At 42.7% G+C, this 131,022-nt stretch overlaps 2 protein-coding genes across 3 annotated transcripts; both read left to right on the forward strand.

Annotated features, from left to right (window-relative positions):
* Nucleotides 1-6,326: 6,326 nt before the first annotated feature.
* On the forward strand, nucleotides 6,327-83,640 carry LOC308303332 (HEAT repeat-containing protein 1-like; the record flags this gene model as incomplete). 2 transcript variants are annotated; one of them, XM_080747687.1, is made up of 44 exons in its annotated part: nucleotides 6,327-6,468; nucleotides 7,493-7,709; nucleotides 9,631-9,772; nucleotides 10,660-10,761; nucleotides 15,475-15,615; nucleotides 16,494-16,705; nucleotides 17,833-17,963; nucleotides 19,192-19,288; nucleotides 24,770-24,871; nucleotides 25,790-25,907; nucleotides 28,187-28,291; nucleotides 28,765-28,863; nucleotides 29,565-29,653; nucleotides 32,901-33,112; nucleotides 33,504-33,625; nucleotides 33,940-34,152; nucleotides 35,292-35,457; nucleotides 36,332-36,480; nucleotides 39,989-40,181; nucleotides 42,185-42,357; nucleotides 43,587-43,754; nucleotides 47,931-48,173; nucleotides 49,502-49,633; nucleotides 50,428-50,531; nucleotides 51,356-51,502; nucleotides 51,847-51,965; nucleotides 52,425-52,546; nucleotides 54,331-54,459; nucleotides 55,212-55,433; nucleotides 58,739-58,868; nucleotides 61,413-61,585; nucleotides 63,949-64,001; nucleotides 64,977-65,100; nucleotides 67,058-67,198; nucleotides 67,851-68,182; nucleotides 68,990-69,140; nucleotides 69,880-70,050; nucleotides 71,732-71,866; nucleotides 72,743-72,847; nucleotides 73,762-73,930; nucleotides 77,604-77,764; nucleotides 79,163-79,321; nucleotides 80,028-80,136; nucleotides 81,871-83,640. In XM_080747687.1, 44 exons carry the CDS (start codon nucleotides 6,327-6,329, stop codon nucleotides 81,957-81,959), a joined length of 6,513 nt encoding a protein of 2,170 aa, XP_080603813.1. In that variant the 3' UTR covers nucleotides 81,960-83,640. The 2 variants fall into 2 exon arrangements, with proteins under 2 accessions (XP_080603813.1, XP_080603814.1); XM_080747688.1 differs by having other exon boundaries at nucleotides 28,768-28,863.
* A 2,311-nt stretch (nucleotides 83,641-85,951) lies between these two features.
* Nucleotides 85,952-107,418, forward strand: arg1 (arginase 1). Its single transcript, XM_080748122.1, has 8 exons — nucleotides 85,952-86,212; nucleotides 86,869-86,941; nucleotides 95,343-95,517; nucleotides 96,891-97,053; nucleotides 99,122-99,216; nucleotides 101,550-101,654; nucleotides 102,556-102,692; nucleotides 103,685-107,418. The coding sequence occupies exons 1-8, from the start codon at nucleotides 86,078-86,080 to the stop codon at nucleotides 103,846-103,848; spliced, it is 1,047 nt and encodes a 348-aa protein (XP_080604248.1). The 5' UTR covers nucleotides 85,952-86,077; the 3' UTR covers nucleotides 103,849-107,418.
* The last annotated feature ends 23,604 nt before the right edge of the window (nucleotides 107,419-131,022 follow it).

Genomic DNA, 131,022 nt, shown 5'->3' on the forward strand with positions numbered 1-131,022 from the left:
CACACACACACACACACACACACACACACACACACACACACACACACACACACACACACACACACACACACACACACACACACACACACACACACACACACACACACACACACACACACACACACACACACACACACACACACACACACACACACACACACACGGGGGGGAGAACCACCGCTCAGTTCACACGGGTGTGATTTTTCAATAGTTAAAGCATAAAATAATGATACACAATAATGTGTACCCGTTGGTTAACAGTCGTATTGATTTGAGACATCTAAAAGAAGTTATATTTACATCACTTGTGCTCGGTCGGTGTTCTGGCATGAGCCATAGAATGTTGTATGTTATCTACTCCAGTGGTTCTCAACCTTTTCAGGCTGCGAGCCTGCGACAAATGCCGAATAAATAATGGACCTTGACATGAAAAGGGTTGAAACCCACTTGGCTGCGATCTATCAAAGCCCCTGCTATGGGACAAACATGTCCAGACATGAATGGATGAATCTCCAGCACCCTGCAGAATCAAGTGTAGTTCTAGTCTTATTTAATCTGATAGCAGTTAAGTGGTTAAACACTAACACAGATTAATAACTTACAATAAGAACTCCTAGTCAACAAATGTTAGATTCATTTTCCCCTAAGACATTAGGCATTAGTCCCACTGTCACTTGTTATTGCTTCATCAAAGCAATTTGGTCAATCAAATGTTAGTCCATCAAATACAGGGCAAGAGTAAATTCTCCCAGCCTTGTGAAGTTGTGACTGGCAGTGCATAGGCCTGTCACATCACAATAATTTTTTAGCTTGTAGATCGGCTATTTCCACTATCAAGGTTATTTTTTTTTTTAAGTTGAAAGTTGTCAAATGTCAGTAATTTCTTTGTATATTGAGGTTATGTGTCATATCTCCATGTGCAACTTCAAAGCCTAAAAGCCAAACAGAAATGTAAAAATCAACGACAAAAACACAATAACATTGTTAATCGCAATTATTTGAGTGACAATTAATCGCCATGTAAAATGTCATATCGTGAACAGCCCTAGTTGTGACAGGCACAGTGCATACACCAGGGGTTAAGCCAAGCCATGTCACTCACCTGCGGGAGTAGGTATAGCCAGTATTGACCACATGCTGAGATAGTTTGAGTGGGTGAAGTGCAGAGCGCTCCATGACGAGAATCATCAACTGAGCTGACTTAAAACTGTGACTAGAAGAGTCAAACAAGGAACTTTTATTATCTACAGTTGCCTCTCCCTCACACACACAAACCACACTCACGTGTGCAAATTGACACAAACACTATCCCACCCACACGACACCCACTGTTCAGTTTTACAAGCTGGACAGTTGCTTCCTGAAGCAGGCGGGACAACACAGTTATAGGGATGGGACGATATGAAAAATTCATATCACGATTATTTTGACAAAATAAATCGCGATTTACGATATTATTGCGATATTCAAAATCCATTATCCTGGGGCGGAACATAGCCAAACACTAGCCGATCTACAAGCTCACAACGTTTTGAGCTTGTTGTGAGCTTGTAGATCGGCTATGTTTTGGTAAAGGCATTTGATAGAGAGTGAAAAAAGACTGTATCAAGTATGTATATTATAAGTACCTTTTACCAATAGAGGGTTTTGGTACCGGATATGCAGCTCGGCAAATAAAAGGTGAATTGATCCCGGTGCATGACGGAGGACGATATCACGATAAATTAAATCTCCACGATACGATTATCGTGAGTGTTTTTTTTTATCACGATAAACGATAATATCATCCCATTCCTGAACACAGTCACACCAAGCTAATAATAGCATAACACCACCCTTTCTCCCGCACTCTAAATGAGCTCATCTTTGGCAAAGACAAAAGATCTAACTGTACTTTTTTTTTAATTCATAGGGAGAACCCAGCTAGTCCTATAACCAGTCCTTTTATGCCTGTAGGAGCCATCACCACAAGTCCTCAAATCACATCAGTGAACACATGGCTTGGACACGAGTCAAGTCACACCCTAAACAGACAGCCATACACACACCCAGAAGGCTGGGTCAGCAGAGTCAGTACTAGACTTCTATAATTACAACTAACTAGCCCTTACCCGTTCAAAGATATGAGCTCCAAAATGATGTGCAGTGTGTGGGTTATGGGATGTGCACTGTGCACACAGTATATGAGGGATGGAAAGTAACTTTAACTGGTGCTTGCATGATGTAGGAGCATCAATGTAAGAAACCCGTTTCGTTTAATGGCTACAGAGATACTGTCCCCCCCCCCCCCCCCAGCCCGCCCGCCCACCCGCCTGCACACACACCCGCCTGCCTGCACACACACACACACACACACACACACACACACACACACACACACACACACACACACACAGAGCTGGTTAAACATTTTGCCTCAAGCTAGATGCAGAATAGATGCGCCTCATGCTAGATGCAGAATAGATAGTAGATACACCATAAAAATGCTAATATACAGCATACGATTTGTGAAAGTGACAAACGGGCTTCACAGTTATGTCAGGTGTGTTCATATGCTTATGGTGATGCGATTTCAGATCAATTGCTCCAGCCACTGAGGAGAAACGCTGTTTCAGACAGACAGACAGACAGACACTCACTCAGACATTCGCAAAATTATAGTATAGATAAGAATTCAGAGCACTCTGTACTTCGGTAGTGCATTCTCAAACCTTTCAAGTCAAGGACGCCCAAACTGATATGGCAACTGACCCCAATTTGAAAATTGTTTGTGGCATACATTTTCAATAGCAGATATACAAGCTTTCAGCATTGTGGTGCTGCATTAACACATTTTGCTGGGGACCCCCTGAAACCCCCTCGAGACCCCTGGGGGTCCCCGGCAGACCCCCAGGCAGTGGCAGTGGTTCTCAACCTTTTCAGGCTGCGGCCCCCCAAATAATCATATTATAACTGGGAACCCCCCCACCCTGACGAGCACTTAAGAGTTGAGGCATTACATTTTGTATAGCACGGTTCTATTGTGGAAATAGCATGTAGATCATCTGGGGACCCCCCAAATAATTTGGGGACCCCACTGGGGGTCCCAACCCACAGGTTGAGAACCAATGATTTAAGGCACTCTGTGGTCATTGGTTAAACACACACACACACACACACACACACACACACACACACACACACACACACACACACACACACACACACACACACACACACACACACACACACACACACACACACACACACACACACACACACACACACACACACACTTATTATTTAAAATGTAACGTTAGTTACATTTTGATTAAAACTCACTCTGAAAGGGGTTTAATGTTGATAAGGGTTTGACAGAAAGCACGTGTGTTTGCCTGATTTGACTGACGCGGCTGTCGTCATGCAAACAGCCAATCAGGGTATACGCTGCGGCGCCTGAGAACCAATCAACGTCTCCGGTGGGCGGGGTACCGCGAAAAACGAACAGCTCGAAGCAAGACGTTAGCATTAGCTTTTAGCTTTCCTACTCTTGCCACTGCCAGACAAACAAAATAAACCACATTACAGCAACAACAGCAAATACGTACACTATCTGAAACACGTTCAACCTGGCGTCCCTAATCCTATTCCATTGTACCATGTTCATGTCATTTTGTCCTTTTAAGCGAACATGTTCCCAACTTCCCTGCTTTTCCCAAAATAGCTTTAAAAACAAAAATAGCAGACCTACAAGCTCACAACGCATCGCGGCAGGACGCGCCTGTGAGCTTTTAGATCTGCATTCCCCTTCGTAAGACGAAGCATAAACTAGGACTCAAATGGTCACAATATTGCGATTCATAAATGATGAACAAATACGACAACTGTGGTTTCTCACCTTGTGAACGTGCAATGGACGCCGAATATCGTGTTTGTTTGTTGTTGTTTGTTGTTCTCGTTGATGTTTCTTTCTGCTGCTTGTGTGTTTGGTTTGTTTGTGTCAGGTTTGTGTGTGTGTTCTGCCGGTGTGATGTTCTTCGCCTATGTGAAGTGAGCAGGAATAGCGTTAGCAGCAATAAGACTTCCGGTGCCGATCTCTTCAGAATAAGAGTATCTCTAAAGCCATTGAAAAACAAATAATTTTGCCATAATATGGACGTTAAAACTATATATTGAGTATCTAAACGAACATACACAATGCAAAACGAACATACACAATGCATAGGTTTCTGTGTAAAAAAGAAAGGTTTTAATAACATAAAAACATGATAAATGGATAAATGCTGTTCACTGGAGTGCATAGCCTTTACAAATTGGACTCTGGACCATAGAGTTAGCTCTGGACAGCATACGGCTTTGGACACATGCACGCGTGCGGGGAGACCTCCTCTGCCACACCGCACTCTCCGCTAAGCAGGAGGGGTGTAAAATCAATTTCTGTTGGCTTTCCAGTGCAGCCACTCACTTTACTAGGTCACGCGATTTAATTAACATATTGAACTCCAATTTAAAATGGGTGAAAATAGGGGGGGGGGGGGGGATTTGGCGAATTTTTGCTTGTGAATAAAAAATGTGGCTTGCACCGTGCTTTTATTGTTGAAAGCAAGCATAGCGTCCACATGACGTAGAATACGTGAGCCGGAAGTAGTGTCAACAACTGCATGTGTTTACGTCGCACGTGTGGCTGGAATCAAACCCACTGAAAACAGGTCAGAACTTTACATTATCCAAGCCAAAACAGCTCTTTATGAAACTTCTACTGCTTTGATATTGACACATTGTTAAATGATGTCGTAAATTTAACTGTTACTGAGATGTTTTATTTAGTTATGAAACACTTTAGTTAGTTTGACAATGAAGGACTCCTGCTATTCTAAACTGCTAGTAGTTCTTAGCTCTGGTCCATGGACTAACGCTATGGACCAGAGCTAAGTAGTTCTCAAACTGTTTAACTTCAAAGATCCCCATAACTCCCAGGGAGGGTAGAAATGGAACCAAGTGGACCCATTTGGTTCCAATTATTTAAAAACCGTCCGGGGTCCATTTAGAAGCACGATCGAGGAATGTTCAGGGTCCCTGGCTGGACCCCCCGTTTGCGAAAGTCCGTTCTGAAATAGATCCTGGCCCGACAAGACTGAAGAAGTGCTGCTGGTTTCTGAAGAGCTCTGTTATCATTCATTATATAAATGTTTATAATTATTTATTGAGCAACTTGATCCTAACATGGTCATCAAATTATTAGCAACTAAATACATGATAGTGGAAGGATGCGCAAATGTTAAGAATGAGCGGTTTATTACTAGTTTCTTGATGGCAAGGCACTACTGCATTCTGTTTAAGTGATTTTTACCTTGTTTATTATATGTCTCTGGTCAAAAACTAACAGCATCTGCTAAATGCCTAAATTGTAAATTGCTGTTATTCAGAGCCACATTCTCTGGATTTTACTTCAACTCTGAGAGGCTTCAAATGGAACCAAAATATACAAATTATTGACATATTTGACAACTCTATGCTTAAGGGGACTACCACTCATTTTCAGTCAAAGAGTACATCTTCATGATGTCACTGATGACTGATCACATGACCCCACAATCAACGCTCCAGTTCTAGGCAACACAGAAGGGGGGGATTTTATTTCTTATGGTATGACATAGTTCAATGTTGAAAATGAGAGGTATTCCCCTTTAATTAATGACAATGATAGTGGACATAGCTGATCTACAAGCTCACAACACATCACATTAATTTGCAACACATTGTGTAGATCTGCTATTTCCACTATTTCCACTATTTTTCAACATGACGATTATGACTAAATAACTGCAATTATGTAAAATAATTATGATTAGACAAATAGGTGTTAATTGTGACAGGCCTACGTATGTACATGACATGGAATCTCCATTCTCACTAGAGATGCTCCGATTGTGATTTTTGGGGCCGATACCGAGCAAATGGAATCAGTATCTGCAGATACCGATATTCCGGATCACAGCGCCAAATCCATAAATGCTTCTATTTATTGTGTTACTGCAGCATCATTTATATATTTAATGATTCTTCTTACAAAACATTGACATTGTATATTAAGTATAAACATTAGGAGATTGCAGGCTGAGGTCCTTTAGTATCCAATTCGACTTGTAGGAGTTGAAGCTGAGATTACATTCAGTCCCACAGATAAATATTGCGAAAATAGCTGATCTAGCTTGTAGATCGGTGATACCGTTCAAATTCAAAGCCGATCGAGGCATTATCGGCCGATCACTCACCAATCAATCGGCACATATCTAATTCTAATCCTTGTTGTATTTTCTCTGACAGATTGACATCCAGTCACAACAATGACGTCTTTAGCTCACCAGCTGAGGAAGCTCGCCTTGCCCCAGAATGACCCCAACCTGTTGACCCGCAAGGAGGTGGCCTCCTTGCTGTTCGACCCTAAAGATGCCTCCACCATGGACAGGAGCACCTTCTATGCCCTCGGTGCGTGTGTGTCCCTGTCCTTTATGGGCAGAGCAGTGGTTCTCAACCTTTCTAAGCTGCGACCCCCAAAATAATCATATTTTAAGTGGGGACCCCCCCACCCTGACGAGCACTAAGAGTTGAGGCATTACATTTTGTATAACACGGTTATTGTGAAAATAGCAGATCTACATGCTCACAACGCCTCGCAATGCGAGGCGTTGTGAGCATGTAGATCTGCTATTTTCACAATTTCTGCTTCTAATATTTGACAATTCAGCCAATGTTTAAAGGAGTAGTTCACCCCCAAAATGACTTTTTTTCTAAGGGCATCCATTCTGGAGCACCAGGAGTCGGTGGTCCCCAGGAATTCCCCGTGAACAGCCCCGTTTGGCGGCGGTGGAAGGGGGTCCCTGGGGGTCCCTGGAGCTCCGGGGGTCCCTGGTGGGGTGGAGGTTGTGGGTTGGCAGGCAAGGAGTGTGTGTGCAAAGTTTGGCATGGATTGGGGTAACGGTGGCGGAGATATGAGTTGGGGAAAAGTGTGACATGACGGACAGACTGACTGACAGACAGCCGGTGGAGCCGCTGACGGTCGCAATAAATATACCCCATTTGATTCTGGATGGGGACCCAAATGCATGGGCCTGGATGGGGACCCAAATAACACCCTGGATGGGGAGCCAAATGCATTTGGGTCAGAATCAATGGGGGTAAATGTAGTGTCATGGGCCAAGTAAATTTACCCCCATTGATTCTCACACAAATGCATTCGGGTACCCATCCAGAATCAATGGGGGTACATTTACTATAATACGTTTATTTGTCTTTGAATGTGACAAATACAAAACAATATTATTGAACTCAAGTCTCCATGGTGTGACTAATCAATAGGAAAAAAAGTCATTTTGCGGGTGAACTACTCCTTTAATTTGTCATTTCAGAGTATAAAATAATCCCTCAAGAACCTAGAATCTAATCTTTCAATCTCTCTCTGTCCCGGATCCTCCTTACCGCACATCGTACCTCCCCCATCCCCCTGGACCAGGTTGCAACGGGCTGGAGGCGCTCCTGGGGATCGAACCCAAGTTCCTGGAGTTCCAGGACACCCTGTTCAGCCCGTCGTCCGTGACCCTGGAGAGGAGCGTCCAGTCCAGAGAGGTCAACGCCAAGCTGGACGCCGGGATCTCGCTGTTCCTCTGCCGCCTGTCGCCCTACTTCCTGCTCAGACCCGCTCAGAAGTGCATCGAGTGGCTCATACACAGGTAGGAAAAGTACCCACGTTTTCTACTTAACCCTGCAAGACCCGAATTAATTTCTGCTGGCCAAAAAAAATTCAAAAAAATCAGATGCTGTTGTAGGAGTCCTAATCACAGGAAAATGTAATGTTAAAAAAACAATGTTTTTGTAAGGTTTTATAGCCATAAATCACAAATCATGCTCTAATTTGCATTTTGTGGATATTTTTCACAATAATAACATATGTACATGTTCTAGATAGACATTCTAATGATCACGAAAAAATATATTACAGGCATTTTACTTATGTTTTAGTGAGGAATAGCTTCAGTTAAAAAGTGAGATGTTTTTCGTCCAGACACTGAAATTTCAACTTCTCTGGGAGGTGTGAATGTCAGCCCCTGTGGGGGGTATTTATATGCAAATATCGTGGCCAATGGCATTGTAATACTAAACAATAGGATTTAATGGAGTTAATGGAGTTAATGTGAAAAAAGAACAGGAAAACTAACTATAACATTTTTTTTTTAAATGATTTAAAAAATGTTGCCAAAAAGCAACGCTGGGCCTTGCAGGGTTAACCCATTTAGGCCTAGAATTATTGAATGCTTTAACCAGTGAAAAATAGCAGATATACAAGCTCACAGCGTGGCACCGAGTGCCGCGCTGCGAGCTTGTAGATCTGCTATTTTTTTAAAAGTCGTGAAAATGTGTGCAAATCTTTGAATATAATGTATTTTTTAAGCAAACGTTTGTAACCTACATTTTGCTTCTGGGGGGTCCCTGGAAGTAAATATTTTGAGATGGGGGTCCGTGGACAAATACATATTATTTTGGGGGTCCTTCACATGAAAAGGTTTGAGAACCACTGTCTGACATAGTAGTCTCTCGAGAACAGACTAACCCTCAAAACATGTACAAATCAATAAAGTGCTCCCCGCATCGTCGAAACAGTTTTCTATCTACCGATGTGCCCACTCGTCAGCATGTGTTAGTCCATATGTTTACAATAACTAAATGTTTACTCAAACTTCTCCGAGACTCTTGTTTCCTCGTCGGAATGCTTCCGCCTTCAGAACTACAGAACGTAGGAATACTTCTGCATACAAAAACGTCATGTCCTAGTATGAGCGAATAGCGACAGCGATCAACGTTGCATGATTATGTTCGGCCATTTTTATCCAACAACAAGGAAAGCGATGAGACTCGGAGAAGTTTGAGTAGACATTAACTTATTGTAAACATATGGACTCACACATGCCGACGAGTGGGCCCACCGGTAGATAGAAAACTGTTTCGACGATGCGGTGAGCACCTTATTGATTTGTACATGTTTTTAGCCGAAAATGGACATTAGGACTCACTTCAGCAAGAGCGTTCTGACTCCCCTTTATAACTCTTGTAAAGAGTAAACGTCCCAATATAAGCGACCTATACAAGAGTTATGATTTATGGCTATGTCAGCTGTATGATAGGCTAAACAGGCACCCACAATTTAACAGCTAACTTGAAACAAAGGTGTTTATTGTTTGTGTAGCAAGGGCCAAAATGTCTGCAGTGGTGATATCTTTGGGAAATTCCGATCATTTCCAAACGTAGATCGTCTCTAACAAAATCCAATCACTGTACAATCCCACTATTTTCAAACAATCTCAAACAAGTATAAAGTTATAAAAAACCTTGAAACCTACGAAACCTTTGTGTTCCATTGTTTGTTGGCAAAAACACAATTAGGTCCTTGATTGCAATTATTTATTCATGACAATTAATCATCAAGTACAATGTCATGATTGTGACTGTCCTAGACTCAGATTGGCCATCTGCGAGGCTAAATGCTCAGCCCACTCATGCGACACCAGAATAAAAATGCAAAAAGGAGCTACAGTGGGCAAACCTGCTTTTAGTCATTTGCTTGACTTCCCTAATTTGTCCACATGTTGGTTTCAGGTTCCACATCCAGCTGTACAACGTGGACAGCCTGCTGGCCTGTGCTCTGCCCTACCACGAGACCAAGGTGTTTGTTAGGGTGGTGCAGCTCCTCGACCTTAAAGAGCCCACCAACCGCTGGAACTGGCTGCAGTGTCTACAGGTTTGTGTGGAAAAGGCTAATAACGTGAATAGAAAACCTCCCATCACATCTAAATAGAACAACCTTTGGATGCATAGATCGTACTGTAACTGCAGGCTCCATCACCGTTTTTGTCTGGCGTTCTTTTGATTACATAATAGTAAACATTGCTTACTGTATATAGACATCTTAAACAGTGTTTTACGAATTATTGAATGCTTTAGCAATTGAAAAATAGCAGATATACAAGCTCACAGCGCGGCACCGAGTGCCGCGCTGTGAGCTTGTAGATCTGCTATTTTTGAAAAAGTCGTAAAAATGTCTGAAAATCTTTGAATATTTGTATTTTTAATGCGAACGTTTGTAACTCAAATTTTGCTTCTGGGTGGTCCCTGGGGGTCCATGGCCAAATACATATCATTTTGGGGTCCTTCACATGAAAAGGTTTGAGAACCACTGACACAGTAGTCTCTCAAGAACAGACTAACTGAGCTCCATTTAAGTGAAAAGGACCTTTTCTTTGACGAGGTCTAGCCAGATTGTTCACACAGAAACATCGTTTTTTTTTTTTTATCTTAGAAGGATTCAAAAGACACTTATAGAATCGGGTCAAAATTCAAATTTTCACGATAAAAAAAAAATAGCAGATCTACGAGCTCGCAGCGCGGCACTCGGTGCCGCGCTGTGAGCTTGTATATCTGCTATTTTTCAATAGTCAAAGCATAAAATAATGATACACAATAACGTGTACCCATTCTAAATGGGTTAAAACAGAAAACATGTGAACAATAAGCTAACCAGAATGATGTAGTCTTGGGATGAACTTTGGAAATTAGCTTCCGATTTGCTCAACATTTGGATGGAAACCTGTGAGTTTTTAAACGTTCCGCTGTGTTGTGTCTGTTCAGAAACCAGGCGTGCCTCTGGCCAAAGGAACGCTGATAACACACTGTCACAAGGACCTGGGCTTCCTGGACTTCATCTGCAGCATGGTGACCAACTCTGTCAAGGTACACGGTTAGGTGCCTCCACACCGAAAATACTACAGGAGACTCTTTCTAACTGTTCAGACCTCAAAGAACTGTAAAGAACTGCAAAAAACTAATCACATTTTTTTCCAGCCGACTGCACACCGACTGTAGTTATACTGTACGCAGTTGTGCGCATGCGCACTGTGTTGCCAGGTCTGCTCGTTATAAGCGACTTTGATCCTGTTTTCTTATAATGTTGCTAGTTGTGGGTTACTTTTGTTTGGGCTTGTTTCTGAAGTGTAGTTGCTTATTTGGCCTTGCTTTCAGCATTCGTTTAGACAATAGCTCAATAGGTGAAACTGGTCGTTTTGTTTTGGGCTTGTTTTCATAGACCTGGTCGCTTGTTTCACTCACAGAATCTGGCAACCGGACGGGGGAAGCGGAGATTTTACTCTGTGCAGTGTTTTTTTCCTGCTTTGACCAAAACAACACTCAGCACTATTACTAGCGTTGCTTTGGAGTTGAGTAGTATAGGAAATTGAGAGTTGAGATTGAGAATATGCTATTTAGTAGAAATGTGCGACGGGAAAATGTCTGGCTTATTTTGGCTTGGTTTTGCAGCAGTAGCAAACTAATGGTCCATTCTACAACTCCCTCAATCCTACCGACGGCCAGGTAGCGACTCAACAAAACTGTCCAGTCTTCCAGTTTTCCGTCGATACTGGTCGATAGCGTTCCCGACCCGCTGCCGAAAACCTGCCAATGATCTCCATGTCGGCAGCGCTTTCCGCCTTCTTCCGCCACCGATTCGTGGCCGAATCGGTTTGGTTAAAAGTGCACTGTACAACCAACACCTGCTGGGCAACACACTGGGTCGGGACCAGGCACATGCTCACGTAGACATCAAAAGGGGCTTGAGCCCCTGCCCTTTGATTCGTCTGTAAAAACAATGCCACATCTCCACTTTCTCCAGTATTCACTTGATTATGCTTGGTTCAGAGTAGTACTAGTATATATCAACCTCTGTTGATATATAAAGCGTTTTGAGCTCTGCAATGGATGAGTACCGGGAGCTCCGCCCCCACCTCTCCGCCGAGACCTCCGACGAGAATCACAGCCGCACCATTCACTTGAATGGATATACAGCGGATTTTACACATTAAATATTAATTCCGTTTTGGACCCAGAGCTTCGAAATCTCGTCCAATCCGTCAACAAAGGCCTGGATATGCATTGGAAAAATATGTAGACCTTTAAACTTTTAAAACAATACGACAAAGGAATATATAAGGACGCAACAGCAGAATGAGGAAATCGCCTGTCTGCTGGACCTATACAGAGCCGTTTTCACTTTTCACTGATTTGTTTAGAGGCTATTACTCTCCATTACACAAACAACCAACCAGAATAAACTGCTTCAAATGTAGGCTACCTGTTTCTTATCATGCCGATTGCTTATAAATCTTATTTGATATCTCTGGCGTGAAATGTTCGCGATTCCTGACAAGTTTAGCTGCCGAGACGCAGGGGGAGAGGAAAGGGTGTCGCACCAAATTCTGGGCCCTGGGTTCAAGGATTCGCTGTGGGCCCACATGAATGTTCTTCATCGTGGGATTTCAAAAATAGCAAATCTACAAGCTCGCAGCGCGGCACTCAGTGCCACGCTATGAGCTTGTATATCTGATATTTTTCAATCGATAAAGTCTAAAATAATTAAGGCCCTTCCACCGTGGGCCCTGGTAAGTCAGTCCCACTTTTCCCCCCCTTGTGACGCCCCTACCCACTGCAGTCGAAAGCAGAGTTGAAATACAACACTTCGCGTCGCTACCCCTGTTCATTCAGACATGCACAGACGTACATTACATATCAGTTGCTATTTAACATAACAAATAAGGTGTTTGTAGTCATGTCGTTTAGGCCAATACAGTCCATTCATATTTAAATTGGTTTGAAACGGCTTTCTGTGGTCCAGCAACCATGGGCATGTTCCTTATTCCTCTGCTGCGACCTTATATATTCCTATGTCGTATTGTTTTAAAAGTTTAAAGGTCTAAATATTTTTTCCAATGCAGATCCAGGCCTTGTTGATGGATTGGAAGAGATTTCGAAGCTCTGGGTCCAAAACGGAATTAATATTTAATGTGTAAAATGTGTGTACAATCCGCCGTATTTCCCATTGAAGTGAATGAAGCCAGTAGCGGCGCGCTGTGATAATGTCGGGCGTAGCTTTTGGAGGGGGCGGAGCCGGTATAGGTCCATTGAGGTCTGCAATTTTCGATATTTTCACCAAAAGGCCCTTTTAGAAATGTCAGCCCCTGCCTCTCTAACGTTCTCTGCACGTCCCTGGTCGGGACCCATTTGTGGGTCACGGACCAATTTTTATGGGCGAGTAAACATCCCCTTTTTTTCCGTTTCCTACATTCCCAAAAAATCGGAAGTATTTGATGAAAAAAATTGAATACTTACCAAGAATACATGTAATACAAGTAGTGAAAATAGCAGATCTAACAAGCTCTTGTGACCTCGTCTGGGTCACGGGACAACACAGTTGTCCCGTGTCTTTTTGGTCACAGGCTTCTCCAACATACAGCAACAGCTTTTAGGTTCATCATATTTTTGTCATCTTTCATTTTAAAATCACTCCTGGATTAACCTTTTCAGACTCCACCTAAACCCTTAGCACTACTGAAACACTCAATGACCATACATGAAGCTAGTCAGCATTTGTTTTTAGGTTTTTAGAACCTTTTCTTGACTGATTATTTAGTTTTCTAGATAGATATCCATTTGCATTTGTTATATTGCTGCTGATGTATTGACATATTATCTTGTTTATTATTGTGATGTTTTATCTGCTTATTGTAAGTCGCTTAAGTCGATTAAAAGCGTCTGCTAAATGCCTAAACTGTAAACTGTAAACCTCAGAAACCCTGGCTTATCTTGGCGATTGGAAGAAAAATAAGCCTGGGCAAGCCCCCCTATAACTGTGCTGGCTCATGACATTTTAATTGTATAAAATAAATGTAGCCATTCAGATATTTTATTTTACATCAGTATGGTTCATGTGAACTGGTTTGTTTAGGCTTATCCATTATAATAAAAATAAAATCGCTATGATTTATCACTCGTTTTCCACCGTGGATCACTTCCTCATTTACTCAAAGCGGACAGCAGCTGGAGTCATGTCCCCCTCCATGTCATTTCGAGACGCCGGAGGACGCCACAGCGGCCAAATCAAGTTGGGCTCCCATCGACTTTCTATACAGGAGGAAAATACCCAGAAAAACCTTTTTTTAAATAGGATGTGAGGGGTCTAACTAGGGGATTGTCATGATGCTGAATCCATTGCAAGCATTTGTTTTGCACAAAAAAAACATTCCTTGGGCTACAAATGGCCCCAGAAAACGATGGTTTAGTGATGAAAGGTGATGAGTCATCACTTTTCACCATTTTGTGGGCGTTTTCTTGGGCCATTTATAGCCCAAGGAATGTTTTTTTGTGCAAAACAAATGCTTGCAATGGATTCAGCATCATGACAAACCCCTAGTTGGACCCCTCACATCCTAATTAAAGAAGATATTTTTCTGGGTATTTTCCTCCTGTATAGAAAGTCGATGGGAGCCCAACTTGATTTGCCCGCTGTGGCGACCCCGAAGGTCGCCAACTCGGACGCCCTAGCTAAATCATTAGAGCATGCCCTGGGCTACATCTGTGCAAAATTTGGCGCTTTTAGACTAAAATAGCACGAAATATCCCTAACGCCCCCGACTAGTTTACATAATGGATATTTCACTGATTTGTTTAACCACTTTCGATGCATTGGAAAAAGTAAACTGATATATCACTTTTTATCCCACGATTTTGTAACACAAACCCACAGACACGGGGAGAACATGCAAACTCCACACAGAAAGGCCCTTTATAGTGCTTTTCAAAGTCGCTTTAAAAATATACATGATTAGTGTACATCAGGGGTTCCCAAACTTTTTTGTCTCAGGGGGGGCACCCCATGAATATATTTTTAATCCGAGGCACCCCTACATTATAATTTTCTCTCCCAGCACCTTGTATGTCCAAAACCGTTTGTTTTGTATTTATCATCTATAAAATGTACTAAACTAGTGAAAACAGCCGATCTACAAGCACACAACGCCTCGCATCGCGAGGCGTTGTGTGCTTGTAGATCGGCTGTTTTCACTAGTTTTGTGCGATGGTCTTGTATGATGAAGCAGGGCTTTGCTTTACCAAAAGACGTACACATTTGAAACTTGGAGATATGAGGTTTCTGCCCAACAGTGACAATATTCTAGTGATTATGTTGCAAGGAAAACTTTGAGATAATAGACATTTTGGTTAGAACTGACTGAAAATAACTTTGTACTTCAAGTTTAAAATGATACTAAATATTTTTTTCAAGTGTCCAAATAAATTCCAAATATTATCAAATTATCTCGCGGCACCCCTGGACTGCCATCGCGGCACCCCAGGGTGCCCCGTCACCCACTTTGAAAACCCCTGGTGTACATGATTGTTTTATATTGGGAGTTCTACCAGAGTGATCTTACAAGGCCTCTCTTTTCCAACTAAAACAATCGTGTGTGTGTGTGTGTGTGTGTGTGTGTGTGTGTGTGTGTGTGTGTGTGTGTGTGTGTGTGTGTGTGTGTGTGTGTGTGTGTGTGTGTGTGTGTGTGTGTGTGTGTGTGTGTGTGTGTGTGTGTGTGTGTGTGTGTGTGTGTGTGTGTGTGTGTGCAGGCATATGCGGGTACCTCTGGTAACTGCTCTCAGCTCAGCGTCATGTTCTCCTTCTACGCCTCCACCGTGGTTCTGGCACTGGACACCGTGGAGAGAGTCACTGACAACATCATAGCCAAGCTGCTGCCTTACATACAGAAGGTAACCCAGTTTACATCAAGAGATTCTTCCTAATTAGATTTCACAAAGTTATGTTTTCCAGAATGCTATATATATATATTATACTTTTTTGTTTGGGGATAGGGATGGGACGATAAGCAATATTATTGTTTATCGTGATAAAAAAAACACTCACAATAATCTTATCGTGGAGATTTCATTTATCGTGATGTCGTCCTCCGTCATGCACTGGGATCAATTCACCTTTCATTTGCTGAGCTGCATATCCGGTACCACTTAAACTCTCCATAATTGGTAAAAGGTACTTATAATACACATACTTTTTTTTTTAATCAAATAGCTTTGCCAAAAATAGCAAATCTACAAGCTCACAACACGTCACAACGCAAATGTTCCACCCCAGGATAATGGATTATCACGATAATATCGCAAATCACGATTTATTTTGTGACAATAATCGTGATATGAATGTTTCATATCGTCCCATCCCTATTTGTCACTGTCACAAATGCAACAAGTGATTAGCTTGTAGATAAGTTCTTTTTTTGGGCAAGCAACACCATCATACTATGTCTTAAAAATAGTTTTACTTTCTTTTTAAAGAATAAAATGTTATTTGGACCATTCCTTATTGTAGCGTGTTAACATCATTTGACTTAACACAAATTGCATAGCTTGTAGTTGGTCTCCCTGCTATTCTGTTGAGAAATTAAGATCCTGTGGTCAGGTAGGACACCTACTGGTTGATAAGGGGTACTGCAGGTGTAGTACCCCTTACCCCTTATAGTACTCTTACTTCTACTCCACTACGGCTCGGATCCAATACTTTGGAATTGGATACACTCTTACTGAAAGACCTGCAAAGAACACTCTCCCGCTCTCGTCCACCTCATTCCCAGGGCCTGTCGTCCTCCCTGACCGACCACAAGGCCGCCACCTACATGCTGGTCTGCCAGCTGGCGGTGAAGGTGGTGCTGGAGCCGGGCCTGGTGGACACCCTGGCCCTGCAGCTGTGCAAGGCCCTGCTCAGAGAGCCCGTCCTGGGGAGGGAGGGCCTGGGCTGCCTCATCGTCCTGCTGCAGAACCAGAAGGAGGGCGCCGTCGGACCCAAGTGAGTACTGCGCAGTAGGGCATTCACGAATATTGATTTTTAGTGTTCAAATTATTCGACCTCAAAGTATTCGAACAGTCAAATATTCGACAGGACTGGCCAAACTGTCAAATATTAAGTAAGCAAGAGGCGAACATTGTGAAAATAGCCGATCTACATAGTTGCGAGGCGTTGTGAGCATGTAGATCTGCTGTTTTCACAATATTTATCTGTGGAACCGAGTCACATTAAATGTAATACCTACAATTCCAAGTGCTTGTCAGGGTGGGGGTCCCCAGTTCAAATATGTTTATTTTGGGGGTCACAGCCTAAAAAAGGTTTGACAACCCCTGGTATAGAGCATTAACAAATTCATCCACCAGGGGCATTGACGACTCATTCTTATGACTTCCTATCTAGCCAAGCTTTATAAACTATATCTTTTTTGAAAGAGAAAACAATAAAAAAATAAAAGTAAGCAAATATTCGACTTCGGTGAACAATGTCGAATAGTGACTTTGATATTCGAATATTCAAATATTTGGTGAATGCCCTTAGGGCAGGGGTCTTCAACGTTTTCATCAACGATCATCAGTGTATTTTGGATTCATGTCAATTTGTGTTTTCAGATATTTAACCACTTGAACCGTCACTACTTAATAAACTAGACCTTTCGCTTAGTCTGCTCTTTTTCCCCTCTACACGAAACCTCTTTGCCTGAAAATAGCCGATCTACAAGCTCACAATGCCTCGCGCTGCAAATTGTAGATCGGCTATTTTCGGGCAAAGTGGTTTTAATATAAAAAAGAATAAAACGTTTTCTATCACTCAAAGATTTGGAGGACCCCCTATGGTAACTCTAAAGACCCTCTAGGGGTCCCGGACCCCCTGTTGAAGGCCCCTGGCGTAAGGATAGCGCGGGAGGATAATGTTGTTATTGTTTTATTGCGTAGGTCGCAAGTTTAGTATGTGAACGGTCACAGCTTGTCCGTATGTATGTGTCTGTCAGCTGTAGATGCTGTAGATCTGCTATTTTTCTCTAGTTAAAGCATAAAAGAATGGTCAAAGTGTCAAAACTAACGCGACACAAATATGTTCGTGGTCTAAATGGGTTTACGTTCATGTTTGTGTGTTGCGGCACGTCTCAGGGCCTTCCACCGCCTGTCCTCCATGTCCTCCCTTGTGGACACCCTGCAGAGCATGGCAGCGGTCCATGACGTCAGTCCCCTGCTCCGCTACATGGTCCCCCACCTGGTCCACCACGTCCTCACCACCACCGGTAAGCGACAGTAATAGCTTATGAACAGATGTAGTGCTACACAACTCCACAAAGAGGGCGCTGTTTTTTTTGGAGCTGTGTGAAGCACAGGCTCCCTATACGTGGCCGTGTGGGTCTGTGTGTGTGTCTGTATGTAGCCTGAACTTCCTAAACTTCGGCACGCTACTAGTCCCACAGTTTTGCCACCACACACTCGCGCCATATGTCTATGGTTCTATAGTTTAATTGATATTAATTTATTAGTGAATTAATTTTCCCCATTGACTTATAATGGGAATCGCAAAAACTCACATTCAATTATTTGTCTCTCGCAAACCATAGGGGCTAGAGTTTCAAGACTTGGAGAGGAGGTTCATAATGATTTCAAGGATTAAATAAAAAATAATTGTGTCATTTGGCCGCATGGTGGCGCCATAACACCCCACTTTACGTTTTGGCCTGTAACTCTTGAACCGTAGGTCGGAAAATTAAAAATATTTTTTCCCTGGATTCCTTGGGTCATGACGCATCTCCCCATATAGGCCACGCCCATTTGCGCCATGATAGATTTCCGCCATCTTGAATTTTCTCCAAAACACACTTTTTGCTCCTTTTCCTACATATTTTCTTCAAATGTCACAAAAATCGGTACACATGATCCACACACACACACACACACACACACACACACACACACACACACACACACACACACACACACACACAGCTCCACTTCACACGGGTGTGATTTTTTTCTTTAGTTTTTTTCCCTTTTCTTTGGCGATGGCTAGCCAGATTGGTAGTGCAGTAGTAGGGCTGTCATAATTATTACATAATCGTCTAATCGCAATTATTAGACATAATCGCGATTATTTTTCATAATCGTCATAATCGTTTCCATGTTGAAAAATATTCATATATATTTTTTTAAATTTTTAAAGTAAAAAATTGTGGAAATATCCGATCTACAAGCTCACAACGTGTCGCATCGCTATTTCCACTATCAATGTTCTTTTTTAAGTATAAAGTTGTCAAATATGTCAGTAATTTCTTTGTATATTTAGATTATGTGTCATGTCTACCATGTGAACTTCAAAGCCTACAAGCCAAACAGAAATGTAATTGTCAACGACAAAAACACAATTAAATCGCTGGACTAATGGAACGTCGGATTATGGAAATGTCCTGGTTCAATAATGAACTGATGAATGAATGAATGATTCCTATTCCTGCTGATTTTGTTTCCCAGATGAGACGGAGTCTGAATCGTCCAGTCCCAGTCGCATGTTTGAATCCCTCCTGCAGGCCGTTCCACTGACCAAAGACCTGGACAACACCGTGGCCAGGTGAACACACATCAATAGATTAACTAACCATTTTAATCCTGGCATCCCACTTTTAGGTATGTCAGTATAGGCCAGTGGTTCTCAACCTGTGGGTCGGGACCCAAATTATTTTGAGGGGTTCCCAGATGATTAACCTAATGTGTGACATTGTTTTCTCACTCAACTGTAAACAAACCAACATAAAGTGCAAGTGTATAGAGCAGCGCTACTCAACCTGCGGCCTGCGGGCCGCATGCGGCCCTTTCCGCATGTCTGTGCGGCCAGTCATGATCTAATAAAAATATAAATTTTCTATCAAGTGAACGAATTGACGGCTGAAATCATGATGTATCGTTCGCTGAGTGTCTGGATCGGTAAACTCCGCGGCTGTATCGTTTTCTTTATGTAGTATTTCATTCTATCCTATGTTTCCGAGGCACATTGAATGCACCATCTCAGCCCCCTCCCCAAAAGCCAATCTTTAACGCGAGTCGCCACAGGCACAGCACTCGGACATTCATTCTGCAGGCAGGCAGACAGTGCAGAAGTGCACACAGACAAACTAGCAATGCACTGAATGCAGCAGCAGCCGCACAGGTTAAAAATGCAAGATTAGCACAGTACAGTAATTAGCGCTGATTGTTGTCACAGAGTAGCACAGGCTGAGTGTGACCCAAAATGTGTCTGTTTTCTGTGTGTTTCCTTAATTATTGGACAAATTATTAGACAAAATCATTGTAAACGTCCAAAATGGGACCGCAATTTTTAGCTTGCGGCCCTTTGACTTTGGCATTTTGCTGAGTGGCCCCTGAGCCATCTTAAGTTGAGTAGCCCTGGTATAGAGGGTAAATGCACATTTCTAAAGTGACAATGTAAGGACTTTGTAAAAAATGTCGAATTAAACATTGGACAAATTGTCAAATATTAGAACCACTGGTATAGGCAATACATTGAAGATAAAATACAAGCTCACAACGCATCACGACACGAACGCTGTAGATCAGCTATTCTTGAAAAAAATTGAATTTTTATTGTGGTTAAGTTAAGTGGCTAATAAATCTAGTTAAAGACTTAAGAGATTTAGTGTGAAGAATTCTTATGCAGTGTGAGAGAATAAGGAAACATCTCCAGCTCATTAAATGACAACAGCTTTTCAGATTTTGAAGCCAAGATGATTGATAGTAGGTTGGGCATTAGCTCTGGTCCATAGTGTTAAAAGGAGTTCTCCTTAACTCTATGGCACCGGTGAGCCCAAAAAGTGTATTTCATACGTGAGGTGGGGGCTCAGAGAGCGCTTTTCGACCGGCAAAGAACCGGTTCAGGTTCTTTCTCCCGCCTATAGGATGAACCAGAGGTGAGCTTCCGAGAACCGAGTTTGTTCCGAACCGTAAAAGTTGGTTCGGAACGAGGACCACAAATCCAAAATCCTCCTTCCTCTGGTTAAATCTGGTGGAAACGCAAGCCGATTTTCAAGAAAGTTGAACGTCACTGGTTCTTGAACCAAGGTTCTTTTGGTGGAAAAGGCCCCAGAGTGTTCCCACTAAGTAGAGTAGGCTTTCAACTCCCTAAAGCCGTCTTTGTTTTGGTGGGTAAAACATGTTTTTATTTTTTACTACAGACGAGAAGATGTGAAGCTTTTCCTGCGGCGCAAGGGCTCATCAGTGACATAGCGTTAGGGTGCAGGGCTGTTACAATTATTACATAATCGTCTAATCGCAATTATTTGAGGTAATCGCAATTATTTTGCATAATCGTCATGATCATTTCCATGTTGAGAAATGTTAATATAGTTTCAAACACTTTCAAAAGGTAGTGGAAATAGCAGATCTATAAGCTCACTGTTCGGATATTATTTTAAAGATGTTACTTGAGTTGTGCGCAGCCCTCCGACTGGGCTCTGTGAGAACGGATTTACACCGTGAAAACCACGCAGACACACCTTGTTTTGCAAATAAACCAATGCAAACGACAAATGATCTTTCTGGTATCATTTATTTTCTATTTCTCACTCATACACATACAATCATACGTCTATCTAAACTTGAATCTATGGAAACTGGTCAGAAATAGCGTCACATGATTAATGCAATGGTGCTTATCGTCTGGTTATTTATCTGTAAACACATGAATTTCAGTAAAACAAACATTAGTTTCATAGCCTATCATGAGATCAACGTTTCCTTCATAAATGAGTCTAATAACAGCAGCCTATAATTGTTACGACCGTAGGTCGCATATACTCTGAAGAACCGTGTCGCTTGAGTGTCCTTCCGTAACCTCTGTGATGTCAGTGTGATGTCAGCGAGTTGTGACATCACTTCCTGTACAGGGCGGCTACACGAAATGTGGATAACACTATATATGGAGATAGTCCAGTCCATCATGTCATATGGGACTACCGTCATAGAAAGTAGCCATTGTTAGGCCGGAGTCAATGGCCTAAACATGGAGATGTGGAGAACACTATATATGGAGAAAATCCATTCCATCATGTATAGGTCCAAATGCCCAACGTTGAGCTTGACTCAGTCCATTGAGTTGGCCTAACAATGGCTACTGTCTATGACGGTAGTCCCATATGACATGATGGAATGGACTTTCTCCATATATAGTGTTCTCCACATCTCCATGTTTAGGCCAAACAGATTCGCTCCAGATATGTATTTTTTTTTTTTTTCAATCGCTCACACCCTAGGTTGGGTTGGCGATAGGGCCTTTCTTTGTGGAGTTTGCATGTTCTCCCCGTGTCTCCTAGGGTTGATACCCTCACAAAAACATGAATAAACTCCCCCCAGAATGACAACAACTAGAATCGTCAGAGAAACGCTGTGGTTGGCCAGATGGTCAAGAATTGGCGCGACCTCGCCCTTTAGGGCGAGGTTGCATGTCACCCTGAGGTCGCATTCCACCCTCAGGTGTCTTACTAGTGTAATTAACCACATTAGAATACAATCAAAACGTAACATACCAGTGGCATATCCGTCCTCAACAAGGGAAATTCACAACTGACTACATTGGTTACGGCAAAACAGTATATACTGGAAGGTTGCGCGCGCATCTCTAAAGATGGCGGCTTCGTTTCGATTACATTTTTACTATTAACACTTTGTAAGCCACGGGGAGCCCCTTAATATTAAAACCGTACTATATCGGACTTCCTAGGGGGGGAGGGGCAGCCGCTCGTCTTTTCCCGTACTTTCCCGTATTTACCGAAATAAATGATTTTCATCCGAAAATCGGCAACCGTCTAACCTTCCCTAGTCACCACTCGTGCATCGATAGCTCATGGCTGCCCTGACATGAAGCAGAAGTGACGTCAGCTCCTTTCCTTCTCCAAGGCACCTTCCAGCCATCCGTTTGCTGTCTGTACACTAGTGCTTATACCGCAGCCATGCTGGGGGCTATGCTAGCGAAAATTTTCAGTTCTGCTCTTGAGTCACACATGGATTATTTGAGGGGACATTTACGTGAACGGATCGCGCACGCGAAACACACGGGGACATGATACGTTAGCCGAATCTCCCACTCTAAGCCAATGCAGATTGAGAATTTCACAGGGAACTGGGGTGAGTACAACAACAGCGATCGCGGAATGGTAATGGGGTATGAAGACCACGTGATATAGCGCTGGATGTCTGGTAAAATGAATGAGGTTCAGATCATAATATAATAATAGAAATTTCACGGCTAATCTACCAACAACCATTCTATTTCGGACGGCAAAGGGTTAACAGGTCGTTTTCTACTTATGTAGCTGTACTCATGATTATTATATCATTAGAAAATGACCTCATTATACTAATAGTAATATAAAAACTATCAGTTTGTTCCAATATTGCGCGCATAGACTGTAAACAATAATAAAAGCCCCACGATTGTTTTATTTATGTGCCGTTCCCAAACGACCCCTAGAGGGAACAACTCGCACATATAAAAATCACAGTTTAAACTTAGTAAAAGTACACTCACAACACGTCGCATTGCGACGCGCTGTGAGCTTGTAGATCAGCTATTTCCACTATCAATGTTCTTTTTAAGTATAAAGTAGTCAAATATGTTAGTAATTTCTTTGTATATTTAAGTTGTGTCATAATTGCCATTTGCAACTTCAAAGCCTAAAAGCCAAACAGAAATGTAATTGCCAACCACAAATGCAATATTAAATCGTTAATTGCATTTATTTAAGTGGCAATTAATCGCCATGTAACATGTCGTAATCGTGACAGCCCTATTAAGGACAGGCGCGTCACCACCATTCATTGTGAGTACGACGGGACACCCCCACTTTCATAAAACCGAGATCTCATCCCCCCCACCTTTTTGGCCGGGGTGCTTTTTTCTTTTTTTCTTTTTCTCCCCTGCGCTGCAAGCTGGCTCTCACCAACACAAACGCAACCTCTCCTTTCCGAAAGCGTTCAGTACTACTGGCTGATTTAATTTGATTGAACGACCATCCAGCCATCCCAGACCATGTTGAATGATCGATTGTATAGATGAAGACTCTTGTTTTGAAATGCGCTTCTCTGCAGAGAGGAAATGGGGTTTCAAAGAACACCCCTTTAACTCCTCTCTGTCGTCCGTGCGTAACTTGCGCCATGATGGACTCGTGGTGAAATTAACAACACGGGCATAAAGGAATATAAACAGAACACCAAGACAAGACCATGTAGGCTATAAAGGCATTAAACATCGTCCTGCTCGTCTCATCGTCACTCAGTCAGCTAATTGGTGAGTCTGTGGCTGTGGCTATATTAGAGTTTGAGTAATGATGGATGCTATGCTGCTGCTGCTGGCTAACACTGTTTGGGCTAGCGTTGTGGACACATTGTATGGGTCCTGAAAATAGCAGATCTAGTCTAGAAGTTCACAACGCAGCGCGAAGCGACTCGTTGTGAGCTTGTAGATTCACTTCTACTTGTTTGGGTTTAGTTTCTCTTGGTTCACGGGCTAAAACGTTTGGGAAGCAATACCATCATGCTTGCTGTAGTAGACAGAGTGGTGTAAAATTAAGTAGATTAACTGAAAAGCTTTTGGAACTGAATGATTATATGATACTGGTGTTGTCTGTCTGTTGGAGTGTTGGTACCAAGAATTCCATCTACTATAGACTATCTTGCTGGCTGGTGCATGTGGAGAGAGGCAAAGGGAAAGTGTTGTGTGCCGTTCCCGATTGTTTAGCAAAAAAATAAACCGCGGAAACCCGAATAAAACGCGATCAAATCCGCGAAAAACCGAGACGTGCATGCGCGCTTCGCGCGCGTGCATGAGCCCCCCCCCCCCCCTATGTCAACCCCCCCACTCTGTAAGAGGCTATGACGCCCCTGGTTAAGGAGAACTCCTAACACTACTATGGGTAGTAGGGCATAGAATTCAAAAAACGTAACGCACAGAATGTACTGTGAAGAGCTGTCAGGTTATCACATCACAATTTAGACATTTAGCAGTTAGCGAGGTGTCTGCTTGTCTTGTGTCGCTAAACAAGATTACGTTTTTTTTTAATAGATTACTGCTGGAGGAGTACATGGCTCAGGGCCAGCGCTCTCCCGAATCGATCCCAGCTCTCAACCAGCATCTCCTGCCTCTCATGCGTCTCTTTGAGTCCAAGTAAGTACTGATCTTTTACATTCTTATTATTATTATTACTTTTTTTCAGCCAGGTGGGCTGATGTTGCTGTTTATTCCCTTTGAATGAAATGAAATGTATGTACTGTATGTGTCGGTGTTCATTTTTATTTTCTAGCGGTGGTTTTCAACCTGTGGGTCGGGACCCCAGTCCCCAAATTATTTTGGGGTGTCCCCAGATGATTAACCTAATGTGCAACACTGTTTTCTCACTCAACAGTAAACAAACCAACACAAAGTTTAAGTGTATAGAGGGTATCTGCACATTTCTAAAGTGACAATTTAAGGACTTCATAATGCCTCTGAAATGAGAAATTAAACATTGGCCAAATTGTCAAATATTAGAGGCAGAAAATAGTACCCTGTATACACAATGTAATGTCTCAACTCTTAGTGCTCGTCAGGGTGGGTCAAGAAATGAACACTGGTATGCAGGGGCGTCATAAGGAAAAATAGCAGATTTACAAGCTTGTAGATCTGCTATTTTTGAAAAGTCGTGAATATACAGTATGTACCTTTTAAACGAACATTTGTAACTCAAACTTTGCTTCTGGGGGGTCCCCGGAACCAAATATTTTGAGATGGGGGTCAGTGGCCAAATACATATCATTTTGGGGGTCCTTCACATGAAAATATTTGAGCACCACTGACATAGAAGGATTTGAAATATTCAGACGCTGCACAAATGTTCACAATTTAAAAAAAAATTGCAGATCTACAAGCTCGCAGCGCGGCACTCGGTGCCACACTGTGAGCTTGTAGATCTGCTATTTATCAATAGTTAAAGCACAAAATGTGAGTGAATCCTTGTACCCAGGGCCCAGAATGTGGTGTGACACCCCTGCTGGTATGTATGTATGTAATTTAATCCCTAATGGGTTGCTGTGTGCTCTGGTCCAGGTACAGTGGAGCCATGGACGGCGTTCTGACGTCTTATGTCAGCGACGGCTTCAATGCTGAGCAGAAGCAACTGTTGCATCAGTTCATCTCTCTGACCATGAGCGGTGGGAAACACCAGGTACGTGCGTGCGTGCGTGCGTGTGTATCAAGGTTATAATAGTTTTGGATTTTTCCATTCGTTTTTATTTTTATTAGTTTTGAGGTTTAGTTTTAACCCTTGTTGTGCCTATCCCAGACAAGTTCGGCTTTATTTCAATCCAATACAATGTTTTTTTGCTATTTTACTTACCCTGAGCTGCTTGTATAGATGTGGGTGGTCTTGGCTCGTCCTACGCTTTCCAACGAGTGATGCTAGATGGTCTGACGATTTATTCCATTGAAAATGGTTTAAAATAAAGTTTAGAGCCCCCTCAAAAAAACTCAATCTATACTGTCGGCGGCGCGACGTATTCCGGGGTGCCTATCCCGTATTAGTCCGGGATATTTAATAAAATGAATTAATTAATCGGAGGCCTCAGCGAAGCCCCGGTCTAATTTTCCATCCATGGCCGGGGCCGCGCCTCTGTTTACATCGGCCCGTAATCGGGCAACGCTGCCGCACCGCGCCGCCCACTCCAATACAAACTCACATCTTTAGAGACCTTTTTCTCTGAACTGTGTTCCCAGTGCAGCGACAAAGTTTTTTTGCGACTAAAATAGCTTCAGATCGGGCTTCTAAAAAATAAAGAAGCTAATAGCTAACTGTTAGCTAACTTCCTCCTCTCGTCATCCATAACAGTGGTTGTAGTGAAATCACAAGCCACTACTGCCTCTGTAGACGGATGTTAGAGCGAAGGCCTATACAGAAATGTCTGGCACTCTAGCGGCACCTTGTGGCCCGGGCACAGTATGAGTTAACCCTTTCTGTGCCACCTTTTCACCACTAGAGGGCGCCCAATGGCCATAGAATCCACCATAGACAAGCGTTGTATATGCACAAGCCGTGCACAGCCATGACGCGCCTGAACACTTTCCTTTGTTGCATGAACAGGGACAGGATGAAGTTAGCTTGAAGTTAGCAATTGGCTACCAAGCATTTTAGAAGCCCTATTATCGGCGATTTAGCCATGATTAAACCTTGCACATCTCATGGATATGCATGGAACAGAGAAAATGAGCTCTAAAGATCCTGGATTGCATTGGAGTGGATGGTAAATATCGGCGGTGCGACGCTCTCGCGGGCCGTGTAAACAGATGACGGCCGGCGGCCGGCTCGAAAAACCGTATTGTTCAACAAACAAACAAACAAAAATACGTAGTTATAAAAAACATTTATAAATCGAGGACATTTCTATTTATTTTTTGTATTGAAAAAGTATTGAACCGTGACACCAAAATATCGAACCTGTACGGTGAATTTTGTAAACCCTTACTACCTATGTGTACGTGAACATTTTAGTCATAGTTTGACTAGTTTTTATAGTATAGTGTGTTGATTACTTTTGATGCAGAAATAGTCTTTTTCTTGTCTTTTATTTTCACTAGTTTTGTGCGACAGTCTTATATGATTTATGCACATTTGAACTTGGAGGTACAAGGTTTCTGCCCGACAGTGAAGATATGTTGCTATGTACACGGCAACAAGAACCTCAAAAGGGCTTCCCGTCCTGAAAGGCATAGTTGCAAATAGGGGTTCTCGTCCCAAATGGGGTAATTCTCTCGTCGTCTTAATGTCTTGCTGTACTCCATTCCTGGAATCAGTGCGTCTTTTGTCTTTACCATAATATTTCCAGTTGTTCATTTCTAAGTGTATCAAGCTATCAAAACCTCCACCGGCTGTCAGTCAGTCAGTCTGTCAGTCTGTCCGTCACGTCACACTTTTCCCTTACTCATATCTCCGTCACCGTTGCCCCTATCCATGCCAAACTTGGCACACATACTCCTTGGCTGCCAAACCACAACACTCATTTCTCACATGGCCCTCTTCTAGCGCCACCATGAAGCCAATTCTTGCAAAACACATTTTTGGTCACTGCTCCTACATATTTTGCCCTAAAATCATGCAAAGCGGTACACAGTATGTCTAGAGTCATGTCATCAACATGGATCTGTCCCATATAGTGCCACCATCAGGCCCTTTTTTTCAAACACATTTTTGGACACTGCTCCTACAGATTTTGCCCTAAAATCAATCACTCAAAGCGGTACACAGTATGTCTACACTCATGTCATCAACATGGATTTGTCCCATTTCCCATATTCCCATCTGATTGGCTAACATTGCCTTCTAAAGTTTGTGTATACGACCTGACGGTCGCTTATCTCCCGATTAGGGAGTCTTACTGGTATTTCCAGTTGTTAATTTCTAAGTGTATCAAGCTGAGCTAAATGTAAGTACTTATTTTCTGCTGGTGATAGATCCTTGGATCGGACACCTCCCTGCTCCTCAGCCTGTCTCACCCCCTGCCGTCGGTCAGGACCTTAGCTGTGGAACACCTGGTCAACGCTATCACCTCTGGACAGGTATAATTTACCACTTCTCAAAAAATGGGCTCTGGGCTGGGTGCAATAACCGCAATACTGCCATACCGCGGTTGTGTAATGTATCAAATGTAATGTATCAAAGTCACTATTCGACGGTGTTCACCGAAGTCGAATATTCACCTTTTTTTTCTCTCTCTTTGTATTACATTTAATGTGACTCGGTTCCACAGATAAATATTGTGAAAATAGCAGATCTACATGCTCACAACGCCTCATGTTCGCCTCTTGCTTACTTAATATTTGACAGTCCTGTCGAATATTCGACTATTCGAATACTTTGAGGTCGAATAATTAGAATACTAAAAATCACTATTCGTGAATGCCCTACTCATGGTGTCAAATGTTCAACGATAAAAGAAACGGTGATAAGAATAATGTTAAACATCCTTTGGTGCCTGTCAAAACATGAGTTTTCTTTTTCTTTTTAATTGTCCTATGTTCTTGTCCGACAGCAGGACAGTTTAGACGAAGCCTTCGTGACGGAGGTTTTACTGGACAGGATGAAGGATGACGTTCCAGAGGTCGTAGCTGCTGCTCTCAAAGCCCTGGAGGTGAGTACTGGTCCACACTAGGGGGGCGGTGCAACATTTTATACCATTAGTGCTATTAAGGGGGGCTACAGGTGGGCGATATGGTGATAAATATCGTTGAGACGATACAATGTCTCCACGATATGCCTTTTCAGAGATATTGTATAATATCGTGATACAATGAGGGAGAGCCTTATAAAAAAATCCTGTTGAATTGTTAATACAGAGATTCATTGCAGAATTCATTTAAACCTGCATTTTGGTCTAAATCATGCAGTAGTTCTCAAACTCTACAATGTTAAGGTCTCCTCTTGACTCTGACAGTATTCAAATGAAACCAAATGGACCCGTAAGGGTCCATTTGGTTTCATTTGTATACTGTCAGTTACAAACTTGTAAGGGTCAATTTAGACCTCCCAAAAGGAACCCAGAGAGTCCCTGGACCCCACTTTGAGGACTTTTTAACCATTTAACCATAAAAAAAAAAAAACTTGAAAAAGATTTATGATATGATCGTGTATTGTGATACTGCTTGGAACAATATTGTATTTATTGCCCACCACTATTTCAGGTGTCTACTGTAGACCTTATACTGTTTTTTTTTATATGACCAAAAGGTTGCTGGTGGAAATGATTCATATTTCTTAACACTTAATTGTTTAGTATGGGATCAGGATATCCAGAAAACTAATGGGATGTTTTTTTGTTTGTTTGTTTTTTAGCTATATTTAGATCATCTGGATCCAGAAAAGACTGTATCCTGTTTATTGTCAGTGCTGCAGAAAACTGAGCTCTCATTGGCTGGACAGTGGTTAGTGTCTCTCTCACACTCTCACGCACGCACGCACGCACGCACGCACACACACACACACACACACACACACACACACACACACACACACACACACACACACTCCCAACTCATTCTTTTAAATGAACTTATCTTGGCCAACATAGCAACTAAACATAAACATCCATTTACTACTGCTGCTCGTCTATACTGCATGCACACAACTAAACTTCAAACTATAATAGTCCACATCAATAACTCATAGGTTCTATTTAGCTGACTGCCAGAGGTATTCATTCTGGTTTCGTAGAGCCATATTTTTAAAGGGCCTTTTGGTGAAAATATTGAAAATAGCAGACCTCCAAGCTCACAACGTGTCGCGATTCGACGCATTGTGAGCTTGGAGGTCGGCTATTTTCGCTGCTTGAAACCACATTAAACTATGTATAATCATGTAAATACTGGAGATGTGGCGTATCATCATGGATTTCTACACAGAGAGGGCAATTCTTTCAACATAAGATGCTACATTCAAGTTCAGGAGAGTTTGGACAAGGCAATTCTCTTGAATGCTGCCTTCAGGTATGGCAGGGAAAGAGGACATTTGCATTTATTTTACCATAGTGAAAATTGCATTCAGTCTGGAAAGGTCACTTTTTACAGACAGATAAAAAGGCAGGGGCTCAAGCCCCCTTGATGTCTATGTGTGCACACTGCACGTGCCTGATTTTCATTCATTGTTTCCTCGGATTCCTCCCCCAGATTGTAGGGATGGGATGATAGTCGTTATTATTGTTTATCGTGATTAAAAGAAACGCTCACAATAATCGTATCGTGGAGATTTTAATATATTGAGAAATTGTCCTCCGTCATACGCTGGGATCAATTCACCTTTGATCCACTTAAAGCTATACTGTGTAAGTTGCTCAACTAGTGGTCAGTAGCAGTAGAGCAAACCACGGTCGCGTCTGCTTTTTTCGGCCGTTTTTCGCCGCGGACCGGGCATTCAGACCACCGCGTCCGCCTCGCCTCGCCGAGACCTATCCATAGAGGTCTTTCGTGTCCCTCTACGAGCCTCGGTTGGGGAGTTACATGCTAGACTCCTAGCCCAGTGTAAACACTGCAGTGTACTTCCTGAAGAGCTCAGCAGTGTATGATCTGGGCTTTGATTGGCCGTATTTGATAGGCATTATGCACTGGCATCTGCATAGATTATAGTATGCCCCCCAAAAAAGTCTAGAACACACCACTGACTGTAATCGTCTAATCGCAATTATTTGAGGTAATCGCAATTATTTAGCATAATCTTCATAACCGTTTCCATGTTGAGAAATGTTATTGCGACCAAAGGTCGCATATACTCTGAAAAACCGTGTCGCTTGAGTGACCTTCCTTCCTTCCTTCCTTCCGTAACCTTCCTTCCGTAACCTTCCTTCTGTACGGGAGTGATGTCAGTGTGATGTCAGGAAATGTCACGAAATGTGGATAACACTATATATGGAGATAGTCCAGTCCATCATGTCATATGGGACTACCGTCATAGACAGTAGCCAAAAGAGAAGGATACACAAGACTAAGAAAGACAAAAAAAGAGAAGAATAAAAAAGAAAAAAAAGGAGGAGGAGGATAAAGATACCAAAAGGAGAGAGAAGAAAGGGTGGATGAGGTTCTGCAGCGACCTATGTATACCCAGCCTGGTCCAAATCCTACTGTCTCAAGGATGAGGAAATGATGATAGCCTTGAATAGTTATCCCTGCCAGACAAGGGCTCTGATGGAGCTCATTGACTGGTTGTGAAGTGTCTATACCAAGATACGCGCTGATCCCATCCATGAAACATTATCACTGCAATCCATACTTTTCAAATCGGCCTGCTATTTTCACTAGTTTTGTGCGACCCTGATGAAGCAGGGCTTTAGGCTACTTTATGAAAAACATAGATATTTGAAACTTGGAGATATGAGGTTTCTACCCGACAGTGACAACATATACTGCCTATACTAGTAAGAGCTTGACAAGGTTCGCTCCTTGTCAAGCTCGACGTTGGGCATTTGGACCTATACATGGAGAAATGGAGCGAACCTGTTTGGCCTAAACATGGAGATGTGGTACAGAATGACTCATATATGGGCATAAAAAGTATGTCATGTGACATCACTTCCTGTACAGACAGTCAGACAGACAGCCATTGACTCCGGCCTAACAATGGCTACTGTCTATGACGGTAGTCCCATATGACATGATGGACTGGACTATCTCCATATATAGTGTTCTCCACATCTCCATGTTTAGGCCCTATCGCTCACACCCTAGGTGGGGTTGGCGATAGGGCCTTTCTGTGTGGAGTTTGCATGTTCTCCCCGTGTCTCCTAGGGTACCCTCACAAAAACATGAACAAACTCCCAACAACAACTAGAATCGTCAGAGAAACGCTGTGGTTAAGAATTTAGGGCGCCCTTTAGGGCGAGGTCGCATGTCACCCTGAGGTCGCATTCCACCCTCAGGTGTCTTACTAGTATAGTTTCAAACACACTTTCAAAAAGTAGTGGAAATAGCAGATCTACAAGCTCACAATGCGTTGTGAGCTTGTAGATCGGCTATTTCCACTACAAATGTTCTTTTTTAAGTATAAAGTTGTCAAATATGTCAGTCATTTCTTTGTATATTTAGGTCATGTGTCATATCTGCGATGTGCAACTTCAAAGCCTACAAGCCATACAGAAATGTAATTGCCAACGAGAAAAACACAAGTAAAATTAAATTGTTAACTCTTTTACCGGCGGCGCGATGCCAATTGTACGTTCTTTTGCTCGTTCTTTTGTACCTTGTTTTGATGTCTGTAAACTGATGAGGGGTCGCGCGGGTGTGTACAGTATAAGCATCTCCTGTAATCCTGCTTTGAAATCTCCACCTCACGTAAACATCAATAATGTCCAAATTCACTTCTTGGCTGCTAGCTGTCGTTCTATTGCTCTGATGCGACTCTGCGCCCTGAATGTATGGAAGCTGCAGCGGCCCATTTCACATTAATTCTTGCATGAGGCTGCCCTCTACTGCTAGTATGACCAAAGTGCACTATGTAATGAGGGGAAAAAAAAAAAAAAAGATCTTTGTCTATAACCTCGCAAAGGTAAGCTGCTTTTGCTGGCACAAGACCCAATAAATAAATAATAACATCTGGCAGTAAAACTGTTAATTGCAATTATTTGATGTAAAATGTAATAATCGTGACATGACATTTTGGTATGGTCCCATCCCTAACCCTCAGGTTGCCAGTGCTGCAGGAGGCAGTGCGGGTGCTGTGTGACCCCAGGCTGGGGCTGGGCTCGCCGGATCTGAGGCTGCACCTGGGCTGGAAGCTGCTCCCCTTCCTGGTCATCACCAGCAGCCAGCCAGAGTCCCCCGAAGTCCAGCTGGCATCCTATGTGGCCCGCTCCGCCGCCATCGCCCAGCACCCGCTCACCCTGGACTGGGCCAAAGGTTCACAGTCATTTAATAACCCATTTAGGCCTAGAATTATTGAATGCTTTAACCCAGGGTTCCCGAATTAGTTTTCCCCACAGGCCGAATTATGTCTAGGGTACCAAGCTGAGGGCCACAACATTGCAGGGGGCGACGGCGGAGTTCAACGCCTCGCACTGCGAGGCGTTGTGTGCTTGTAGATCTGCTGTTTTCACTACTTTTGTGCGAGGGCCTTGTATGATTTGGGAAAGAGCGTACAAATTTGGAGATACGAGATTTCCACCCGACAACGACGATATACTAGTGTTGTTTTTGGGACATAAACAACATGACACAAATACTTTTTAAATGCATGGTGTATCACCTTTAACCCCAGTATGGTTTACTTCCCTTGTCTCTCTCTCCACAGAGCTGGAGGAAGTACTGAAGAGAAGCTCTGAGCGAGACTTCCTGGGTTCAGCCAACCAGCAGCTGGTCTCCACTCTCACAGAGAAGCTGGCGAGCATGGACCACATCTCCAAACGAGATGCCGTGAGTCACTCATTGTGAACTTTAGAGTAACAGTACAACAACAACAACAACAACAACAACAGTAACCAAACCCCAGGGGCCACTTTTTGTGAGTTTTCTTCCATCTAAAGCTGGGGTCTTAGTTGAGAGAGAGATGAAGCAGGGACCCCACAACCTGTTCATAGATTCCGTATAGTTTCATCGTTCTGAAATTGTTTTGGTCTAGTCTTATCGACAAAATATCAAAATCTTGTAGTCTTTTAGTCTTGGTCGACAAAATGAACCCTGCCCTGGTTGTTTTGTGTCTCTTATAATTGTGTCTCTGGGTCGTACAGCTGGACCACCTTGCCCAGGTGGTGGAGGAGCAGCGTGGCTCTGGCCCCAGGGCCCGGGCAGCCTGGCTGGTCCTCACCCAGGCCTTGCTGCAGGGCCTGAGCGGAGCGCTGAGCCCCACCCTGCACCTCCTCACCGCCCAGCGCGTCTACGCCATGCTGGAGCGCCCCCTGGTGGAGCTCAGCAGTCTACGCAGCGACGACGCAGCCTCACAGGTAACGAAAAGACAAGACGGCAGAATGACTTTAAGACCTTAACACAAATCTGTGTCACTTTAGATATGAACCACTTTAACCATTATTTTATCCTTTAACTATTGAAAAATAGCAGATATACAAGCTGTGCTGCGCTGCGACCTTGTAGATCTGCTATTTTTTTGAATGGTGAACATTTGTGCAAGTCTTTGAATAGGTTTGACCCGATTCTATAAATGTCGTCTGAATCCTTTTTCTAAATCAGTGGTTCTCAAACTTTTTCATGTCAAGGACCCCCAAAATTACATGTATCCCATCTCAAAATGTGTTGTTCCGGGGACCCCCAGAAGCAAATATTTGAGTTAGAAATGTTCGCTTTTAAAAATATATATTCAAAGACAATCATTATTTAAAAAAAATAGCAGATATACAAGCTCACAGCTGTGAGCTTGTATATCTGCAAAAAAAATATTGTATGGTTACAATATGGTTAGCAATTTCTTCTTTTTTTATATCTGAACATTTATTTTTCACCATAGAAACGATATTGACAATTATGCAAAAAAAGAAAGATTATCTCAAACCATTACGATTATCTCAAATAATTGCGATTAGGTGATAGTGTAATAATTGTGACCGGCCTAGTTGGCGGTGGGTGCCAGTTATCAAACCCAGAACTGCTAACTAACTTCATATTCTAATCCAACATCTTGCAAACTGCCATTGAATACTGAGTAGGACTGTCACAATTATTTCACAATCGTCTAATCGCAATTATTTGACATACTCACAATTATTTTGTGATAATCATCATAATCGTTTGCATGTTGAAAAATGTTTGTATATGTTCATTATTCAAACATTTAAAAAGTAGTGGAAAATTGCAGATCTACAAGCTCACAACGCGTCGCATCGCGACGCGTTGTGAGCTTGTAGATCGGCTATTTCCACTATCAATGTTCTTTTTAAAGTCTAAAGTTGTCAAATATCTCCTTGATTTCTTTGTATTTTTTGGGTTATGTGTCATAATTACCATGTGCAACTTCAAAGCCTACAAGCCAAACAGAAATGTAATTGTCGACGACAAAAACACAATTAATCGTCATGTAAAATGTCATAATCGTGACAGCCCTAATACTGAGCATGTTGTTTCTGTCAAGGCGTCCGAGGAGGTTGCTCCCGCCTCGTTCTCTGAGGCCATGGCTGCGTACCTCCAGGCCGCCGGTGCTAAAGGCAAGTCTGCTGACGGGACGTACGGCGCCGTCCTCCTGTCCCTCCTGAGAGGATTCATCTCCTCGCTCAGCTGTGACGACAAGTCCTTCACAGGTAGGACGACCAGGGGCGTCACAAGGGGGGGGGGGGGGGGGGGGTGGGACTGAGTTACTAGGGCCCAAGGTGGAGGGACCTTCATTATGTTCTTTTCCAGTCGACTATAGACAATATTCGACTAATCGGATTCGACTGTACAAATCCTCCTTAGTCGGGGACAGGCCTAAAGTAATTATAGATTATTATTGCGACCGTCAGGTCGCAGTTACTATCAAAACCTCCACCAACTGTCAGTCTGTCAGTCACATCACGTCACACTTTTGCCCTACTCATATCTCCGCCACCGTTGCCCCTATCCATGCCAAACTTTGCACACACACTCCTTGGCTGGCCTACCACAACCTCCACCCCTCATTTCTCACATGGCCCTCTTCTAGTGCCACCATGAGGCCAAGTCTTGCAAAACACATTTTTTGGACACTGCTCCTACAGATTTTGGCCTAAAATCACGTAAAGCGGTACACAAATCAAGTCCGTCAGCATGGATCTGTCCCATTTCCCATATTCCCTCCTGATTGGCTACGATTGCCTTCTAAAGTTTGTGTATGCGACGTGACTGTCGCTTATCTCCCGATTACGGAGTCTTAAGGTGGTTGCACACTGCTGTGTTTTTCGGGCCGAATATCGGGGTGAATTTCGGAGCGCGTGAACAAAAAAATCAACCTCACGTTATGTCAGTCACGTTTGCACACTGCCGCCCGTTTCGCGCACCACTTGGTCCCTTGCTCTCTCTATCTCTCTCTCTCCTTGCCCTGAAAAACGCATTTCACAACGAAAAACGCAGTAGTGTGCAACCAGCTTTACTGTTAGATTATTATATTATAGACATATGGATGGTTTCCTAACGTGTGTCTTGTTGTGTGCCTGTCAGCTGAGGTGTGGTGGAACCCAGAGAAGATGGACTCCAACGCCTGCTGCTACCTGCGTCTCCTGTGCAACGTGTTTGAGCTGCTGCTCCGGGGGGCCTCGGGGGGCCGCGCCGCCCCCAGCTTCAGACAGCTCATGAAGCTCTTCTTCCAGGTAAAAGCCAAGGACTAATACGAGTCGTTTTATGTTTGGTTGCGGTCGGTTGTTTTCATCGATTAAGATTATGGCAAATGCTTCTGTTGTAAACAAATAGATAGAAATATTAAACTTTAAGTAAAGGCCTTTCCTTGGTCTACAAAACATTTATCAATATGACCTGACCTTATAAAGCAGACAGTGGCCCAGTCTGAAAGTCATCTCTGGCGTTGCAGTGGTCAGAGATGATATTAAAAGGGCCCACAGTGATCTGGCATGTTGTGCTTATCTCCTGTCATCATGGCAGTATGATAAAACCCATGTGCCTACATTTTCTAATTCCTGGGGGAAAATGCAGATCTAAAAGCTCACAACGTGTCCCATTCTGAGTTGTGAGCTTATACGCTTTCACACCGGCGGTGTAACGAGTAAATGATACAATGCTAAATACTTAGTAAATGGTGCATTTATATAGCGCTTTCATCCAAGGCACTTTACATAGATTGTGCATTACATTCACACACACATTCATACACCGGTGGCGGAGGAAACCATGCAAGGCACCATCCTGCTCACCGTGAGCAATTCACCCTTTGTTAGCCTCCTGGTTGGTCCCTGACTGACCAACCAGCAGGCTCTATCTGCCTTGTCCCGCCCTGGTTCCGCCTTTTTTATGTTGAATTAGCTAAAACATACTTTTTGGAGAGATAAAAACATTTAAAAACATGCTGATTCACTATGGTGCCACTGAGCAGTTCCAATTGACTGAAACAAAGTTTGAAATTAGAATGGATGACTCCCGGGAGCTCCGCCCCCACCTTTCCCTCGACGTTACTGTCGCTATGTCCGTCAAGCTTTGAAGTCCGACAGCCCTCACTCAGCCATTCAAAACTGTCAGCACAATGGAGGAGAATGTCACACACAGACACACTGCATGTCGCGTTTTGGACCCAGAGCCTCGAAATCTCTTCCAAATCTGTCAACAAGACCTGGCATGAAATTAGAAAAATATGTAGGCCTATTAAAACAAACCAGCAGAGAATACAGAAGGAAATCTCTCTGCTGGATTCAGAGCCGTTTTACACTGACTCAGAAAGATTTAAATATGAATAGGCTACACTGTATTGGCTAAATGGCCCATAACACCATGCAACACCTTATTTGTTATGTTAAATAGCTACTGATTATCCCCCCCTTGGGATAATAAAGATATCTATCTATCTATCTATACTGTATATCTATTAAGTAGCCTGCCTAACATCAACCCATACAAACGTCATCATCATCAGCACAGACTTTATTTGTTTAGATCGATTCATGCCATTATGATGATTAGTGTTATTGACCTGGGCGGAATGTGAGTTACTTTCATCAAGTCTTGTCATGAGACAAGATGAAAAAATATGTGTAGGCTACGACTCATTTTATACCAACACATTGTATGTGTTTATATCAAGAAGCACCAAGGAATATGTTACTTCATCTGATATAAAGCAACTTATCACTGGACTGGACAGTTGTGTAGGCCTACATAAGGTAAGAAAGACAACAACCTAATAAATATACCTGCAAGTGAATTTGACGCCTAAACGGCGTGTTAATGTATTTATTTGATCTGTGATGGTGTTTAAACAGCCTGTAGCGACGAATGAGGTAGGCAGTAGCCTACAGCTGTCTATTTCTCTCTATTTCACAACAACCAGAATAAACTGCTTCAAATGTAGGCTAGGCCTACGTGTTTCTTATCATACCGATTGCTTATAAATCTACAACATTTGATATATCTGGCGTTAAAACGTCTCGATTCCGAAAAGTTTTAGCCGCGAGTCACAAAACGAGCAAGGGTGTCGTCGCACCAAATTCTGGGCCCTGGGTACAAGGATTCACTGCGGGCCCACATGAATGTTCTTCATATGGGGATTTCAAAAATAGCAGATATACAAGCTCGCAGCGCGGCACCTTCTAGTTTATATATCCACTATTTTTTTCAATTTTTCAATATCTATTAAAGTAAAAAATAATTAAGGCCCTTCCACCTTGGGCCTTAACTCAGTCCCACTCCCCCCTCTTGTGACGCACCTGCACACCTGCGTCTACTGCTGCATGTCAGAAATACAACACTTTGCGTTGTTCATTCTTCATTAGGCTACTTTATCAGTAGCTATTTTACATAAAAAATAAGGTGTTGTAGTCATGGGTCAATGGCCTTTTAGCCAACACAGTGTATTCATATTTAAATCGGCTTTTTATATAAAAAACGGCGATCTGTGGTCCAACAGACAGGGGCTTCCTCTCCTTTTTTTTCCCAAATATTCCTCTGCAGTTTTGTTCCATAGTTTTGTTCCATTAGCCGTGTAGGCTACTACACCTTCCTCCAACGCATGCCTTGCCCTGCCGACGGACCAGGAAGAGATTTCGAAGCTCTGGGTCCAACACTGAATTAGTATTTAATGTGTAAAATGTGTGTACAATCCGCCGTATTTCCCATTGAAGTGAATGAAGCCAATAGCGGCGCGCTGTGATAGTGGTCGGACGCAGCTTCTGGAGGGGGCGGAGCCGCTAGTCGTCCATTGAGCCCACAGAATAACAATATGAAGCAACTGAATTAACATGGCAGTGGATGGAATGTCCCACTGAATGTCCCACCAAGACACAGCAACCAATGGGTGTGGAGAGGGGCAGGACAATGGGCGGGACTTGACAAAAGGTGAATTAGGGGTTCAGAGTCTTGCTCAAGGACTCTTCGACATTAACTCAGGGGGAGCCCGGATTCGAACTGGGAACCCTTCGGGAACCCTTCATGCTCTAATAACGGTTTCTCTACCCCTGAGCTATACCGCCCCACTTGCCAGGCAAATACTATGCTTCAAAACCTTTCATAAAGTTAAAGGTTCAGCCTCATTCATACACACTGATTACTGAAATGGTGGTGGAAAAATAAAAAAAAATAAAACCTTCACATCCGCTGGACGGTTGGTACACTAACAGTGGATCAATGCAGAATCAAGATTTTATTGGTTATCGTTTTGACTCAAGACTCTTCAGGATGAGAATTCCGAAGAAGACGTTAATTGATTGATTGGGAGCTTTTGCAAAGTGTGCAGACGTAAATGTTTTATCCTGCAGAAGCTTTGGAAAACCTTGACCGTGTTCCAAATAGAAAATGTGTTGCTTTATCGCTACGTAATAATTCTCATGACACAGACATTTTAAAAAAGAAATGTTTTAATCACATCACAAGGTCTTTCTTTTTTTGGGAGCCTTCCTATATAAGCCAAATATGCATCCTTTCCATTTTAAGCTAAACTGACGTTTTGATTCTTGGCAGAAGCGAAATACTGTTTATTAAAGAGATTATAAAGAAATTAACATTTATAAAACAGTGTAAAAATAAGTACATTTGAAAATGCTTAGTGCTCATTTCTAACTCTTAAAAAAGAGTTAAATTTGTAAACAATCAGATTTGCATTTTATTTACGTGTTCTCACTGCTGATTTGACCAGAGTACATATCTCTTGGTTCCCAGGTGCACCTGAAGGAGCCGGCCTCTGTGTTTAAGTTCCTGTGTGTGCTGTGGGGTTACGGCGCCAACCAGGGGGACCAGCTGGAACTGCGGGTCTCTGCTGTCCTCCAGACACAGGCCCTGTACGTGGGCAGAGCCCTGCTGGGAGCCCAGCCTGCCAACACACTGGAGGAGCTGGCTTCAGTCAACTCACCAGGTAAAACACTCAAACACACTGGAGGAGTTGGCTTCAGTCAACTCACCAGGTAAAACCAGGGTTCCCACGGTCATGAAATTCCTGGAAATATTTTGAAATTAGATTTTTTTTTTGGAATTTATCAAGGGTCCTGGAAGGTCCTGTAAAAAATGACAAATTAAACATGAGCTGAATTATTGTTATATAGTCCTGGAAATTGGGTTGAATATTCTGGAAAAGTTTTGGAAAAGTTTTGGAAATGAATTGGTGAAAATGTGTGGGAACACTGTAAAACACACTGGAGGAGCTGGCTTCAGTCAACTCACCAGGTAAAACACACTGGAGGAGTTGGCTTCAGTCAACTCACCAGGTAAAACACTCAAAAACACTCAACCACTGAGGGGCACGGTGGCGCTGTCGCCTCACAGCTAGAAAGTCCTGGGTTCGATTCCCGCCGGGGGACACTGGGAGCATGTTCCCTCCTCCGCATCATCAGGTCCTTGACATAAAAACGTTTAGGAAACAATGAGACACCTATAGAATCGGGTCAAAATATTCAAAGACTTTTCACGATTTAAAGAAAATAGCAGATCTACAAGCTCGCTGTGAGCTTGTATATCTGCTATTTGTGTGCTATACTGTGCACCCTGATGGACAACTGTTACAAGCCTGCTACAGCAGGGGGCAGTATATATGTATGTATGAACTGTATGTATTTACTGCCATATGTCTCAGTTTGGGAAACACTGGTGTAGAGCAGTGGTTCTCAGCCTTTTCAGGCCGCGATCCCCAAAATAATCATATTTTAACTGGGGACCCCCCACCCTGACAAGCACTAAGAGTTGAGGCATTACATTTTGTATAACACGGTTCTATTGAGAAAATAGCAGATCTACATGCTCACAACGCCTCGCAACGCGAGGCGTTGTGAGCATGTAGATCGGCTATTTTCACAATTTCTTTCTCTAATATTCGACAATTTGGACAATGTAATTTTTTTTAATTTTAGAGGTATAAAAAGTCCTCAAATTTTTTAAGGGCAACAGTTGTATAATCGCAATATTACACTCGAGGGTCTCCAGCCCTGCCTACGGAACTCGCCTGTCGGCTCGTTCCTGCGGCAAGGATGTCGTGCAGGATAACCGTGTTATATGCACACCCTCTCGTGTAATATTGCTTAATTGTAAAGCAGACAGTGGCCCAGTCTGAAAGCCATCTCTGACGTTGCAGTGGTCAGAGATGATCTTAAAAGGGCCCACAGTGATCTGGCATGTTGTGCTTATCTCCTGTCATCATGGCAGTATGATAAAACCCATGTGCCTACATTTTCTAATCCCTGGCCATGGCGCTAGTATGTCATTGCCACAGGGATAGGCCTGTCACAATTATTACATAATCGTTAATGGCAATTATTTGAGGCAATCGCAATTATTTTGCATAATCGTCATAATCATGTTGAGAAGTGTTCATATACTGTAGTTTTAAACACTTTAAAATATTAGTGGAAATAGCAGATCTGAAAGCCCACAACTTGTGAGCTTGTAGATCGTCTATTTATAAGCATTTAGCAGACGCTCTTAATCCTGAGCGACTTACAATAAGCAGAGTAATACATCAATTGCATAGAAATATCAATCTAGAAAAAATAACGTAGGTAGACCAAGGATCTAATCAGTAACAAACTATATACAACCTAAGTATGCTATCCAGCTTTCATGTGGTCTTTGAGGGTAGGCGAGTGCTACGGTAAGTGCTATGGGCTTAGGTGGAGTCTGAAGAGGTGAGTCTTCAGTCCATGGCGGAAACTAGGGAGTGAGTCTGTAGTTCTATGTGTGACAGGGAGTTTATTCCACAGTTTGGGGGCCAGGAGGGCAAATTGTCTAGGACGAGTGGATTTTTGTCCTGGGGTTCTTTTTAGCGAGGGTTCTATCAGCATCCCTGTGTTGGCTGCAGGTAAGATAGATATGCAACTACTAAAAGAAAGGGTCTCTCTCTCTCTCTCTCCCTCCCTCCCTCCCCCCCAGTGGTCCATTCCTTACTGGGTTGTCTGTGTTCGCCGACTCGAGAGGTCCGCGAGTCGGCCGTCGGCTGTCTCCAGAGCCTATCAGGAGCTGCCGCCTCTCCCTTCCAGCCAATCATAGAGCGGCTTTTAAAGAACACAGAGGAGATCGTAGCTGACCCCTCCCACCTCAGCCAGGTGAGACTGACTGGCACACGCACACGCACGCACGCACACACGCACGCACGCACGCACGCACGCACGCACACACACACACACACACACACACACACAGTTACTTTTGTTCTCAGAAAGTCATACTACGACACACAATTACGATGTTTATTTAGTTTTCATGTCACTTGATGAACTAATAATGACGTTATTTCTTATTTCAAAATGTAATATAAATGTAGATATTGAGCTCCCTGTAGGACATTGATTCTCAAAGTGGGACCCGGGGACCCCCAGGGGTCCTTGAGGGAGTTCCAGGGGGTCCCCAGCTAAATGATAGATAGTTAGGAACCAAATTGTACAAATTTGTACACTCAAAGTTAAATTAACATTGATTTTACAATATGAATTGCGGTTCCATCGATAGAAATGCCAATAAATGGGGGTCCGTAGTCTAATACATGTCAACCTGGGGGTCCTTGAAATTAAAATGGTTGAGAATCACTGTTATACCTGTAAAAATCTTCACTCTTGGGGTTCCCTGGCATATCTTTTCAAATGGGGGTCCTCTACACCAGGGGTTCCCACACTTCTTTTGTCTCAGGGCACCCCATACATATTTGTTTTAATCCGAGGCATCCCTACATTATAATTTTCACTCCCAGCACCTAATATTTATAGCATATCGTCGTTCGGGTGGAAACCTTGTATGTCCAAAAGCGTTTGTTTTCTATTTATCATCTATAAAATGTACTAAACTAGTGAAAACGGCAGATCTACAAGCACACAACGCCTCGCATTGCGAGGCATTGTAGATCGGCTGTTTTCACTAGTTTTGTGGGACAGTATTGTATGATGAAGCAGGACTTTGCTTTACCAAAATACGTACACATTTAAAACTTGGAGATACGAGGTTTCTGCCCGACAGTGACGATATTTTTGTGATTATGTTGCGAGGAAAGCGTTGAGATAATAGCCATTCTGGTTGAAAATAACTTTGCACTTTAGTTTCAAATAATACTAAATATTTTTCCAAATATATTCTCAAATGATCTCGCGGCACCCCTGGACTGCCGTCACGGCACCCCAGGGTGCCCCGTCACGCACTTTGAAAACCCCTGCACTACACAATAAAGTTAGAGAACCACTGGTGGATGAGAAGTCTGTTTTTTTTTTGTTTTTGTTTTTTTGTTTTTTTGGAACATGGATGTAGTTCATATATGAACGTGTTTGTTTGACGTTTTCCTCTCTAGATCCTGGGTTTGTTGCACGAGGAGTGCGTGTCCGGCAAACTGAAAGGCGCGCAGCGTGAGAGACTGGCGTCCTCCATGGAGCAGCTGATCCAGAGCATCCAGGCCCACGACTGTCCCTCCTACAGCGCCAGCACCCTGCTGCCCACCCTGGACCTGGTCCACGGAGAGGTTAGAATGAATGTTAGAGAGGCAGGGGCTGACATTTCTAAAGGGGCCTTTTGGTGAAAATATTGAAAATGGCAGAAGGTCGGCTATTTTCAGTGCTTTATACCAGTGTTTCTCAACCTTTTTTCTGCACGGGCACACTTTTCATGTCCCAAGAATCCATGGGCACACCAACATAATACGGGGGTGTAAATATCGTCACTGTCGGGAAGAAACCTCGTATCTCTGAGTTTCAAATGTGTACGTTTCTTCGCAAAGTAAAGCCCTGGTTCATCATACAAGGCTGTCGCACAACAGTAGTGAAAACAGCAGATCTACAAGCACACAACGCCTCGCGCTGCGAGGCGTTGTGTGCTTGTAGATCGGCTGTTTTTCACTACTTTAAATCATTTTTTAAAATGATAAATACAATACTGGCTTTCAAGCAGTTTCAAGGGGCACACCTTGACCCTTCTCAGGGGCACACCAAAGGTCCCCAGGCACAGTGGTCGAGAAACACTGCTTTATACCACACTGAACTAAGCATAATCATGTCAGTAGTACTGGATATGTGGTGTATGACATGGACTTTCTACACAATGAGGGCAATTCTTTCAACAACAAATGCAGCATTCGAGTTCAGGAGAGTTTGGACAAGGCAATTCTCTTGAATGCTGCCTTCAGGTATGGCATGGAAAAGGGGCATTTTCATTTATTTCCCCATATTGAAACCTGCATTCATGGTCTGGAGAGGGCACTTTTTACAGACGGCTAAAAGGGCAAGCCCCCTTTGATTTGTGCACGTGCCTGGAGGGCCATGATGAGCCACCAGGCGTGTCGTTCACAGGATTTTATCTGAAGCCAACACGGATGTCAAAGTTCCTATGATTGGCCGCTAGTTGCGCTGTTTTCCCCCTGCGAGGTACCAAAAAGAATTATTCTGCATTGGATCCCATTCATTTTCCCCTTTGATTTTCTAACCTTAATACACATCGTCATACATACTTTATGGTTCCTATCGCTAGTTATCGCTAGCCTTTCAATCACCATCATATGCGTTTTGTCGAAATTTGGTCCAATGTATTTTAAAATAAATGATAAAGTTGCGGGGTGGGGGCGGGGCCGACTTCTGATGAAACTGATCTGCGGCCAGCCTGCATGCACTGATGCACAGAGCAGAGCAGATCTAACAACTCGTCGTAATGCGACGCACTGTTAGCTATATCGTTTTTTTTTGTACAACGGCGTGTAAACATTTTTACAAAATAAATCTATTATACAAACCCAGGTTGCAATGTACATTTAGCAGACGCTTAATCCAGAGCTATTAAAATGAGTGAGGACATAAATAAACACACATATATTCTCTATAATTATATAAATGTTAAAACATCGTTTTTGTTAATACGCCTACAATGTATTTACTCTTATAGGCATATGAGCCACAAATACACGACTTGGTATTTATTTATTATGAAGGCTACCTACTGCCCGATTGTGTAACAAGCCTATATATAATGCCACCAAAACAATGCGTCTTTATTTGTTTTTTCTCGTCATGATTTGTGCAAGTATGGCATGCCATTAAGCTAATAGCCCTACATAAACATATCGACACCAGCCAACATATTATCAGTGGCCACTTACAGCCAAAATAGCCTATGTTCTAAGCCAAGGGAAGCCTATATTATTTTATAAACTCCTCTTTAACATTGGCATATGGCATTCTTGATAATGTGTCTTATGCCTACCACAGACTTACTTTACATTAGGTCTACTTCAGACCATTTATCAAATATTTCATGTAACATTTTGGAAACTGAAAACAGCACTTTTTATATGAAGTTGCATGTCCTGCTATCCTGTATAATTGCCATACCTCATATACCTGTTGTTAGAGCCAGGATGGGAGATCTCGGTCGGGTTGGTCATAGCAGGCTTCGGCGACGTGATGTTATGGCAATTATCTGGCTTTTTGTAGGTTTAGAACGGCTATTAGGTAATAATGTATTTCTCCCAAGTAACCACTCGTATATAAAGTGGTATAGCCTATGATAGAATATACAACTAAAAAGAAACACTCAACATTTAGCCTCACCAAATGGTATTAATTAAAACATTTGAAAATAACACTGAGGCTACAGTATAATTGTCAATAGAACAGTCTGTCTGCACGTCAAACTAAGTTAGCACAATTCACTCACACATACAAATGTCACACAAATTTGCATAGGAACGCACACAAATAGACATAGGTTGATCTCACATTTTATTTCCAAAATATAAACCACTATGAAATTGACTGAATCAAAGAGGAGGAATATGCTGAATGATGTACTACTGTAAAAAACCTCAATCAAACAAAAATGACATGAATCAAGCGCATTTACGATCGCTGATTGAAATAACCTCTTTAGCCTCCCGGAATAATTAACCCACGATACTGCATGTCAGCTCAATAATTAGTTCATGAATCCATTCGTGAATCCAGCTTCTCTTCTACTGTAGGCTACTTAGCATGTCACAATCACAGACTGTAGTCACAATAGACAATTCATATGCATATTGCATCCATTCCTACATTAATCGCATTGTTAACATAGGTGTCAAATTGTTGTCAGCTTTTGTTAGTCAGCTTTTGTTAAGAGGTGTGACTGAGAACTATGAATGCAACTATGAACTATGAATGCAACCTCAGTCCTATAAACATCACAAATCCCTGTTAATAAATATGAATAAACACATGCATATTTCTCTGGACGAATGCCTCTTTGCTTTGTGAAAAGTCTAGTGGACAACTATCCCCATATAGAACCTCGAGACACAACAGTATGCAGCGACGGGTGAGGTTCTATATGGGGCTAGTGGACAACTGGATTATTATAAGACCCAGCGGAACTACACGGGCACTTTCAAAAGTGGAGTCCTCAACATAAGGCTTCCAATGCGGGGTACAGAGTCCTAGACGGCCCGGTCAGGTTAGCGGTAGCCTCGGGAAGCAGGAGGGAGCGATTTCTCCCTCCTGCCCTCGGCAGGGGAACCCAGGCTTGGTTAGCGGCGGCTGCAGCGGCTACTCCAGAGTCCAAACGTTCGGTGCTCAAATCTCCGTGGCAAAATTAAAAAGTTATTCGGACATTTACTGTCACTGCGGTCCGTCTGTGTCAGCCATACTGGATTTGTTTTTTGCTGGCTGGTTTGTGGGCGGTCCACGTTCTCTTCTTCGTCTGCTATATTTTCGGCAGAGCTCAACACATTCTCCCATGTATCTCTGCGGTTGCACGTGACCGTTGGCAGCCAATAGCTTTCCTTATGATTCCTGGGGTACCATTCAAACAAAGATGGCGACACCCATACAAGGGGGGGAAAAACCTCATTTTGGCTGCATAGAAAGCAATGGCGTCGCACTGTCCATATTTTTCTACAGTCTATGTGAGCCACACGTTGTTGTCTGGGTAGCGTTTTAGACTTGGAAAGCATCCGTGTCAAAGCATGACGTCAAAGAATAGCAATGTGAATTTTTTGTTATTCTGCACCTTTATTTGGCTACATAAACATGACATTTTAAAGCAGACAGTGGCCCAGACTGAAAGTCGTTGCAGTGGTCAGAGATGATCTTAAAAGGGCCCACAGTGATCTGGCATGTTGTGCTTATCTCCTGTCCTCATGGCTGTATGATAAAACCCATGTGCCTACATTTTCTAATCCCTGGGGGAAAAAAATAGCCGATCTACAAGCTCACAACGTGTCACATTGTGAGTTGTGAGTAGGGCATTCACCAACTATTCGAATATTCGATTATCAAAGTCAAAAACATATAGTTTATAAAGCTTGGCTAGATAGGAAGTCATAAGAATTAGTTGTCAAAACTTTTTAGGCCGTGACCCCCAAAATAAACATTTTTGAACTGGGGACCCCCACCCTGACAAGCACTTGGAATTGTAGGTATTACGTTTAATATGACTTGGTTCCACAGATAGACATTGTGAAAATAATTGCGAGGCTTTGTGAGCATGTAGATCGGCTATTTTCACAATGTTCGCCTCTTGCTTACTTAATATTTGACAGTCTGGCCAGTCCTGTCGAATATTCGACTATTCGAATACTTTGAGGCCGAATAATTAGAATACAAAAAAATCACTATTCGTGAATGCCCTACTAAATACTGATCTTCACCTCCCCGTTCTCTCCCCCTCCTCCCAGTCCGTCCTGGCGGCCATGCTGCCGGTGCTGGAGCGTCTCCTGGAGCAGAGCAGTCCGGAGAGGCCCACCCTGCTGCGGGACAAGGCCCAGCTCATGTGCCTGGTCCTGGGCAAGTTCAGCGAGGCCTCGGCCCCGCTGCTGGCCAAGGACCAGGCCTGCCTGGAGCTCTTCATCAGAGCTCTGAGGACCACGGCCCAGCCCTACCCCGACATCCCCAGCTGTCAGATACAAGCGCTGGAACAGGTAACTGTACTGCAGGTGTATTTACCTACTGCAGGGGTCTTCAACAGGGGGTCCGGGACCCCTAGGGCAGGGGTTCCAAACTTTTTTGTCTCAGGGCACCCCATAAATATTTTTTTTAAATCCGAGGCACCCCTACCCCTACATTATAATTTTCACTCCCAGCACCTATCGTCGTCGTCGGGTGGAAACCTTGTATGTCCAAAACCGTTCGTTTTGTATTTATCATCTATAAAATGTACTAAACTAGTGAAAACAGCTGATCTACAAGCACATTGCATCGCGAGGTGTTGTATGCTTGTAGATCGGCTGTTTTCACTAGTTTTGTGCGACGGTCTTGTATGATGAAGCAGGACTTTGCTTTACCAAAAGACGTACACATTTGAAACTTGGAGATACGAGGTTTCTGCCCGACAGTGACGATATTTTAGTGATTATGTTGCGAGGAAAACGTTGAGATAATAGCCATTTTGGTTAGAACTGACCAAAATGTAGATAGCATATCTACAAGCTCACAACGTCTCGCGCTGCGAGCCGTTGTGAGCTTGTAGATCGGTAGATCGGCTATTTTTGGAGGTTTGGTGTAGAGGGGAAAAGGACCAGACTAACTACAGAGTGAAAGGTCAAGTTTATTAAGTATTGATGGTTCAAGTGGTTAATAAATATCGGAAAACACAAATTGACATGAATACAAAATACACTGATGATTGTGCTGTCAAGCGATGAAACTATATGGAATCTATGAACAGGTTGTGGGGGTCCCTGCTTCATCTATCTCTCAACTAAGAGGTCCTTGGCCTGAAAACGTTGAAGACCCCTGATATAGGTTATTTTAGTGTTATGGTTAATGATAACACATTCACAGAGTTTGTGTGAACCTGCTCATCTGTACATTTTTAAACCAAATTACATCAATACCTTGACTAGTAGAACTGTTATTGAATAGAAAGCAATGTTTATTTGCCATTATGCTGTTTTATTTTGAACATTTTGACATGGGAATTAGCCTTTTTGTCAATATTTCTAAGCAAAATGCAGTAGTCAGGGGAAGGGGGTACTCGGCTTCAGAAATCAATATAAGCGGGTACTGCAGCCAAAAATGTTTGAGAACCACTGGACTAATCGATCGATTTTACAAATACTACAAATAGTAGTTGCCTCTAATCGATTGCCAGTCGACAAGAGGCAATATTCGGCCAATCAGATTTGACTATACAAATCTTTAGCCAGGGACAGGCCTACTGTTTTTTTTTTTTTTCTTTTTTTTTTCGTTGTGGCTGACGGTTTTCTGGTGTGGTGCTGTCATGACCTGCTGTCTCCGGGGTCCACAGATCACCAAGCCGTTCTTCTCTGCGCTGGGGGAGGAGAAGGTGCAGCAGAGGCTGCTGGGAGTGATGTTTGACCTGCTGACTGAGAGCAGGACTCCGGCCGTCTCCAACACCATCAGCAGTGTCTTCAAAGGGGTATGTTTACGGCTTGTCACAATTATTACATCATCGTCTAATCGCAATTATTTGACATAAAATGGCAATTCGTTTTGTCATAATCATTTCCATGTTCCATGTTTTTTTTTTTTTTTATAGTTTAAATTTGTCAAATATGTCAGTGATTCTTTGTATGTCGTCACTGTCTGGCCAAAACCTCTTAACTCCATTTTTGAGGTTTTAGATTTTTTTGGCATAAATCAGGGCTATTGAACTCCCTTTGCATCTGGGTGCTGGTTAAAATAATATTGAACCAATGGAAAGTAGTAAAAAGTGCTTGGGACAAAACCTCCTAACTCCACACTTTCTGCCAAACCAGCCAACTCCGCCCGATTGGCCCTCTCTTTTTTTCATAAATATGTGCCCTTGAAGCGCAATTTGGGATCGCAAATACGCTATTGAGCACCCTTTACGTCTGTGTGTTGGTTAAAATAATATTGAACCAATGAAAAGTAGTAAAAAAGCCCTTTGGTCAAAAACTCCTAACTCCACTTGAGCTCATTTTCCAGAAAATGAACATTTTTGAGTTTTTCTGAGGTTTCGGCCCGACAGCAGAGATATTTACGTTATGTGTCATATCGGCCATGTGCAAATTCAAAGCCTACAAGCCAAACAGAAATGTAATTGTCAACGACAAAAACACAATTAAATCGTTAATCGCAATTATTTGAGTGAGAATCAATCGTCATGTAAAATGTCATAATCATAACAACCCTAACTACAACCAGACGTGTTTTGTTGAACGTTTGTTTCTTTCCCGTGGGACTGTGTAGATTGCGGTGGACGGACGGCTGGTTGCTAACGAGCTCAGTCCTCCGGAGAAACCCAAAGTGACGGTGACCATCCAACAGACACGCAGGAGCAAACTGCTGCAGAGGTGAGAGCTCGCTTTATAGACAAGCTGTGACGTTTCTCATAGTAAATTGTGACCGAAGAAACATTTGCGACAAAAAGACAAATAACTGATATGTCTTTTTGTCTTTTAAATGTTTGTATTTTGACCAGGTATTGCTTTAAAACTTTAAAAAGTGACCTGTTGAACTAAAAGGTTAAATTATAATGTGTAATATAGACCCTATTCACAGCCCGCCCACGCATGCGCACTCAGCGAATTTCTCAGCAACTTCCTGGTGCTGACGTCAGCTTTGGAGGGTAAAATAACATAGAAATAGCTGGACTTAAAGCCAACAAATCATTATTTCGAAAGGTAAAGTAAATTTTACCGCTTTGTGCCTTTTACTATCTTGTGTTCTTGATCATGCTAGCCGTATTTTATACATTACTATTCGGAAATTGCATTACATTTGAGATTTCTGTGTTAACTCTATGGGATATTAGTAGTTTTTCCCCTTCTACCGTGACGTCAGCGCCAGGAAGTTGCATAACGTGAATTCGGTCAATTGTAATGGGTGTAATGAAGCATAATTAGAACAGTCCTTGTCATATTGATTTCAATGGTAACATGTCATTAGGTCGAACACCCTTTGGATCGACCACCAAACTCTAACCCAAACCCTAACCTCAGTAAAACTATGCCTAACTCTAACTCTAACCCTAAACCTAACCTCAGTAACCGTGACGGGTGATTATCTAACCTGCCGACTCTCGCTGGTGATTATCTAAACTGCCGACGCTGTTCGACCCAACGGGAGTGCGACCTATGGAGCAGTCCCCATTTCATTGTCCGTTCCTTTTGTTTAGGAAAGCTGCAGACAGTGGCGATTCCCTGCCAGAGGAGGGCGCCGTGTCCTGGCAGAGGGTGACACTCATCCTGGAGTTGCTGCAGCACAAGAAGAAGCTGAAGAGACCCCACCTGTTGGTGCCGCCTCTGTTCACACTGCTGTCCAGGTAAACGCTATTTTAAAACATTTAGATCGGGTACACATTATTGTGTGTAATGTTTTGCTTTAACTATTGAAACATAGCAGATATCCAAGCTCACATCACGGCAATGAGTGCCATGCTTGCGAGCTTGTAGATCTGCTTTTTTTTTCATGAAAATGTCAAAAGTCATTGTATATTTTGACCCGAATCTATAAGTGTGATATGTTGCCATACCGTAGCTTTTTGCTGAACCGACGCCACTGGTGAATATCTCTCAGAAAGGGTGGCATAAGTAAAAAAAAAAAAACTATGTTGGCAGTCAATGAGTCAATAACAGTGACTGACTGTTGTCCGTGCTTTGTGTCCAGGAGTCTGGAGCCGTGCACGTCAGAGCACAGCAACACAGAGTACACCCGACAGCTGCTGCTCAGCTGCCTGCTCAACATCTGCCAGAAGGTCTCCCCTGACGGAGGACCCATTGCTGCAGGTATGGAGGTCCCCCCAAAATAACCATATTTGATATCATGCTGGGCATTTATATGACTGCTTTACCTCTTTCTTTTCTTTCTGGGTGTTTCTCATAAAATGCGAGCAAGTTATAGTTTATTGTATGCCCTCATTGCCCTGATTCTCAAATAAACTAAACTGGAAAAAAAGGGATTTTCTTTTTAAATGGTTAGATAGATCATTGATATTAGAATAATTCATTTAGACACTTCAGCTCAGAGTTAACCATTTGCAATGTATTGGGTGTGACTACCTTCCGTGTCTAAATGAACTGCGCTAAAGCTAGATATCAAATGCACATTTTTTCCCCATTTGAAAAGAAACGATTACAAGCCACCGCCAACATTGTGCTAACATTGTGAATCACAATATTTGCGCGGGACTGCATACGATGCCATTTAGTTTCTAGCTGTGTGACCATGAGTGCTTGTCTGTGCAGACGTGCTGCACGAGGATCAGTTCAACGTGGAACTGGTGGTCCAGTGTGTCCGCGTGTCCGAGATGCCCCAGACCCACCACCACGCTCTGCTGCTGCTGGGAGCCGGAGCGGGCATGTTCCCTGTGAGTAGTGTACATCCACTCAATCTATACCAGTGGTGGGCAACTTTGATGATGGAGAGGGCCACTATATTTTCACTCTCACTCCAGAGGGCCACAATGCATATAGTCAAAATAAAATTGCAAAAATAGCCGATCTACAAGCTCAAAACGCGTCGCACTGCGACGCGTTTTGAGCTTGTAGATCGGCTATTTTTTTGCTATTTTTGAATTGGAATGCTGAATTCTTTTTTAGCTATTTTTGAATTGTAATCCTGAAAAGTTAACTTTATGAACTTGAATACAAATACATTGTGTATAAAAAAGACTAGTGCTAGTCATTAAGCTACTAATATAGACTGAAGTAATTAAAGCGGGTCTTGTTCGCATGTTTGGAATTGTAACAGCTGAAATCAATAATATCTCAGTATTCAGATATTAACCTGCGGGCCGCATTAAGTGAAGGTGGGGGGCAGATGTGGCCCCCGGGCCGCCAGTTGCCCATGTATGATCTATACCCATGGAATCAGTCTTCATTCCATCGACTGAAAAACAACTATGACGAAAAATGTTCGCAGACTAGTTCGCTTTTCCCACTGAGAAATGAGCTTGTAGATCGGCTATTTTCAGCATGCAACTAAGTGTAAATTGAAGCAATAAGCCACAAGAGGCATGTGGTTACCTGGTATTTTATAACGGCTGAGAGGCGTGGTGAGTTACGAGGCGAAGGCGAGTGTCTCCAACCCTCTCAGCCGTTATAAAATACAGGTAAGCACATGCCTCGTGTGGCTTATTGCTTTTCTAAAACGGTTACAATATGGCAACATGAAAAACCATAGACATGTACCAATTAAAACTAGTAATAATTCACTACAAGGTGTGATATAAACTGATTCAAGGTGTGGGTTATAGTCTCATATACCACAGCAATTAAAGGGAAACCAGCCAATCAGAATCAAGGAATGGAACTAGCCATTTTAGAATCTTCCATTACGGCATCATCAAGTCCTGCCAAAATTAATTTACTACAACTTTTCAGATGACTAAAATGTGATTAAAACAATTGTACATTGTATCCAAAAGATTATGACTAAAACTCAATCAAAATGATCTGTCAAAATCAACGCTGCCTGAAGATGTTACATTTACTCATGTGTTCTGGGTTCCCATGGTGTATAGACTTTACATCTGTCTACCCTTGGGTCCCCCGGGCATGGGAAAAGGTCAGGGCATCTTAGCATTCATTTTGTGTGGGGGAACCCAGTATTATCATACAAACACCACCTTAACATTTCTTAAGAAATGTGTCTTCTAAAGCAGTGGTTCTCAACCTTTTCAGGCCGCAACCCCCAAAATAACCATGTTTTAACTGGGGACCCCCCACCCTGACGGGCACTAAGAGTTGAGGCATTACATTTTGTATAACACAGTTCTACTGTGAAAATAGCAGATCTACATGCTCACAACGCCTCTCAATGCGAGGCGTTGTGAGCATGTAGATCTGCAATTTCTGCCTCTAATATTTGACAATTTGGCCAATGTTTAACTTGTCATTTTATATGTATTAAAAAGTCCTAAAATTGTCACTTTAGAAATGTGCAGATACCCTCTATACACGTGAACTTTATGTTGGTGTGTTTACTGTTGAGTGAGAAAACAATATTGCACATTAAGTTAATCATCCGGGGACCCCCAAAATAATTTGGGGACCCATCCCCTGGGGGTCCCGACCCACAGGTTGAGAACCGCTGTTCTAAAGGTCATTGTGCATGACTGAAACTCTCCGATCCTTGTCCTCTTGTCTGCAGGAGAAGGTCCTTCACAACATCATGCCCATCTTCACCTTCATGGGAGCGGGCATCATGCGTCTGGACGACGCCTACAGCTTCCAGGTCATCAACAGGACGGTGCAGACGGTCATCCCTGCCCTCATCAAGGTGAGACCACGACAACCCCTCTCTACCCAACACTAGGGCTGCAACAATTAATCGATTAATCGTAATCGAATCGATTATTCAATTAGCCTGTTACTGTGCAGTGTCAATCTGGTTTTAGCTGATCGCCACTGGCTCCCAGAGTCTATTCTAGAATTAATTTTAAAGTTATGTAGGGTCGCAGTTACTATCAAAACCTCGACCGGCTGTCCGTCAGTCTGTCCGTCACGTCACACTTTTCCCCTACTCATATCTCCGCCACCGTTGCCCCGATCCATGCCAAACACTCCTTGGCTGCCAAACCACAACCTCCACCCCTCATTTCTCACATGGCCCTCTTCTAGCGCCACCATGAGGCCGATTCTTGCAAGACACATTTTTGGACACTGCTCCTACACATTTTGCCCCAGGATCTTGCAAAGCGGTACAAAGTATCTCTAAAGTCATGTCATCAACATGGATCTGTCCCATTTCCCATATTCCCCCCTGATTGGTTACCATTGCCTTCTAAAGTTTGTGTATGCGACCTGACGGTCGCTTATCTCCCGATTAGGGAGTCTTACTGGTGCTAAGTTTAATAATGTTTTTTTTTATGCTGTCCAGTGATTGTTGTACACTGTACATGCTTATTTTTCATTGATGCCTTCCATGTACAGCACTTTGGTCAATGTCTATTGTTGTAAACATGCTATATAAATAAAGTTTGATTTGAATTGTCTGTGTTAATTTCTCACTCTCCGCTATCCCCCTCCCAGGCCCACGAGGGCGGCAGCGAGTCCTCTGCGCACATGGAGGCGGTGGTGGCCAAGATGCTGCACGTGTTCACGGACGCCCTGCCCCACGTGCCCGAGCACCGCCGCCTGCCCATCATGGCGGAGCTGGTGGGCACCCTGGGCCCCGCCCGCTTCCTGTGGGTGCTGCTGCTGCTGCTCTTCAAGCAGCACGCCACACAGACGGCCGCCGCCGCCAGCGAGAAGGTGAGGGTAAAAAAAACACAAAAAAATGGTTCCCGTCCAGTGTTGATTTCGTCAACTAGAACTACAACGAAAAATGTTTGTCGACTGCGTTTTTTATCCGATTTTCAGATAAAAATCATTTATTTTCGTTTTTAATGACCCAGTACGGTAAAAGACGGCGCGGCTGAGACATCCTTGCTCAGATGTCCGGTATATTCCGGTTTTAATATTAAGGGGCTCCACGTGGCTTGCAAAGTGTTGAGGGTGCAACGGTTAAAAGAATTCACGGTTCGGTTCAATATTTTGGTGTCACGGTTCGATACTTTTTTTTTTTTTTAACTTTGAACAATACGGTACCCAACCTCTAGGGTAGTGGTTCTCTAAGTGGGCTCTGCGGACCCCTAGGAGTCCTTGAGGGGGTTCCAGGGGAATGCGGATGTGGACTGGAGTGGTATTGTATTGTTCGGTACAGGGTAATTCGGTTCGGTACACCAGGGGTTCCCAAACCTTTTTGGCTCAGGGCACCCCTATAAATATTATTTTATCCGAGGCACCCCTACATTATATTCATAATTTTCACCTTAAATTTATGCCATATTTTAGCGGGGCCGTGACGGCACCCCAGGGTGCCCCGTCACCCACTTTGAAAACCCCTGCGGTACACGCTCGTATTGAACGGTTCGATATCGACGCATGTATTGTTGCACCCCTACTAAATATATTGACAATTCCGTCAACAAAATAAAAACTAGACTAAAACGTTAGGGAGGGACTAGTGGAGAAGAGAGTCATTTTATGTTTGGTTGATTCTCCTTTAACTCAAATGTAGTCTGATGGAAAAGTGTTCACTTGTTAATGTCGGGCTTTATGTGTCGCCTTTTGCAGTCAAAAGACTTTGTCTGGTTCTCTATTATCTTTGCGTTCACCCTGAGAGTTCCATTCTGCTGAGGCGACTGTGCAGCCAGTGGCGTTAGTTCCGAAAAAGCTAAGGTATGGCAACATGACTGGCAACAGGCATGATACATTTATTTTAAGAAGTACATTTTATTTTTTTCCCCTGTTTCTATGGTTTCTTGGGCTGGATATGGCAGCCTGGAACGGCTCTTCAAGTGCAGCTAAACTTGGCATGTCAGTAAACGTGCCACAATTAACAATAATGCATTGCACCTGTGCAGCTGACCTGCGGAACTTGGGAATATACCTTTCTGTCAAGATGGGGAGAATACAAGTGTGGAGAATATAATTATAATACCTTTACTTGTTAAAGTGACCATTTTGTAAAATGTTGCGTTTGTAGTTATTTTACTGTAATTTAACAACATAATAAGCAGCACAGATAGACAACGAGACATTCATGGATTCATACTTAAAAGTAACTTTTGTTTTCCCCCCTGGACCCAGGGTATGGCAGCTGCATACCCCTGCCATGCCCAATTGACGCCCCTGTGTGCAGCCAAGGTCAAGATGATAACAATAAGCTGTGTGTGGTGTTAGGATATACGCGGGTGAACGCAGGTGTTTGGGAGGTTAAAGATAAGCAGCGGTATCTTTTTGCCTCACAATATTTAACACGCTGAGAAACACTGAGACACACTTGTGAGGCGAACAGCTGTGTTCTCCACAGCAGTGGTTCTCAACCTGTGGGTCGGGACCCCCAGGGGGTCCCAAGATGATTAACTTAATGTGCAACATTGTTTTCCCATTAAATCAACAATGTTTAACTCTTTCACAGTCTCCGCTAAAATGGCTTGTCTGCAGATTATCCGGGAATTTTTATTATTGTATTATGATCTAGAGTGCATTCATTCATTCAGGCCATCAGCACAGCCCCACATCCCACGTTTCTGTTTTTGTTTTGTTTTTGTCAGCTAATGTTTACTCACCAGTGAATAGTCTCGCTTCCCATTGAGATATAGTGGGCATTTGGCGGAGGCTTCTCCCCCCCCCCCGGGACGCTTCGCGTGCGCGTTTCGTGCACGTCAATGTGGGCACAATCAATGATCTCCGTATGAACTGTAAATCCATGCATTTTCGTTGCGATCCGCTCCGTCAGTGTTGCTAAGCTAAAGGCTACATCCAGACAGTAACTCAAGGAGAAAAACACGCCCATCCCCCGCTCAGCGTCCCCCCCGCCTCCTCTCCAGCAGATGGGGTGTGCCGATATGTTGGGTAAGCCGATCTGGTGATATAAATGGTGTGCAGATATTTTTTTTTTTTATCATTATCATTTATTTCGTTTTTAATCACCTAGTGCGTATATGTGCGATCAGGCTGCGCCACTGTTGCGCAATAATGCGTATATGTGCGTTCAGGCTTAGAAAGTGTTTAAGAGCGGTTTGTATAGAGGGCATCTGCACATTTCTAAAGTGACAATTTCAGGACTTTTAATATCTCTAAAATGACAAATTAAACATTGGCCAAATTGTCAAATATTAGATGCGGAAAGTGTGAAAATAGCAGATCTACATGCTCGCAACGCGAGATCGGCTATTTTCACAACAGAACCGTGTACAAAATGTAATGTCTCAACTCTTAGTGCTCGTCAGGGTGGGGGGTTCCCAGTTAAAATCTGATTATTTGGCGTGTCGCGGCCTGAAAAAGTTGAGAACCACTGCTCTACAGCATGTGTAGTCATTAAAGGAGTAGTTCACCCCCAAAATGACTTTTTTTCTATTGATTACTCACACCATGGAGACTTGGGTTCAATAATACTTTTTTTGTATTTGTTGCACTCCTAAGACAAAAAAAATATTATAGTAAATTTACCCCCATTGGTCATTGGTCATTTGGGGGGTGAACTACTCCTTTAAACCAGTGGCTCTTAACCTTTTTTTGTGTCAAGGATACATTTATTTGACCACGGACCCCTGTTGGGCCTCATGGATAACCCTGTCCTTCTATGAGAGAGAGTTTTAGAGGTTGTCTGCCTCAACACCCCCATCGGAAATATTTTGTGCCATGGACCCCCAGAAGCAATTTGTGTTTGAAAGGAAAAAGGAAAGACATTGTCATGCCAAGAGCAAGGACCCCAGATTTTTACAAATTTGAAAAAACAATCCTAAAGTCGCTTTTAATAAACAGATCTAGCAGCCACCGTTACATTTCTTGTTTCTCTCTTCTCCTCCAAATAATTTAGCCTAAATTAAATAGGCCTATTATTGATTCTGCTTTTAAAGAAACATGCTATTAACCAAGTAAGCAGAACTGTTATTGAATATAATTGAAAGTGTGTTTGTGTGTGTGTGTGTGTGTGTGTGTGTGTGTGTGTGTGTGTGTGTGTGTGTGTGTGTGTGTGGTGGTGTGTGTGTGTGCGTGTGCGTGCTCAGGATGCTGCTCTGGAGAGGGACGTGGAGTTCTGGATCTCTCTGTGCTGTGAGTTTTCGGTGTCAGACCAGCTGACCGCTCTCATCCAAGTCCTGCACTACCTCATGCAGCTCCCCCAGGACAAAGACCACGGTGAGACGCTGTCTTTTCATGTCACCATGCCTCCTTGTGAGCTTGTAGATCAGCCATTTCCAGCACAAAAAAAAAAAACGGAGTGTAGGGCAGCAAACTATTGATTATTTTCTCACTGATTATGCTATCAGTTACTTTTTCGATTCATCTTTTTATTTGATTTGTTTTATATTTATATTTTTTAATGTCAACGAATATTGACATTTAAAAATACGATTCATGTATTCGTCGTACATCACTTTCTATCAGTCTGTCATGGCAAGTGTCCTCTTTTTTGGTATAACATGCTGGGGTGGCAACAACAGAGCAGGTGACACGTTTAACCTAAACAGACTGGTGAAGAAAGCAGGCTCTGTCGTTGGGTCCTCTCTGCAGGGGGTGGAGGAAGTAACCAGGGTGCGCACTGCGAGGAAGCTAGATTCCATCTTGGAGAACTCCTCCCACCCCCTCCATCTAGAGATCACCAGTTACTGGAGTAAGAGAGGAAACGACCGCTTTACCTACCCAGGACGGAGATGTGAGAGATTAGGAAAATCTTTTGTACCGGCTGCCCTTAAGCTGTACAACGAGACACATAACGGACGCTTGAAAAGGTCTCCCTTCCTAACTTAGACTGACGGAACCATTGCTGTATTGACTTTGACCTCTAAGGAACTATTGCTGTATTGACTTTGACCTCTAAGGACCTTCCAGGAAGAGTGCTCATGTGCGTCTTGCGGTGACACGCTTCCTAGTTTCTCCTTTTTTCGCACTGATTTTTGACATTGCACTATTAGGTTGTGTTGGTAGTTTCTGAGTATTTTTGCTTTGTTTAACAATGACAGTGAGATACTTGTTTGCACTAACTAGCACCCTCTATTGATGCACCTTCTCTTTATTGGTACTGTACTGCTCTTGTCTTTGTTTTTGTTTTTTTCCCTCTTATCTATCTTTTCTTACGTCTCTGTAACTTTGTAAATAACTGTATACTGCTGTGCTACTACTGGACAACTGAATTTCCCCCTTGGGATAATAAAGGTATCTATCTATCTATCTATCTATCTATCTATCTATCTATCTATCTATCTCGATTCCCGATGAAGCTGGTCAATTTGACATATAATATGGCCCAAGGGCGTGCTACCAAAACTGTGGGAGGAGTAGCGTGGCAAAATACAATTGATTGCGACCGAAGGTCGCATATACTCTGAAAAACCGTGTCGCTTGAGTGACCTTCCTTCCTTCCTTCCTTCCTTCCGTAACCTTCCTTCTGTACGGGAGTGATGTCAGTGTGATGTCAGGAAATGTCACGAAATGTGGATAACACTATATATGGAGATAGTCCAGTCCATCATGTCATATGGGACTACCGTCATAGACAGTAGCCAAAAGAGAAGGATACACAAGACTAAGAAAGACAAAAAAAGAGAAGAATAAAAAAGAAAAAAAAGGAGGAGGAGGATAAAGATACCAAAGGGTGGATGAGGTTCTGCAGCGACCTATGTATACCCAGCCTGGTCCAAATCCTACTGTCTCAAGGATGAGGAAATGATGATAGCCTTGAATAGTTATCCCTGCCAGACAAGGGCTCTGATGGAGCTCATTGACTGGTTGTGAAGTGTCTATACCAAGATACGCGCTGATCCCATCCATGAAACATTATCACTGCAATCCATACTTTTCAAATCGGCCTCGCACCGCGAGGCGATGTGTGCTTGTAGATCTGCTATTTTCACTAGTTTTGTGCGACCCTGATGAAGCAGGGCTTTAGGCTACTTTATGAAAAACATAGATATTTGAAACTTGGAGATATGAGGTTTCTACCCGACAGTGACAACATATACTGCCTATACTAGTAAGAGCTTGACAAGGTTCGCTCCTTGTCAAGCTCGACGTTGGGCATTTGGACCTATACATGGAGAAATGGAGAGAACCTGTTTGGCCTAAAAATGGAGATGTGGTACAGAATGACTCATATATGGGCATTAAAAGTATGTCATGTGACATCACTTCCTGTACAGACAGTCAGACAGACAGCCATTGACTCCGGCCTAACAATGGCTACTGTCTATGACGGTAGTCCCATATGACATGATGGACTGGACTATCTCCATAGTGTTCTCCACATCTCCATGTTTAGGCCCTATCGCTCACACCCTAGGTGGGGTTGGCGATAGGGCCTTTCTGTGTGGAGTTTGCATGTTCTCCCCGTGTCTCCTAGGGTTGATACCCTCACAAAAACATGAACAAACTCCCAACAACAACTAGAATCGTCAGAGAAACGCTGTGGTTGGCCAGATAGTCAAGAATTGGCGCGGCCTCGCCCTTTAGGGCGAGGTCGCATGTCACCCTGAGGTCGCATTCCACCCTCAGGTGTCTTACTAGTATAGGAGTGAAAAGAGAGATGGTTGATTGGAATAAAGTCAGACAAGTATAAACAAAAAATATTCTCCAGACTATATTTGTTTTATAACCGATTACCTCTATTAACACCCAATGAGGTACACATCAGGCTTACGGTAACTCTTTCCCTGTATATTTTACTATGGTCATTCCTGGGTGCAGCTCCGGTGAAGGCGGCAGCGGGCCGCCGTGGAGCTCCTCAGAAGGTGGAGGAGAGCCTGGAGGAGCTGATCTTCAGCCCTGAGGCCCACAGCAGCAAGGAGCTCAGACACTTCAAGTTCCTCTCCGTCTCCTTCATGGCCCAGCTCCTCTCCTCTGCTAGCTTCATAGAGAAGGTAGGCCAGGGCACCTGCTCAGTAATGTATTTCTCTCGCTGCCAAACCTGCCTACAGACTAGGCCTGTCAAAATTTGCCAAAAATGGCATTCGAATATTCGGTCTAAAATCCACCGTTGATTCGAATAAATTCGAATATTCGAATAAGTAGAGAAATTCGAAGCATTTGCAATTCGGAGCTTCTTCTTTTTTTTACATGTTATATTCACACCAATACAGCCATTGTTGCCGTTTTCTTGGGTCGCGCGTTAACAAAGAAAAGAGCCTATTTGCATATCAATAGACCTGTATTAGGCGACGTTCGCGACCCCCCAAACCTGAAGCTGTTTATTCTAGACAGTCGCTTCTATCGCTTTACTGGTGGTCGTGCAGGTCCGCGTTGGTCAGGGACGTGCAGAGAATGTTAACTCATTTAGTGCCACCCCTTTCACCACTAGAGGGCGCCCAGTGGCCAGAGAAAATCCCATAGAGATATGCTGGTATATGCAGAAGCCCTGCAGCCATGACTTGCCTGAACACTTTCCTTTGTGCATGACTGCATGTACAGGAAGAGGATGAAGTTAGCTTGAAGTTAGCTATTGGCTACCAAGCATTTTAGAAGCCTTATTTTCGTCAACTTAGCCATGATTAAACCTTGCACACCTCATGCATGGGAAAAAAACAGAGAAGAATGAGCTCTGAAAAATCCAATGCAATCCTGGATTGCATTGGAGTGGATTTGTGCAGTTTGTTCACAGCTTTCAAACAAAAAAATCCGATTGGAAATCCGTTCAGGCATTCTTGAGATAATCGCCATTATGTTTTACATGTTATGTAAACAAACATGGCTGCCCTGTATGTTAGATGGGGTTGTATGGGGGTGGAACATGCAAAATCGCGATTGAAATCATGTTCACCAGATTTGATGGGGTCCAAAAAAAAAAAAAAAAAATCAAAAAAATTTTTTTCAAAAAAAAATTTTTTTTTTTTTTTTTTTTTTTTTTTATATCCCGAACTTGTTCGGGATAGGCACCCTGTGATACGATCATATATCCCGAACTAATTCGGGATAGGCACTCAATGAGTTAAGAGAGGCAGGGGCTGACATTTCTAAAAGGGCCCTTTGGTGGACAATTCTCTCTTAAAAGGGCAGGGGCTCAAGCCCCGTTTGATGTCTGTGTGCACGTGCCTGGCGTTGGTAAAAGCGCAGAGCAGCATCGCATCGTCTATGCGAACTTGCGAAGCGTTACAGCAGCTGTGATGGAAGTTGGAAATGGAACAGGTAGTCTACAAAACAAGAGTAGTGTGACGGAGGGAGTCTTACCGTGACCGTGGCTGCGTGCGGGGAGACTCGGTGAGAGAAGAAATCCATGCTTTACATTGTGTTTTTTCGGTGGGGAAGTCTCGTAAACAGTCTGCCTTCCCGTCACTACCAAATTTGTCGCCCGTTTCAGCTTGACTCGTTATCATTCTGAATCAATTAAAGTTACATTGTGTGATTAAACGTGAGCAAGTTTGACTCGGAGGCAAAGCAGTGAAAGCACTGTGTGTGCACTGCGAGGCGGACGGTCAGTGTGAAGGGAAAGTTAAGGTGGAGGTTTATTCTTCGCTGTATATGTGTCGCTAAACATGCACCCTTAATCTACAAGCCCACTACGTATTGGATCAGCGACGCATTGTGGACTTGTAGATCAGCCCACTTTTGCAGCGGCGAATGGAGACTTCTGCCTCGCGAGACCAGCCACCTTTTAACGTTACATGCGCCCAGAATCTCGCGAGAAGTGCGGCAGATTTGTTTTAATTAAATATAAATTAATTCGAAGCTCAATTTTTTACTTTCGAATATTCTTTTATTGTTAACATTCGAACGAATATTTGAATATAGAATATTCTTTCACAGCTCTACTACAGACTGTTTCAAACTGAGTGAATGGTTTATAAAATTATTACATAATCGTCTAATCGCAATTAGTTTGTCATAATTGTCATAATCGTGAATGTTAAAACATGTTCATACATTTTCAGAAATAGTGGAAATAGCCAATCTACAAGCTCACAACGCGTCGCATCGCGACGCGTTGTGAGCTTGTAGATCTGCAATGGATTCAGAATCATTAAAAACCCCTAGTTTGACCCCTCACATGCTACTTAAAGCATATTTATTTTGGTGTGTTTTAACCTGTATAGTTAATTTAATGGGACTCCAACTTTCAGCAGCTGTCAGGGATTTTCCTAGGGAAACTGAATCTCAGTCTTTGTGGAATGTGTTACTACTTACTAGACACCTTTACAAACACATTGGTGAAGACATTTTTTGGTAAGGAATTTAATTCCAGGATATGACACTATTTCTGACAATATTCCCTTCTTATCTGTCATCACAGGTTGCAGATGATGGTGACGCCGTAGAGGAGTCTCTACAGCAGCTACAACAGAGGTGAACTGTGGTTCAAATCAGTGTTGATTTTGACAGGATTTATTTTATTTATTTATTGTCATAGTCTTTTGAATTAAACTTTAGTTTAAGTCACATTTTAGTCATCTGATTTATTATTATTATTATTTTATTTATTACATATGATTTTAGTCCTCTAAATCTATAGTTGATTTTGTCAACAAAAATGTATTTTGGCAGGCCTTGATGGCGTCGTAATGCCTGATTGTCTACAAGCTCGCAACACATCGAGCTGCAACATGTTGTGAACTTGTAGATCTGCTTTTTTCAGAACGCAACCAAAAATAAAATGACTTGTCTTTTAGTTCTACTGGATCTCTTCCCCACTTTTAGTCATCATAGCTTAGTTTTTATTCAGTTCTTATTTCATTTTTGCCAGTGAAAAAGGGTAGTCAACGGAAAATTCGACAGAATCAACACTTTTTTTCAGCAAATTTTTGGATTTAGTCTTAGTCTTTTGAATAACACACCATTTAGTCTTAGTCCTGTCTTAGTCTTCTGGAATTGTTTTTGTCTAGTCTAGTCTTAGTCGACTAAATATCAAAATATTTTAGTCTTAGTCTATTAGTCTTTGTTTTTTTAGGCTGTCTTTTGGGCTAAATGTAACCACATAACTCTGAGCAAGTCATTGTCTTCTACTGCCTGTTACTTGGTAAACCATACATAAAATATGTATTTGGCTTTAATTTCATTGCAGTTACATACCAGTGTTAATTTTTACAGCCATTAGTCTTCGACTTAGATTTAGTCTTAGTCTTTTGAATAACACAAATAATTGTCTTAGTCCTGTCTTACTCTTCTGAAATTGTTTTAGTCTAGTCTAGTCTCATCGACAAAATATCACAATCTTGTAGTCTTTTAGTCTTAGTCGACAAAATGAACACTGGTTCAAACTCTTGCTTTGAACCGTTAACTTTTTTGTTTCCGCTAATAATAACGACTCTACGTTGCGTTTAGCCTTCTGGAGGAGATCCTGCGCTACATCCACAGTGTTGCTCGCTGTGTGGAGGAGAACGCAGACAAACCCACCGCCAAGTTCTGGAGAGCTCTGCTCACCAAGGCCTACGATGCTCTGGACAAGGTACTGCAACACTTTATACAGCAGTGGTTCTCAAACATCTTTGGCTCAGGGGAACCCCTGTGAACAACCTTTTTCATCCACGGCACCCCTGAATTCCATTGTTGCTTTATAGCAGGGGTTCCCAAACTTTTTTGTCTCAGGGCACCCCATAAATATATTTTTTTTTAATCCGAAGCATCCCTAAATTATAGTTTTCACTCCCAGCACCTTATATTTATAGCATATCGCCGTTGTCGGGTGGAAACCTTGTATGTCTAAAACCGTTTGTTTTGTTGTATTTATCATCTATAAAATGTACTAAACTAGTGAAAACGGCAGATCTACAATGTGTGCTTGTAGATCGGCTGTTTTCACTAGTTTTGTGCGAAAGTCTTGTATGATGCAAGGCTTTGCTTTACCAAAAGACGCACACATTTGAAACTTGGAGATACAAGGTTTCTGCCCGACAGTGACGATATTTTTGTGATTAGCCTATGTTACGAAGAAAATGTTGAGATAATAGCCATTTTGGTTAGAACTGACTGAAAATAACTTTGTACTTCAAATTTAAAATGATGTTAAATATTTTTGTGTCCAAGTGGCCAAATAAATTCCAAATATTATCACATTATCTTGCGGCACCCCTGGACTGCCGTCACGGCACCCCAGGGTGCCCCGTCACCTACTTTGAAAACACCTGCTTTATAGCACCTTACATTCACCCTAAGATACAGAATGTGACGCGGAAAACTTAATAAGAGAAAAACTGTTTCCATCAAAGGACAGATCAAAAAGGACTTTATTCTTGATGTTAAACCCAAGCCTCCCCAGTCTGAGGAGAAACATTCGCCAAAAATATATAAGAGATATGGTGCAGAATGAAAAAGAAAGTGCACAATTAAAAAAGTGCACAATTCAGGTCCGTTTTACAAACTCCGATATGATCAAAGTATTCCTCTGCACCCTTGGACTTGTTTCACGGCACCTTAAGGTGCCACGGCAGTGACGGCACCCAGTTTGAGAAACCCTGCTAAAAGGCCCATTCTGCCAGCGATGTCCCATTTTTCCTTACCTTTTCAATTATTCACAGAATTTATATCCGTTTTATTTGGACCATTTTGGCTGTTAAATATAGCATGTCTGTACATAGGCAGAGGAGAACAGAGGGGAGGAGATACAGGCATTTCCCCAAATGGAATGAACAGGAAGTAAACGTGAAAGAAATCTTTTGATCACGTTAGCAAAAAGCGCCATCTAGTGTAAACACACAAAAGAATAACACGCGTGAAAATACGTTTTTTGGCTGTGTGGGCCTTGTGTGTGTGGAAGGACATGATTGGCAGTAAATTAGTTAAACGGTTAATGAATTGCAGGGATTGACACTAAGATCTCAGAAGCACTTGCCCGTCGGGCAAGTACAGGTCATGTTCTACTTGTCCAAAGGTCATACCCACTTGCCCGAAAATTAATTGTCCATTATAAAATGATAGGTAAGATTTTAAATTCAGGTTTCACACTTGTTATTCTATATTTTAAGTCCAGCAACAGTAAAAACAGCACATTATAGGTAAACAGTGCTCTTATTTTACATTCCACAGACCAGAAGACAGAGCGCGCTGGCCATGTTCAGGTGTTTAGACAGATATCTTGTGTTATAAACGGTTACGTCCCCTCTCAAATGAGCATTTGCCTGGTCGGGCAACCTGAAAGCAAACTTCACCTACCCGACAGTTTTATTTACCTGCCGGGGGCAGGTGGGCAAGCCTTGGCGTCAATGCCTGAATTGCCATAATGAGTAATGCAACAAGTCATTCTTTTGGTGGTTTTAATTAGGATATGGATACAACCGGTTCTGTCCTACCTTTTCGGTAATAACGAGGAATAATTGTCCATGTTAAATCTCTTGTTGCTGGCGTCTTAGTAGAGACCCGGTCACTTCACAGCGCCACCGCTTTGACCCGGCCGTTCTGTCTCCCAGGTGAACGCCCTGTTGCCGACGGACACCTTCATCCCAGTGATCCGGGGGCTGATGGGTAACGAGCTGCCATCGGTGCGCAGGAAGGCCATGGACCTGCTGAACAATAAACTACAGCACAGGACACGCTGGGAGGAGAAACAGGTACACACACTAGGGCAGTGTTTCTCAACCACTGTGCCTGGGGACCTTTGGTGTGCCCCTGAGAAGGGTCAAGTGTGCCCCTTGAAACTGCTTGAAAGCCAGTATTGTATTTATCATTTAAAAAATGATAAAAACTATGATTTAAACTAGTGAAAACAGCCGATCTACAAGCACACAACGCCTCGGCGTTGTGTGCTTGTAGATCTGCAAGCCTTGTATGTCCAAAACCGTTCGTTTGGTATTTATCATCTAAAAAATGTACTAAACTAGTGAAAACAGCAGATAAACAAGCACAGTTGTGTGCTTGTAGATCGGCTGTTTTCACTAGTTTTGTGCGACGGTCTTGTATGATGAAGCAGGGCTTTGCTTTACCAAAAGACTTCACATTTGAAACGTGAAGATACAAGGTTTGGACAGTGACTATATTTTAGTGATTATGTTGCGAGGAAAACGTTGAGATAATAGCCATGAAAATAATTTAGTAGTTTAAAATGATACAAAATATTTTTTCAAGTGTCCAAATAAATTCCAAATATTATCAAATTGTCTCGCGGCACCCCTGGACTGCCGTCACGGCACCCCAGGGTGCCCCGTCACCCACTTTGAAAACCCCTGCTCTATTGACTGTTACCCACCTTGCCTCCGTCCACAGGTCACCGTTCTCCTCCAACTGACCGGCGACCTGCTGGGCATCGTGGGTAAGGGTCGCGGCAAGGCGGCGGAGGAGAAGTCGTTATCGGAGGAGGAGGATCGGGAGCGGGAGGACCAGGCCGTCAACCGGCAGACGGCGCTCTACAGCCTCAAGCTGCTCTGCCGCAACTTTGGCGCCGAGCACCCGGCGGCGTTCGTGCCGGTGCTGGGGCGCGCCGTGGCGCTGGTGGCGGGCGCCCAGGACGAGGAGAAGAACGTGCTGGGCAGCGCGCTGCTCTGCGTGGCCGAGGCGGTCGGCACGCTCAAGGCCCTCGCCATCCCGCAGCTACCCAAGTACGTACAGTACATCCGTGGTTCTCAACCTTTTCAGGCCATGACCCCAAAAAAAATCATATTTTAACTGGGGACCCCCAAAAAGAGAAGGACATCTGGGAACTCCCACCCTGATGAGCACTTCTGGGAACCCCCACCCTGACGAGCACTAAGAGTTGAGGCATTACATTTTTATGACACGGTTTTATTGTGAAAATAGCAGATGTACATGCTCACAACGCCTCGCAACGCCTCGCAAAGCGAGGCGTTGTGAGCATGTAGATCTGCTATTTTCAGAATTTCTGCCTCTAATATTTAACATTTTGGCCAATGTTTAATTTGTCATTTTAGAGGTACAGTATTATTTAAAAGTAGGGATGCGATATCGGTACTCGCAGTATCAGTACTCGCCCCGATACCGGCCTATTTTGCTGTACTCGTACTTGTCCGATATTGCTCACGGCAGCGCCAGATACCATTTTGTTTCATTAATATGTTGGTAACAACATTTTGATATGTCCTAAGACACAGTTGTTTGTGTGTTAGTTCAACTAATGAACAGTGTTTTCACCTTCTCTCACTCTAGGCATGACAACATAATTATTTAAAGCATTTTATTTTGGAGCGCCATCGGTATTCGGTATCGGCAAGTACTCAAATTAACTTTATGTTGGTTTGTTTACTGTTGAGTGAGAAAACAATGTTTCATGTTAAACTGATCATCTGGGGACCCCTCAAAATAATTTGGGGCCCCCCCTTGGGGTCCCGACCCACAAGTAGAGAACCCCTGTCATACATGACAGTGTCTCTCTCCGTCTCTCCTTCCAGGCTGATGCCAGCGGTGCTCCAGACCCTGAAGGACAGGGAGGACCTGGTGTCCAGTGAGATCTACCTGCTGAGTGCAGTGACCGCCCTGCAGCGGCTGGTGGAGACCCTGCCCCACTTCATCAGCCCCTATCTGCATAAGACAACACTGCAGGTAACCTACAGCAATGGTTCTCAACCTTTTCAGGCCGCGACTCCCAAAATAATCATATTTTAACTGGGGGACCCCCCACCCTGACGGGCACTAAGAGTTGAGGCATTACATTTTGTATAACACTATTGTGAAAATGGCAGATCTACATGCTCACAACACCTTGCAACGCGAGGTGTGGTGAGCATGTAGATCTGCTACTTTCACAATTTCTGCCTCTATTATTTGACAGTTTGGCCAATGTTTAACTTGTCATTTTAGAGTTATTAAAAAGTCCTCAAATTGTCACTTTAGAAATGTGCAGATACCCACTGGTTTGTTTACTGTTGAGTGAGAAAACAAATGATTTTAGGAACCCCCCTTCCGGCAAGAATTTCAAAGCACTTTCGGCCCTGTCCAGGATCTCGGAGGCTGGGGTGCATCTGCACACACAACGGGCAGAACTACGCCACCCCCCAAGGCACAAATACATACAATCAATTATTTGCATTGCAAAACGATTTGATACCGATTACCGCATTTTAAAACGATACGATACAAAGCCAAAACGGTACGATATTTTGCTTTTGCAAACGATATAGTAGATCATTGCAAATTAAAATAGATTTTCGTTACTATATCGTTACACCCCTAGTAACCAGCTAAGACGTGTTCATTTACAAAAACACACTCAATTTGACCCATAACTACCGCAATGAAAGATGCAATATGATGTCAAGTTGATTATCGTTCTCTCCATCAGGTGTGCCGTCTGACCCACCTGTCTGAGAGCACCACCTCCTCCACCTCCACCTCCACCCAGCTGTCTGCCCGCCTGGCCTCACTCAGAGAGACCCTGGCCACCAAGGTGCCCCCCAGGGTCCTGCTGCCCACCCTCACCAGGTGTTACAGCGACCTGGTCGCCAACAAGCAGGTGAATTTACATTTATTTAAAGGTCTTTATTTGACCCATTTAGACTGGGTACGCATTATTGCGTATTATTATTTTATGCTTTTAACTATTGAAAAATAGCAGATCTACAAGCTCACAGCGCGGCACCGAGTGCCGCGCTGTGAGCTTGTAGATCTACTATTTTTGAAAAATCGTGGAAATTAGAATTTTGATCTGATTTTGACCCGATTCTATAAGTGTCTTTTGAATCCTTGTTTATGTATTTGGCCACGGACCCCCAACTCAAAATATTTAGTTCCAGGGACCACCCAGAAGCAACATTTCAGTTACAAATGTTCGCTTTAAAAATACATATATTCAAAGATTTGCACACATGTTCACGACTTTTTCAAAAAGAACAGGTCTACAAGCGTGTATGTCTGCTATTTTTCAATAGTTAAAGCATTCAATAATTCTAGGCCACTTCTAGGCCACTTAGAACAACTAAAAACATTAGAATCGCCTTCAGTTCGAAGCAGCCATTATGAAATGGGAAGTGCAGTAAACTGTATATTAACTCTTGGAATGTAACTATCATTGACTTGCGCTTTATTTTGAAGAGCCCCGGAAGCCACGATCGAGTCCACTTTGTGGAAATTCACGGTCTGTAACGGCGGCCAAGTATGTTTATTTTCACATGGAAATGACAAATCCTAACAGCGGCCGATCCTCACGGCCCAGTGTCGCCGTGAAAAAAAGTGGTTCTCTGCATATTTGGAAGTATTCTGAGATGAGCTGTTTCTTTGCAGCAGCAATGAATAGGAGCCTATGGAGATTAGACGCTGCCTGATGCTGGCGGCCGAGTTGCATCATGGGATATGTAGTGTTTTCGCTCACCAGCGGCCGCAGCAGTGCCTGTTTACCTGGTAACCATGGTAACCAGGTAAAACGTCCCTGGACATGATAAAGGGGCCACTGCCCCATAATTAGTGTAGGGATGGGACGATACGCGATATTATCGTTTATCGTGATAAAAAACACTCACGATAATCGTATCGTGGAGATTTAATTTATCGTGATATCGTCCTCCGTCATGCACTGGGATCAATTCACCTTTTATTTGTCGAGCTGCATATCCGGTACCACTGAAACCCTCTATAATTGGTAAAAGGTACTTATAATATACGTACTTGATACAGTCTTTTTTCACTCTTATCAAATGCCTTTGCCAAAAAATTGCAGATCTACAAGCTCACAACGCGTCGCAAAAAAATTTTCCGCCCCAGGATAATGGATTTTGATTATCGTGATGATATCGTAAATATGATGTGATTTATTTTGTCACATTAATCATGATATGACATTTTCATATCGTCCCATCCCTAAATTAGTGTGGTTTCCCGACAGGGCAACGTACTGTAGTCCTGAGGAAACGTTATTTTCACCACTAGATAAACTTTTAAAAACATTTGGGAGTGGTGTTAGCTGGAGTATTGGTTGAGCGTCACATGACAGTTAGCTTGCTGCAGAATATAGTCACGTTGTCAACCACACTTGCAATTTCCAATTGCATCTTTTCTAGTCCTTATCACATTCCTGGACATGTTTAGCAGCGGTTAAAAGTGTGTGTGTGTGTGTGTGTGTGCGTGTGCGTGTGCGTGTGCGTGTGCGTGTGCGTGTGCGTGTGTGTGTGTGTGTGTGTGTGTGTGTGTGTGTGTGTCAGGATCACCTGGGTCCTCTGATGAGGGTCCTGAAAGACCACATCGCTCACATGGACAGGGAGCAACTCTCCGCCAACCAATCAGAGCTCACCTCCTTCTTCCTCACTGCTCTGGACTTCAGAGCCAAGCACTGCCAGGTATGTCCATCCGTCCGTCCGTCCGTCCGTCCGTCTGTCTCTCTCTCTCTGTAGGGCTTTCACAACATGACATTTTACATTAATGGTTTAATTGTGAAATTACATTTCTGTTTGGCTTGAAGGCTTTGAAGTTCACTGACGTATTTGACAACTTTATCAAGCCAACTCCTGCTCAATGGCCGGGCTAAGGCCCATAGACCAGCGCTGTAGCTGCGCAAGCCCTGCACAGCCGTGACGTGTGCGAAGGTTTTCGTGTGTGTCATCACTATGTGCCGGAAGGCCTTGACTTCCATTACCTCTAGGCTAATGTTATTGTTAGAAGCACATTTTTCTGCTATTTTGCCGCGAATAAAGGCTGTCCTCTTCCAGAAAAGCATAGATTCAGAGAAAATGGGCTTCAAAGTTGGCCATCTGCATTGGATTACCGGTACATTGAATAAACGTTAGTAAACGTAGGACGACCTCGGACCACCTACGTTTTCAACAATCAGCTCACGGTAAGGACCAAAGCAAGCCGACGCTTGCCGACAAAATGAGCCGCACTAGTTCGGGATCGGCACTCCGAATTGCGTCGCTAGCCGACAAATGGAGCCGAACTAGTTCGGGCTAGGCACTAGAAGAGTTAAAAAAGGACATTGATAGTGGAAATAGACGATCTACAAGCTCACAATGCGTCGCATCGCAACACGCTGTGAGCTTCTAGATCGGCTATTTCCACTATTTTTGAAAATATTTGAAAATATATGAACACTTTTCAACATGAAAACGATTATGATGATTATGACGACAACAATTGCTTATTGTTTGATTATGTCAAATAATTGCGATTAGACGATTATGCTGTGTGACCTCATGGCTCTCTGCTGCCTCTGATAGGGTGACCTGGACAAGACCCAGGAGGTGGAGGGCAACGTCATCGACTGTCTCATCGCCATGGTGATGAAGCTGTCCGAGGTGACCTTCAGACCGCTCTTCTTCAAGGTGAGGACGCTCGCTCATGATGTCAACGTGGACATCATGTCCTCTCCAGCCGTCTGTTCTGCTTTCTTTTCTGTGAAATCCTTTGTAGTCAGGTATAGGGATGGGACGATGTGAAAGTGTCATATAACGATTATTGTGATCAAAGAAATCGCGATTTACGATATTATCACGATAATAAAAATCCATTATCCTGGGGCGGAACATTTGCCAAAAAATAGCCGTTTTCTGGGCAAAGACATTTGATAGAGTGAAAAAATGACTATCAAGTATGTATATTATAAGTACCTTTTTACCAATTATAGAGGGTTTAAGTGGTACCGGATATGCAGCTCAGCAAATAAAAGGTGAATTGATCCCAGTGCATGACGGAGGACGATATCACGATAAATTAAATCTCCACGATACGATTATCGTGAGTGTTTTTTATCAGATAAACGATGATATCGCAAATGTACCCTGGTCGGGTACATTTTATTTTTTATCAATGGTCCTGGAAGGTCTTGGAAAAATATTTGGCTATGCATTGTTTTTGGCTATTGATTCTCCAGGGGGGGTATAACGTGACACCAACCTGTGCAGTGCAACCTAACTATTCAGAGCGACACGTGAAGTGTAAGCAATTTTACTCCTAGTTATGATATATCGGTTGAACTAGCACTATTATACTGTATATGTCCTAGGACCCATGGCCCATATCTGTGTGTGTGGTTCAGATAGGGATCTCCATGTATGGGCATAAAATATACTATATACAGTACATGGATCTGATTCTGCATATATGGGTAACTGGTCCGATATACATCACTGGCCAGATGGCCAAGAATTGGCGCGACCTCGTCCTTTAGGGCGAGGTCGCATGTCACCCTGAGGCGTCTTACTAGTAAATAAGTATTCGACACATCTCTTTCTCGTAGTTGTTTGACTGGAGTAAGACGGAGACGGACGGTAAGGAGCGTCTCCTGACATTCTACCGCCTGGCCGACTGCATCGCTGACCGGCTGAAGGGCCTGTTTGTCCTCTTCGCCGGGAACCTGGTCAAATCCTTCTCCGACCTCCTCCGACAGACCAACGTCGCTAAAACCGGTGAGTCTAGGAGACGGAGCGGGTCTAGGAGAATCTGGGAAAGAAAGACTTTTTTATGGATTCTAGCAGTTAGGACATGGATTGGACGTAGACAGGATGTGTGTTTTCGATTCCAAAGCCAGTTGTCCAAACCAAAACCCCCGCCACGATTGCTGTGATTCAGTGGCGTCAGTTCAGAAAAAGCTAAGGTATGGCAACATGACTGGTGTCTTGCACGCGCGCCTTCGCGCGCGTGCAAGACACCAGTCATGTTGCCATACCTTAGCAACGGAAACATTTATTAAGTACATTTTATTTTTTCCTCCGTTTCTACGGTTTCTTGGACAGCCTGGAGCGGTTGTTCAAGTGCAGCTAAACTTGGCATGTTAGTAAACATCCCACAATTAACAAAATGCATTGCACCTGTGCATAGGCGATTTTAAGGGGTGTCCTAGGGTGCACGTGCACCCCCTGGCCGCCAGGCGGTCATTTTGATTTTTTTTTTTTTTTTTTGTAATGTAACTTTATTTTATAATTATTAAATAAAACAGTGATCGTGATTTGTAAAATGTGCGTAAAAAGAGAGGTGGAGGGGCAAGTATTTCAGCTTGCTTGCTTGCAATGTAAGACCTATCAGCTTGCTTGGCGACGGCGCTGTTGGCAGACTTGGCAGGCACTGTGGGTGGGCTGTGAGATTGACACCTGTGCTGGCCGGCTGTGTGACTCTCTGATATGATGCCCCACAATTCCGTGATTTCCTTATCTGTTTCCGCCCGCCTAAAACAATATGGATACAGCAGCAGAGCAGCAATAATGGCGAAACGAACTATAAATACAAAGACAATTGACCAATTCTTTATAAAAAAGAGCAAACCCAGTGCCACAACCGATAATTCATCATCAGGAAATGTGAACACGGGTTCACTCGACACTGACAGTAATGCTAATGAACGTGAACCAGAGGAGGTGGACGGAGCTTGCAGCAGCAGTGATCCAGCCACCGACATCACTGTGGAAGGCTCGCCGTTGCCGGAGACCGAGGCCCCGGTTCCTCCACAGCAAGCAAGCCCCACTCCAGACTCAACTGTTGTTACCCCAGGCCCAGACCCAGAGGAGCCAAATGAAGCCAACTTTGTTCATGAAAGAGACCCTTGCCATGGCCCGGATAAAGGTACAAAATTAACTGCAGAAATCCGCTAAAACAACGCGCACGCGAGCGTCGTGCATGCACGCGCGCAGCGCGCGTGCATGAGGTAATAGAGGTCGTGCACCCCCTGCTGGAAGAGGCTAGAATCGCCTATGCACCTGTGCAGCTGACCTGCGGAACCTGGGAACATACCATTCTGTCAAGATGGGGAGAATAAAAGTGTGGAGAATATAATTATAATACCTTGTTAAAGTGACCATTTTGTAATTTTACTGTAATTTAACAACATAATAACCAGCACAGACAGACAAAGAGACATTCATGGATTTATATTTAAAAGTAACTTATTTTCCCCCCTGGACCCAGGGTATGGCAGCTGCATACCCCTGCCATAACCACTTGATGCCCCTGCTGTGATTGAGATTCATCTTGAGCGGTGGTTCCCGAACTTTTCAGCTGGAGACCCAAAAGAGACATTAGACTTTTGTCCGGGACCCAAACTAGTGAAAACAGCAACAAGCTCACAATGCATCGTACCGCGTTGTGCGCTTGTAGATCGTCTATTTTCACTACTTCTTCAACATTTGTTTTAAAATCTATGGAATTTCTTAGATTTCTCTTTTATTTACTCATGAAATTACTAAGAAAAATCATTGCTTTTTTGGGGGGGAAAAAATGCTTTTTTGGTAATGTATTTTGAAAATGTTTAGAAATTATAATAATTAACCCTTCTTTATTTTCAATCCAATACAATATTCGTTTTGCTATTTTACATACCCTGAGCTGCTTGTAGAGATGTGGGTGGTCCTGGGTCGTCCTACGCTTTCCAACGAGTGATGGTAGATGGTCCGACGATTTATTCCATTGAAAATGGTTTAAAATAAAGTTTAGAGCCCCCCAAAAAAAATTCAATCTATACTGTCGGCGGCGCAACGTATTCTGCCTATCCCGATCTAGTCCGGGATATTTAATAAAATGAATTAATTAATCGGAGGCCTCAACGAAGCCCCGGTCTAAATTTCCATCCATGACCGGGGCCGAGACTCGGCCATCCACGGGCCGTAATCGGGCAACAGCGCCGCATCTCGCCGCCGAATCCAATATAAAGTCACATCTTTAGAGAGGATTTTCTCTGAATTGTGTTCCCAGACCAAAGACAACGTTTTTTTGCGACTGAAATAGCTTTAGATCGGGCTTCTAAAAAATAAAGACGCTAATGGCTAAGTGTTAGCTAACTTCCTCCTCTCGCCATACATAACAGTGGCTGGAGTGAAATCCCAAGGCACTACGGGCAGTGTGCTAGAGCGAAGGCCTATAGAGATATTTCTGGCACTCTAGCGGCACCTTGTGGCCCGGGGCACTCATTGGGTTAAAAGCAAAATGTAGTAAACAAAAACAATCTTAAAAACCTGTCCACGACCAACAAATGGGTCCCGACCCAGTATTTGGGAAACGGTGATCTAGAGAGCTCCCGTTTTGGCTCACATGATGAGCCATCCATCCACCATGGCTTGCCAACTTGGACAGCGGGGCTTGTTGATGCCACAAGGCCATTGAGAGCTTGGCGCGGGCACACTATCACCTGGCACACCACCTAAGCCTCAAGGCCTTGCTGTGAGGCAGGACCTTGAGTTAAACCAAAACAAGCTCTCCCCCAAAAAAAACATTTGCTTTGGGAAACACTTGCATTGCAGACAGGGCAGTTACTCTTACTCACTACTACTGCTCACACCATTCAAACCCTAGGACGTTGCAGTTATCTAGTTTTAGGGTGGTCACAATTATTACATAATTGTCTACTCGCAATTATTTGAGGTAATGGCAATTGTTTTGCACAATCGTCATAATCATTTCCATGTTGAGAAATCTTCATATAGTTTCAAAAAGTAGTGGAAATAGTAGATCTACAAGCTCACAACGCATCGCATTGTGATGCGTTGTGAGCTTGTAGATCTGCATTTTTCACAACAAAATCAACTGTACATAGTTAGTCGACTAAAACCCGACTAAAACTTTTCAGATGATTAAAATATGACTAAAACTCATTTACATTTTATTCAAAAGACTAAAAACAAAATCAAGGTTTTCTGTCTAAATCATACATGGGCAACTTCACTTAATGCGGCCCGCAGGTTGATATTGTAATACTGATATAGCATTGAATTAAGCTGTTACAATTCCAACCATGCAAACATGACTAGCTTTAATTACATCAGTCTTAGTATCTTAATGACTTTGCATTAGTCTTTATGTCAAATATATGTATTTAAGTTCATAAAGTTAACATATAAATGCATTTGAAATTAAATTTAAAAAAATGATTTTCTGGATTCCAATTCAAAAATAGCTAAAAAAAAACATTCCAGATTCCAATTCAAAAATAGCAAAAGATATCCGATCTACAAGCTCAAAACGCGTCGCAGTGCGTTTTGAGCTTGTAGATCGGATATTTTTGCTTGTGGCCCTCTGGAGTGAATGTGAAAATATAGTGGCATCATCAAAGTTGCCCACCCCTGATCTAAATGAACATCCCTCTCTCCCTTGCAGACGAGGCGTTCTTTGACTCGGAGGACGACAACGGCGTGAAGAAGACCACCATGCTGTTGCAGTACGTTCTGGACTGCATGTTCAAGATCTTCCTGTACGACACGCAGCGCTTCCTGAGCAAGGAGAGGGGCGAGACCCTGCTGGGGCCGCTGGTCGACCAGGTCAGTGTTGGATTCCATTTGCTTTTTACCCATTAACCCATTCAGAACGGGTACGCATTATTGCGTATTATTATTTTATGCTTTAACTATTAACTCTTATTTTGCCTATCCCGAACTAGTTCGGGATAGTTTGGACCTTATTAACGTTCGAGGTGCCAATCCCGAACTAGTTCGGCTTTTTATAAAAATAAAAAAAAACATCCAGAGGCCTTACCGAAGCACCGGGCTAAATTCTCGAGCCGGGCCGCCGGCCGTCATCTGTTTACACGGCCCGCGAGAGCGTCGCGCCGCCGATATTTGCCATCCACTCCAATGCAATCCAGGATCTTTAGAGCTCATTTTCTCTGTTCCATGCATATCCATGAGGTGTGCAAGGTTTAATCACGGCTAAATCGCCGAAAATAGGGCTTCTAAAATGCTTGGTAGCCAATAGCTAACTTCAAGCTAACTTCATCCTGTTCATGCACAAAGGAAAGTGTTCAGGCGCGTCATGGCTGCGCACGGCTTGTGCATATACAGCGTATGTCTATGGTGGATTCTATGGCCATTGGGCGCCCTCTAGTGGTGATTCTGGGCACTGAAAGGGTTAACACATTGGCTGCGAAAATAGCCAAAAAGACGTCTGGAAACATCTTTATATCAAAATTGGTGTTCCTGGCGTTTCTACCAATAAATAATAATCAATATTACTATTTTATCGCCAGATTAGAAAAAACACTACATTACACATAACGATTAGCGGCCGTTACGCAACACGCATGCTGCACGTTCGCATGACGCGCGCGCAGCCCTGCGAAGATCGCTTCAGTGAGGCTTTATTCTTAGTGAATGGAAAATGGCGGCAGTTGTTTACATTTTGCGCTTATATAAAGCCACACTGATGGATTATATCATTGCAACGTTAACGATCACATCCGCGGCCGCCACACGGGCCAAGGCCCGTGTGCACACTCGCCCCGTTGAGTTCCATTAACCCTATGATGGCATCCTATGTGTTAAAACATAGCAGATCTACAAGAGTCAAAGCGAGCTTGTAGATCTGCTGTTTTTGAAAAATCTTGAACATATTAATTTTGACACGATTTTGACCCGATTCTATAAGTGTCTTTTGAATCCTCTTGAAAGTTTTTTTGAAAAACCTATGTTTCTATGGCATGTGGTTCTCAAACTTTCTCATGTGGAGGACCGCCAAAATGATATGTATTTGGCCACGGACCATCATCTCAAAATATTTAATTCCATGGACCACCCAGAAGCAAAATTTGAGTTGCAAACATTCGCTTTAAAAATACATACATTCAAAGATTTGCACACATTTTCATGACTTTTTAAAAAATAATAATGTGTGTGTGTGTGTGTGTGTGTGTGTGTGTGTGTGCGTGTGCGTGTGCGCTGCAGCTGGAGAACACGCTGGGAGGAGACGAGGCGTACCAGAGCAGGGTGAGCGCCCACCTGCTGCCGTGCATCGGTCAGTTCGCCGTGGCCATGGGAGACGACAGCCAGTGGAAGCCACTCAACTACCAGATCCTGCTCAAGACCAGACACGACTCCGCCAAGGTACCACACACATTGATTGATTGATTGAATACTTTATTAGCTGTTCGCATCGAAAAGCACAGAACGAAGGTCACAGTTTAGGGCATTCACCAAATATTCGAATATCAATGTCACTATTCGATGTTGTTCACCAAAGTCGAATATTCGCTTATTTAAATTTTTGTATTGTTTTCTCTGTTTTTCGCAAAGGCGCGCGTGCAAGACACCAGTCATGTTAGCCATACCTTAGCTTTTTCTGAACTGACGCCACTGAAATGGACCCATTAGACAGCACTCTTGAGTTACATTGACACACTAGATTTTACAGTGTACAACTCGGGTGACAAACATGCAGCAGTATTTTGGATTCATGTCAATTTGTGTTTTCAGATATTTAACCACTTGAACCATTAATACTTAATAAACTTGACCTTTCACTCTGTACTTAGTCTGCTCTTTCTCCCCTACACCAAAGCTCTTTGCCAAAAATAGCCGATCTACAAGCTCACGAGGCGTTGTGAGCTTGTAGATCTGCTATGTTTCGCTAACGTTCTCCGAATATGGACGCTAGGGTTCAAGTGGTTAATATAAAAAAGGATAAAAAAGGTTTCTATCACACAAAGATTTGGAGGCCCCCCTGTAGTAACTCTGAGGACCCCCTAGGGGTCCAGGACCACCTGTTGAAGACCCATGCTCTTGTTAATCGGCGTCCTCCTCTCCGGTCCAGGTGCGTTTCTCGTCCCTGCTGGCGCTGATGGAGTTGACCGGTAAACTGAGAGAGAACTACAACGTCCTGCTTCCTGAGACCATCCCCTTCCTGGCCGAACTCATGGAGGGTGAGTAGTAGGGATGGGACGGCATGAAAATGTCATATCACGATTATTGTGACAAAATAAATCGCGATCTACGATATTATCACGATAATCAAAATCCATTATGGGGCGGAACATTTGCCCAAAAAATAGCAGATCTACAAGCTCACAACGCGTCACGCTGTGACACGTTGTGAGCTTGTAGATCGGCTATTTTCTTTTGGGCGAAGACATTTGATAGAGAGTGAAAAAAAGACTGTATCGAGTATGTATATTATAAGTACCTTTTACCAATTATAGAGGGTTTAAATTATGCCGGATATGCAGCTCGGCAAATACAAGGTGAATTGATCCCAGTGCATGACGGAGGACAATGTCACGATAAAATAAAATCTCTACAATATGATTATCGCAAGTGTTTTGTTTTATCACGATAAACGATAATATCGCGTATCGTCCCATCCCTAGTGAGTAGTACACTGGCTTTACTGAGACCACCCATCAGAATCACCCAGGACCCCAGCAGTTCAAAATGTTTAACCCCCTATCCAAGGATCATGTTAAAGGACAACTTTAGTTTTTTATAACAAGAGTTCATATTTTAGATTGTAATTAAAGAATATAAAAGATGAGTGTTAAAACTATCAATATCAACCTGTTCCTTGAAGGCTGCCCTGAACGTCACAGCGGAGCTAACAAGATGTTGGCGACTATGACATTTTGTGTGGATTACACACCTGCAGGGTACCAATTTGCTCACACAGAACGAGCATAATTTGCGTTTGGGGAACTTTAACTGTACACTATGGAATATACCATTATGCAGAAGGAAGACCAACCCAGCCTTCCATCAAATGATTGGTTTTGACAGTCTATATAAATACAAACCTTTTAGCTTGTGACCCAAAAGAAAGATTAGGCGTTTACCCAGGACCTAAACTAGTGAAAACAGCAGATCTACAAGCTCACGACACGTCGCTTCGCGCCACGTTGTGAGCTTGTAGATCAGATATTTTCACTACTTCTGACAACGTTTGTAATTTATGTAATTTCTCAGATTGTTCTTTGATTTCTTCATGAAATTGTGATGGGAAAAAGGGGGAAAAAAGTTTTTTGGAGCGGTGAAAGCGCTCCCAATAGACAGGTATGTCCTTGGGTATGTGGCTGGGTGGCTGGCTGGGTGGCTGGCTGGCCGTGTCCGTAGCCTGGCAATACCTTGAGTGGCCACACACAACACACTAGTTAAAGGAGGGGCGCTGTTTTGTGCAGGCCAGGCACACTCACCACTCACTCACAGGCACAGTTTACAGTTTAGGCATTTAGCAAGCTGCTCAGATTCACCGCTCCACTTCGAACCGAGGTTTGATTTTTTAATTCATGAAAGTTTTAGCTTTTTTGGGAATGTTTTTTTCTTTTGAAATAATAATTAAAAACAAAATGTAAGAAACCAAAAATGAAGGGACCCATAAAAATGTGTCTGCGACTCACAAATGGATCCCGACCCAGTGCTTGGGAAACGGTGATATAAAGGACCCGAGACTGGCAGGAGAGCTGGAAAACCTGAGCGAGATGGGATATGACTGTGTTTTTAAAATCTCTTAAATCATCTGTGTGTGTGTGTGTGTGTGTGTGTGTGTGTGTGTGTGTGTGTGTGTGTGTGTGTGTGTGTGTGTGTGTGTGTGTGTGTGTGTGTGTGTGTGTGTGTGTGTGTGTGTGTGTGTGTGTGTGTGTGTGTGTGTGTGTGTGTGTGTGTTTCAGATGAGTCTATGGAGGTGGAGCAGCAGGTGCAGAAAGTCCTACAGGAAATGGAGACTATTCTGGGAGAACCGATGCAGCAGTACTTCTAACATACAACGCGACGCAGGGACAACAGGGAACGCTGAAAAGCGGGGGAGACTTCTTTTTGAGCAGTGCTAGCGGCTTTGTGTGTACTGTATGTCCATGTGTTTATGTCCATACAAAATGGACAGGCCATCAAATCGCTATTGTCGGGTGGAAACCTTGTATGTCCAAAACCGTAGGTTTTGCATTTATCGTTTTAAGAATGATTTAAACTAGTGAAAACAGCCGATCTACAAGCACACAACGCCTGTGTGCTTGTGGATCTGCGAATTTTCACTAGTTTTGTGTGACAGTATTATACACCTTTGAAACGTGGAGATACTCTACCAGAAATACTTATTGAGTCAGGGTCTATCCTGTGACGTAATTTGGGTCTGTCATCATCATCGGCACCGCTCACTTCACACGGGTGCGATTTTGGTCAGACGTCTCGACGCTTGGTCAGGTGTTGTTTGCACGACGTGTCCCTGTATAGCAGCTCCCACCTGGGAGTGAGACTGTCTGGTCTCTCGCCACCATCCAGCAGACCAGATAGAACCAACTCCAGTTCCCTGGTTTACAGATTAACCGCATGTACGTCTGTGTGACACACACACACACACACACACACACACACACACACAGAGGACAGTTACCCTTTAGTTAGCTTTGTATTGATTATAGCACAACGTGCCTTTTTTGTGTGGGCGGCGAGGGTCACAGAGTAATGTTCAGCTAGAATTCAAACTCGTTCTGGGAGACGGGTTTGTCTCGTGGCAAGGGATGGGACGATATGAAAATGTCATTTCACGATTATTGTGACAAAAGAAATCGCGATTTACGATATTATCGCGATAATCAAAATCCATTATCCTGGGGTGGAACATTTCCCCAAAAAATAGCAGATATACAAGCTCACAAGCTTGTATATCTGCTATTTTTATGGCCACAGACATTTGATCGAGAATGAAAAAAACAATACTGTATCAAGTATGTATATTGCAATATCTTTTAGAGGGTTTAAGTGGTACCGGATTACAGCTCGGCAAATAAAAGGTGAATTGATCCCAGTGCATGACGGAGGACGATATCACGATAAATTAAATCTCCACGATACGATTATCGTGATTTTTATCACGATAAACGATAATATCGCTTATCGTCCCATCCCTAATCGTGGCAGTGACTGGCTCACTTCAATCATAAACCCATTCAAGACCGGAGATCGATTCTAAAAACGGGAAAAGGATTTTGTGCCAGGGACCCCTCATAACATTTGTGGTGTTAAACGTTTTTCAAGATCCTTCCACATTACTTAAAAATCTCCACAATTAAAAAAATGTATACTTTATATACAGTATCGCAGATCTACAAGCTCACAATGTGTCGCGATGTGACGCGCTGTGAGCTTATAGATCTGCTGTTTTTGGTGCACGTGATGCGGCGTGCAACCAATTAATAATGTCCAAAATGATCAGTAATTAATCACAGTTAGACCGTTAGTATATGTGACAGAGAGTGTCACAATTTTCAATAAGAAATGACTGTTACTGTATACAGTTCTATACATGATCATTGTTTTTGTGTGTTCAATATTTCTGTGTTCTATTTGACTGTCACGTGTGTCCTTGGCTCACACTCAGTCGCATGTTTGATACATTGCATTAAATGTAAAACATTGTAAAAAGACGTATTAATAAAATAATGAGGAGCTTTCTTTGAGCTTGTCTTGTTATTAAAATAATGATTTTACTTGTTTCTTTCTCAGATACATGCTTTCGTATCTCTTCTCGTCATCATGTTCTCATAATATGAGAATTATTGTGCTCTTAATCAGTGGTTCTCAAACATTTCTATGTCAAGGATCCCCAAATTGACATTTAGCGAAGTGACAATTGATTAATGACCTTGTTATTAATACCTAGGAAAATAAATATCACTATTTTCACGGCCTGAAAAGGTTGAGAACCACTTAGTTCCTGGTACATAGCCTATCTGTCAGGTCGAATCCATGGTAGGCCCATGCTGTTGTGTGGGATGGATTGATTGATTGAATACTGTTTTAGCAGTTCACATAGAATAGTAGGCCTACATGACAGTAAAGTCCAGATACTGTACAACAGGGGTCTTCAACAGGGGGTCCGGGACCCCTAGGGTGTCCTCAGTGTTACTTCAGGGGGTCCTCCAAATCTTTGTGTGATAGAAACATTTTTTCTCCTCTTTTATATTAACCACTTGAACCCTAGTGTCCATATTCTGAGAACTTTTAATAGCCAAAAATAGCCGATCTACAACGCCTAGCAGCTTGTTTTCGGCAAAGAGGTTTGGTGTAGAGGGGAAAAAGAGCAGACTAAGTACATAATGAAAGGTCAGGTTTATTAGGTAATGACGGCTCAAGTGGTTAAATATCTGAAAACACAAATTGACATGAATCCAAAATACACTGATTGTGCTGTCAAACGATGAAACTATATGGAATCTATGAAAAGGTTGTGGGGGTCCCTGCTTCATCTCTCAACTAAGGGGTCCTTGGCCTGAAAACGTTGAAGATCCCTGCTGTACAAGATCTACTAAAAGGATTTAAACCTCAAAAAAGTGCAATGGCTTGTTTGCATTGAGGTCCATTTGAACTCAATTCATGACCACATTAAATGACAGACAAATATATTACTAAAAAATAAAACAGAAATAAAAGAACACAACCTGCGGAACTGAAACCACATTCATTGTTGAAGCCGGATGGTCCCCAATTTAAAGGAGTAGTCTAGTTCACCCCCAACATGTTTTTCTATTGATTACTCATGCCATGGAGACTTGAGTTCAATAATATTGTTCCGTATTTGTCGCATTCCTAAGACAAAATAAATAAATAAAATAAAATCGTTATAGTAAATGTACCCCCATTGATTCCGGATGGGGACCCAAATGTGTTGTCCTGGATGGGAACCCAAATGCATGGCAATGGGGAAACCATCAGGGTAATTGACTATAATCAATTTTTTGACAAATGGAATGTGAAAAATATATATATTGAACTCAAGTCTCCATGGTGTGAATAGGCCTAATCAATAGGGGGGGAAAGTCCCTTTGGGGGTGAACTACTCCTTTAAGACATGCAGTCAACTCAATTTATAGGCTATCCTGCTACTCCGTGGTGTCAATAGATTATTCATTTGATGTCTTCATTAGATGTAGGCCTATATTGAATTAAAGTGGAGCTTCTTATTACGCACGGACGGAGAGAGAGAAGATGATGCTGTTGTCAGACTGTCATCTTAAAATTCACTGTGTGACTGTGGGCGGTGCCGACCCTCTTTCCCAGAGGCGTCAATTGGTATATGGCAGCTGCCATACCTTGGCTACGGGGGAAACAAATAAGATGTAGGCCTACTTCCTAAAATAAATTCATCATGCCTGTTGCTAAGGTATGGCTTGTGACTGGTAGTGTCGTGCAAGACACCGGTCATGTTGCTAATTAAGTCATCTATTGCTAAAATACCGTAGATGAACTTGAATTAATTCGGTTTTTTATACTGTTTTTATTTGGGGGTGCTTCTTAATGACTATGTTTTTTTAGGATTCATTTATATTTATTCATATTGGTTCATTCATTATAATATATTTATGGTAGATTCCTATTTGTGCACTGTTTGGTTTTATTCTTTTATGAATTATTGCTGTATCAACTGGGAGGAACCATAATTTCGTTTATTATTATTATTTTTTTCTAACGCTGCTGGCAGACAGAAAAATGAATGACAAATAAAGCAATCTTGAATCTTGCCATACCTTAGCTTTTGCTGAACTGACGCCACTGCTCTCTCCACCTGTCCCGTTGAACGTGAGCCATTCTCCCTATCCCTCTGCTCAGTAAATAAATAGCAGATCCACAAGCTCACAACGTTGTGAACTTGTAGATCATCACTATTTATTTCCCGCAGGCGACGCCAGACGCCAGCGTGCAACTAAGTAGCCTGCATCCAGGCTTTTCTCTCCTCTCTCTCTCTATCCCTAGTCGCTACTCCTCCTGTGCGTGTGACGGCGTGCGTGCGTGCACGTCCTCCTCCGTCGCCCTGCGGTCAGTCAGACAGACAGACAGACAGACAGACAGACAGACAGACAGACAGACAGACAGTCTGTCATCATGGTGTTCGGCAGCAGCGCCCAGAGGGGCTTACTGCGGTTCGCCTTCAGGACAATCTGTAAACGGAATAACCACCATCACCATCACCGGTCTGTCTCCGTCGGCATCGTGGGAGCGCCTTTCTCCAAGGGGCAAGTCAGTGCAGAGCCGGATAAATATAGGATGATGATTGAATAATTTATGAAGCATGGAAACTATATAAATGTGACAATCTCACTTTAAAAGGGACATCGACAACCTCGACACAGTCATTGGGCAGCACTTGTTTCATGTGACTTTCAATAACTAGGCTAATATCAGTGCCATAAATAGACTACTGTGTTGTTTATTTATTATTTGACCTATTTATATCATATTAGTAGTATTAGTATTATTTTGTTATTATTTTATTATCATTATTATTAATATGCAGGGACGTGCAGAGAATATTAGAGAGGCAGGGGCTGAAATTTCTAAAAGGGCCTTTTAGTGAAAATATCGAAAATAGCAGACCTCCAAGCTCGAGCTTGGAGGTCAGCTATTTTCGGTGCCACACTGAACTAAGCATAAATAATCAATTTATTTCACCAGAGTAAAAACTGCATTCATGGTCTGGAGAGGGCACTTTTTACAGATGGATAAAAGGGCAGGGGCTCAAGCCCCCTTTGCTATGTGCACGTTTATGTTAATATGTATTATTATTGTATTAATATATAGATATATTTTCATAATATAATTAGTAGTAGTAGTAGCCGTAGTATTACTATTATTATTCTACAGTAATGGTGTTGTACTGTATGTGCATGCTACAGCCCAGAGGTGGAGTGGAGAAGGGACCAGACCTGATCCGGGCAGCAGGCTTGGTGGACAGACTAGAGGCACTGGGTGAGTCTGCAGGAACCTTGTGTACCATAGAATCCTGCAAGGTGTGTGTGTGTGTGTGTGTGTGTGTGTGTGTGTGTGTGTGTGTGTGTGTGTGTGTGTGTGTGTGTGCATGTGTGTGCGTGTGTGTGTGTGTGTGTGTGTGTGTGTGTGTGTGTGTGTGCGTGTGTGTGTGTGTGTGTGTGTGTGTGTGTGTGTGTGTGTGTGACTGTGTGTGTGACTGTGTGTGTGTGTGTGTGTGTGTGTGTGTGTGTGTGTGTGTGTGTGTGTGTGTGTGTGTGTGCGCGCGTGTGCGTGTGCGCGTGCGCGTGCATTTGTGCGTGTGTGTATGTGTGTGTCAGGGGTCCTTAAGTATTGATAATATCTCTGCTATCGGGCCGAAACCTCCTCCAAAATGTAAATTTTCGGGAAAATGAGCTCAAGTGGAGTTAGGAGGTTTTGACCGAATGTCTTTTTACTACTTTTCATTGGTTCAATATTATTTTAACCAACACAGACGTAAAGGGTGTTCAATAGCACATACGTATTTATGAAAAAAGAGAGGGCCAATCGGGTGGAGTTAGCTGGTTTGGCAGAAAGTGTGGAGTTAGGAGGTTTTGTCCCAAGCACTTTTTACTACTTTCCATTGGTTCAATATTATTTTAACCAACACTCAGATGTAAAGGGTGTTCAATAGCCCTGATTTATGCAAAAAAAAAAATCAAAAACTAGAAGCAGTGCTCTTCCGAGCACAGGTCTCCACCAGGCCAGGCGTCCTGGTGGTGCTACTGCATAATAGGCCAATGTAAAAAGGGTGGCATATGTTCTTCACCTTAGACCTTTCATGGCAATCGGACACTGCATGCATGATTTGAGACATTGTGTTCCAAAAATGTGTTTTGTTAATGTCTACCTGCTGGTGGCGCTATAACAGGCCAATGTGAAAAGGGTAGCATTTGTTCCATGACATAGTGGGAATATGTGTGGCAAATTTTACGGTAATCGCAAGCTGCGTTGATGATTTGAGACATTTTGTTCAAAAACTGAGCAATCCTGCAAACTTTGGAAGCTAATATTAGCCAATCAGGATGGAATATTAAATATCAGACGGATCAGACTTGATCACATGACTATAGAGATACTGTGTACTGATTTGTGTTATTTTTAGAGAAAATCTGCAGGGCAAAGGTTTATCCTTGGCCTCTAGGGAGTGCGTGTACAAAGTCTGAAACTGATCGGTGGAGTTATAGGTAAAACTACAAATGGGCCTGTTATAGCGCCACCATGAGGCTGATTTAAAAATAAATAAGTGGCATTTCTTCCTCGGCCTAGTGGGAACGTGTGTGTGCGATTTCATGATAATTGCACTTTGCATTTGTGATTTGAGGCATTATGTTCAAAACGGCTCAATCCTACAAACTTTGGAAGCCGATTTGTAGGATTTTTGGACAAAATCTGTAAGAGTAGTGTACAGAAATGTGCTTTGCAAACATCGGCCACTAGGTGGCGCTAGAACAGGCCCATTTGAAAAATGTAGGGCAGAGGTTCTGAATTGGCATCCAGGGAGTGTGTGTGCCCAACAGCGCCTGAGATTAGGTGGTAACAAACTGCGGGGACGCACGCACGGACGGACGGACACACGGACGCACGCACAGACGGACGGACGGACGGACGGACGGACGGACGAACAAGGGGAAAACATACTCTCCCCCATGCCTTCGGCTGGTGGAGACAAAGAAGTTAAGAGGTTTTGGCCAGACAGTGACGAATAGGAAGTCTAGGTAACAAATGGACCGTTACAGGTCTGTAACTAAATGAACACAGAGGACTTTAATTGGGGTCCTCCCAGAGATGGGGGTCCGTAGACTAACGCAGTGGTTCTCAACCTGTGAGTCGGGACCCTCAAGGGGTCCCCACATGATTTGTGGGGGGTCCCCAGATGACAGTGAAGTGACAATTTAAGTACTTACTGTTTTTTTTTGCCTCTTAAGAAAAAGGCAAAAGGTTTGAAAAAACAGTTCAATTATGATTATGATTATTTGTAGGGGTCACAGCCTGAAAAGGTTGAGAACCACTGGTCTAATGCATAGTCGTCATAGAAACATAAACTTAAAGGAGTAGTTCACCCCCAAAATGACTTTTTTTCTATTGATTACTCACGCCATGGAGACTTGAATTATAGTTATAGTAAACTTACCCTGACAGTTTTCCCATCCAGTGCCATACATTTGGGTCCCCATCCGGAATCAATGGGGGTAAATTTAGAATTTACTATACTCACATTTTTGTCTTAGGAATGCTTCAAACACAAAAAATATTATTGAACTCAAGTCTCCATGGCATGAGCAATCAATTTTGGGGGTGAATTTTGGGGGCCTTTAAGGCCTAATAGTAGCTCTCAAATATTCTCCTGTAGTTGGAGGCCTTAGGGATATTTCGTGCTAATCAGTCTAAAAGCGCCAAATCTTGCACAGATGTAGCCCATGGCATGCTCTAATGATTAGCTAGGGCGCCCGAGTCGCCACAGCGGCCAAATGAAGTTGGGCTCCCATCGACTTTCTATACATCGACTTTCAGGGTATTTAAGTAGGATGTGAGGGGTAACTAGGTGATTGTCATGATGCTGAATCCATTACAAGCATTTGTTTTGCACAAAAAAACATTCCTTGGGCTACAAATGGCCCCAGAAAACCCCCACAAAACGACTCGGGCGCCCTAGCTAAATCATTAGAGCATGCCCTGGGCTACATCTGTGCAAAATGTGGTGCTTTTAGACTGATTAGCACAAAATTACCATTCTATCTCTCTAAGGCCTCCGACTACTGCATGAAAGCAGATAACGTTGTTGTTAAATTAGATTTAGCACAACTGTGGTGGTGGAGCGAGAACAATGGACAGAGACTTCTACCTGGTGAAATAGTAGTGAAATTAATCTGTTCCACAAATGTGTTGGGGACCCCCTGGCTGAAATCCCCTTAAGGACCCCGGGGTGTCCCCTGACCCCACTTTGAGAACAATATACTATTGTACCTTCTTTCATGGCTGTGTTCAAAGTCTTAAACCAGTAAGACTCCCTAATCGGAAGATAAGCGACCGCCAGGTCGGAGGTCGCATACAAAAACGTTAGAAGGCAATGGTAACCAATCAGGAGGGAATATGGGAAATGGGACAGATCCATGTTGATGACTTGACTTTAGAGATACTGCGTACCGCTTTGTGTGATTTTAGGCCAAAATCTGTAGGAGCAGTGTCCAAAAATGTGTTTTGCAAGAATCGGCCTCATGGTGGCGCTAGAAGAGGGCCATGTGAGAAATGCAAAGTTTGGCATGGATAGGGGCAACGGTGGCGGAGATATGAGTAGGGCAAAAGTGTGACGTGAGTGACGTGTGACGGACAGACTAATGTCTGGTTTTAAATGACAAATTACATTAATAATACACTTTATTTGTATAGCACCTTAAAAAAAAATGCAGAAATGCAGCTTTACAGAGTAGAAATAAAGCACAAGTGCTTAACAGAAAAAGTACACATGATTAACAATAAAGCAGAAAAAGAAAAGTAAAAACATAAACCACATTAAAAACATTTAAAACATCAATAAGGACATAAAAGCATATAGGCCTATGTTATTAATAAAAAAGAGGTTTATTGTAATAAGTATAGGCCTACCCAGATGCAAAATGACGGATAGAATCAATCTTCAAAAAATTAAGTTAAGGTCCAAAACATTTTCAGTTTGGGGTTGGTCCATGTGTAACGGAGATGATCCGAATCTCCCCACCCGGCCTCGAACCCGGGTCTCTCGCGTGAAAGTCCAATATCAAAGGGATATCCCTATGGAATGAGGGCAGATACTAGACTTTTGAGGCTTCAGGCTGGGGCTGCGACTCTCTCCGCCACACATGGGCTAAATTCATATCTATTTTGGGGGTCCTTGACATGAAAGTGTTTGAGAGCACAGTGGTGTGTAGTAGCAGCTTGGCCTCATCAGACAAGGCTTCAGTAATACTCATATCAGTAGGCCTACTTGATAACAGTGTAGCACACACATACATGATTGGCATTGACAAGGACATAAGTAGGATTAGATTTTGTTTAGTGTGCCGTGTGTGTGTGTGTGTGTGTGTGTGTGTGTGTGTGTGTGTGTGTGTGTGTGTGTGTGTGTGTGTGTGTGTGTGTGTGTGTGTGTGTGTGTGTGTGTGTGTGTGTGTGTGTACTGTATAACCAGGGACGTGCAGGGGCTGAAATTTCCAAAAGGACATTTTGGTGAAAATCTCGAAATTAGCAGACCTCCAAGCTCACAACGTGTTGCGCTGCGACGTGTTGTGAGCTTGGAGGTCGGCTATTTTCGGTGCGTAATACAACACTGAACTAAGCATAATCAAGTGAATACTGGAGACGTGGCATGGATTTCTACACAGAAAGGGCAATTCTATCAACATAAGATGCTGCGTTCAAGTTCAGGAGAGTTTGGACAAGGCAATTCTCTTGAATGCTGCCTTCAGGTATGGCATATGGAAAGAGGGCATTTGCATTTCTTTCACCATAGTAAAAACTGCATTCATGGTCGGAGAGAGGGCACTTTTTACAGACGGATAAAGGGGCAGGGGCTCAAGACATGCTGTGTCTGAAGCATGGTAAACAGTGTGCGTGCGCGTGTGTCGGTCTGTCATGCTGTTGGGCACGCATTGTGTTGTTATAAATGGCACACAACAAGGAGGGGGTGATCTGATAGGTCCAACTCATCTGACCTTGGCACACACCCCCTTGGAGAGCCATGAAGCCACGCCTCCTCTCTCTCTCTCTCTCTCTCTCTCTCTCTCTCTCTCTCTCTCTCTCTCTCTCTCTCTCTCTCTCTCTCGTGCCCCATGCCAGGATTAGGAAGGACAGGACACCAGGTTACAGTCAGTGGTGTAAAGTAACTAAAGTACATTTACTTACAGTACTGTACTCAAGCACAATATTTGTACTTTTACCTGAGTATTTCTGCTCTGCTGCATCTCGCATCCAAACCTTGTAGTTTTACTCCATTACACATGTATTTGTAGATTCAGCCATATATACATTTCAGCCAATGAAAATCGCCGATCTACAAGCTCACAATGCATCGCAACGTATTTTGAGCTTGTAGATCTTGTAGATCCGCTTGTAGATCTGCTATATTGTAGATCTGCTATATTCAAAAGATTTTTTGCACATTTTAAAACGTTATGTTATGTGTTATAAGTACATTTTCAAACCGACACTTTTGTACTTTTTTTTACTGAAGTACGTTTTGAATTCTGGATTTCTTTTGCTTGTAACAGAGTTAATTCAATATTGCAGTATTGATACTTTTACTTTAGTAAAAAGTTGTAGTAGTTTTTCCACGACAGGTTGAAGTCTGCCGGCCTCATGTTCAAGTTCAAGTGTTTCCACATACTGTGCATGCCACACACAGGACCACGCAGTGCAGGCACGTGCACACATAGACATCAAAGGGGGCTTGAGCCAGTGTTGATTTCGTCGACTAAACTGGACGAAAAATGTTTTTTTCACTGACGAAAACGAAATAAAAACTAAGCTGTGATGACTAAAACTAAGACTAAATATATTGACAATTTCGTCAACAAAATAAAAACGAGACTAAAACGTTAGGGAGGGACTAGTGGAGAAGAGAGTAATTTTATGTTTGGTTGCTCTCAGGTGTTGCGTGCTGAAAATAGCCGATCTACAAGCTCACAACGCGTCGCAGCTTGTAGATCGGCTATTTTCAGCACGCAATCAAGTGTAAAATCAGTCATTACGATGCCATCAAGGCCTGTCAAAATACATTTTAGTTGACTAAATCAACTGTAGATTTAGTCGCCATAAAATCTTATGATATTTAGTCGACTAAAATTAGACTAAAACGAATACTTTTCAGGTGACTAAATTATTATGACTAAAACTAAATGGCATTTTATTCAAAAGACTATGACTAAAACTAAATCAAAATTTGCTGTCAAAAACAACATTGGCTTGAGCACCTGCCCTTTTACCCGTCTGTAAAAAGTGCCCTCTCCAGACCATGAATGCAGTTTTCATTATGGTGAAAGAAATGCAATAAGCCCTCTTTCCATGCCATACCTGACGGTAGCATTCAAGAGAATTGCCTTGTCCAAACTCTCCTGAACTTGAATGCAGCATCTTATGTTGAAAGAATTGCCCTTACTGTGTGGAAATCCATGCCGTTACGCCACATCTACTGTATTGACTTGATTATGCTTACTTTAGTGTGGTATCAAACATCGAAAATAGCCGACCTCCAAGCTCACAACGCGTCGTAGCGCGACGCGCTGTGAGCTTGGAGGTCTGGCATTTTCGATATTTTCACCAAAAGGCCATTTTAGAACTGTTCAGGGTGTTCATAAAAGCCTGATTAGACGATAGAATTACCAAAAGTTTTGTTTTGAAAGTGGAATATCCTTTTAAACATTTTATTTTTTAAATTGCAGTCGCACCACTACGTGGTGTGAGCTTATAGATGTTCTATTTTCAAACAACTTATCTATAGAGGGTTAACGTGTTTGAACTGATTGTGATGCTATGCAACACATTTTCCAACTAATCCTACAAGGATCCTGTGAGCAACAGCATGTGTGTGGGCGCGCATGTAGTGAGTGCGGAACACGGTAACACATGGACACAGGTTCATAAGTCATTTATTTCTTCAGGTCAGGCAAATGTTTGCTTTTTGTGTTTGTTTAAAAATGGCAAAAGGGAGAGAATTTCCACACGGTTGTCATGAGCTGATGTTATGTAACCCTACTGTATGACAGGAAGATCTTGTCCCCAGGGAGGGTCCCAAAATCTGTTAGCCTCAACATCACTTTAACCCTGTCTAAAGCAGGCCAAGGACCCCTTAGTCGAGAGAGAGATGAAGCAGGGACCCCCACAACCCTTAGATACCATATAGTTTCATTGTTTGACAGCAGAATCATCAGTGTATTTTGGGTTCATGTCAATTTGTGTTTCCAGATATTTAACCACTAGAACTGTCAATAATTAATGAACTTGACCTTTCACTCTGTAATTGGTCTGCTCTTTTCCCCCTCTACACCAAACCTCTTTGCCAAACATAGCCAAGTGAGCTTGTAGATCTGCTATTTTTGGCTAAAGTTCTCAAAATATGGACGCTAGGGTTCAAGTGGTTAATATAGAAATGGAGAAAAAAAAAGCTTCTATCACACAAAGATTTGGAGGATCCCTGTAATAACTCTGAGGACCCCCTGTTGAAGACCCCTTGTCTAAAATATAAACTTTCGTCTCTTCAAGAATAGCCGAAGCTCACAATGGATCGCCATGCGAGCAGTGCTTGACATGAAAAAAAAAAAAAAAAAAAAAAAACATAATTTGAGTACCACTGCTCTATGTGCCAGTTTGTCTCAGCCAGTTACCCAACTATGTCCGGGTAGCTCAGTCGGTAGAGTTCTTGGCTTGGGACCACAAGGTTATGGGTACGATCCTGGGCACCTCCAACTTTGCGCATGAGTAGCCCAACTTGGGTGCCCGACTTAAGTCAAATCCAAGATTTAAGTTCCGATCTATTGTAAGTTAAAGGAGTAGTTCACCCGCCGAAAGATGTGTTTCCTATTGATTACTCATGCCATGGAGACTTGATTTCAATAATATTTTTTGTTTTTTTGTTGCATTCCTAAGACAAAAAAATAAAATAAAATAAAAAAGTACCCTGACGCTTTTCCCATCCACTGCCATTCATTCAGGTCCCCATCCGGAATCAATGGGGGTACATTTACTATAATCACATTTTTGTCTTAGGAATGCGACGTGAGTAATCAATAGAAAAAAATCATTTCGGGGGTGAACTACTCCTTTAAGGTCCATTTTGTTCCATTTGTAAATTCTCAGAGTTACAGACCCGCACGGGTCCATGTGGTTTGAATACATGTTATTTTGGGGGTCCATTGACATGACAAAGTTTGAGAACCACTGATTTAGAAGAAGGATTTAGAATCGGGTCAAAAATATTCAAAGATTTCACGTGAGCTTGTATATCTGCTATTTTCAATAGTTAAAGCAGGGGTCAACAGGGGTTCCGGGACCCCCTCGCTCTGCAAGCCATTGTGAGCTTTTTTCAGCAGAGGTTTGGTGTAGAGGGGAAAAAGAGCAGACTAAGTACAGTTGAAAGGTCAACTTTATTAAGTATTGACGGTTCAATACATGAATCCAAAATACACTGACAATTTGGACAATTGTGCTGTCAAACAATGAAACTATATGGAATCTATGATAAGGTTGTGGGGTCCCTGCTTTGTCTCTCTCTCAACTGAAAAGGTTGAAGACCCCCGAGTTAAAGAATACAATAACGGTTATAATGCGTAGCTGGAAGGTTGAAGGCACCATTTCACTGTTTCAGTTGTTACGGTTTTATTCTTCAACCCAGGTTGTACAGTGAGAGACTATGGGAACGTGGCGTTTGACGAGCCGCCCAGTGACGAACCTGTGGGCCGGGTGCAGAGACCCAGGGCCGTGGGCAGTGCCAACCAGAGGCTGGCAGAGGCCGTCCACAATGTGAAGAGAGACGGGCACACGTCTGTGATGCTGGGCGGAGACCACAGGTTTGTGTGTGGCCCTTGTGTGGCGCATGTGCGTGCGTACGTGAGAAGATAGATAGATAGATAGATAGATAGATAGATAGATAGATAGATAGATAGATAGATAGATAGATAGATAGATAGATAGATAGATAGATAGATAGATAGATAGATAGATAGATAGATAGATAGATACCTTTATACCTTTATTATCCCACAGGGGAAATTCAGTTGCCCAGAGGCAGCACAGCAGTTAAAGTTTACAAGTTACAACGGTAAGAAAAAGAAAGAGTACTGTTGTGTACAGTAAAAAAAAAGAAAAAGCAAGGCACAATAAAAGAAGAATATAAACATAAAGTGTCGAAAAAGCTGTCACAAAAAGAAGAATACATACATAAAGTGACCAAGAAACATTCCACGCTCCTAAGTGACACGTCACACACAAAAAAGCAATACACAAAGCACAACTTAACAAAGAAGTGCCAAACAAAAGTGTACAAAGAGTCAATGCTAGTCAGCGCAACACAAGTATCTCACCGCCATGTCAACACAGCAATAGTACTCAATTCAACCAACACAACCCAATAGTGCAGGGCCAAAACAATAAGTGACCATAGTCAAATAATTGCAAATAGTGCAAATAAATCAAGAATAAAAAACAACACAAAAGCAAGAAAGGGTGCCACAGCAAGACGCCACAAGCAACCCTCTCTGGGAAAGAACTTAGAGGTCAGAGTCAGTACAACTTTTGTTCCAGTAGTGTAAGGTAACAGTTGTCCTGGGTTGTCCTAGGTTATCCTATTTGGCCTTGGCAAGCAAAGAGAAGTGTGTACTTGCACTGTATGCAGAAATAGACGTTTTGTGGACAAAAAAAGACAATTTCCCTGGTCCTCTCAAAAGAAAAACTGTTTTTTTAGAGCTTACAATTAGGAAAAAAAATCAGGTTTATTATGTGTTTTGGCCCATGACTTCCATCCATGTCATAACATACACAGTTTACTATCGTCACTGTCAGGTGGAAGCCCTGTATGTCCAAAACGGTTACTTTTCAGCAAATGGGAAAAAATAATCTGTGTTCCACAAGATCAGGGACGTGCAGAGAATGTTAGAGAGGCAGGGGCTGACATTTTTAAAAGGGCCTTTTGGTGAAAATATAGAAAATAGCAGACCTCCAAGCCCACAACGTGTTGCAGTGCGACACGTTGTGAGCTTGTAGATACTGTAGATACTGTATCTTAGGTGGAACATTTTACATGTAAACGTAATATGACATAAATGTAATGTGCTATAAAGTGACAATGTAATTCAGAGGGTGCCTGTGGACAAAATAGTTATTTACATGGGATGCCCTGAGCCAATTCAATGGTTTGAGAGCCACTGTGTCATGGTGTCTATAGCCTGGCGATAGGGTCCATCCATGGTCACGCCACAGCCGTCCAGAAGGATCTGAGTGTGGTTTGGGTGGACGCCCACGCAGACATCAACACGCCTCTGACCTCGCCGACGGGCAACGTCCACGGACAGCCCATGTCCTACCTCATCCACGAGCTCCGCTCAAAGGTAACGCAAGGCTGCGTCTGTGTTCACATCACGTCTGTAACGTCGTTCCTTTTTAGGCAGTGGTTCTCAACCTGTGGGTCGGGACCCCCATGGGTGTCGCCAAATCATTTTGGGGGGTCCCCAGATGATTTGCTTAATGTGCAACACTGTTTTCTCACTCAACAGTAAACAAAGCAACATAAACTTTAAGTGTATTCTAAAGTGACAATTTAAGGACTTTTGTACTACCTCTGAATTGACAAATTATCAAATATTAGAGGCAGAAATTGTGAAAATAGCCAATCTACATGCTCACAACGCCTCACGATCGGCTATTTTCACAATAAAACCGTGATATACAAAATGTAATGCCTCAACTCTTAGTGCTTGTCAGGGTGGGGGGGTGCCCAGTTCAAATATGATTATTTTGGGGGTCACGGCCCGAAAAGGTTGAGAAGGCAGTGGTTTTCAACCCTATTCATATCAAGGTCCATTATTAATTCTGCATTTGAGCCATGGACCACCATTTGATGACATTTAGCCTCTCAGACCCCAAACTTAGAATATTTTGCTATGGTTTTGTTATTGTTGGATAGGAAGTCCATCCATGTTGTATTGATGTTGGTACCATAGGAGAGACTGGCAAACGTTGATCAAAATATCAATTATTCTATGTTCTCTAATTGCATAGACTTCATGTAAATTAAGTAATGCAGATGTTTAACATTAATTTAACTCTTGAGAGTGTAAAATTAAACCAAATGTACCAGTAAGGGTCCATTTGGTTTCATTTTATACTCTGAAGAGTTAAAGATCTATAAGGGTCCATTTGGTTACCAACTTTCCATCATTTCGTTACACTCAGTCTGCCAGTCTGAACATACTGTAGTGCAGGGGTCTTCAATGTTTTCAGGCCAAGGACCCCTTAGTTGAAGCAGGGACCCCCACATTCTGTTCATAGATTCCATATAGTTTAATTGTTTGACAGCACAATCATCAGTGTATTTTGGATTCATGTCAATTTGTGTTTTCAGATATTTAACCACTTGACTTTTCACTCTGTACTTAGTCAGCTCTTTTTCCCCTCTCACAACGCCTCGCGCTGCGAGGCATTGTGAGCTTGTAGATCGGCTATTTTTGGCTAAAGTTCTCAGAATATGGATGCTAGGGTTCAAGTGGTTAATATAAAAAAGGAGATTTTTCTTTTCTTTCAATCAAAGATTTGGAGGACCCCCTGTAGTAACTCTGGGGACCCCCTAGGGGTCGCGGACCCCCTGTTGAAGACCCCTGCTGTAGTATGATCAGACTGGTCTTTTCTTTTTTTTGCCTATCCAAAGTGGAATCATAAAAAACAAACAAAGCAAAAATTATCTGATTTGATTATTGATTGATGATCTTAATAGGCTGTTTGAAATGCGATTCAAATCTGATTTCTAGAGACGTGTCACACCATAGACTGTAAAAAAATATGGACAGTGGAAAGACAAAATGAAGCGCAAATGAAGCTTTTTTGGCCGTTGTGATGGCCATCATTGTTTTAAAGGTACCCAAGGAATGCTATTGGCTGCCAACGGTCACATGCAATCGCAGGGATACATGGGACACTGCCTTGAGCTTGCCAAAAATAAAGCACACAAAGAAGAATCATCACGAGCCTATGATCACAAGCCCCTCCTACAGCATACCCTGCTTTAACATCAAATATAACATAAATTGGACCATATTTTCACTAAACGCAAATCATGGTGATTGAAACGAGGCTTTAAACTAGGGACAGGAACCATAAAGTATTCATGAGAATGTTTATTAAGGTAAGAAAATTAAATGTAAAAGTTTGGGGGAAATGAATAGAATCCTATGGAGAACATTTTGCTTCTGGTGCCAGAACAGCGCAACTAGCGGCCAATCATAGGAACTTTCAGTTCTGTGTTTGCTTCATTTTAAATCGGGACAACTACTCCCCTGATTACCACTCGCAGATAATAGTGTTGACAGCCAGTCCTACAGTATAAAGATCATGTTTGATAAACAAATCCGATTTGCCTGCAAAAGTCTGAAGTCTGTTTTTTTTCCTTCTCTGCGTCACCAGATTCCTCCATTGCCAAACTTCTCGTGGATCAAACCCTGTGTGTCTGCCAGAGATCTGGTGTACATCGGCCTGAGGGACGTGGACCCAGAGGAACAGTAGGAGACTTTAACGCACATTTTCACAAAATGTCTTCTAAATCAGTGGTTCTCAATTAGCTTAATGTACAACATTGTTTTCTCACTCAACAGTAAACAAACCAACATAAAGTTTAAGTGTGTAGACCAGGGGTGGGCAACTTTGATGATGGCGAGGGCCACTATATTTCCACCTTCACTCCGCCACATTGCATATTGCGAACGTCCTACTTTGTCATTCTAGTAGTATCTCATAGCAAAAATAGCCGATCTACAAGCTCAAAACGCATCGCAGCGCGACGCGTTTTGAGCTTGTAGATCTGCTATTTTTGCTTCTTTTGAATTGGAATCCTGAATTATTTTTTTGTTATTTTTAATTGTAATCCTGAAATGTAACATTTTGATTTAATTTCAAACGCATTTAGTTATATACTCATGAACCTAAATACGAAAACAATGGACATAAAAAAATACATTTTATTACTACTATACTAGTCATTAAGCTACTAATATAGACTGATGGAATTAAAGTAGATCATGGTTGTAATTGTAACAGCTGAAATCAATAATATATCAGTATTCCGATATTAACCTATGGGCCGCATTAAGTGAAGGTGGGGGCCGCATGTGGCCCCCGGGCCGCCAGTTGCCCATGTATGGTGTAGACGGTTTTTGCACATTTCTAAAGTGACAATTTAAGGACTTTTCAATGCATACAAATTATACATTAGCCAATTTGTCAAATATTAGAGGCAGAAATTGTGAAAATAGCAGATCTACATGCTCACAACGCCTTGCAACGCGAGGCGTTGTGAGCATGTAGATCTGCTATTTTCACAATATAAGCATGTTATACAAAATAATGCCTCAACTCTTAGTGCTCCTCAGGGTGGGGGGTCCCCAGTTAAAATATGATTATTTTGGGGGTCATGGCCTGAAAAGGTTGAGAATCACTGTTCTAAATCCCAACAGTTTTTGGAAACACTTTTGTTGCTATAATATCGGTGCTATAATAACCTTTTCATGTCAAGGACCCCCCAAACTATATGTATTTGGCCGCGGACCCCCCACCCATCTCAAAATATTATGTATGAGGGACCCCCCCGAAGTAAAGATTTGAGTCAAAATGTCTGCTTATAGTGCGGCATTCGGTGAGCATGTATATGGTATAATGGTTAAAGTGGTTAAAATATAGCTAAAACCTAAAATGACACCAATGCTTTCCCGGTCTTAATGGGTTAATATCGTCCCTGTTGGATGTCCAAAACTGTTATTTTTTTCATTATTCAGATTTAAAAACGGCAGTAGCAGATTTCGAGCTACTTTTCTTTATTTCATGTAGTATGATCAAGTAGGGCATTCATTTTACAAAAAAACACACAGAGTTAAATATGGAGATAAGAGGGTTCTACCCCGACTGCAACGTTATGTTTATTTATGTCATAGCTACTGTGATGACAGGGTATTGCAATCACTCCGTATCTGTCCGTCTCTGAACAACATAACAGTGCAAACAGCAATCTGGGGCAATCTGGGGACCCATCGTCAAAAAGGGACAAACAGTGCCCTCTGCTGTATTTTCAGCTTGAGAGAACAGAGCTTGCTATATGAGCTTGTATATCTGCTATTATAATGGTTATAGTTCAAATCTAACATGTCACGGATGATTTCCCATTTTTATTGGGTTAATAATACATTTTGTTCTCTGTTGATAGAGGCAGCTAGCTGGCAGACAGCAGAAAATGGAAAGTTTTTTAGTTGATCAGGGGTGTCAAACCAAATTCTGGGCCCTGTGTACAAGGATTCACTCGCATTTTGTGCTTTAACTATTGAACAATAGCAGATATACAGGCTCACAGTGCAGCACTGAGTGCCGCACTGCGAGCTTGTAGATCTGCTATTTTTGAAAAATCTTTGAATATTTCAAATCCTTCTAAGGTTTTTTGAAAAAGATTTTTTTTTCTATGTCAGTGGTGCTCAAACCTTTTCATGTGAAGGACCCCCAAAATGATATGTATTTGGCCACGGACCCCCATCTCAAAATATTTAGTTCCAGGGACCCCCCAGAAGCAAAATTTGAGTTACAAACGTTCGCTTAAAAAATACATATATTCAAAGATTTGCGCACATTTTCACAACTTTTCAAAAATAGCAGGTCTACAGCGCACCGAGTGCCGCGCTGCAAGCTTGTATATCTGCTATTTTTCAATAGCTAAAGTATCAAATAATTAATGCCCCTCCACCTTGGGCCCTAGAAACTCAGTCCCACTTTCCCTCCCCTTGTGACGCCCCTGCAGTTGATTGAAGTGATAACAGGCTCTCTCTCTCTCTCTCTCTCTCTCTCTCTCTCTCAGTTACATCTTGAAGCTCCTGGGCATCAAGGTGTTCAGTATGACGGAGGTGGACCGGCTGGGCATCCACAGGGTGATGGAGGAGACCTGTGACTACCTCTCCTCAACGTCAGTGCTGTGAAGTAGATTTGTTTAAAGTGGAAAACCACCCATTTTCAATATTGAACTATGTCATTAATATACCTTAGAGCAGGGGTCTTCAACAGGGGGTCCGGGACCCCTAGGGGGTCCTCAGAGTTACTACAGGGGGTCCTCCAAATCTTTGTGTGATCTTTTTTACCACCTTGAATTCTAGTTTCCATATTCTGAGAACTTTAGCCAAAAATAGCAGATCTACAAGCTTGTAGATCAGCTATTTTCGGCAAAGACGTTTGCCATAGAGGGGAAAAAGAGCAGACTAAGTACAGGGTGAAAGGTCAAGTTAATTAAGTATTGACGGTTCAAGTGGTTAAATACGTATCTGAAAACACAAATTGACATGAATCCAAACTACAATGAGAATGCAGCGTTTTTTGCAGAAATCCTCTACTGGCAAAAAACGCTCCATTCTCATTGAAATGCATTGGCGGATTCCACTCTAGGTATTTTGGTGTGAGGGCACCCTAACAGAGTTGTTTCTACATTTCAGTATTGATAAGTTTAATTGAGTAAAACATTTGAGTACTTTTTCCACCATGACAATGACTACATGTGTCAGTGGAATGAGGCAAGAGCTGTGTCAGTACTTTGTAATTGTAAGCACAAGGTTTGCAGTTCAAGACTCCCCATCCTCATCCTCACATTTCCACCCTCCATAAAAAAATTACAATGTTGTTTCGTTCTCACTTACGTTCAGGGACGTTCTAGGTAGGTTCAATACTCAAAAACAACTCAATGAGCAACTAAAATGACCATGAAATTGAACTAAAAAACAGCTGTCATCAAACTAATAATAGTTCACACCACAGCTCTACATCACATCACATCACACGGTTAAAGCCTTTTCATTTTGCCCATTCTCGGTCTGCAGAGTGAAAAAACCCATCCATCTAAGCTACGACATCGACGCAATTGACCCCACGGTGACCCCAGCGACCGGGACCCCCGTGGTGGGGGGGCTCACCTACAGGGAGGGGCTGTACGTCACAGAGCACCTCTGTCAGACAGGTAGGACCAAACACCATTGCCGTTCAGCATAACTTCATATTAGAGTTGGATGCTGCAGGGCAGACCTATTACTTCCTCCTAGATCAATGGTCATCATTTGACCTACACCCGGAGAAAAAACTACATAATGTAAACAGTGTGACAAGAGTTTTAGTCAGTTAGGACACCTGAAGACACACCAGCACGTCCATACTCGAGGAAAACCTTTCCACTGTACACAATGTGAGAAGAGATTCAGTGGGTTAGGTTCTCTACACATACACCAGCATATCCACACAGGAGAAAAACCTTTCCACTGTACACAATGTGAGAAGAGATTCAGTGGGTTAGGTTCTCTACACATACACCAGCATATCCACACAGGAGAAAAACCTTTCCACTGTACACAATGTGACAAGAGTTTCAGTCAATTAGGTGACCTGAAGAGACATCATCGTGTCCACACTGGTGTACAATTTCCATTGAACACAAGTGTGTGTTTCAGTGAGTTAGGCCTTCTGAAGAGACACATACCAGCGAATATACACACTGGAGAAAAACCTTACCTCTGTAAAGAGTGTAACAAGAGTTTCATTGATCCACACCAGAGAAAAACCCTACCTCTGTCAACAGTGCAACAAGAGTTTCGGTCAGCTAGGTAGTCTGAGGGGATATCAGCAACTTCACAGTTAAGAAATTCATTTGAAATTAAAACAGGAGAGAAAACCAACAATGTGACAGTTACACTCTTTTAGATAGTATGAATTAACCACACCTGATCAATATGTCGCAGCTTGTCTCCATCTGTCTGTGTCAGTACACATTTTTACAGTCTATGGGTTGGTTCCCTTGTCACAGTCTGTGACATCACAGGTGGTATCACAGGTGACATCACCTATGTAAAAGTCCGCGCTGTGAGCTTGTAGATCTGCTATTTTTCACTGGTTAAAGCATTCAATAATTCTAGGCCCTAAATGGGTTAAAATGTGACATTCTCTCTGAATGGACCTCAGGTCTCCTGTCAGCCGTGGACCTGGTGGAGGTGAACCCGGACCGGGGGAGGACAGAAGCAGAGGTCCAGTCCACCGTGAGCACGGCGCTGGACGTGGTGCTGGGCTGCTTCGGACGCCTCCGCGAGGGGAACCACCCAGAGGACTACTGCATGCCCGAGCCTTGACCTCAGTCCACTGGGGGACCCCTGCTGGAGTGCACTAACACAGCGATTCTCAAGAATATATATATTTTTATTTCAAGGACTCCAAGTTTGATATGCATTCGGCCACGGACCTCCATTTGATATGGGGGACCCCCCATTTGATTTGCAGTGGGACCCTCCAACTGCAAAATCCTCTGTTAATTTAACTCTGAGAGTGTACAAATGGAACCAAATGGACCCTTATGGGTCCATTTGGTTTCATTTGTACACTCTCAGAGTTGCAGAGCCCTAAAGGGTCCATTTGGACTCCTGGTGCACCCCATGAGAAACAATGCACTAATAGATTGAACGAGATGATCCCAGAGTTTTAATAATACTATAATTTATGATTCATCACATGACAGCGTCGCTTGACAAGAATGTAAAAAAAGGTGGCGCTTTTTCACACCTATAAATAAATGATGTAATTATCTAAATTTGCCTCAAGGTTGTTGGAATCTTCGGAATGCCACTGCACTACACCACCTGCCTTGCTATGAAGCTCCGTATTCCACACTTTATGGATTCTGAACATGCTTGAGCATGCTAAAATGTTTCTGTTGTTCTGCATACTGCTAATATCTGTCACAGATATGTTATATCTGTATCTTACCATCCACTTGAATGGAGACATATCTTTTTATCTGTTTATCTGGCCCAGTGGGAATGGGCCTTTATGCCAAAATAAGTAAATCCTGAAATGGAAATTTGTAATGTTGGGTGGGTCAGTGGCTCCTCCTACTGGCGTTGCTACAGACCTTCTCAAATTGACCGTATATCCTGACTCAGGACCAAAGGAGTCAATTACAGAATTAAATCATTCTGATCTATCTATAAATTAGGGAAACCTACGTCTGCGTGTCTGCACTGACGTCATTCAATGGGAAAACTTCTCACTTCTCAATGGAAAGTAAATGTCAACATTGAAATGTGTGTTGTAGTACTCGAGTCAATGACTCGAGTCCAAATTTTCATTGATCTCGGACTAAGGGACTCCGGACAAAGTCTGGAAAATTAGTCAAAAAGTGAAATTTTTTCAAGATGTTAAATTATGTCCTAAGAATTCCATGACGTTAAACAAAGATCTATTGTCTTCATTTTGCTCTCAAAGTGCACCAGTGCAATACATTTAACTTACAAATGCAATGAAAAATGGATAATACCCACTGACCAACACCTCACCTGATGAGGATCAAATGAGGATTTTCTATTTATTTTGTATGTATTGTTATTTTTTATCTGGTCTTGGTCTCGACGCGGACTCAACCCCCTCCTGCACAGGCTGCACTCGGTCTTGACTTGCACTCGACCCCCTCTCGGACTTGGTCTGGACTAGGATTTGCTATTGGTGGACTCGACTACAACACTAGCCAATGAACTACAAAAACGGATAAGCAGTGTTGGGGGAGTTACTTTGAAAGCGTAACTTGTACAGTTACAAGTAACTCACCATGGCAGTAACTTGATCAAGTTAAAGTTATACCCCTGGAGAAATGTAACTTATAAAGTTTCAAGTTACATAGAAAATGTAACTTGAGTAACTTGAGTTACTTTTTTTTTCAGCGTTAAATTGAGAATGTACATTTGGTGTACATGAAACAAAATATAATATCCATCGTCAATCTTAACAAAACTTAATTGTAAAATTATAACTTCGCTTGTAACTTCTTGTAACTTGTAACTTGAGCCAAAAAATACCCAAAAAGTATCTCAGTTACTTGACGAGTTACAGAAATATGAATGTAACTCAGTTACCAGCAAGTTACAGCAAAATGTAACTTAACTTCCCCAACACTGCATGCGGATAAGTGTATTGGTCACCAAGGCCTCACCACAAGCAGAACGCTTGGTTCCTTTTCTTCTAACGACTGTAGCTGATAGGCTCAATAATATGCATGCTAGATTTAGGTGTGGCGATGTACAATGCTATGCCATGCTAGGCCATACTTCTGTTTAGGGTGAGCATTGCATTGTTTGAGAGCGTTTCCAAGTTCCATGACGGTAGAAGTGTTTTACTAAATTATAATGGTTGCATCCGATAACAAATATCCAAAAATAAGGATAGGTAGGATTTAGAAATGTGAACATTTACATGTCTTGCTATTTAAAAAGTGAATATCATTGGTATGTGAGCGCACACTAGAAACAACCTTGATCAAAACAAAGTCAGATGTGGTTCCAACAGCAGAAGTTCTTAATAATACCACAGCTCCAAAATAGGTAACATGTTCAATTTGAACATGTTAAGCACATCACATTTAAGCATTTAATGGGTCTGTCTCATTGTATCTTTTGCCTAGACATCCTGCACCTCCCTTTGTGTAAAGAGGTGGTTTACGCTGAACAGCAGAACATGAACTCCAGTCTGGTCCAGGAGGAACCACATCCTCCACAGAGTAAAGAGGAACAAGAGGAGCTACTTCTAAGACCAGACGAGGGGTTGACATTACTAGCAGTGAAAAGGGAAGATGATGGTGAAAACAGAGAGACAGCGCCTATAACCATCACCTCAGCTGAACACATGAAAACACTAACTGGTGTAGAACCAACTAGTGATTCACACCGTTCTGAATCTGACACTGAAGATAGTGATGAGTGGGAGGAGACCAAAGGATACCAGACAGCTTTAAACACACTGGAATCATGCACAGTCCAAAACATGAAAGGAAAAAGATTGCCTTTGAGTAAGAAGCTGGCCCAGGACCTGAAATCACCAACAAATGAAGTGTCACACAGAGAAGAAACACTTTAATTGTAAAGCCTGTGGAAAGACGTTTAATCGTAAAGGCACTCTGAAGATTCACACAATGATTCATACAGGGGAATACCCTTTAAATTGTACAGTTTGTGGCAAAGGCTGTAGTCAAATTAGTTATTTAAAAATACACATGCGCACTCATACAGGGGAATACCCCTTTACTTGTACAGTTTGTGGCAAAGGTTATCGTGAAAAGGTTGCTCTAAAAAGACACATGCAGACACATACAGAGTATGTGGCAAAGGCTCACATGATGACTCATACAGGGGAAAACCCCTTTACTTGTACAGTTTGTGGAAAAGGCTGTGTTCACATGCAACATCTAAAAAATCACATAATGAATCATGCAGGCGAAAAACCATTTACTTGCACAGTTTGCATGTGTTCTAAAAACACACATGCAGGCTCATACAGGGATAAAGCCCTTTACCTGCACAGTTTGTGACAAAGCCTATACTAGTACACACAATCTGAAAATACACATGAGGAGTCATACGTAGGGGGAACAATAAACCTACTGAGATATGAGGATTGATCGAGAAGCATGCTTTGGGAATCTCTCTGCAAATCTACAAATGCCAACTGATGAAAAATATGAGCGTTTTATTCATGAATATGCATACAATATCCAAATTGAGCAATGATGTGGTGACAAGCTGCTCTTTTTTACTTGCTTTTTATTTTTAGGACTGTCAAATGATTATGATATCAACTGGGTACAACTGTGTTTCGTAAAGGCAAATGTTTATTCTGTTATACATGGAACCTTTTTTTAAATAAATGTTTCACAGCTGGTTCATTTCCCCTGTACATCATTTCAGGACAGTTAGAAAAATACATTATTCACCTCCTTTCATTCATTCATTTTATTTCCCCAAAAATTGATTGATTGAATATTTTATTAGACAAAAATGTGCAACTAGACTATCTGCCCTTTAACACAAGGCAGCAGATAGTCATTCTCACTCAGCTATGCATTTTTTTCCTCATCTACCTAGTCGTGAGGGAATTACCAGAGACCAGTATGCAAATGTAGGGCAAGCAATAAGCATATAACCTTTTGTGCTACTCTGATTGGTTGTAGGGGAGGGTGTATCACCTTTGCTGTTGATCCAGTTATAGTCAGGGGATATCTTTAGAAATAGTGTCAAATCCTGGAATAAATTCCTTACCAAAAAAAATCTTCACCAATGTGTTTGTAAAGGTGTCTAGTAACACATCTCAGAGACTGAAATTCAGTTTCCCTAGGAAAATCTTTGACAGCTAGGGTAATTCTGGGTCTCATTCACTCAATATACACTAGACTATAGGGGAAAAAAATCACTCCCAAAAAATATGCTTTAAGTGGGATGTGAGGGGTCTAACTAGGTGTTTTTAATTATTCTGAATCCATTGCAAGCATTTGTTTTGCCACAAAAACATTCCTTGGGCTAGAAATGGACCCCCATACTACTGTGAAAAGTGATGACTCATCACTAAACCATCATTTTATGGGCTGTTTTTAGCCCAATGAATGTTTTTTTTGTGCAAAACAAATGCTTGCAATGGATTCAGAATAATTAAAAACACCTAGTTAGACCTCTCACATCCCACTTAAAGCATATTTTTTGGGAGTGATTTTTTCCCCTATAGTCTAGTGTATAGTGAGTGAATGAGACCCAGAATTGCCCACCTTTACAAACACATTGGTGAAGAAATGTTTGGTAAGGAATTTATTCCAGGACTTTTTAAGATATCCCCTGATTATTAGATGTAACAAAACCTTAGTCCAAATACACTGGCTTGAGTATGCACACAGTGTGAGTATGCTGCTGTAGTCCATATAGGATGCAAATAGATGGAAGCCCTTAATAAAGAGTGTTATGCTCATAACGGTTAGTTGTAGAGATACATGTGCACGCATCTCTTAAAACTCACACCACTGTATTACAAACAAGATACATTAATCACGTTAAAGGAGTAGTTAATCCTCAAAATGACTTTTTATGGATTACTCATGCCATGTAGACTTGAGTTCAATCAATAATTCCAATAAATGTAGCCTACCCCCATTGATTCCGGATGGGGAACCAAATGAATTTGGGTACCCATCCGGAATCAATGGGGTAAATTTACTATAATGCATTGTTTGTCTTAGGAATGTGACAAATACCAAAAAATATTATTGAACTCAAGTCTCCATGGCATGAGTAATCAATAAGTAAGTTTGGGGGTATAATGTACTTTTCCTAGGGTTCAGGGTAGTTGGCCTGATTGATTCCCCAAAGATGTCCAGGGGTTATTCTGCCCTGTTTATCAGCGTTCTGTTTATCAGATGGCATGCATTCTCCACCTGACAGGTGAAAGCCCGTAATTAAACAGCAGGTTCCTGTTGAACAGGTTCTTGCCATGGAAGGGAATCATGAGGTTTCTCTGTAGGGGAAAGGCATGGGGCTGCATGGGCTCCAAGGTGCTCACAAAGTTTGATGTGGCATGGTAAAAAACAAAAAAAAACAAAAAAAAAAACAAGATAATATATTTGGGATTTCAATAATTGAGTCTCATCAGAATAGACGGTGATTCCATTGCAACAGCGACAGAGATGAGTAGTGTATGATACATCATATAGGCCTATATTATGGCTTTTACAAAGATTGCTGGCTTTTCAAGGAGGACATCGATAACAGCTGAACCATTTATTTGGTTTGGCAAGGTAGCTTGAATAGTTTACATTAAGGTATTCTCTGTTGGTGAGAATGTATAAAGCAGGGGTCTTCAACAGGGGGTCCGAGACCCCTAGGGGGTCCTCAGAGTTACTACAGGGGGTCCTCCAAATCTTTGAATGATAAAACGTAATTTTTTCTCCTTTTTTATATTAACCACTTGAACCCTAGTGTCCATATTCTGAGAACTTTAGACAAAAATAGCAGATCTACAAGTTCACAATGTCTCGTAGCGCGAGGCGTTTTGAGCTTGTAGATCGGCTACCAAAATTGTAGGTCGGTACCAAAATTAGCCAATGAAACCAGCGCTCCCCAAAACAACAGGTTTGGGGATTGGTGGGAATTGATTACATGATACAGTCACCTGTGTATTTAGTCTCAATGTTTGTAAACAAGAAAGGGGTCTATTAGACATATCATTAAAAGTTCTATGTTTCTCACGGAAACACAACAATGTGCGGTAAACAGGCAGGTCTGTGCCAATGGAACACTGGAACGAGGAAACTTGAGTCAAAACAGATAAGTACATGATGAGTGATTAATGAAGGACATGCCATGTCTGCCTGTATGTTTGGGCTGTTTGGCTGCCTATTAGAGGTAAGGCCACCGCGCTGTATATTTTGTAGTACTAATCATTGACCAACAATTCATGTATATTAATTATGTCCTTTTGTTTCATTAGGAGAAGCTCCCTTTTGCCTCTGCTGTTTTTGTCCGCTTTAAGTTTGTTATTTTGTTTGGGTTTATGGTTTAGGTTTATTTTGTGTAAACCAGCTGTTTAAACAGTAGGGCTGCAGGCTGTATATTTGGCTCCAGGCCGTGTCGGTGGAGGGGTGGGCAGAGTTGAGTCCCGATAGGGGGTTGGTCATCACCAGTGGTGGTGTAGTGGGGAGTTATTGCGACCGTTAGGTTGCAGTTTAGTATCAAAACCTCCACCGGCCGTCCGGCCGTCGGTCACACGTCACACCTTTGCCCTGCTCATATCTCCGCATCAGTATGACATCACACTGCTGACATCAGTATGACATCAGACCGTACACAAATGACCCTTATATAAGACCGGCAAGAAACAGTGGTCTAAAACAGTGGTTGCTATGGTAACCAGTTGGTTGCTAAGGTAAAAAACATGGTTGCTATGGTAAACAGTTGGTTGCTAGGGTAAACAGTTGGTTGCTAGGGTAAGAAAACATGGTTGCTATGGTAAACAATTGGTTGCTAGGGTAAACAGTTGGTTGCTAGGGTAAAAAAACATGGTTGCTGTGGTAAACAGTTGGTTGCTAGGGTAAACAGTTGGTTGCTAAGGTAAAAAACATGGTTGCTATGGTAAACAGTTGGTTAGTAGGGTAAACAGTTGGTTGCTAGGGTAAAAAACCATGGTTGCTATGCTAAACAGTTGGTTGCTAAGGTAAAAAAAACATGGTTGCTATGGTAAACAGTTGGTTGCTAGGGTAAACAGTTGGTTGCTAAGGTAAAAAAATGGTTGCTATGGTAAACAGTTGGTTGCCACGCTGCTGTGCCACACTCAGCACCCCTAAAAACCAGTACTTGGGATTTGTTGATGTAAATGTTCACATAGAGTGTAATAATTGGTAAAACAAACTTTTGGCCTATTTGTGGAGATAAGCGACCAACGGTCGCTTATCTCCCGATTAGGGAGTCTTACTGGTTTTAGTGTTTTAAACTGTGCATGATAACTTGTCTGCTGCATGCTTTTCATATATTTTATTGAATGTCTAATAGTTTGTTTCTCTTGCAGTGCGAGTGTTTGAAGTGTGCACTCCCTGGTGGTGGTATCTTTCTCCCTCACTCCCCTCACTCCTTGCCAGTGCCACCCTCCCTTATGTTGGACACCTGCACACCTATCCACCGGTATAGTGCTTTAAAGCCTGCTTACGGTAGTCTGTCATTTTAACCCTTTTGATATTGGTATCATTGTAATAAAGTCAAATATAACTCTACATTGAATAAATATATACATTTCTAAGCTTGCCTTTCCTTACAGTTTGACATTCGTCTTATCTGAGCTGCCTAGAATTATAAATAAAAATATAGCTGCAAGCAGCGATAAAGTGGCCAAGGCATAAAAAGCAGGAAAGCAAAAAGGCATCAAGGGAAAGCAAAGAAGACATCAAAGAAAAACTAGAAGCAGTGTTCTTCCGAACAGGACTCCGGCAGGTCAGGTAGGTTTTTTTGGCCTAGTGGTGACTCTATAATAGGCCAAAGTGAAAAGGGTGCCATGCGTTCTTGGGCCTTTCACGGCAATCGTACGCTGCATGCGGGATTTGAGGCATTTTGTTCCAAAAATGTGTTTTGCTAAAGTTGACCCGCTGGTGGCGCTATAACAGGCCAATGTGAGAAGGGTGGCATCTGTTCCTTGGCCTAGTGGGAATGTGTGTGCAACATCTTACACGCATAGCAGGCTACGTTCATGATTTGAGACATTTTGTTCAAAAAGGAGCAATCCTGCAAACCTTGGAATTCAATGTTAGCCAATTAGATAGAATATGATATCGGACAAATCCGTCATGATTACATCACTGTAGAGATACTGTGTGTACTGATTTGTGTGATTTTCTGATAAAATCTGAAGGAGTAATATCGAAGAATGGGGGGAGGAATGTTATAAGGTGATTGGGGATTTTCAGTCAGGCATACTAGACACCACTGGGGTCCTGGGACTTTGCTTTGCTTTTACATGTGTGTCTAAGAAGCCGGTAGGGAGCCGGCAGTGTGAACACGTGAGTGAATAAAGCAGCCTGCTAAACAGTAAACAGTGAAGACCGAGTCCTCTCACTTTATTACATTGGCGACGAGGTAAAAACGTCTTGAAGACATGGCAACTTACGGCAAAATCACCGAGTTTGACCCAGATTCTGATGACTGGCAGCAGTATATGGAACGTTTGGAATTCTATTTTGTGGCAAACAAAATCGAGGATGAAGGACTTCAGAAGGCTATATTCCTCAGTGCATGTGGAGGAAAAGCCTATTCCGTGCTGAGGAACCTGTGTCTGCCTGGTAAGCCTGGGGCTCTTACATTGACAGAAATATTGAAGACTTTGAGCGACCATTTCACACCAAAGCCCAATTCCATTGGGACAGCCTAAACAACAACACAAGAGGTGCAAGTTCAACACACATGCTGGCTGAAGAGGAGGACAGGCAAACTAAAAGTGCAACACACAGGCTGGATGAAGATGAGGGCGGAAAGGAATTTACTCACATGCTGTACAATCTGGATGATGAAGAGAAGGTGGAGCCATACAGAGAGACAATGTCAGTGAATGGACATGATATTGACTTTGAAATTGACACTGGTGCAGGCATGACTATCCTGAACGAGGAAACATACATGAAAATGGGTGGGGGGAAACTCCAGCCAACAAAGATAAAACTATACACCTACACCAGAGACAGGGTGGGGGTGTTGGGAAAAATGCATGCACAAGTCAATTACAAAGGGCAGACCAAGCGACTGGCATTGCTAGTGGTAAAAGAAGGGGGTCCAAATCTGGTGGGGAGAAATTGGCTGAGGGCTATTAAACTAGACTGGAGAGCCATTTTCAGATTACAGATAGGACAACAGCAGGAGCTGGAAGCACTGCTTTTGCAACACAGAGAAGTGTTCAAAGGAGAGCTGGGCACTTTAGTGGGGGCTGCAGCAAAAATGTATGTGGACGTCGAGGCCAAACCACGTTACTTCAAAGCCAGGCCCCTACCATATGCTCTCAGGGACAAAGCAGAGACTGAATTAGCCAGATTGGAAAAGGAAGACATCATCACACCTGTGAACTTTTCCGAATGGGCTGCTCCAATAGTCCCCATACTGAAGCCTGATAAAACGACAAGAATATGTGGGGATTATAAAGTCACAGTGAATCCAGTGTCCCAGCTAGACAATTACCCCATTCCAAAGACAGAGGATCTGCTGGCTGTGTTGGGGGGAGGACAGAAATTCACTAAATTGGATATGTCTCAGGCGTACCAGCAACTCCCGCTAGATGAGGAGTCCAAGAAGTACACGACAATTAACACTCATAGGGGTCTGTATCAATACAATAGACTGCCTTATGGAGTGTCATCGGCCCCAGGCATATTCCAGCGCACCATGGATAATCTACTGCAGGGGCTGAACCAGGTAGTGGTGAGAGTGGACGACATCCTGGTGACGGGAAGTGACGATGCCAGCCATCTGCAGAATCTCGGGGCGGTGCTAGAGAGACTGTCAGCAGCAGGGTTACGCCTGAGAAGAGACAAATGTGTGTTCATGGCACCAGAAGTTGTATACTTGGGTTATAGAATTAACCACAAAGGCATTCATCCAGTGGCCGACAAGGTCAAAGCTATTGAAAATGCCCCAGAGCCCATTAATCAGACCCAGTTAAAGTCCTGGCTTGGAATGCTAAATTACTATCACCGTTTCCTGCCCAACATTTCCACTGTGCTGGAACCGCTACATGAACTGTTGAGAAAGGGGAAAACGTCAGGAGCAGGCCTTTGAGGCTGCAAAACAATGCCTCCAGTCAGAGGAATTGTTAGTACATTATGATGACAATAAGCCCCTCTACCTTGCCTGCGATGCATCGCCTTATGGCGTCGGGGCAGTTTTGTCACACAAGTTGCCGGACGGCACAGACAGACCCATTGGATACATGTCACGATCACTGTCACCAGCAGAACGAGGCTATGCACAGCTGGAAAAAGAGGCTCTGGCCATAATTTTTGGTCTGAAGAAATTCCATCAGTATCTGTTTGGCAGACACTGCACCATTGTGACAGATCACAAACCACTGCTGGGACTATTAGGAGAAAATAAAGGCATTCCACAAATGGCGGCTGCCAGGATGCAAAGATGGGCCTTGATTTTGGCTGCTTATGAATACACTTTGGAATACAAGGAGGGCTTAAAACATGGAAACGCAGACGCTCTGAGCAGACTCCCATTGCCGACCGCACCCTCAGCCACACCACGTGAGGGGGAGATGGTGATGCTCATGGAGCATATGGATGGCACACCGCTACAAGTGAAACAGATCCGGGATTGGACCCGGCGAGACCCCGTCCTGTCCAGCGTGCATCAGTGGCTCATGCAGGGATCCTGGCCCTCAGTATGTGAGGACCCAGACATGCAGCCTTACATGAGGCGAAAAGACGAGTTAAGTGTGGAGGAGGGGTGCATTCTGTGGGGCAGCAGAGTGATAATACCCCCACAAGGAAGACAAACTATGATTGAAGAGCTACATGAGGCTCACCCAGGAGCCTCGAGAATGAAATTGCTGGCCCGTAGCTATGTGTGGTGGCCAAAAATGGACACAGACTTGGAGTCTGCAGTGCGAAAATGCCACACATGCCAGTACAATCAAGCCGCCCCAGCAGCAGCACCGTTACATCCATGGGAGTGGCCGAGCCAACCGTGGATGAGAGTACATGTGGACTTCTGTGGGCCGGTAATGGGGAAGATGATTCTGGTGGTTGTGGATGCCCACTCGAAGTGGATCGAGGCCCACCCGATGCAGTCTATCACTTCATCCATGACAGTGGAAAAGTTGAGGACCATCTTTGCCACTCACGGCGTTCCGGCCATCTTGGTCAGTGATAATGGGCCAAGTCTGGTCAGTGCTGAGTTCAAAATGTTCATGCAAAAGAATGGCATAAAGCATGTGACATCCGCACCTTACCATCCATCTTCTAATGGATGTGCAGAACGCGCCGTGCAGACGGTCAAAGACGGAGTCAAGAAGATGGGAGAGGGTAGTATGGAGACTAAACTTGCTAGATTCCTATTCAGATACGGAGCGACCCCGCAGACCACCACAGGAGCCACACCGGCTGAGCTGCTCATGAACCGGAGGCTTAGAACTCAGCTGGATCAGGTGCGCCCATCGTTAGCTGGAAAAGTTGGACTCAACCAGGCTAAACAAAAGGCACACCATGATCAACATGCCCACGACCGAACATTCAACAAAGCTGATCCTGTTTATGTGAGGAGCTACTCAGGGCAGAAGTGGAGTCCTGCTGTGCTAGTCAAGCAGACTGGCCCAGTCTCGTGGAAAGTGCAAATGCAGGATGGCAAGCTCGTGAGAAGGCATCAAGATCAGATTCGTCCACGTTATGATCACCAACCAACCAGATCCAGCCTCCCAGAGGAGAACTTCCCTGTGGACTTGGCCCTCCAAGAACCAGCACACCCAGAGCCAGAGGATGCTGCACCAGAGGCAGCAGCACCAATGCCGGCAGCTGGGGAACTGAGTCCTGACAGGGGCCAACGTTATCCGGTGAGAGGTAATAGGCAGGCACCCACTTATCTGAAAAACTATGTTTGTACAGGGGCAGAATAATCCCCTGGGGTGCCTTGCCTCGAGGAGGGGTAGTCCACCCCCTACCTCGTAGTTCAGAGTTAAGTGGATTTGTTTACTGTAAGTTGTTAAAGACAGATTTGTTTACTGTAAGTTGTTAAAGACAGTTTGTTGGGGACTATGGGGGGAGGAATGTTATAAGGTGATTGGGGATTTTCAGTCAGGCATACTAGACACCACTGGGGTCCTGGGACTTTGCTTTGCTTTTACATGTGTGTCTAAGAAGCCGGTAGGGAGCCGGCAGTGTAAACACGTGAGTGAATAAAGCAGCCTGCTAAACAATAAACAGTGAAGACCGAGTCCTCTCACTTTATTACAGTGTTTTCGGCCTTCTGGTGGCAGATGGGCACAGGTTTTTCCTTGGCCTCTGGGAAGTGTGCATACAAAGTTTTACACTAATCGGGGGAGTTATAGGTAAAAGAACAAATTGACCTTTACACAACATGTATGCAAAATACTATATGCAACAGACATAAAATACTGTGATACTATTCACCCAGTTTGATACTGTACATAGTAAGCCTTGCCAAGCCATGAAGACCATATGACTCGGCCGAGCCATGAGTCTCACAGGGCAGGAGCCTATCTCCTGTTTATGTAGCATGAGGCAGCTTGATGTACAAGTACACCCCCTGGACATGACACTAGTATGTCGCAGGGACTTAGCCCCAATCCAACCCTTGATGCTGAGTGCCAAGCAGGAGGCACTGGGTCCCATTTTGTATAGTCTTTGGTATGACACGACCCGGGTTTGAAGCCGGATCTCCCAGTCTCAGGGCAGACACTGAAACCACTAGGCCACTGAGCTGGTACATGATATCATTGCAATCCTTGGTCATCACAACATAGGTGTAGACATCACAGTTTGTATTATAATGCTTGGTTCAGGAGTTATGATGCAAACTACATTATTTAGTAATGGCGGATATTATTATTATTGGGAAGGCTCCATATCAGACATTGTCCAAGGATCCAAACTGTAAAGTCTACCAAATGTCATGATTTTAAGCTTATATCAACCCCAAGCGAGATTCGATCCAACGTCCTTCTGCATGAAAGGCACATGCCCTGACCACTACACTAGACAGCCACAGGATCTGTTAACCATGTATGTTTAAAAAAAAAAGGAAAAAAAAGTAGGCTGAGTGCCTTGATTTTATTGATTTTCTTTTTCTTCATATTTTGGAGGCTTGGGGTGAAATCAATCTGAGTAAATGTAATCTGAGTATTTCTGAAATTTTCGAGTGATCATATTTTCTTGTGCACGTGGCCCCATATTGGAGGCCATATTGAAGGCTCGGTCTAGCCGCCTGTGCCCTATAGACATATGCACTCTGCTTAAAGATATTGCACACACACGCATGCACGCACGCCACACAGCGAGAGAGCTGCAAGGCCCTTTCCATGGGCTGTGTTTATTATTTTTCCTTTATCTTGAGTTTTGCCTTTTGTTCCTGAGTTCTATTTTTGTCAAAGTTTATTTTTGCTATTTTTGAATTTTGGGTTTCATTGTAGGCTACAAAATTGCATGGAGGAGGCTGGATAAATAAAAATCTTAAAACACCCCACTTAAGCCGTTCTTTAGAGCCTAGGCCATCAGCCAACTTCACACACTGGTTTAAAAATATTAGAATGCCCAATAAGCAACTATAGTATTTTTAGAGACACAAATTGCTTATTATAAGCAGACATGGCAACCCAGGTACATTCAGAGCCCAGAGCCTAGAACGCCAACTACTGACACTTTAATGCAAGGACAACAGGAAACCAAATGATGTTTTTCAGGACAGCTTTTTCAGCCTCCGCCTCTTTCAGGATATGAACAGGATAACGGGGGCGGTGCCAGGAATAACATGAATATATAGAGATAAATACTGAATAAAAGTACAAAGGTATTGGCATCAACTTGAAAAATTTTGAAAAATAGCAGATCTACAAGCTCACAATGCAATGCAACGCATGAGCATTTACTGGAGTAGCCTAGAAGTAAGAGTATACAAGTGAAGTATAAAATACCTCAAAATTATACTAAGGATAGTATTTGAGTAAATGTACTCAGTTACTTTTACACCACTGGCATTGTAGACCCAGATGCTTGTGAAACATGATAAAGAAATAGTCATGCAATGAATTTCAGTTTATTTATGTGAGGGAGATGAAGGGAAGGTGTGTTATTTTTCATTTTTTGTATTATTCCTTTAACTACAATGATGTTTTCTTTTTGTTTCTTTTATTTAAACACATTGTATTTTCGTTATGGTATTATGTTGAATTAACTTCCTTTTCCCTTAACCTTATTCTCCTCCTTATGAATGTACGCTGGGACTTTAAGTGACTGAATAGGTGGGCGTCGCGGCTGGCCAATGGGGTAACAGCTGGGCGGAGCATAGCCCTATAAAAGAGTGACTGACTCTCATTTCAGGTTGAGCAGGGAAGGGCACAGGTGTGCTTTGTGAGAGAGCTGGAGGCGTATGGACTGAGGCCGGTAGTAATGTGAAAATGTGTGAACTATTCCTTTAAGCCACAAGCAACCATATCTTTTTAGAGTGTGCTCTGAGTACTACTGGCCAATCACAGAAGGGCTGCTCCAGCAGCCTGCTGGACAGATGTTGATATATTAGACTTTGTGAGAGAGGGACTCCTCAGAGATCTCTCCGGAGTGCAGCTGAAACTTGTTGGTTTCAGTTGGACGCTGTCTCTTAGCCTGCTGTGGAGGCAACTGTATGTTGTGAAATATCAGGCTTGTATTCTGTTTACTTTCATGCATTTGCTGTTCATATGTTTATATATTCATGTGGGGAATCTACCCTGTGTAATCATTAAACAATGCTGAGTTTAATAGCTGAAATGGTGCTCCTGAGTAACGTCTCATAACTGGACTCTTAGGATATAGAACGGCGCATCAGCTGGTGACCCTCGACGTGTATCCTGTCTGGAGTCCAGGCGTCCAGTCCAGGAGACTTTTCGGTCCATTGAGGACCCATCCGCAGGTTTTTTAGCAATATTTGATGGTACAATTTAGGGATCCCTGAAAAAATGCATGTTATATATGCTTAGTATAGTTAATTGTACCATGTAAAGTATTGTACGAAAACTGCATTATACCAAATTTAGGTCAATGATAGTATTGTTTTTAGAGTGTAGAGATAATGACATGAATTATGAACAGCATCTGATTTCTTGTGTGGATTTGGATGGTGACGTTTGAGATCACATTTACCAGTAATGCTTTGAGGTCATAGGGTGTAGATTTGCCTGGTGAAGTCTGAGATAAAGGTCAAATTTGAGTTAAATGCTTAGACAAGGTGTGGTATAGATTTTTTTTACAGCATTTGAATAATTTCTGTGCAAACTTAAGTCTTTTAATCTCCTTGCACCATATTATATTGAGAACTGTATGAGAGACTTTTGTCTGTATGTTTATTAGCTCTTTTGAATCGATTTTAATAATAGTTAACAACAGGAGATCAAAAATATAGCTCTGTACGCTGGAGGAGGTAGCAGCGTTGAGATTTATCGTCTCGATCAAAAATATAGCTCTGTACGCTGGAGGAGGTAGCAGCGGTGAGATTTATCGTCTCGATCAAAAATATAGCTCTGTACGCTGGAGGAGGTAGCAGCGGTGAGATTTATCGTCTCGATCAAAAATATAGCTCTGTACGCTGGAGGAGGTAGCAGCGGTGAGATTTATCGTCTCGATCAAAAATATAGCTCTGTACGCTGGAGGAGGTAGCAGCGGTGAGATTTATCGTCTCGATCAAAAATATAGCTCTGTACGCTGGAGGAGGTAGCAGCGGTGAGATTTATCGTCTCGATCAAAAACAAATGTTAAATGCTCTTTACGTTGGAGATGAAGTACGAACGGTGAGACTGCTAGTCGCTCAGCCTCGAAGTAAAAAGATAAGCGACAGGTTTTGATACTATATATATATGTTTTTGTTTTCCTTCCTCCAACTTTCAGACAAGCACATGGCTGCTGTTGAGTGCTGCTGAGTTCCTGTCCTTGTGAAAAGAACCAGTTTAGGGTGTGGTCCCTTTGAGGGGTAAGTGACGAGGGAAAGGTTTATGGGTTAGATTCTATAGGATAGACTGGGTAGGCGCACCCACTTATAATTCATAGGCTGTGGCAAACACGGTTCCATAAATGGCTCTCAATCGTTTGTGTCTTAGTACAGTCCGTTTTTGAGTCATTATATTTTATCAGGTTTGCCGCAAAACACAAAGCTGTTGTGATTGGGGTGGGGTTTGTAGGGAAATACTGATACTGTTTTCCGTGGGTATGACAGGTCAAACATGCCACAAATCGTAGGATTTGAGGACGAAGTTGTTTGACAACTCATATTCGCTCCGAAATAAATTTATATTTGTTTATTAATTTATTTTGAGCTAGCGGCGTGTAGCGACGTAAGTCCTGTGACAGCAGGCAAACCTAGGGTTTTGACGGGGTGGAAGAGATTTGCAGTTGTAAAAAATAAGAAATAAAAACGATTGACAGAAAGCAGACACTTAGGAAAAAATCAGGAAGAACCTCTCTCCAATCCTTTGAAATCTTCAACATGGCCACTATTTTTGATGAAATCTTAAACATGGCCACTACGTTTGAACAGCAGTTCACCTTATATGGAAGGAGCATTGACTCCACACATGGGACAAAGGCTATTTCCCTTCTCCATTGGACCAATCGCTTATTGACAGAATGGAAGAATGAAGGAATTCTGATCTTAACCTTACACCCTCGTGAATGTGGCTGTGTACAGACTGACCCCCACCATTGGCCTGTCACAAGAGATCAAATATGCCAAATACATAAATTCGAGGAGGAGCGTTGGCGGTTTGCCAAAGAAGGAACGAAGAAAACTGTATTTTCTAGCAGTACAGAGGAATACGTTGAGAAGCGCTATCAAGTCTCCAACCTTTTCTATCAAAGAATGTTATTGACTTCTCCTGAGAAAAAATCTAAAGCACAGCTGACATGTGAAGTGCTTTATCAGGATCTGTCCGAGCTGGGTCCGCCTCCCCCGCCTTATGCTTCTGCTTCCCCTCGCACACCCATGGTTATTTTCGATGATGCACAATCTAACTTACAGTGTCAGGACTTTGTTGTTACAAATCCTGTCGAAGTGACAAACAATGAGGTGGACATAGGCAGTGACAGTGTGAGTACCACACACATTACGGTTGGGTTAACCATCCCTGAGCTGTTCAAGCACATTCTAGAACAGCAACAGATCTTGCAGCGAGCCAGTAGCATGGTGCAGGAAGTGTGTCAAAATCTGCTTCGCCTTGCCCCTGCAGGGAACATAATTGAGGGCTTGATAATCCCTATTACATCACCACAACAGGCTGACATACTGGAGGAGTCCAGCTCTGGTGTGCACATTCCAAGGCATAAATCTGTCCTTAGCTCACAGTCCAGCTTGCATGAGATACCAGCAATGTTGAGCCATGGTGATGCAGAGCACAAACTGTCCTTCGACGAAAACACCAAAGTACCCAGTGGCCAGTTTCCAGTAAACTTTGACCATCACATAGGCAGACAGGTTTATGAGCCATGGTCACTCCTAGATCTTGAAGCTTACGTGTGCAAGTTACCCTCTCTGTCTAGTGGTGTTAATGTGTGGATAACAGAATTAAACCGCTTGACAGCCCATGAGGAAGTTGCAGTGAGAGATCTTCGGGCCATTTTGGGTCGAATCAAAGGCACTATGTGGTTAACTCGATTTGAAAATACTGCAGGAACCATGCAGATAGCAGACACATCTTTGCTTGCCCAAGTCTGCACACGATTTTGGGATGCACTCCGTTTAGAGTTTCCCATGAAGACGGATGTGGCCTTAATGCGTACGTTTAAAATGAAACCTGATGAGAACAGTCACGACTATATTACGCGTGCCCAGAGCCATTACTTCCATACAATGTGCTCACATTATGACCGAGATGATACCCATGTTCAAATCTTTCGTGACATGGTTCTTACAGGCCTCCCTGACAAATTATGTGACACCCTAGCGGATGTCGCTGGACTAAGTGTCGAACCCCAGGCTGAATGGCAAGCTGTTGTGCTTCACCACTACAACAGATACATCAAGGAAAATAACACAAAATCAGAGAGCACAACGGAAATTACGCATAAAATAGCACTCTTACAACTACAGGAATTAGAGCGACAGAAGAAAAAACTTCACACAGCTGCCCAAGATGCAGCCTTTGCTGAGTGCATGTTGACAGTGAGCACAACCACACCTGCCCCACAGGAGGTGATTGGAGATTGGCCAATGATAGACCCACCTTCCTCCATGTGCTATCAAAATACTTACCCAATGCAAAACTCTGTGTTTAGAGGACCTACACAAAGAGGTTTAAGGAGGAGAGGAAAGCAGCAACATCAGGGTCTTAACACGCAGCAATACGCACGTTTACTGCAGAACACAGAATGCTGGCATTGTCATGAGTTTGGTCACCTCCATCATTCGTGTCCACTAGGGTGGTCACCAGTAGGACCTGTGAATGGAGGTCCTGAGGAGGAGGACTTTTCCGGTAACCCTGTACAGGACTCCCAAATTGATATGTAGGCATATTTTCAAAATATTTTGTGCCAACCAGGGACCACAAGATGATTCCAGATTGTTTACACTTTTTGTGAACCTAACCCTAACGCTAACACTAACGATAACCCTAACCACCGTCGGACTGCTGCCCCGCCGGACTAATGGGACCAATATTCTCACCTTGACAGCCACCCATAGTCACATGTTTGGTACAACAGCAGCCATTAGGCATAATGGGTGGCTGTGTGTATGTCTGTAGCCTGTAGCTTTTTTCCTCAGCGTTTTGCCATAGCAAAATGTGTGTGTGTGTACTGTAGCATAGCCTGTGCATCCTAGACTTGGATCCAAGTCTGAGGATGTTATGCAGGCACGAACACCGCTCACTTCACATTGGGTGTGATTTCCTTTTTCTTGTAGACTGTACCGTAGGTGCATGGCCCTGAGAAAGCTGCTGGTGGAAGGGGAGGACAGGAAAGGAGGGAATAGTGGTCCCTTTGTTTTATTGCTGTGGTAAGAGATAAGGTCTTTGGCAGTTAATGAGCGCAGGAGAAAAGGAGAGTTTTAGTAACTTAATAATGAATTGTGAGGGGGGCAGGGCGAACTATCTTTTTGCCTTGCTACAGCAACATGTCTGTAAATGAACCTTTTTGTATCATTCAATATTGCGGCTGAGTCAAAGTGAATTGATCATTTGAGTCTTCAATTCCGCTGGGTTTTGGTCATAAGGCCATAAATTATGTAGGATTTCTACGAAACCACCCCAATATTGAGAACAAACATACCTTTTGAGGAACAGGTAATCTGATAAAATGACTTTGTGACAGAATGTCATTCTTATAGAAAGACAAAGGCAGAAAGAGGGTGCTTTAAAGTGTGGATGCAGCTGTCCATAACACGGTCAAATGCCACCACGGGTGAGAATGGAATATCTGTTCTTTCGTTGCGTTTTGAAAATGGTTATATCGGTGAAATACACATGTATGTCATGTAAAGTGTCATGTTTTGTTAAGTGTTAAATGTTTGTGTGTGTGTGTAGGCCTACATAGTGTGGTGTATAGAGAAAAAGGGAGAGAGAAAGAGAGAGAGAGAGAGAGAGATTCATCAGTGTGTGTGCACATGGCGCGCGTGTGTGTGAGTGAGATTAGAGAGAGAGACTCCGATGCATTCCTCTATTCCTCGAAACAGCATAACAGTACTGTTATACTTTATAGATTGAATGGAGGTGTTGTTGCAGACCCGAACATGCAACACTGATTTATTTTGACCATGGTGCCCCACTTAATAATTTATTAAATCAATCAGAAGCCAAATTAAAGTATTTGGGATATGTGATTCACAGTGAAGGGCAAAACCCTATCCAAAAGTAATTTAATAGTTATGTTGAAAACAATAGAGGAATTAAGTGCACAAATGTGCTCTTATGAATAAATGATTACCCAAATTCTATGTATACTGGGTCAAAATGTTTATCAGGACAAGTAGAAGTATAGGAAGTACTTTTCTTAGTCATATTGAATTATAAAACATAGCAGTTATGGAAGCCTTGTTGCATTTTAGAAACAACAGCTAACCGGAATGTACTCAGTACTTTTCAGCCTTCCTAGAAATTTACTCCAGTAAAATATTTTGTCTTGGAAATGTACACGAGTAAGAGTAATAAGCATCGAAACAATTAGATTAGTACAGATCCTAGGTGCAGACCTCAGTTGCTACAGTGCTTCAAGGTCAGGTCTTTTACTCTCTAACATTCCCACAGTGCTTGGTTTGTGGGACCCGTACCTCCCACACATGCATGCGTTTGTATGCGTGTACTCCCTAAATTCCAGCTAACAGTGCAGGCAGAAGATTTAGAATTATGCTTGTAGAAATGCCATGGAAACTTTCAGCACAATATTGCGTGTGGCCTTCATTATTTTATTTATTTATTTTATTTTATGATTTGAGTACAAAGGGGCCCCAATGCAAACAAGCCAATATATTTCTGTGGGTTTAAAACCTTTTAGTGGTACTTATATAAGTGAACTCTACCCCCCCCCCCCCCCCCCCTCATCTACCCCCCCTCATTGTAACCACTTGCTCAGGTTATGTGTAGTATCATTCCCCATAATGATGAAGAATAAACTCATTTGATTCAACAATATGTAGGCCTACTCCTTAACTTGTAAGAGCCCAGAGTGACAGCTGTCTGTCTGCCTGATGAGAATCTCAAAAGTAGCCTATGGCATTAGTGACTGCCTCACCAACGGCCCACTGACAAATGAATATTGGATTTATTAGCCTCAGATCAAAACATCATAGCTGTAATTTATAGATGATATAGAATTTTAAAGGAAATAATAATTGCATCGACTGTCTATCCTGCTGCTGCTGTATACTGAAGGCAGGACAGGATCGTTTCTGATTTAGTGGCTGAATTGTATGATAAGAATGTGCTAGGATTCAGCTCTGGGGGCGCCGATCTGCAGGATCACAGTGCTTCTCAAAAGCGGTGTGTTGTGTGCTTGCAGATCGGCGTTCACAAGTATTATATAAATCACGCGATGCAAACAGAGCTGTATTGTTGAGGGCAATCACCTTGTTATTTTTATTTATTTTATTATTATTATTATTATTATTTTTTTATTTTTTTTTCAGTGACTGTACTATATTGTAGGGCTATATACCTATGTTGCTTACTGTGGTTCTTTACTATCATATACAAGGTTTTATTGTTATTTTTATTTCATCTATGTACTTGTGTTTGTCCATGGCAGGGCAATCGGAGGGGGTATATGTACCATTATGGTGCAGAAGAGTGTACAGTTTACAGTTTGCAGGTTAGGCATTTAGCAGACGCTTTTAATCCAAAGCGACTTACAATAAGCAGATAACGCCGCGATAATAAACAAGATAATATGTCAGTACATCATCAACAATATAACAAATGCAAATGGATATCTATCTAAAAAAAAAAAAAAAAAAAATGTAGAAGCCAAGGGGATTATAGGTAAATGTCCTGTGTGTTTGACATGCGTAAGCTACATACACATTCCTGGTTAGACCACATGACTAGGTTGTGTTGTTTTTGTTTGGCAATAGTTGGATTGTTGTATTTTATTTCATTTTGTTTGTGTTTTTACTGAGCTCTGACCATTTTGTAGATGTTAGTTAACTTAAGTGGACAGTTATCCATGGGTTTGCTGTGTCCAAACTTGTAAGCTTGTGTCATTTGATCAGTATCAGATAGTGGAGGGAACATGGTAAAAATACCCACTCTTAGGATATATGATTCCCCTTTTAGATGTTGTAGGTCATAATACCTTTGCTATGTGCAAAAGCTCTCTCCCTATGATGATTACAACTAAAGTAGACTATATGCATATAGATCTGCTAATGACAATGACACAATATTTATGTTGTAGTTTTAAGTTTTATTATTATTATTATTTTATTTGTTGTTGTTGTTTGTTTGTTTTTGTAACCCCGTTGATGTTTTAAGTTCATTGAATTTTATAAAGGAGGGTGTCTGTAACCTTTTTGAAAATGTAGGGCCATCTTTTTCTTTTTCAGATGTGCCGTGTCAACAAAGTTTTAATGACACCCCATAGTAAAAAATCTCTCATGTTTTGATGTCGGGACAGTGTTATAATGATCATTAGACTCGGAGCAATAACCCACCCAACTCCCTCCCCAGTCCCCGGACAGAGGTCAGGGTTTTATTGACATTCTATGCCCCCGGGAAATTTCACCACGTGCTCCTGAAAGTTTTTTTTTTTTTTTTTTGCGAGTGATGGGATCTGGTTCGCAGCAGAGGGGGCCACTCTTTTCTAATGAGTAGTTGTGGAAAAAGTACAAACATTATTTTATTGCAATATAGAGGTGAATAACTAAAGTAACTAAATAACTGGAATGAGTGTGTCTTTTGAACGGATCTTTGAAAGGAACGGATCCCAGAGCTCTGGCTCACTTAAAGAGCCATAAATCTCATCTCCAGTCCTCTGCAGGTCTGCTTTGAGTAAATGAGGAAGTGATCCGCGGTGGAAAATGTGTGATAAATCATTTTGAATTTATAATTATAATGGATAAGCCGAACCACACCAGGTTACATGAACAATACTGAGGAAAAAATAAGATGTTTGAATGGGGAAGTTTATTTTATATATAACTGAAATGTCATGACCCACAGTTAGAAAGGTCTTTGTTATTTTTTATTGTTTGATTTTACTTTGCTTGTCAAGGAGGGTCGTGTATTGAGAAATTTATGTGATCTGCTAGGTTTTAAGTGCGGTATTTTGTTGTACGCATTTCTATAAGAAAGAAAGGGTGTTGTATACGCTGATTTGTATAGTGTACCCGGTCAAAACGTTGCCATGCCAGTGTTACTTTATTGTGTTCTTTGAGTGATATTTATTTCCAGTTTATCTTTTGACACCTCCGAGATTTTTCCCGTTAGTGTTATTTTTGTACACATTGTTACTTATTTCGCTCAGAATCTGGCAACACTGGTCTTTACTGTATTGCTTGCCACTAGAATGGGTCTAGGGAAACTGTCTTTTATACTTGTGTTGTTGATGCCAATGAGGGCAAGTGACAACACCCATTTCCTGTAAGTTATGTTAGTTATTTTTTCAGAAAACAATTCCGGAACTGTAATGAAAGCATGCTCTAAGGTTGCCTACCTCTGGTATAATTCTAGTTGTAGTAATTTATTTGTAGGCAGATCTGAAGGATTACGTGGGCGCACACCATGTTGGGTTATTCTAAATTATTGTTAGTATTTTGTCCGATAGGTGTAACAGTACAAATTGTAGTTTCACTTGGCAGCCAACTATTATTCAAATTATCAGGCTGTTTGATGCTGCCGTTATTCTGGTTGAGCGGAGAAAAGCTGGTGGGGGTTGCTGTTGTCTGGCTATGGTCACCGTGCCATTCTTCTTTCTGGGAGCCAAAAAAGTCCCAACAACTGCTTGAGGCGTAACGTACGCTCTGAGGACTCAAGTGTACAGCGTAAGTTAAAGTACTTAAGTGCAATTTGATAAGGGATATACGCCTTGGTTGTGTGGGTGTGCGGTGGGTCTCTCAGAGAATACAGCGGGCCTACAGGTCTAATCATAAAAAAGACCTCCAGCTTACGGATAAATCCTGAAGGGTCTCAGGTTTGTGGTACAACATTGTGATGGTTGCCTATAGTAAACTTGGATTTGTACTATTTTCACATTGGGGACAATAATTGATAATGTTGTTATTGATGGGTGTGTTCGTGACCCTGTCAGTAATTTTACCCATGGTGCGGTGTCTCCCGGTACTTTAGTGTTATATGCTGCTGTGTTTCCCCGTTGTTGTTTATTCGATGCCAAGAGGAACAAAACTGTGTGCCCTATGGTTTAAACTAAGTACTATATTTATACATGTGCCATGCCATTACTGGCATGTCAAGGAGGGAGGTATAAATATATTATATGTATATTCCCCAGCTATAAGATTTTAATTGGGGTAAAGAATAACAAGTCTAGTTATTCGTTTTTATGTGAGTCATAAAAGGAGGGGGTTAACGTTCTGCTTTCCTGTCAAATCTCTACTCCCGATTCTCAGTAGATAGTAGAGACAGCTGTGTCCCTATGTTCACACACAGGCTTTTTGGAATTAAATATTCATAGTTCAAGTGCACAGTCTACTGCCGTAGTTTAACATGGTGACACCCCTCACTCATCACATGACATTTAGTCCAGATTTCACTGAACAAAACTTGGGATCGAACACTCTTTACAATTCTACACATGTTTATTTTTATCTAGGAGGGGCATAACACAATTATGTATAATAAACAGATGCAACATTTTTATGGGATAGATGTATGTCAAGAAACAACTGATATTTTCCCAGGGATATCCTTATCTCCTTAGACATTTTTTGGCACATTACGCCCAACACTCCCTTGGCACACAGAATGTGATTAAATGAATAGCTATACACAGAAGGCCCCTTTAGAGCATTCCTTGACCCACAACTTGACCTCAAGATCGCATGCATCACCACTCCATCAAGTCCGATAGAGGGTGAAGGATACAAATAGGAGGGGCGAGTCTGGCTGTGTCTTGGAAGAGTAACCTCCCGATAGTCCTTTTATCTCATTGCCATGTGAACTATTAATTGGCAGTGGGTGAAATTTGGATTGTCGGGGTACGGAATCAATTCCTGGGACGCAGCAAAAGACCCGTCTCTCAGAAGAATTGCAATAAAGATATATTCAATGTTACACATTTAGTCAGATGAAATTTTATTCTGTAAAGCTTGTAAAGGAATCTGTGGGACCAACCCAAATGATTACCTAAGATTTAGCAAAACAATGTTATTGTTTAATACTCAGCATGTTACATGAAATGATAAAACTGTGTTCAACATTTTAAACTGAGTGATCACTAAGAGTGATCAAGGAGGGATTAATGTGAAAATGTGTGAACTATTCCTTTAAGCCACAAGCAACCATATCTTTTTAGAGTGTGCTCTGAGTACTACTGGCCAATCACAGAAGGGCTGCTCCAGCAGCCTGCTGGACAGATGTTGATATATTAGACTTTGTGAGAGAGGGACTCCTCAGAGATCTCTCCGGAGTGCAGCTGAAACTTGTTGGTTTCAGTTGGACGCTGTCTCTTAGCCTGCTGTGGAGGCAACTGTATGTTGTGAAATATCAGGCTTGTATTCTGTTTACTTTCATGCATTTGCTGTTCATATGTTTATATATTCATGTGGGGAATCTACCCTGTGTAATCATTAAACAATGCTGAGTTTAATAGCTGAAATGGTGCTCCTGAGTAACGTCTCATAACTGGACTCTTAGGATATAGAACGGCGCATCAGTAGCTAAGCTACACTAAGTGAGAGACATTGTGAGAACTATTATCAGTTACTACAGACGGAGAGACTGGCTGCCTGTGGCAGAGGCTGCCTGGCCGCTGTAAGGACGAGACGAGTACCTGGGACCGCCGGTGAGAGAGACGGAGAAGGACGATTATCTGGTCCCCTGGGAGAAGCAGACGGAGCGAGGCTCTGAGTGTGTCGCATACCCATTACACTCGGAGGGAGGCATACTGCTTCCCTTGTGAGTAAGTACCGTTCCATCGCGACACATTGAAACTAAGCCCTGCACCCGTATAGGACGACTAAATACCTCACCTATGAACAGATGAACTGGCGTACTCCTATTTGTGTGTTACAGAGAGATGAGATGACCTATACCACCTGCTGTTGAATCCCATTTTGTTGGAAGCTGTGTGGCTACCCTGGTGCCCATCCCCTGCCTACACCAATCGTACACAAACGAACTAGTAAAGTGGAACTGCATTGTCACTTTATTAGACGATCTGAGAAACCTTTTAAGAACCTTTTAAGTATTATTAAAGTATGTGTATTGTGTTTTAGATAGTGGCGCCATTTAGTTTTAGGGTTTTTGTTTTGTAATGTTTTTAGGGTAATTTAGAGTCCCCGCCCTGTATAGGCTAATAAAACGTTGTACCCTTGTACCTCCCCGAAACAATTGTGTGGTCTCAGTTCTCTCCGGGTGTTTGGACCCAATTATTGCTGCTCTCCTTGGTGAAAATACGAACCTGTGTTTAGCCTGGTGGTGTTGAACCTTTAATGGTTCGTTGGTTTAAATCCAACTGGCGTTGTCCGGCAACAAAAAGCCCCCTTTTCCATTTGGGTTTATATAAGAATAATTATATCACAGTAAAATATATACATTCCTTTAATGGTAAATGGTTAATAGTATTGTATTATTATAATACAGCTGTTTTGACCGTAACAGTAAGACCGGGCCCATCTTACATAATTGGCGTTGGTCGGCAGGACCAGGAGAGAGCAATAAGGAGAGACTGAACGGTTATACTTTGTGTTTATATTAAGATTTGGGATGATGATGATGCCTGTATACCCGGGGGCCCCATGGTTGCCTAAGTTTGGAGGAACAGAAGGTGAGGAAAAGTATAAGGAGTGGAGGGAGCAGATTAAGGGATTATTAGGTACACAGGATATTACAGAGGCAAGAAAAGTTAACATTTTGTTTAAGACGCTAACAGACGAAGCTAAACGACAAATTGTTGTGTTAGAAGAAGGGGAGCGAGACACGGTAGCGAAAATTCTGAGCTACCTTGATGGTCTGTACAGAGAAACAGTACCGGTATCTCAGGTGCGTGCCCGATTCTATAACTGTACACAGCGCCCAGACGAGAGTATTGGTTCATATATTCTGAGACTGAGGGAGCTATTCTGTAGGCTGCGGCAACACGACCCAGACACGGCCCCTTCTGATTCCGTTCTACGAGATCAACTGCTAATGGGGTTGTCTAAAGGTCCTCTGAGCCAGGCCTTAAGAATATATGCCCGAAGAAATCCGGATAATGACTTTGCTGCGCTGCGAGAAGAAGCTGTACTTCTAGATAGCGAACATGGAAGTGTGAGAACACCTGAAGTTACATGCCATGCTGTTAACCCTGTGCCTATTCCTGACCCTTTACAGACGGCTGAGTGGAGGAACGAATTGAAACGAGAGATCTTGGATGATGTGAAGAGCCAAATGCAGGGATTCACGAAAGAACTAATGAACGAAATCAGTCCACTTCTACAGGCCGCTGCTGTTCCTGCACCGCCTCCGCTTCACCAACAGTATGAGCCTGTCCAGGCTGGCCGTGCACCACCGCCGCGTCATGCACCTCCTAGCCATCGGTATGTGCCTACACAGGGAAATGAATGGGATGAGACGGGTCGACCCATATGTCGCCAATGCAAACGGGCGGGCCATATTGCTAGGTTTCGCTG

Source organism: Nannobrachium achirus (assembly GCF_963921795.1).
Source record: "Nannobrachium achirus genome assembly, chromosome: 18".
NCBI lineage: Eukaryota > Metazoa > Chordata > Actinopteri > Myctophiformes > Myctophidae > Nannobrachium > Nannobrachium achirus.

Bases quoted from the DNA above. Each gene is read 5' to 3' on its own strand.
- arg1 (XM_080748122.1), top strand. From the start codon at position 86,078: ATGGTGTTCGGCAGCAGCGCCCAGAGGGGCTTACTGCGGTTCGCCTTC. The intron at 101,655-102,555 runs GTCAGTGCTGTG...CTCGGTCTGCAG, and splicing joins TGTGACTACCTCTCCTCAAC to AGTGAAAAAACCCATCCATC. The intron at 102,693-103,684 runs GTAGGACCAAAC...AATGGACCTCAG, and splicing joins AGAGCACCTCTGTCAGACAG to GTCTCCTGTCAGCCGTGGAC.